The sequence below is a fragment of the Panthera tigris genome, chromosome C1 (assembly GCF_018350195.1).
Source record: "Panthera tigris isolate Pti1 chromosome C1, P.tigris_Pti1_mat1.1, whole genome shotgun sequence".
Lineage (NCBI taxonomy): Eukaryota > Metazoa > Chordata > Mammalia > Carnivora > Felidae > Panthera > Panthera tigris.
This window is the reverse complement of record NC_056667.1, coordinates 157,083,453-157,187,220: the sequence shown is the minus strand read 5'-3', so window position 1 is coordinate 157,187,220 and position 103,768 is coordinate 157,083,453. Positions and strand designations below refer to the sequence as shown.

At 35.9% G+C, this 103,768-nt stretch overlaps 2 protein-coding genes and 1 pseudogene across 7 annotated transcripts; 2 read left to right on the top strand and 1 right to left on the bottom strand.

Annotated features, from left to right (window-relative positions):
- Window positions 1-3,550: 3,550 nt before the first annotated feature.
- Window positions 3,551-44,569, bottom strand: PPIG (peptidylprolyl isomerase G). 5 transcript variants are annotated; one of them, XM_042994648.1, is made up of 14 exons: window positions 44,438-44,569; window positions 42,637-42,696; window positions 29,405-29,482; window positions 29,239-29,313; window positions 28,562-28,669; window positions 27,910-27,954; window positions 26,532-26,619; window positions 21,445-21,474; window positions 21,215-21,354; window positions 10,604-10,817; window positions 9,415-9,582; window positions 7,667-7,754; window positions 5,077-5,213; window positions 3,551-4,888 (listed from the first exon to the last, which is right to left on the bottom strand). In XM_042994648.1, the coding sequence occupies exons 3-14, from the start codon at window positions 29,463-29,465 to the stop codon at window positions 3,778-3,780; spliced, it is 2,265 nt and encodes a 754-aa protein (XP_042850582.1). In that variant the 5' UTR covers window positions 29,466-29,482; window positions 42,637-42,696; window positions 44,438-44,569; the 3' UTR covers window positions 3,551-3,777. The 5 variants fall into 5 exon arrangements, with proteins under 5 accessions (XP_042850582.1, XP_015396941.2, XP_007074658.2 ...); XM_015541455.2 differs by lacking the exon at window positions 44,438-44,569 and adding an exon at window positions 44,048-44,410; XM_007074596.2 differs by lacking the exon at window positions 42,637-42,696.
- An 8,088-nt stretch (window positions 44,570-52,657) lies between these two features.
- On the top strand, window positions 52,658-100,269 carry FASTKD1 (FAST kinase domains 1). Of its 2 annotated transcripts, none has more exons than XM_007074599.3 (15): window positions 52,658-52,747; window positions 54,786-55,305; window positions 57,942-58,010; window positions 73,644-73,769; window positions 76,595-76,993; window positions 78,748-78,858; window positions 80,165-80,296; window positions 84,786-85,272; window positions 86,318-86,432; window positions 88,582-88,710; window positions 89,502-89,633; window positions 89,996-90,109; window positions 98,017-98,155; window positions 98,804-98,918; window positions 100,135-100,269. In XM_007074599.3, the coding sequence occupies exons 2-15, from the start codon at window positions 54,971-54,973 to the stop codon at window positions 100,228-100,230; spliced, it is 2,499 nt and encodes an 832-aa protein (XP_007074661.2). In that variant the 5' UTR covers window positions 52,658-52,747; window positions 54,786-54,970; the 3' UTR covers window positions 100,231-100,269. The 2 variants fall into 2 exon arrangements, with proteins under 2 accessions (XP_007074661.2, XP_042850580.1); XM_042994646.1 differs by lacking the exon at window positions 52,658-52,747 and adding an exon at window positions 52,821-52,940.
- Window positions 62,454-62,699, top strand: LOC102959726 (annotated as a pseudogene).
- Window positions 100,270-103,768: the final 3,499 nt, after the last annotated feature.

Genomic DNA, 103,768 nt, shown 5'->3' with positions numbered 1-103,768 from the left:
TTAACAGTTACTAGACTAATGATAAGAGAAGCAGCATTTTGAAACTAATTATACAATGTGACAACAGCTTTATTCCTAAATTTCATTAAAAAAATATACATCACAGTGACTTCTGAGCTAGGAAAAGAAGTGCATTAACTTCATTTAAGTTTTTCCCTTCCACAAAGAGAGCAGCCACAACTTTTAACATCTCCACATACAAATACCCAATTCATTTATCAATCCTTCAAAGTACTAGAAACACACAAAAGAGAAACAAAATATACAGCATAGGCTTTTGGTAACACAGGAATTTGCTTTAAAAAAAAAAAAAAAGCAGAAACACAAATTAATCCCACCACTTCCTCCTACACCTAAAAACAACATCCCTCAACAACTCCCTTCTCCAACCCTGCTGATTTTTAATTTATGTGATTTTTCAATGTTTACATCTTGTGTCACACCACAGGCCAGAATTTGCATTTGTCTGAATCCTTTCAAGGCAGTTGGGAAACCCACTATGGGCAGGTGTCAGCCAATGCTGTACTTCCTGGAGTTTATTACTTTTTAAAACAAGTATTTGTAACAAAACATATCTTTTCACAATAAGGTTATAAATCTACAATCCTTGGAGAGTTTATTCAACTGTAAATGTATGAATACTAAATTGAATAATTACAGTACACATGACCAAAAGAAGACAGAAAAATACCCATTTTATGTTTCTTTATAACAACCAACTCTATATGGTATATATTTAAAGTACCTTCCAGTGAAGGTAAAGGGAACAAGTTTCTGTAGAAATTTACTATAAAAGGTTCAAAGTGTGATGAAAAAACCCTGCCACCTGGAGTAAAGCACAATGAACTACTAAAAAAATTAAAAAAGAAAAAAAGAAAAAAAACTTGTTCCATATACCAACTTGAAAACAAATCAGAATTGTCCATTAATATCACTACTCAAAATACTGGAAACCCAATGTGTTCCTGTCCATAATATTAAGAAATATTTACTTTTCAGTTTAATATCTTTCACTGGGTACAAGAATCAAAGGCCATTCAGCAAAGCCAATATGAATCAGTATCACACTTGTGCAAAGACAGATTTAGCAAATTTTTTGAAATTTCTGTGAAGGCTTTGATTAAGAAATTCTATCAGAACGTACAATACTCTATGAACTCATTAACTGTAGAGTAATTTAAAAATATTTTAATGGAACCCAGTAGATTCTTTACATTAACATTGATCTCTCTGTAGTGTCAATTTCTGTGGCAGATGGTTAACCCAAAATAGAATGATATAATCATAAAAACAATTCTCAGATATTGCCAAACAACAAAATAAACCAATTAAATATCTTTAGTGAATATGAAGTTAAAGATAGTTGGAGGTAAACCATAAGCTCAGACATAACTATAAAATCAATCTGACAGGAAAGAAAGAGCCGGCTTTCAGGAAGGAGTATATTCAAAGTAAAAGCTAAAGGTGCCACAACTATTAAAAATGTAATAAAAGGACTGTTTGAGCTATGTGCTATTCAGATGCAAAGGCAGACTTGAGGTACAGTTAATGCTGTTTAATTATTTTCTAAATATTTTTTATATTCGGAAAATAAAATCTGATTGTCATCTTTCATCTCAATTTCTTTACCGTATCTATTCTACTGTAAAAAGAGTTTTTAAACGTCTATCGATCTTAGCACAGAGTTGCTCTTTTGATAATCAGAACAGGAGAATATTACTTTCAGAAATTTGAATTTTTCCCCTTATGGTTACTGGTCTGTAATTTTTAGTAGATAAAGCTCTGGAATCAGACAACATTAAGTATTTTTACTTAGCATGGGTTTGTTGTTATTAGAAATCCTTTCTTAAATAGCACCACCTTTCTTGAAGCTCAAATAGTTTATAACAAATTTTAAAAATGCAACTTACTGAATTTTAAGATAACTAGTTTAAAATATGTAACAGATTATATAGCTTGGAACTCAAGACTGAATCATCCCTAACTAAGGTAGGGTTTGTGGTCTAAGTCTCTAAGGAATCAATCACCCCAGATTATCATAAATATCTATTACCATTATCATCAGGAAAATAAATTTAAAAGGACTCCACTGTAGAAATTTGCTTCAAGATAGTCCGAACAATTTTATAATCATTACCTACTATTCTTTATACAAACAGCTACCACAATGCCAAATGTGTCATTACTGTATTAATCAATATGGAAAGTATTATGTTAAGCACTGTTTTGCTCAGTACAAACAGCACTGAGTTAGTTACTGGGTTTTCCAAGAAGCTACCTTGGTTAAGAGGTGACACTACATTGACAAATATTAAAGTACAAAACACTCTAAAGGCTACTATTAATTGGAATTCTGAAATTTCTTCTCAAATGAGGCAGGTTTTGTGTTTGCTGGATGTTCAATATTTTATTTAGAAGAGAAAATACAAGAAAAAAGGCCACACATCACAAAAATAGCAATATACAACACACAAAATTCTAAATGGACTTTGGGTATCTTTATTGTTTAACTCTGTAAGCTATCAAATTTTGCAACTTTCTACTCTACTCTATGTGGCAATGTTACACATGCCAAGCTAAAATAATGTTAACAATAATGGTATAAAGCCATCTGAATAGAAAGAAACCAGAGTCATAAACATGCTATACCCTATTGTGATACATATATAGAAAAGATGCATTTTCTTGCCATTTGAAACTCACAGCTATGAGATTTAGAGAAGCCAGCTCAAGTTAAAAAAACAAAAACAAAACAACAACCATGCAGAGCTATCACTCAACTCTATATAGATCAGTGGCCAAAAGAGAAATCTTGGAAGTTAATATGTCAATACTAACAATTTTTAGAATCTGTCTAACTTAAAGACCTGCACAAGTGGTATATTTTAGTGAGTAAAGTATCTTCATTTTAGAGAAGGGTAATGATAATAAAAATAAAACAACGTTCCCCAAAGCAAAAGTTTCATCTCTTCAGATCAAAAGCAACATACAATTGAGAATTACAATCTCATCTTCTAAGGTAAGTTCTTGTCAAATGCTGTATAACAGCAAGTCAAACTCAATCAGTACATCAACTGAAAAAAAGTACTCAACTATTTTTGTAGACAGTTCAGTAAAACAAAACTTGGTAGGAAAAATATTAGTATGAATCAAGCTATGAATGAAATTAAGAACATAGGAAGTGCAATATAAATATTTTAAAGCACAAATCACTAAAAAATCCAAAGTGATGACTTAAGATCTCAAGTTATTAGGATCCTGCTTTTCTGTGTAATTAAAAGCTGTTGTGCTGCTGCAAGCCTCTATTACAAATGCAGTCAGAAAATCTACACAAGATTTCTTCTATCTAGTGGCTTCTAAAGTTACTTTAAACATGAGAAACACAAGCTTATGTAACAATGTATTCCAACAATCAGTTACCCTTGTTTTGAACTGGCTGATCACACAAACTGGGATGTAGAAAAGCGTATTTGCTATTATTGGCTGATTGTTGCAACACAAAAATGCATACATGAAATAGTTAAACACAGCACACAGTATTACACCAAAATGTTTTTCTCATTTCAAGTTTATTAAAACTTTAGCAGTACAAATTATCCAGGTTGCAGATTATCAAAAGATCAACTCAATAAAGTCCACATTAAAAAAAAAAAAAAAAAAAGACAAACATAAAACCCAAAAACAATGAAAAGAGGGAAACAACATAAAGGAGATTCATCAGCAAGTCTTTAAAACTTAAAATTTCAGACAGAATGGAAATAAGTTTACACAACTCACTCATCCACTTTTATCTTCATCTGTTCCAGGGCTTGATTCATGATCAAATTTTTTATTTTTATCATGTATGTGGTCATTTTCTTGACTCTTTGATTTTTGGTTTTCTTTTTCCACTGAGGACCTGGTCTTCTCATCCTCCTTATTTTTCAATGTGGAGAACTTTAATTCATTGTCCTGACTACTGTGTTTTATTTTTGAGAATGGACTTTGATCTCTATCAGCCTTTTTTTCCCTATTATTATTTGAGCTATTATGATCACGATTTTTAGAGTACATTCTCTTCTCACCCTCAGAATTTTCTTTTCTGTGTGAACTTTTACTTTCTTGGTTTCTATATTTTTCTTTGTTTCTGCTTTGACTTTCTTCTCTCTCTGAACTCCGTGAATCTCTCCTCCTCCTCCTCCTATCTTTACTTCTCGATCTTCCTGGTGTTGCTCTTCTCTCTCGGCTTCGGGACCTTCCTCTTCTCCTGTACTCTTGCTCCCTGTATCTATGGTACTCCTTGCTCCTGCTGCGATCTCGGTCATGGCTTCTAGATCGCACTCTTCTGCTCCTGTCCCTACTTCTGCTTCGGTCTCTTGTTCTACTATTGTAACTGTGTTTGCCTTTAGTGACATCACGTTCTCTACTCCTAGACTGTGCACGTCTATCTTTTTCCTTACTTTTATTATGATCATGCTCATTACTTTTTGATTCTAACTGTTTAGATTTCTCTTTACTTCTACTTCTTTCCTGATCTTTTCCTTTAGAATCACACTTTTCTTTTTCTTTAACAATCTCATGATCCCTTTCTTTACTCCTTGACCTCATCCTCTTTTCTTCATGTCTATTATGCTTTGTGTCTCTTTCTTTACTCTTTGATTTCTCTTTGCTCTTACTCCTACTTTTAGATTTGGCCCGTTTCTTCACTTTGTTTTTATTATATTTATCATCTTTTTCTGAATTTCTTCTGATGTCTCTCTCCTTACTGTTAGATTTATGGTCTTTAACTTTCTTTTCCTTTTCATTTTTTCTGTTTGGACTCTCAGACACATGCCTGTGATCAGTTATTTTTTTCTCTTTTACTCTAACTGGGCTTCTTTGATTTTCTTTTAGTTCATTTAATTCACTCCTAAAAATGAGAAAAAAAGTTTTTTGGAAGTTTTATTAGAAAAGGGATGGTGTCCATTATTAGCTAAAATGGTATTCTATTTTCCTTTAAATATTCAGAAATAAATGAAATGGCTATAAGTAAAACTTTATGCATAAGAGTAAAAAAATACTTGTCACTACATTTGAAATAATATAGTTAAATCTTACTTATCCCCTTTGATCCATCTTTCACCACTTGATACCCTCATCCTTTGTGCTCTCTGCATCTCTTGCCTCCAATGTGGAGGAGTCTCACTACGTCTGAAACGATCCCTTGATCTGGATCTAGAAGGAGTTCGGTAACGCTTAAGAAAATAAAAAGGGAAAAAAATTAACATATAAAAATATAAAAGCACTGCAATAATACCTGAAGTATATACATTTCTAGGTTCAAGTAAAATGTCTGGTATTTCTTATACCCTCTATAATAACTAAAATTTCCTAATTTTCAGGTATGAAACCAGTGAGGTGAAAATACTTTAAACAGACACTCATACTGTAAATTCCCAATAAAAAGCATTAGCCACACAAACTCTAGCCACTTACGTCCTCTCTGTAGAACTGTCCTATTTAAGTGATACTACTATCAAGTAGAACCCTTACAAGTTGCCAAGTTCCAATTTGGAAATATATATTCTTGATGTGTCAAAGCAAACATTTCCCATATTATGAGAAAAACTGAGTAAATGCACTGATGTTCATTTATTCCACCAATATGTACTCAGCTCTTGGAATGGCCAACTGCTCTACCATGTATTGAGGAAACTTTAGTGAGCCAAGACCTATCTGGATTTTGGTCTTTTAGAAATTGTATTCTACAAGGCTAGAAAACCCACAGACATATATAATCACAGATACTAATAAGCATAAATGCAGCTATAATTAGAATCAGCGTAAAAGAAGTACAAGGTGCTCACAGAATATGTAACAGAGAGATCTGGCTTAGTACAGGGAAAGTTAAATATAACTTAAAAAGCTGAAAACTAACATGTATGAGGTATGAGAAGTTACAAAGGCAAGGGTAATGAAAAGGAAGTAAAAATGAGAATGGATGGGTAAGGAAGAACACGTGAAGCATGAAAAATATGATATTTGAAGGTTCTGAGACAGGAAAAATAGCATTTGTTAGAAATGATCACAAGATAGATCAGTATGGCTGAAGATAAAAACTGTAAGGGAAGGTAGTACTCGAGAGCACTGATAAGGTAAGCAAGGGCTAGATTTTGTGAGGTCTCATAGGCCATGGTAAAAATTGTAGATTTACCCTGAGATCAATGGCAAAGGAGTGATATAATCAGATTTTCATTTTTAAATGACTATTCTGGATGCTGTTTAGATAAAGAATTGTTATCAATGATTCTCCAAATGTGATCTAGGGATCCCAAGACTCAGGGGATCTGTGAAGTCAAAACTATTTTCATCAGTGAATCATGTTACTTGCCTTTTTCACTTTCGTTCTTTCATTATCGTACGGGGGAGTTTTCCAGACTACCCGACATTTTAGTATCTTTGCTTTCATTGCTAATGATATGTGTGCTTATACATTTCTACATTTTTAATAGTTCTTGGTTTTAATTTCTAAAACAGTAAATATAGATAGATATAATCCACATTACAAAATCTTTGGGTCCAAGACCCTAAGACAAAATAAAGTTTGAGAGCTGCCATGAGAACAGTTAGAAGGCCACTTACAGTTCAGAGAATATACAAAGGTAAACTAAATTAAGGTGTGGGAGTAGAGCTTGAGAGAAACAGATGGATTTCAAAGTATTGAGAAGGTTGAACTGACAGGATTTGGTGATGGACAGCAGAGAAATGAAATCATTCTTGGGCTTTAAGTAACTACACAGGAGGTGGTATCTGTCACCCGGAACACGAACCTAAGGGAGAATTACGCCTAAAGAGGAACTGCTTATGCTCAGGATTATATATGCAGAGTTTGAGGTGTCTGTGAGGCAACTCGCCAGCTGTCAGATAAACCCTGGTACCAGAAGAGCAAATGAGAATTATCAATATATGGTAGCCACTGAAGCCATGAGAGCGATGAGACCACCAAGGAGCAGGTGCACAACGAAAAGAGTTGGAACCCATGATACTACACTATTAAAGGCTAGCTACTGAAGTATGAACTGGCATTGGAAATTCAAAACAGACTGGCCAGAGACAGAAAGAAAATATGATGGAAGCAAAGGGCAAGAGTATTACAAGGAGGGAGATTAAGTAAGACAAAGACTGAAAGGACTCGCTGGATTTTGTGACATGTAGCTGACCATATAGCAAGTGCTATTTTCAACAGAACAGTAGAAGACAAACTGAAACAGTTTAGGAAGCAGGAAATGAGTAGGAAGTGAAGAAATAATAAACCAAGTATAGCTCGGTTTCTAAAAAGTTTTGAAAGCACAAGATATTTAAATTCTGATAGGGAGAATCCAGTAAAGAGAAAGAGAATGAGATATAAGAACCAGGTTAATTTTTATGAATTTTTAACAAGATTAGCGATACAGTGGTCAGGAAGTAACATGGGGGCACAAAACACTGACTTCATTTTACACTGTGTACATGTAAAATCTAATATCCCATGCATTTTCAGTTTAGAAATACCAATATAAAGAAGTTACTATAAAAAGAGAATATATAATTGAATATCCATATCTATTCTAAATTTTAGTTACTTATGTACAAAACAGTATTTAAGAAACACTCGAAGATTATGATAAATGCCAATATTATCAAGATTTTTGGGAAAAGAATCACCTACCCTTGGTCCTCTTCCTTTAATTTTCCTGCCAGACCTAGTAACTAAAAGTCGCCTCTGGTATGAAGCAGGCTGGGAGTTAGGTGGATTACTAGAAGGAAGCAAGGGAAAAATTAAAACATACAATTTTATAAAAATGAATCTAGAAAATTTGGCTTTATGGATCTAAACTAATTTAAAAACTTAAAAACCAGTAGTTCTCAACCAGGAATGTTATCAATTCCTAGTAGGTATCTGGAAAAGTATGGGAGCATTTTTCAACTGTCAATGCCTAGAGAGTGCTACTGGTACTTAGAGCCACGAGTCAGGAATGCTAAAGTCTTATAGTGCACGAGGAGGAAGAACTAACTATTCTGCCCGCAAATGCCAGCTGTGTGCTGAGGAACACTGCTATATAACCATTTTTAAGATGAAATAAACTTGACAGGGGACGCCTGGGTGGCTCAGTCGGTTAAGCGTCCGACTTCAGCTCAGGTCACGATCTCACGGTCCGTGAGTTCGAGCCCCGCGTCGGGCTCTGGGCTGATGGCTCAGAGCCTGGAGCCTGCTTCCGATTCTGTGTCTCCCTCTCTCTCTGCCCCTCCCCCGTTCATGCTCTGTCTCTCTCTGTCTCAAAAATAAATAAACGTTAAAAAAAAAAAAACAAAAAACAAAAACTTGACAGTGTTAAGGAAAATCAACACAAGAGTTCATATAGCTCAGCATTGGTTGGATGCCACTGAGAGAACAATTTTAAAACTATCTTATTCCAAATAGCTTATAATCCCTTAAGCATTTGTTCACTGTTAAAAGAACTACAGAGAAGAGTAATTAATGAGAAGTAAGCAGACACAAGCTGATGTGAATTAACAAAACGTTTACACCATGGTTTAGTACCACAGTTTACATCAAAAAGGGAAAACTGTTTTCAAAAAATAATGAGTTAATATTTAATTAGCATAAACAATACACATATAAGTTATGTTTTGAAAAGTTGACTGTAAAGTAGTTCAAACATTTTCTCAGCAATATTTGTTTCCTTAAAAATATTCTTTCTTAACACTTGAGGAAAAATTAACTCAATCCAATCCATCAAGATTATCTCAAGTTTCACACAACTAAAACTTTTTTTTTTTACACTAAGACTTATTTTTATATTTTTACTGTAGTGTGAAAGTATAGGGGAGATACTCTGAATTTTATTACTTTTATAACAACAAATTTCTAGTCATAAATAAGAAAAAGGTCTCAATCTTTTTTCTGTTTTTGCACATAATTATTAAAATGATTTATAAAGAATCAAAAAGCCTACTAATACTAATTACATGAATTTATGGAGAAAAATCTTCGAAGAAGTTCTATATGATATCAATTTTCATTACTAGAATACTATAAATTAGACATGGAAAACAGCCTTTTTGCCCTATTAAAGGTTCTTACTTTTTTAAAAGTAAAGTTTAATATATTCAAATAACACAGTAAGCTTGTTTTAAATGGAATTGAAGTGGAATTGGTACACATCTTTTTGGTATCTGCACTGCTTACTTTTTAAAAAGTAACTTTTTACTCAAAATCTGTTTGAATTATTCAGTCAGTTTATCTTATCAGCTATGTAGTTATTAGCAAAAAGGACCTTTGTTAGCATTATCCTATTAAAAATATTTCAATGTTGGGACAAGGTCACCAATTAAATCCTGTTTAAAGTAAGACTTAAAAAAAAGTTCAATTATGAAGAGTGCAGGGCACTCTATAAGATATACACATTCACGTACCACTCTCTCTCTCTCTCCCTTTCTCTGTTTTTCCTTTCTTTTTCATCCGCTTTAGGGGGACTTTTTCTCATTAGGAATCGATTTTCAGGTATAGGAGGGATCTCTTCTGGACGGACAGTAGACTGCGGTTGTGCTTCAAGATTTTCAGTCTCACTTTCGCTAGATGCGCTTAACAGAAAACACACAAAACAAATTCCATTTGGTTATTATGCACTTGTCCCAAATTTCCAACTGTTGGGATTTCTTTCCTTTTTAAGAAGTCACAATACATATGCCAACCTGCCCCCAACTGCAAAGATTCAATTACAAAGGGAAAAATCCTCCTTCATTCCTCTGATAAACCAACCCAAAACCCAAACCAACTGTTTCCATTATCACATTCTCAGAAAGTATTTTCCAATAAAATGGTTCTAAAATATGGAACTCCATTGGCACTGTACTCTGATAAATTTAAAAGTTAAAAATGTAGGTAAAGAAATTAATTGCTTTAAAAGCAAAAGACATATTAAAACATGTTTTAGTACAAACATAGATTATTTCAGACAAAACAGAAAAGAAAGTAAATGCACTGACATTATTTGCTTTTACTCTTGTGCTATCATAGCAACAAAAGAAATAAAGGACTAAAAAAGCAAGACAGATTGTTACAAACAATAAAGACAATAATCACTGGTTTCCTGCAATTCTCACTAATCCTCTATTCCTCCTATAAAACATAAACCTATGAACCCAAAAGATCATTTCACTAAGTTCAGAGAAACAACTGAATTGAATGGTTTTACTGAAAATGGAAATGAATGTACCTAAATTTAATCTATAGACTATAGAATCAAAATGGTCTTACACTTGGGGCACGTGCGTGGCTCGGTCGGCTAAGCATCCAAACTTTAGCTCAGGTCATGATCTTGCAGCTCATGGGTTCAAGCTCTACGTTGGGCTCTGTGCTGACAGCTCAGAGCCTCCTTCGGATTCTTGTCTCCCTCTCTCTCTGACCCTCCCCTGCTTGCTCTCTGTCTCTCTCAAAAGTAATAAATAAATATTTTTAAAGAATGGTCTTCTACTTCATGGTATGGAGTATTTCTCACTATTTTCATATTGCCATATAATCGATCCAAAATCCCAATAGATTTACTTACAAACAGAAGGGAATAAGAATATAAAGCCTGTATTATAAAAGTAAAGTTAAAACCTTTTCTTGCTTTTCTTTCGCTTCTTCTTTTCTTTCTTGTGTTTTCGGGAATTTTTCCTATGTTTCTTTTTTCTTTTTTTTGATTTCTCTTCAGAAGCACTTTCTGAATCAGAAGAATCGGAAGAGGACTGAGAATCACTTGAGCTATCTGAGTCACTAGATGAGGAGGATGATGATGATGATGACTTATGTCTTTTCTTTTCTTCTTTCTTAGCTTTAATAAAAAACAAAAAGGTTTTTGGTCAACACTTTTTAGACAGAAATTTAGATTTGCTGCAGATCCTCACTAAGTCCAGTACTTAACACTTAGCTCATCCAGCTATCTGAACTGAGGGGTACAGGAAAGGAGTCAAGATTTAGGGTTAGAATACAGGTCTCTGGATTCACAGATCAAAGTTGATCTACTACACTAAGGAACTGGAAAAATAACAGGTCTAAAACACTAATCTTAGGAAACATTTGAAGGATTGTTTCTAAAAAGCACAGAATTATTTAAGAGTCCAAGATTCTAATCTTCTTGTGGTTTTTTACTTTTTATCTTATTACCAAGATTAGAGATAGAACTGTAGAAGAGAAATAACACATACAAAAAAATATTCCACATGAATGTGGAAAATAAGAAACATGACTCCGCTGACATTGGCTGGTTTCAATGCCTGAGCATTCCTCTAATGATTAAGAAATTTAGCTTAGTTGAAGAGCAGACTCAGCATAGAGGGCAGTCATTTACCAATGGTTAATAACTAGGATTTGGTGTCTCTACAAAAAGTAATTTCAAATTGAAATTTTATTTTCATTGAAATGGATTCCCAAACTCAACGCTTTAAGGACTAGGCACCTTAACATAAATAAGTGAAGTTAACCAGGTGTGCTACAACAAGAACTGGGTAAATATAAGACAAACCGAATAGAGTTTGACTCCTCTAAAGGTATTCTAATTCAAACCACGGTGGACTTAAAGTGAAATCAGGCCAAAGATGGGACAACATCAATATATGGAGAACTATAATAAACTGGAACACATCAAACATATTAGAATCCATCAGTTCATATTGGTAAATAAAGTATAAAGCATTTACTTGTTTTTCCTTATATAAACTGTGCCACAGGCTAAACAAACAGTAGATGAAAGGAAGATGCTCTTTATCACAAGTTTTCCAAAGAATAAATGAAGCAGGAGTTTGCCTCTAACTACAAAGTTATATGAAATGGATAAAAAAACATTACATAACAAAGATGCAATCAGTATAATCCATTGTGTGCAATAATGGGAAACACTACAGGATAAATGACCTAGCTTGTACAACAAAAAATCTCAAGGAAACATAAAGGGGATGGTAGAGGGAATCTATTAGAAACAAAATTAAAAGAATCTTACAACCCCCATGTCTGGACCTTACTTGGATTCAAATTCAAATATTAAAAAAAATAACATTAATGAAATAATTAGAAATTTGAACAGTCAGGAATATTTAGAAATATAGATAGGTGTACGTGTGTATGTGTATACCTATGACCACAATTTTTTTTAAAGAATAATTTTATGGATCAAATAATGAAAAAATTATTGATTAAATGTTATGCCTAGAATTTGCTTTAAACTACCAAAGGGAGGGGGTCGTGGGTGGCTCAGTCAGTTAAGCACACAACTTCAGCTCAGGTCATGATCTCGCGGTCTGTGGGTTCAAACCCTGCGTCAGGTTCTGTGCTGACAGCTCACAGCCTGGAGCCTGCTTCGGATTCTGTTTCCCTCTCTCTCTGCCCCTCACCGGCTCGCTTGTGCACACATGCTCTCTCTCAAAAATAAACAAACATTAAAAAAAAAATTTTTTTTTTTTAAATAACAAAGGGAGAGATGACCAGGATATAAGTAAAATGAGGTTGGCCATGACTTAATTGTTGGAAGGTGGGTAAATGAACACTGTTGTTTGGTTATAGTACTTCAACCATTTTGTATATGTTAATATTTTCCATGATAAAAAAATATCAGAGGACAAAGAAAACACATCTTTGGACTACTGGTTGTTTATAGACCTTAACTGAAAGGGTTAACTGCTGGTTTATAACTTTTCCTTTAGCCTCAGGAACACCTGAGGCACAAGTGCCATATCATTCTTGAAACCCTTAACTCAGAATTCATAGGAGTGTACTAATTCCAAGATAAATGACAACCGGTCTGAAATTACTATGTCCTTTACCAAGGACTTGCAGTTCACTGCCAAAATAATTTTTCCAGTACCAATGAATGCTAACACATTGGAGAATGGGTACAAGGTATAAAAGGTGAAGGGACACCAGGTAATGGTTTCATCACACAGCCATGTTCCTCTGGATCATGAAAATAACAAGTGTGAGATGCCTGGGACATACACAAGCTCTGCCTGGAAATCATGAGATCTCCACTATGTTGTTGCTGTATAAACTGTTCTGTTTCCTGTCCGGTGTATCTTTTTAACTTTTCATTTTCTGAAAAGTTTGAGAGAGTGAAAGCAGGGGAGGGGCAAAGAAAGAGGGAGACACAGATTTTGAAGCAGGCTCCAGGCTCTGAGCTGTCAGCACACTGCTCAATGTGGAGCCCAAACCTATGAGCTGTGAGATCATGACATGAGCCAAAGTTTGCTGCCAAACTGACTGAGCCACCCAAGCGCCCTTGGTATTATCCTTTCTTAAAGGAAAATAAACTTAGTGCTGAATGAAGTCTATTTTGTCTCATGAGTTCAATTGTTAACCTGAAGCCAAGACTACTACTGTTGAGGCAGAATAGGTATCTAAACATGTATAAACTGAAACATCTACTTATATATACTACAAACCTGAGAGATGGGTGGGTGGCCACGGGTAATCAAACTTAAAACAACTGAAGGAATAAATTAATAATAAGTAACTCTAAATAAAAATTTAAGAGCACATAATAGGCAAGCAAAATAAAAATATCCCATATAAATACAGTAATGCTTTAATTGATTACCATGATTACTAGCTCCAACCTATATTTTGCAATGAGATTCTTTCCTATGAGAAATATACTGCAGTTGGTTTATTTAACAAACAAGCCTATTCTCCCCACCAAATGTACTGAATATATTTCAAATAACCATTATTTAGTTCACACATGACTTTTCAAGAAAACATCTGAGCGAAGCAAGATATCACAACAATACGAAATGCCGGAACTATTTGTATGGTAATATAATCTGCCTGAATACCAGATGACATCTGCTATACAAGGAAAATAAACTGTGTTTTAGGAAAAACGCCCTGGAAGAGAACTTAGAAAGCTCTAAGGTTAAAAAGGTGTCCTCTTCTGATGTTTGTCAATATTACTTTTTAAGTGAAATTTAGTTTACATGTACCTTTCCTATGATCTGCTCAGAAAAGGAGAGAAAATGACTGAGAAAGAAATGGCAAGTTAAAGAAGAGTAAAAAGGCAAAAAATAGAGACATGACAAAATCAGTATTAGTTCTAACAAAATGTATCTGGATTCTCAAAATCTGTGTTAAAACTAAAATAAAAATATGATTTAGGCATTTTGAGAATCTGACTGAAACTTTATCCTTCTCAGATCAGTAAGTACAGATGACCAAACCCCTGTACAGTCAAAAATCCACATGTAATTTTTGACTCCACAAAAACTTAACTGCAAACAGCCTGTTCGAGTAACATATTTTGTATGTTAATGGATTATATACTGTATTCCTAAAATAAGCTAGAGAAAAATATTAAGAAAACTGTAAGGAAAGAAAACACATTTACAGTACTGCACTGTATTTATATATTAAAAAAAAAATCCATGTATAAGTGGAACCATGCAGTTCAAACCTGTACACGTGTTCACAGGTCAACCATATGTTTAACTGAACAGTATATAGATCTATACCCACCATGATGCCAGGATACAAAGATAAAGAATAGTAGAGTTTATGGGGAAATTCCATAATAAACTCATAAGACATGCACCTTCCCTCACAGAGTTTAGAATCTATTTAGAAAGTAAGACCAAGAAGTGTGAACTCAATAGCAAACAGCATCAGAAAATATACATGTAAGTCCTAAGTGTTCTAAAAACTCTGACTATAGGGGCACCTGGGTTGAGTGTCCAATTTTGGCTGAGGTCATGATCTCATAGTTTGGGGGTTTGAGCCCCATGTCAGGATCTGTGCTAACAGCTCAGAGCCTGGAGCCTGCTTCAGATTCTCTGTCTCCCTCTCTCTCTGCCCGTCTCCTGCTTGCACTGTTTCTCTCTCTCAAAAATAAACACTAAAAAATGTATATATATAAAAAAAGAAACTGACTATAAATTGTATATATATGGATTTAGAAGAGAGTATAGTCAATAAGGAAAAGAGTAAAGTAGAAAGGCTTTGAAGAATTACAGTCAGTTCCACTGTTATACAACCTATGTATTCCTATAAATCACTGTGCTATATATGAAAAATTGCACAAGAAAAACCACATGGCTTATGGGAAAAATGGGGAAAGGGGCGCAAAACTCAAACTTCATCAATGATACATAAAAAAGAATAAGAAACTAATAAAAATAGCAGCAGAGTTTTACACATGTTAAATGGTTAAGAAATACATAAATATGTGGGAACGCAAACTGGTGCAGCCACTCTGGAAAACAGTATGGAGGTTCCTCAAAAAACTAAAAATAGAACTGCCCTATAATCCAGTAATTCCACTACTGGGTATTTACCCAAAGAATATAAAAACACAAATTCAAAAAGATATATGCACCCGTTTACTGCATCATTATTTACCATAGTGAAATTATGGAAGCTGCCCCCACTGATAGATGAATGGATAAAGATGTGGTATATGCACAATGGAATATTACTCAGCCATAAAAAAAGAATGAAAACTTTTCATCTGCAACAACATGGATGGATCTAGAGGATATTAATACTAAGTAAAGTAAGACAGTCAGTGAAAGACAAATACCATATAATTTCACTCACATGGAATTTAAGAAACAAAACAACGAACAAAGAAAAAAGAGACAAACCAAAAAACCCCTTATAAGACTATAGAGAACAAACTGATAGTTACCAGAGTGGGACAGGATGGCTGAAATAGGTGAAAAGGATTAAGAGTACACTTATCATGATGAGTACTGAGTAACGTACAGAGTTGCTGAATCACTAAAACTAATATATCAATCAATCAAATGGCGAAAGGAATTTCTCCAAATAGAAAGGAAATAACAGAAAGTGACTTGGAATTTCAAAAAGAAAAAACAATAGAATGAGTAAAAGATAAGGGATAAAGGAATGAAATCAGTTCATATAAATGGTTCTTAAATTAAAAGATGTTGACATCAGTGATGCCTGGGTGGCTCAGCTGGTTAAGCAACCGACTCTCAATTTCAGCTCAGGTCATGATCTCAGTTTGTGAGACTGAGCCCTACACTGTGGTCTGCACTGACAGCACAGAGCCTGCTTGGGATTCTCTTTCCCCACTTCTCTCTCTGCCCCTGCCCTATTCTCTCTCTCAAGATAAATAAAACTTAAAAAAACAAAACAAAACAAAACAAAACAAAACAAAACCCTAACCTATTAAGGCTGGTAAAGATTACAAGTTTGGTTGGGCCACCTGGGTGGCTTAGTTGGTTAAGCATCTTGACTTCGGCTCAGGTCATGATCTCACGGTTCATTGAGTCAAGTCCCATGTCAGGCTCTGTACTGACAGCTCAGAGCCTGGAGTCTGCTTTGGATTCTGTGTCTCCCTCTCTCTCTCTCTGCCCCTCCCCTTCTTGCCCTCTGTCTCCCTCACTCAAAAATAAACAAACATTAAAAAAAAAAAAAAAAAAAGATTACACAGAGTTCGGCAATACGTGGCTTTGCAAAGTATATAAGGGTAATTTATTTTCTAATGTTTGTTTTTTTTTGAGAGAGAGAGAGAGATAGCATGAGCAGGAGAGGGCAGAGAGAGAGAGGGAGACACAGAACCCAAAGCAGGCTCCAGATTCTGAGTTGTCTGCATAGAGCCTGACATGGGGCTCAAACTCACACACCATGAGATCATGACCTGAGCCAAAGTCAGACGATTAACCGAATGAGCCACCCAGGTGCCCCAGAAGGTAATTTATTTTCTTATATTCATTGTCAGTGTCTACCAAAATTACAAATGCATGACCCCTGTAGTCTATTAATTCCACTTTTAAGAATTTATTCTATGTGACCAAAATTCACATACATTTAGACCAATATACAAAATGTGGGAATGAAAATTGATGGGCAGAGATTGGAAGAAGACTTCATTGACTGACTATCCTTTTTGGCCTCTAAATTTTCAACCAAATTAATATATTAAATGTTAAAAACTGTAGATATTTTAAAACTTCCCAATATGACAATAATGGGATACTGCCAAAAAAACAAACAAAAAACCCTACTACTTGCCTTACCACTTACACAAAATCTATTTCAAAGTATCTGTAACAAACATTTAAGTATCCTTAAGGTAAAAATGAAACACTACCTAAAGCAAAACCACAATGCAAGTTAAAAATCATAATGGATGAAAACAAATAACAAAGAATAACACTTTAAACTTGTGGGCCATTTCTGGATAGTTTTTTAGATTATGTGATTTGCTTATCACTATGTAAAAGAATTTCCTAAACCTATTCACTGACCTTTTGGGAGGGTGGGGTAGGGTACAGTGTGATCTTTTTTTTTTTTTTTTTTAACGTTTATTTTTGAGATAGAGACAGAGCATGAACGGGGGAGGGTCAGAGAGAGAGGGAGACACAGAATCTGAAACAGGCTCCAGGCTCTGAGCTGTCAGCACAGAGCCTGACACCGGGCTTGAACTCACGAACGAACCGCAAGATCATGACCCGAGCCGAAGTCGGACGCTTAACCCACTGAGCCACCGAGGCGCCCCACAGTGTAATCTTATTAATGAGGTACTGATTCTACTAGTATGATAAAGTAAAACAAACTCCAGAACATTTTACTTGTAAAGATTTCAGGTAAAAAAAAAAAAAAAAAAAAAAAAATGCTGCCTTATTCATTTTATTTGAGATCTACAGATTTTATATCAATGAATTTCACATGAAACCTTTATATTGAAGGCAATTTCTAGGGCATCACCAAATAGGATAGAATAAAGAATAGAACTATTCCTAAAATAGGTCTCCTTTAGGTATTTTCATTTCATATTACTGGTCTCATCTCCTAGATAGTTTCTAAGTTTAACATCCCACTATCTTCCAGCACAAGTTCCATCATCACTGCTCCTAATTCCAGGTTAAGAACAATGAATGGGATCCTCTTACTATATAAATGAATCTCTGGTGTTCTTTACCGTCTCCTGAGTACAAGATTCACTGACTGTTTCCCCCATTCTGTTTTTTTTGTGTATTGCCAGGCAATGTTTCCTACCACATACAGGCAAAACTTCTACTCATACAACTATCTATTGTATATCCATCTGTAACTCAGCACTTGTGTTTCTGTAATATAAAACTCTATGTAATATAGCAATGGCCCCATCTCTTATTGCATGGTCAAGGTGTGTACAGACCTCTCTTTTAACCTGAGGTCATGCCAACTCCTGAAAAATCAGTAAGCAGCTTGACTTAAGTAGTGGTTTCATTCTTTGGTGGTCTATGTTCCATCCTCCATTCTGTCCCTTGACAGCCTCTACAGAAATGCAGTTTTTATTAGCCTCCAGTGTTCCATTCCTACATGTGTTGGAAGGTTCTTTTTCTTAACTCTGAACCTTCTCAGGTATATTCAAATAGCTACAAAAAACAGAATTTCCAATTCTGCAACAGCAAAAGGGATAAAGGCCCAAGAAGATTGCCCAGACTCACCAAGACCATATACAGGTGGGCCCAGACAGTCAGAATTCTTCAGAAGTCTTTTTGTTTTCTTTCAGGAAGTTAGAAAAAGAAAAAAAAAGATTCTGTATTTATTTATTTTTAAACTGGGGTGTAAATCTCTCAAACAAGATTTTAAATATAATGATGAACACCACAGTGTTGCATAAAGCTTTCTGACTGTTTCCAATTTAAAGCTGTAAGGAGGCCATCAAACTTACAAATTGGATGTGAGACACAGCTCTGCCTAAAAAAAGATTATATAGATGCATGACAAAATCCATTCTGACCAATGTTCTGAATAGTAATTAAAGGACTGCAGGGTAATAGGTTCCAAACTTTGTGACTTCAAATATAAAGATCTTTTCATATTTCCACAGTATAGACCAGAACAGGGTAGGCATGGGAGTATGGCTTAAAACACACTTGACCTTTACATGAACTCCTGGGCAGACACTAATAAAGGGCCAAATGTTCCCTCCCCACCTGCTAAAACTGATAAGGGCAAGGTATGCTTCCTTAGCAAGAGTTTGAGGGACACACAGTAGGACACTACATCAACTTTCAGCACAACTGTCTGGTCACAATGGCATCAGCAAAATTAGCATTTATTTCTACATGTGAAAATACATTATGAAGACAAATAATAACATACAAAGAGTGCACTCATTCACTTTCTCATTCTTTCAGCAATAATTCAAACACTGACCTTTTATTACTAAAAGAATGTTTACACCAAATTTATTAGAAAATCTATGCTTATGGTTTAAAATGTGCATTTATTACCCCAATTTCTTTCTAAATATATATACCACAGTATCCTTAACTTTTATAAGCAGAGAATATATCCTAACACAAGAGACCTTAAAGAGGCACAAGAGACATAAAGTACAAGAAAAAACCCAAGTTTTTAGTAGAAAATAAAAGATAAAAATTTCCTAGATGATGTGAGAAGAAATAATGCCTTAAACGAAAATATTCCAATGATACTAACAGTCTTAACGATTAAGTATCAGTATCAGGGTGTAAAATTTGCAAACATTAATACACTGTTTTTGTTTTTTTTAATGTAAGATACTCAGTAACATCTCATTCTTCACTGGATCTTCACAAACACAAAACATATATTATACATGTTGTTTGTACATAAAGATAGACAGCCAGCCTTATGAATACCAGCAAGTTATATAAACAGTCCCATTATGAGCTGCAGCATATTCCTGCAATGGTTTACAAAGTATATATATATTTAATATGATAGAGAAGAAAATTATCAGAATCGAAGTGGAATACAGAAAATAGAAAATTAAAAAAATAAGCTTCTATGACTAGTTTGGGTGTTTTTAAATTAAAAGAAAACAAATGTGCCTATTTCTAAATGACACAAAGGAAATCAGTATACCTAAAACTTGAGAACAGAATGTTCTACTTAGGGCAATTCTGAAAAGAATGTTAAAGACTTTAATGAGTTAGCAATACATAACAGAAAAGGCTCTAAATCTGGAGCCAGCAAGCTTGGGTTTGAAGCTTAGTTCCCTGCTGTGGTAAAAACCTTAATCTTCTTGACTATCCTCATCTGTAAAATGGGAGAAATTAGTACAGAGTTATTGTAAGGATCAGAATGGATTATAGGGGCACCTAGGTGGCTGAGTTGCTTAAGTGTCAGACTTGTGACTTTGGATCAGGTCATGATCTCAGTTTGGTTGTGCGATGGAGCTCCGCGTGCATCTGTGCTTGACAGTATGGAGCCTGCTTGGGATTGTCTGTCTCTCTCTCTCTCAAAAATAAATAAATTTAAAAAAAAAAAAAAAGAAAAGAAAAGAAAAGATTATAGATGACTCTCACATTCGTTAAACATGAAAAACTAAGTATGGATACTATTCCCTAGACTAGTAAGAACAGGAAGAATACAGTCCATTTATTATTTTATTGTTTTCTACACAGGTAATCTCACCCCATTAATTTTAGGGTAATGAAGGACCCAATATTTGTCAAAAATAATGGCAGTTACGTATTTCACATATATAATATAAACACTTAAAACATTAAGTAAACAAAAAAATATTAAGTAAACAAAGTTCCATAATATCATACCAAACTATTGGTCATGTTAATTTCAAATGTTCTGGTCTAAGTAAAGAAGTTTCTCAAATATTCCAAATACTTCTGAATCTCAGTAGTGCATAAAGGGAAATAATTATTCCCTTTAGTTTCTTTATGTTATTCTCTTCAATTGTCATCGTTCCCTCACTGTGTCTTTCTCTAGAAGAGTATTTATTTACCATGCTATTTATACAACTACAGTTAAAAAACAAAACAAAACAAAACAAAACCCCAAAACAAAGTGGAAGGAGAAGGATAAATTATAGCAAATTAACAAGAAGGGAGAATTAGAGGGGCACCTGGGTGGCTCAGTCGGTTAAGCGTCTGACTTTGGCTCAGGTCATGATCTTATGGTTTGTAAGTTCAAGCCCTGTGTTGGGCTCTGTACTGACAACTCAGAGCCTGGAGCCTGCTTCGGATTCTGGGTCTCCCTCTCTCTCCGCCCCTCCCCCGCTCACACTGTGACTCCCCCCCTCTCTCTCAAAGGTAAATAAACATTAATTTTTTTTTTTAATGGGAAAACTAGATGACTCCGTGGTAAATGAACAAAGTGTGAAGATAAAAGACATTCAGAAAACACAAATGCCTCACATTAGTATGAATTTCACACCAACAATTTAGAATGTCTCTGATCGTTTAGCATGCATAAGAATTATCAGAAATACGTGCTTGTTTTTACCTTTAGATTTGGGAATTAGCTCTCCACAACTGAGTATCCGCACCTCAGCAAATGGTTTGCTAGCTGCATCTGTTTTCTGATTTTCTATCTCTCTTACAACTTCTTGGCCAGATATCACTTGCCCAAAAACAACATGATGCCTAAAGAGTAAAGTAAAGATGATTAAATAAAAGCTTTTAATTTTAACATTAATTTAAAGTGGTCAAAAAATAAATTAAAATAATCTTTACCCATCTAAATGAGGAGTTGGCTTCGTTGTTCTTTGGAAGTCATCAGATAGAAGAATAAAAACAAAGTCAGAGAAAAACAAAGTTAGCATCTCTAAAAAGGAAAAGAAAATAACTGCATTGGAAACAAAGCTGCATACAAAGAAATCACATGCTATTTTAACATAATAGAATTTTATTACATTAACCTTAAGTCGAACAGAAAAAATTCAAGATGCCTTCTACATAATGTATTTTCAAAAACCCATTCTGATCATGAAAGTAATACCACTCATTGTTGAGAACTTACACGTTAACTAAAGTTGACATTTTGGTGTTATTTCCATTCATCCACGTTTCTTGCATGTGCCTGGGTTCTTACTGAACATGTAGAATGTTCTATGGTTTTTATAAATTCTATTGTATGAACAGACCACAATTTAACAAAAGATTCCACTAGTTTATGGGTTTAACAATAGTGCTTTTTCAACCTTAACATTTTAAACAGTTAAAACATAGATCAACTGCATAACTGTGGTTTTGTTTTCCACAGTTTCAGTCACCTATGGTAACCTGTGGTCAGTCCAGTCTAGAAGCAGATGATCCTCCATCTGACATACTATCAGTTCAAAAGTAACCTAACACTACACCACAATGCCTGTTATTCACCTCACTTCATCTCATCAGGTAGGCATTTTATCATCTCACATCATAAGAAGGGTAAGTACAATACAGTAAGAGATTCTGATAGAGACCACATTCATATAACTTTTGTTACAGTGTATTGTTCTTTTTGCTATTGTTGTTAATCTCTAATTATCCCTAAATTGTAAATTAAACTTTATCACAGGCATGTCTATATAGGAAAACATGTAATATATAGAGAGTTCAGTACTATATGAAGTTTCAGGCATCCACTGGGGGGAATCTTTGAAACGTACTTCCCGTGAATAAAAGGGGACTTACTGTATATATTCAGATGGGCCTCACATGTGTTCTGTTGACTAGAACAGAAATGGTCCATATAGTGTTTGTAAAAATTTTAATTAGTTGCCAACATTAAAAGTTTTGGATACTTTCACTCAAAAATCCAGAATTCAGACCTTCTGGAACGCCGGGCTGACTATCCCTATCTTTTTAATACATGGATTATCAGTTTAGATTCTTGTCCCAGCAGGCTTTACTGGCTTATGTTACCGAAGATCCAAAGACCTTCGAGTTTATTTTCCCTGATATACAAACAAACTTCACATTGAAGAAATCTGGATTAAAACTTTTGACAAAATTCAAAATAAGCAAAAAGTCCTGAAAATGAAGTAATTTTGTAAAATCTTTTTTTCTACTCCACACCAAACTTAAAATCTTTGTAGTTAAGAAGATTGGTATTGGTGTAGAATGAAGATGGACACTGTATATCATTTATTATGTTAAAGAATCTTATCAAACAAGGCATTAGATGGGGTGTCTGGGTGGCTCAGTCGGTTAAGCGTCCGACTTGAGCTCAGGTCATGATCTCCTGAGTCATCAGTTGGGAGCCCCACACTGGGCTCTGTGCTGACAGTTCAGAGCCTGGAGCCTGCTTCAGACTCCGTGTCTCCCTCCCTCTCTGCCCCTCCCCCACCTGCACTCTGTCTCTCTCAAAAATAAACATTAAAAAAAGTTTTTGAAAAGGCACTAGAAATTTGGAAGAAGGAACACAATCTAAGCTAACCTTTAGTTAAAGCCCACATGATACTAATTAACAAAAATTCAAACATGTTCATGTATTTTCATAAGTTCACCTTACATGTAAAACTAACCCCTTACTGTTTTCTTCCTACAACAGATATGTTCACCTGAAGTTGCTTAAACTATTTAGAGATGTAAAAACCATTGTGTATACCCTATGTGTATTTGTATTACATGTTACATTCAACGTATACATATATTTTGTATCTAGATTTAGTCAAACCTCACTTCACAGATTCCATAACTTACAAATTCACTTCCTCACTAGAATTCATTTATAACCCCTAAACCAATACTCTGCGTTTTCATGGTCATTCTCGAATTGGTGAAAAAGTGTATTGAAGAGGAGCAGAAAAATGAGAACTCTTGTACAGTGCTGACAGGAATATAAAATGATGCAACCACTGTGGAAAACAGTTTAATGGTTCCTCACAGAGTTAACCATAGACAAATATTGCATGATTCTGCTTGTGGATCTAAAAAAAATTTTTTTAATGTTTTATTTATTTTTAAGACAGAGAGAGACTGAGCATGAGTGGGGATGGGGCAGAGAGGGAGACACAGAATGTGAAGCAGGCTGCAGGCTCTGAGCTGTCAGCACAGAGCCCAACGTGAGGCTCAAACTCACGAACTGTGAGATCATGACCTGAGCCGAAGTTGGACACTCAACCGACTGAGCCACCCGGGCGCCCCTGCTTGTATATCTAGAATAGGAAATTCATGGAGACAGAAAACAGAATAGAGGTTACCAGGGGCTGACGGTAAAAAGAAATGGGTTTCTGGGACAATGAAACCATTTTGGAAACAGTGGTGACAGTGGCACAATATTATGAATATAATTAATACCATTAAATTATACATTTAAAAATGATTAAAATGGCAAATTTCATATCACATATGTTGCCACAATAAAAAAGTTTAAGATTAAAAAACTGAAGTTGTCTCCTTTAAAAACAATAAAAACAAAACACAAGTTAAAGAAGGGTTACCTAGAAATTAAGAGAGATAAGGGAAAATCAACACATAGAGTGAAGATTCTGAGAATATACGTGAAGGATTACATAAACTTAACAGAAGTTTTGGATAGCACAGGAAGGGTTTTAATTTAAAAACAAACAAATGATAACAGTGTTGTTGAGGATCTGGTGACACTGGAACTTGCATACTATACTGTTGATACTAGAGTACATTATATAGCAATATATATATATATATAGAAAGACTTAAAAATATGTAAACATTTCACTAGTAAACTTCTAGCAACTTATGTAAAATAGTTAAAAATGCTTCAAACAATAGGTACAACAATGTTCACTGCAGCAGTTTGAAAACCAGGAAGCAAGCCAAATGTTCAAAATTTAGATAAATAAAGAGGGTCCTTGGTGGCTCAGTCAGTTAAGCATCCAACTCTTGATTTCAGCTTAGGTCATGATCTCACGGTTTTGTAGGTTCAAGTCCTGCATCAGGCTCTGCACTGATCCTGCAGAGCCTGCTCGGGATTCTCTCTCCCTCTCTCTGTCCCTCCCCTGCATGCTCACTCTCTTGGTCTCTCCCAGAATAAATAAATAAACTTAAAAAAAAATTAGACAAATAAAGCATAGTACATTCAACCAATGGATTCACATATAGCTATCAAAATATTAATACTTAGCTATGTGCAGAGATTTATATTGTATCCAAAGTTGTTTATAGAGTATATGCAACATTTAGGTTACATTTTTATTGCAGAGAAAGACATTCTGGGGACAGGAATTTTTTCTTCTATTTATCTGTGTTCTTATTTTTCTACGACCAACATGATATAAATTGTTTTCATTTAAAAAATCAGAAAGACAATTAACTGCCTTAAAAAGGCAATTAGTTGAATGAACTAGAGTCTATTCACACACCAGAGTAATATGCAGCTGCAAGATAAATGAAAAGGATCTCTATGAACTGATATGGAGTGATTTCCAGGATATATGGCTAAGTGAAAAGAACAAAAAACACTGTATGTAGTATGCTATCTGTTGTGTAAGAAAAAAAGGAAAATAAAAAAAATATATATGTATCTGTGCTTATTTTTGTAAAAAGAAATAGAGGAAGATAAGCCAGAAACTAATAAGGTTTGGTTACTAATATGGATCGATGGGAATGGGATGAAAAAATGGGGAATGGCAATGGAGTGAAAAGTTAGGTGGGAGCGATACTTAAGAGGTATTCTTTTTGAATCACGTTTTATAAACTTAAAAAAAAAAAAAACTAAAAACTAATCATGGTGAGAGAACAAAATATAATCATACACAAATCAACCTAACATATTTTGAGCCACAAAACCACACAAAATTCACACCAAAACCACACAATATTCACACCAAAAGGCACTAATCTGAGCCACTTTTAAACACAGTATTTTAACTACATACCCTCGGTCTAAAAACAAAAATAACTATAAGTAAATAGCAACTCTAGTTAGTAGGTTACTTTTCATAGAATAGAATAGCAAGTTTTTAAATAGAATTCAGCAAATGGGTAGAAATTCTGAAGATAATGGGAGCCAGGTTTTTCACTATTGAAGACGGGAATTACAAATATGGAATAGTAAATCACTGGAATAAGCCATATGGTGCTTACAGATTAAGTTCTTCTGAGACAAGGAGAGTCTATTGAGGAGGAGAGCAAATCTGTACCTATAGGACGTGATAAAAAATATGCACTGTTGAAGAGTCCTGCCCAAAACTTTTTGGGGTTCAGAATTGGAAGCATTAGCAGTACCCACTTTGGAGCTATAAATAATTTTTAGTAAGTACGCAAATTCACAAATATAGAATCTTTGAATAATGAGAATCAACTGCATTTCATTCTTTGTAAACAAGTAATTTATAAAGAGATACTCTGCAAATATTCTTATTATTAAATTTGTGCTCTAAATAGATAATTCTTTCCTCAATCAGTCATTATGGAGATGACTACAAAATGGTGACTTTTCTATCATTCCTTTTAAATTTATTAGCTGACATTCTACTAAGAAACAGCTTTGTCTTCTCCCTTGTTATTTATTCGTTTATTATTTATACCTGTACGGGCTGCTGGATTTCTATTTTATTTAATAATCCGATACTATCATTATTTATTTTGATGCTCAAATTTTCCTAATCTGGCCAGGGGGAACCTTACCCCTTCAGTCTGGCTCCTGTGTCGTTTTGACAAGTCTTCATCATTTGGAAACTTAAGCAGTACAGTTCAATTTCACTTTTAACAATTTTACTCTCTCCAACAATTCACTGTTCCCCTTCCTTCAAAAATTTTCCCCATTATGGATCCCTCTCCTATTTATTAGCAATCAATGAGAAATGACACACCAAAAAAGGGATATTTTAAATGATCACAGCATAAATACTTACATGAAGAACTGTGAACCGTTTGTGTCCTTCCCTCTGTTGGCCATAGACAAGAGAAATTCTTTGTTGTGTTTAACAGCAAAACTCTCATCTACAGAGAAGCGAAGTTTTCAGTTATATTATAGGCATAAACTCCAAAAAATTTCATTTTCACTCTTCATATCTTATTTTCTTATGTGCTCTGTAGCACCAGACAAAATTTAGATAAAAGGTTAAAAGAAGAAAGAATCAAATATTAACCAATTCCTTCTTCCACCTTTTTAGATTAAAACATCTAATTTTCAATCCCTTGCTATAAATTCAAATACTATTATCACCCCCCCTTTCTTTCCATTTGCATTTACTTGTCTTTTATATCGTTTTGGAAAAGACAACACAATTTTCTTTGCTTATTCAAACAAAAAAATAAAACGTTCCTAAAAAAGGAAGAGAAAGAAACCAGATAGGATTCTTTTACACTTCCTCTGTTTCTTTTCTGAGCACAAAAAAGCACATATGGTTATTTTAAGCACAGAGAGGCACTCATTAACTTAATCTCTGCCACAGCATCATTTATTGCAAAGAGTAGCTTGCTTTCCAATCTTGGATTCGAATATGAGAACCACCCAAGTAGAACATGAAATAAAATTTTACTGAATTCCTGAAGTGAAAAATATGAAATACGAAATTATTTCCACATTCATGTTTATAGTCTTTCAAATAATCTTCACATTAATAAAAAATTCCAGAGAGAAAATTTTAATTTGAGAAAAACATTATCCAAAGTTTAAAATATCAAAGGGATTTTTTTTTTTTAAGTGCACAGAAGGGGAGCCTGGGTGGCTCAGTTGGTTAAGCATCTGACTTATGGTTTCGGCTCAGGTCATGATCTCACGGTTTCTGGGTTCAAGCCCTTGCATCAGGCTCCACGCTGGCTTGGGATTCTCTTTCTCTTACTCTCTCCCTGTCCTTCCCCTGCTCATGCTCACTCTCTTTCTCTCTCAAAATAAATAAACGTAAAAAATAAACAAATAAAAAAAATGCACAGAAAAATGGACCCACTAAACATGTGAGTACTGTTAGTATGAAATATTGCTAAATCTGTTTTAATAAAGATTAAGGTTAAGCTGTGGAATTGCCCAATCTAGCACTATAATTCTAAGACTTTATTATAGATCATTGAAACCCTTCAAATAATATGATGTATTAATGTTCTAAACACACAAAAAATCCTACCTCTATAAAAAGTCTATCATATAAATTTTTTCACAAAAAGATTAACTTTTGGATTCACTGACTGTAGTTGGATATTAGTATACTGTTTAATAATCTTATTGATTCAATAGAGAAAAATGAAATACAGAAAACATTAAAAATACAATTTAAATGTAAACATCTTTACCTTCAAAAAATCCTCCATAAATAGATTCCCCTCCTCGTCCATTCCCTAAGAATGAGAAACATGGACTCTTGAACTCCCAAGACAGTAATCTCTTTGAAGGCGCCACCTAAACAAAATGCTTCTTACAAAGTAGGTGCTTAAATGACTTTGAATTAAAAATACTCAAAGGTTCACAGCAAATCATAAAAGATATTAAAGTCAATACTGACAAGATCCCAAATTACTTTCTTTTCTCTATGATACAAGAGTTAAGAATGTGACAAAGTCTCTATTAAGATTTGTGGAAAAAAGAACACTCAGATTCTAGTGATTATGTAGATCTTTGAACAAAAATTAGATTTTTTCCCAAAATGTCTTTAAAAATACAATTTCAGTGTTTTTACAATTTAAAAGTATAGGTAAAAACTATATTATAGTTAAGGATTACTAGTTTTGACAAAACCAAACACACACACTGACAAATTACTACGAGATGAATAGTGTTTTTTAATTCAGAAGCACATTTATGAAATTAATTCATGCATCAAAAGTAAAATCTCCTATGTGCCTCCTTCTTTTTGTCTGTGAGTACTTCTAGAGACTTGTCTAACTTTAAGGTCTATGATACCTAACAAAGTATTATGATTTTCTTTTGTGGGATTCAAAGTCTTACCTTCACTGAAGTCACCACCTTGAACCATAAAATCCTTGACAACTCTGTGAAAGAGACAACTCTTATAATGTAATGGTTTCTGAGTTGATTTCCCTGTCCCCTTTTCACCTACAGAGAAGAAAAATTAGTAAGCCATTTAGTAGGAAAAAAATCAAGCAGGCAGTATTAAAGAAAAATTAATGAGGAAAGCTTTTCCCTGTAAAATATACCTCTCTTGAACTATGTAGATTGTGAATTTTTTTTTAAGTTCATTTAAAAATCACCAGTGTTTTTCTGGAGAGTGTAGAAATGTAGAAATCAATCTCAGATAAAAGCCCATTGCAAGTAGTATTTCTAGGGGCACCTAGGTGACTCAGTCAGTTGAGAATTCGACACTTGATTTCAGCTCAGGTCATTACCCCAGGGGGTCATGGGATTGAGCCTTGCATCAAGCTCTGTGCTGAGCATGGAGCCTGCTTAAGATTCTCTCTCTCTTCCTCTCCCTCTCCTTCTGCTCCTCTCCCCCAATTATGTGCTCTCTCACTCACTCTCAACTAAGTAGTATTTCTAAGAATTACTTTCACATCCTGGGCAATGGTACATAATCTGCATGGGGAAATCTAAAATCTGTTAAATAAGAAAATTAAAACCATAGTCAAATGGGACTAGCATCAGGGCAACTGAAAATGTCAACAAACCTGTACAAAGACAACGAAAGTTCTCGCATGTTTTGGGGCACACATCAGAAAATAATTCAAAGACAACTCTTCCAGCTGAAAAAGAAAGAAGCTGGTTTATACTTTACCAATTTAAAATATTAAATATTCATTTATAAATGTTATATAGGAATATTAATTTTCTTACCAGGTTGATTATTAATGGCAATGTCAAAAAAACATCGAGGACGCTGAACCTTTATTCCCATGGCTCCAATACTTCAATCTATGAATAAAATGCAGTTTCAGGTAAACAGACCAAAACAGCAAAAAAAAATTTTTATGAATTTCTGGGGAAAAAATTCTGGAGCATAAACTGGAAATTTAGTTGAACTTATTTTGATATTTACTTCCATGAAAATATAGATTCTTTCTTGGGGGGGGGGGGAGTAGATTGCATTTTGTGAAGCAAATAGAAAAGACATAAAAGAAAGGCCTTAGCCATAATATAATAAAACTTTTATTTTAACAACTGAACATACATTGCCACTCAAACAGAAAATTGTATTGTCTGTATGATGAGTGAACTCCACAAGATTAAATAGAGAAAAATCAAGGACAGACTGATCCAACCCTTTTGCTCCTTGGAAACAAAAACAAAAGTTTTGATTACAATGGTGTTTAAAAAAGAAAAACATTCAAATTCCTAAAAAATACCAAAAGTAAGTTATCAAGGAAGAAAGTGGGATATTTTAATGATAGAAATATATAGTAGGTTTCCTTCCTGAGTAAAAGCACATTACATATTACATATGAGGCTATTTTCTGATCATGAGCAAGAGCCTATAGTGATATACTAGTGTAGACAAAAAATACCAATAGGTGACATACTACTCTGTGTGAATACTTTTATCTATATAGCAGATAGCTATTATTTAACATTCTTTTGCTAAGGCATTTATCTGAAGGACTTAGATGTTTCAATCATGATTCCTGATGGGAAATGACAGGTTAAGGTGAAGAGCAGAAGAAACAAAGGTACTTAGTTTAAACAGCATCCAAAATTATGGACTATAAAAATGACAGTTTCATCGGCTCAGAATAGAGATTGAAATGTATACGCTTTTCTGAAAATTATCCTAAGCTGGTAGTTCTGCAAAAGGTCCAGTGAAGCTGTGAAAAATCTATATCCTCCATCCTAAATAGATTCCTCCTTTTATCAATTTTTAGGTAGCTTCAATGTAGATTGTAAGAAATAATATACAGTGTGTACTTTACCCATTTTCCTCCAATGATAACATTTTAGAAAACTGTTGTATAATAGCACAACTGTAGCGTAAAAGCAGAACAACGTTGATATAATCCTTTATTCCATTCACATTTCCGTTTTACTGGCACTCATCTTTGTGCCTGTTATTTAGCTCTACAAAATTTCATCACATATGTAGGTTTATATATCTACCAACATCCCTTATCAATTTTACGGACCCCAAACACATAAATTGGGGATTAAATTACACAAAAGATAGATTATATTGCATTAAAATTCAACCCAAGTGTTGCATATTCACTTTTGGCATTACTGTATGGGAAAGGGGAAAAATACCATTTTCTCATGACTTTTCAATTTTATTTCTAACAGGTAAAATAGATATTAGAATTTGTTTCACATGAAACAAAGCAAAAAATCTAAACTTTCAATCCTCCAGTAGGCTACATAGACTTCCTGAAAACAATGAAACAACAAAAAAAACTTAGTAATTTTAGGATCTTGCCAAGTTTGTTGCATTAAGTGTTTACTTGTATAGGATTTCAATTCCTGCACACTTGAAATTGAGTGTTGAATCCATAAATCTGAGGAAACTATCTTATCTTAAAAACTACTTAGTACCTGATTATCCTTTATCTTCAAAATAATTTTTGTAGGCCTTCTTCTCTACTTTTGGGGGTGGAGGAAGAGAAGAGAAATATTAATGATTTATTTTCCTCCAAAGAAACTTCTACAGCTACTTGTTTAACCACAATATCCCAGTTGGAGATTTCTATTATTACAAAATGATTACTATGGTATAGATAATACTGCCCCAAATAGCTTATAATTACAGTTAATTTCCTACATACAGTACTGAATTCTTGAAAACAAACTCCCAGTTGGAAAACCAGGCATCATTTATGACAGGTCAGAAAAATCCCTAGTTACTCTTAGCCTTTTATTTTTTAACTTTTTTTTAAATGTTTAAGAGAGAGAGAGAGAGAGAGAGAGAGAGAGAGAGAGAGAGAGTGTGTGTGTGTGTGTGTGTGTGTGTGTGTGTATGTGAGCTGGGGGTTGGGGGCAGAGAAAGGGAGACACAGAATCAGAAGCATGTGGGACCCCAACTCACGAGCTATGAGATCATGCATGACCTGAAGTCTGATGCTTAACCGACTGAGCCACCCAGACGCCCCACCCTTAACCTTTTAGACACACCTTTGATAATTTTCCAAGTTTCTCAATTCTAGAGCACAATGTAAAAAATCCTATAGCTCTGGGACCTCGAAACTGCAATGAATACCACCACTAATTTATGGAGTTTTATGATCACAAGTGGGAGCTACCAGTATAGTGTTTGTTTTGTTTATTCTGAGGGCTGTTTACATAGGGGAATTCACTTTGGGAAAACATTGAGCTACACTTACATTTTATGTAGCTTTTGGTATGCTATGTTACATTTCAATAAAAAGTTTACTTTATTAAAAATAATATATCTAGAACAAAACTTTACTTCTTTATCCCCAGTTCTCTCAGAACTCAGTAAAATTATTACTGTCCATCGTCTTTGGTTGCACTTTCCTTCACAGCCCATTATTCAAACTATTAGGAAGTCGGCTTGGCACTGACTGAATTTTAGCTTCAAAAATTATCCTGGAGTACCTGGGGATTGAGCATCGACTCTTGATTTCAGCTCGAGTCATGATCCCAGGATTGTGGAATTGAGACCTGCGTTGGGCTCCGTGCTGAGGCCCTTAAGATTCTCTCTGCCCCTCTCCCCAACTTGCCCTCTAAAAAAACCCCAAAAAAACCAAAAAACCCCAAAAATCCCACATGCTCCCACCATCTTTACCATTATTATTATTTCTTATCTGGAATGTTGCAATAGCCTCCTAATTGGTTTTCCTTGCTTTTACTTAGTTCTCTATTTTCTATTCTCATTAGAATAACCAAAGTGGAATGATTCTTTAAAAGTACATTTACCACTTCATTCCCCTGCCTAATATTTTCTAACATCTATCACATTTAATAAAAATGTCCTTCCATGGGGGTGCTTGGGTAGCTCAGTGGGTTAACTGTCCAACTCCTGGTTTTGGCTCAGGTCATGATCTCACAGTTTCATGGGTTCAAGCCCTGCATAGGACACTGCACTGACAATGCAGAGCTTGCTTGGGATTCTCTCTCTACCCCTCCTTCTCTTTGTGCCCCTTCCCGACGCGTGCTATGTCCCTCTAAAAATAAACTTAAAAAAAAAAATTCAAAATGTCTTTCCATGCATTTCAAGAACCTAAACTAGCACTGTCCAATAGAAACATGAGTCACATACATAAGTTTTAAATTTGTAGTAGCCACATTAAAAAAAAAACAAAAACAGGTCAAATAATGTATTTTATTCAACTATGTCCAAAATACTACTTCAACATATAATTGACATAAAAATGTTATTAATGAGCTATTTCATTCTTTTTCGGGTAGTGAGTCTTAGAAATCCAGTGCTTATCAATTCAGAAAGTCATGTTTCAAGAACTCAATAACTGCATGTGGCTCATAGCTACTGCTACACTAGACAGCACAGATGTAAATATTTTAGCTAATGACCTCCATGACTTCATCTAACATTCTTCTTCTCCTTAGACACATGTGTTCCAGCTGTTCTTCAAACATCCCAAGGCCTAGCCCTTCATCAGGTCTTTCACACTTGTTGTTTCCTCTGTGTGGGATGCTCTTACCCCAGATCTTCCCCTTGTTCATTCCCTCACTTCACTTAAATCACTGCTCAAGCATCCCCTCCACATGGAAACCATCACTGACCAGTATATTCAAAGGTGCAGCCCTTGTCCTCCAACACTTTATATCCCCTTACTTGTCGTATTTTTCATCGAAGTATTTACTGCTAATTGATATTTTATTATAAATTCAAGTTTTTATACCTATTCTTCTTACTAGAATATAAGCTCTGTGATGTGATAAACCTTTTTCAATTTTGCTCTCTTAATTCCTACTGCCTCAAACAGTGCTTGGCCATGGCAAGAAATCAGTATTTAATAAATAAATGAATATACATGAAAGGATAGGCATGTGTGAGAATGCTGTCTTGCAACACTGTAACACCCAAAAGGAAACATCCAGAATGTCCCACAATGAGAGAACAGCTAAATAAATTTTGGTATACAACGCTATTAAATATTACTTAGCAGTTTAAAAAGTCTACATACTCTATCCAAAAATCCTGTTACTTAGCTTAAAAGAAAAAGAAAGCAAGTTGCATGTAAGTATTTTGTCTACACCCTCAAATAATACTCTTATTTCTACAGATAAAGAGTTACATATCAACATTGACAGTCCTCTATCAGAGGGGACTAAGAGTAGGAATGGAAGTCAATGGTAGTCCTTAGCTTTACTACTTTTTTTAATGTTTATTTCTGGAGAGACAGAACATGAGCGGGGGAGGTGCAGAGAGAGAGGGAGACACAGAGTCCGAAGCAGGCTCCAGGCTCTGAGCTGTCAGCACAGAGCCCGACGCGGGGCTCGAACTCACAAACCCTGAGATCATGACCTGAGCCGAAGTCGGACGCCCAACCGACTGAGCCACCCAGGCACCCCAGTAGTCTTTAGCTTTAAATGTGAGACTTGAATTTTTGCAGTGAGAATATATTCATGTAGTTTCCCAATTTAAAATAAAAAAATTTTTAAATAAAAAAATATATCTGTATAATAAAATAAAACAGTAGGAAATACACGATAATACTAACAGCCTATCCTTAAATGAAAGGGTCACATATGGTTTTCTCAGCCTCTTCATTTTCCAAGTTTTCTACAATAGAGACCTGTAAAAGAAACTCTTCAAAAGACCGCTCAAAGTATTCATGTATTTTTTAAGTGTCTTACTTCCATGATTATTACTGTTGTTTGCATTTAACTCTAGAAGATCTTGGGAAATTACTTTTCTTTTTCACAAAACTGTGTGCCCCTCACCCCATGGAAACTAGGAATGATACATGTGAATATTTATCTAAACGCTGGATATTAAATAATTTCTCAGGTTCGTGAACAATGAAATAAATAATGAAGATAAATAGATTTGACTTCATGAAAAAAATTTATTATTTCTATTTGTCAGAAGAAAATTAAAAAAATTTAAAAAAAGGGGGAGATATTTTCAACAAACATGTTAACTTTTTACTATAGAACAGTGCTTAGGAATGGGGGCACTAGGACAATTCTTCACTGACTACGACCATCCTAACTCACTGCAAGAATATTAATCACCTGTGGCCCTATTTGTATCAGCACACCTGACAACCAAAAAACCTCTCTCACTGTCCTTCTGCCCCCACCTTTGGGAACTAATACCACAGGGTCCACACAGCAAACAATTAAAAGCACAAAAACCACACAAGGAAACATAATTTTAAAAAAGTAAAATTAAAAATATAAACTACACAAATGATTTTGCTAAGCAACTTGGCATTACAGACCAACAACTTTGAATATACTCACATTCATTGTAACCTTTAACACTTTAGTAATCAGTATCTTGGCATCTCTGTGAAGGTAACCATTTTAAATGAAATATTATTGATTTCGGTTTAATAATAATTGAAAACAACCTAATGTCCAGCACAACTGTTGAATAAATTAAGAAATATTCATATGATAGACTATTATACTGCCTATGAAAATGCAATTTTTAAAAATATAACATGGAAAAAATGTTAAATGAAAAAAGATACCAATACTGTATGGTTAAAAGGATTCTAAGTATAAAAAAATTCAGAGCACCTGGCTGGCTCAGTCAGAAGTGCACACGACTCTTGATCTTGGGGTCATGAGTTCAAGCCCATGTTTACTAAAAAAAAAAACAAAAAAACTAACCCCCCCCCCCAATCTACCTTTTCCCTTAAAAAAAATTCATATGTGGTCATTGAAGTGCTTTTTGCAATGGTAAAATAAAAAACAAACAAGTTGTACGGTAATACAAAATGGGTAGGGGGCGCCTGAGTGGCTCAGTTGGTTAGATGTCCGACTTTGGCTCAGGTCATGATCTCACGGTTTGTGTGTTCCGGCATGTCAGGTGCTCTGCTGTCAGCACACAGCCCACTTGGGATCCTCTATCCTTCTCTCTCTCTGCCCCTCCCACACTCAGGCACACTCCTGCACTCTCTAAAATAAATAAACACTGGGGCGCCTGGGTGGCTCAGTCTGTTAAGCGTCTGACTTTGACTCAGGTCATGCACTCCTGGTTCGTGAGTTCGAGCCTCACATCAGGCTCTGTGCTGACAGCTCAGAGCCTGGAGCCTGCTTCGGATTCTGTGTCTCCCTCTCTCTCTGCCCCTCCCCTGCTCATGCTCTGTCTCTCTCTGTCTCAAAAATAAATAAAAACATTAAAAAATTTTAAATAAATAAACATTAAAAAAAAAGAAATTGGGGGGCATCTGGGTGGCTCAGCGTCCAACTTCAGCCTCGGCTCGGGTCATGATCTCAGGACTCCTGGGTTCAAGCCCCTCGTTGGGCTCTATGCTGACAGCTCAGAGCCTGGAGCCTGCTTCAGAATCTGTGTTTCCCTCTCTCTCAAAAATAAATAAAACATAGAAAAGAAAAAAAATTGGTTAAATAAATGATTCATGAAATGAATGGTATTCATCTAGCCATAGGAAATCTTCTTACAGGTTAAAATAACTTTTTTCACCTACCAGACTAACAAAAATAAACAATATTGACCTTCTCGTACATTGTTGCCAATAGTAAAGGGGTAAATGGATACAATCCTTTGCCAGTTTGACAACATACAATATTACAAGTGCACTGAATACACTCCGACTCAGTAACCCACTTCAGAAATTTATTTTATACATATCCCACACATTTGCAAAATAAAGTTCATATAAAGTTTTTCAAGGCAGCCATTGTTTCAGAAGTTAAGAGGCTGTAAATCTAAATGTCCAGAGAGTAGATTACATAAATCATATTATATCCATACAATGTACAAGGCTATAAAAGGCTATAAAAAAGAATGAGGAAGCAGTTTATGTACTTTTCTCTCCAAGACATTTTGTTAACTTAAAAAAAAAAAAATACAGGGGCGCCTGGGTGGCTCAGCCAGTTGAGCGGCCGACTTCGGCTCAGGTCATGATATCACGGTCCGTGAGTTCAAGCTCCGCGTCGGGCTCTGTGCTGACAGCTCGGAGCCTGGAGCCTGTTTCGGATTCTGTGTCTCCCTCTCTCTGACCCTCCCCCGTTCACGCTGTCTCTCTCTGTCTCAAAAATAAATAAACGTTAAAAAAAAAAAATACAGAGATATGTTTGGAATGCTTTCTTTGTGTATTTTTCAGAAAAGTAAAAAAATATATATATGTTTGCTTGTCTAATACAGAGGCTATTGGTGGGAGAGGAAATAGGTAGCTGGGGAAGATGGGTAAGATTTTTTTACTGTTCAACCAACCTTCTCTACCTTTCCAATTTTATACCACATGAACGTATGTGGAAAGAGAAAAATTATCAACGACTACTCATGAATGAGAGGATATACATAATGTATCAGGTGAAAAAAGCAAGTTAGTAAAGATCCCAATTTTACACATAACAGATGTACATCAAAAAAAGGAAATGAGGGGCGCCTAGGTGGCTCAGTTGGTTAAGCATCCAACTTTGGCTCAGGTCATGATCTTGCAGTCTGTGAGTTCAAGCTCCACGTCAGGCTCTGTGCTGACAGCTCAGAGCCTGGAGTTGGTATCAGATTCTGTGTCTCTGTCTCTCTCTGTCCCTCCACACTCAGTGCATGCGCACTCTCTTTCTCTCTCTCAAAATAAACATTAAAATATATACTGGGGCGCCTGGGTGGCTCAGTCGGTTGGGCGCCCGACTTTGGCTCAGGTCACGATCTCGCGGTCTGTGAGTTCGAGCCCCGCGTCGGGCTCTGGGCTGATGGCTCAGAGCCTGGAGCCTGTTTCGGATTCTGTGTCTCCCTCTCTCTCTGCCCCTCCCCCGTTCATGCTCTGTCTCTCTCTGTCTCAAAAATAAATAAACGTTAAAAAAAATTTTTTTTAAAAATAAAATATATATATATATATATATATATATATATAAAATGTACATATACAATGGAATACTATTCATCCATTTAAAAAAAAAAAAAAAGGAAATCTTGCAATTTGCAACAACGTGGATGGACCTAGATACATTAAGCTAAATGAAGTCAGTCAGACAGAGAAAGACAAACACTGTAGGATCTCACTTACATGTAGACTCTAAGGGAAAAAAAGGTAAATTTAAAAATGTATGCATACACACACACCCTGCCCAAACTCATGGAAAAACAAACCAGATTTCTAGTTACCAGAGCTGGGGGAAAGGGGGTGGGGGAACTGAATGAAGATAGAAAGATGCAAACTTCCAGTTGTAATACTGGGGATGTAATGAAAAACATGATGGCTACAGTTAACTTACTGCTATATGGTATATTAGAAAGCTACTAAGAGAACTAACCCTTAAAATTCTCATCACAGGAAAAAAAAAAGGTTTTTCTTGCATCTATATCAGATGATAGATGTTAACAAAACTTACTGTGGTAATCATTTTCCAATATATGTAAGTCATATGCTGTACATTTTAAACTTATATACTATGTCAATTACATCTCAACATAACTGAAAGAAGATCAGATTTACACCAAAATATTGACACTGATTATAAATTATGCAGCATTATTTACAAAAGCCAAGACATGAAACAACCTAAGTGTCCACTGATGAATGAATGAAGAAAATGTGTTAATGCGTGTACACGTATCTTTTTTCCTTCAACATTTGTTCCCTGTTATATTTTTAAAAATTGCATTTTCATAGTGTAATAGTCTATCATATGAATATTTCTTAATTTACTCAATAGTTGTGTTGGACATTAGGTTGTCATAATGTACATGTCTGTAAGTGGTTATATATTTAGGTTACACCATATAAGGATACTTTTCATTCTTAGAAATAGATTAAAATTAGTTTTCCTAAACTAACAAATCAAATATGCCTTAAATTCAAGAAAGATGAAAGCCAGCAAACTATTAAAAGCACTACAGATATTGAGTACATAAATGCTCTTCTGTTATAGCTAATGAAGAACAAATATACCTAATGAGAACAATGATGACAAAAAAGATGGCTAAACACTATATCTCTAATATTACTGAAATCAGATTTTACCTAATCAGAAATATAATACATAGTATTTCCTCTAGAATTATGATTTCCTGGTGTTACTCAATAATACTTAAAATCTAACATGAGACAAACATCTGATTAACTTTTCATTTTTTCAAGAAAAAATAAAGGGAAAACAATGCTGAGAGGTATCAAAAATACAATTCAGGGAAAAATCAAGTCTATGCAATTTTCTTTTTTTTTTTTAAATTTTTTTTTTAACGTTTATTTATTTTTGAGACAGAGAGAGACAGAGCATGAATGGGGGAGGGGCAGAGAGAGAGGGAGACACAGAATCGGAAGCAGGCTCCAGGCTCTGAGCCATCAGCCCAGAGCCCAACGCGGGGCTTGAACTCGTGGACCGTGAGATCGTGACCTGAGCTGAAGTCAGACGCTTAACCGACTGAGCCACCCAGGTGCCCCAAAGTCTATGCAATTTTCAATAAAATAATTCATGAATTTCCTAACAGTATATAATGAAAGCTTTCAGAATAGTAGCCTGCTTTGTTGCAAATTTGTTTAACCCAAAAGAGTTGCAGCTATTTCCATAAAATCCAGATACTAATTTTTCTTGAAAAACAAAAACGTGTCCCATTCTTGTACAGCAATAAACATGGTCTGCCTCCAACTATAGCCTATTAGCTGTTACCATTTATTATCTATTTGACGTCTTGAAGTCACTTCACCTGCCTGACTCCTTCAGAAACCTCATCTACTCTTTTCATAATGAAAATACTTTTAAACAATAAAGTTGACAGGCTTACTGAAAAAAAATCAGAACATATAAAAAATGGATAAAATCCTGGCAGCTATAAGTTTTTAAATGTTATGTATATTCTTTTTTCTAAACAGAGGGAATTACAATGTTGTTTTAAATGTTTACCAACAATATCTTAGTTTTGTATATCAATAACATATCATGTAAATATTTTAAAATATTAAATGCTAGGATGTGTAAACTTCTGAAACAAATATAGTTCATAAAAATATCAGAGAAGTTACAAATTCATATGTTAAAAAGTTTAATCTTGTAGTTTCGTACCTAAAACAATTTTGATAGCCATCTTAACATAACATGAAGGATGGGCAAAGGGGCAGGACAAGGACATAAGCAGCTAATCACTAAATATATATGGTAAAGGACATGGTATTTGCAATTAGGCAATAAATAATGCAGTGACTTTATGACATTCAAAAAATGTAAGTTTCATACAGTACAAGGGAGTCAGTAAAATAATAACTCTTCAAAAGGTAGACAGTAAATCTTTTAAAACTATAAGATTAACAGGTCTTTGCCCTTTCTGATTCCCTTGGCTAATTCCTGTGTCCTTACAAGATTCAAATAGCCCAGAGTATCCTTCCTGGGAACTTCACCCTGACTCTCTAAAACTTAAATGATCCTCCTTTGTTGAATCTTATTCTCCTTGTCATAAACTTGTCTGTAAAGTCCTCCAACTCAAAACTCTTGTATCTTCAACACCATGCATAGGGCCTGGCCCAGGACTACATTATCAAATGCAAAGAATATGAGTTAATCAAGACATGAGCAAAACCAGGTTCTGCTTCAAATGTACTGTACCCCCTAAATGTACTGCTTCTCACATGGAGTATAGCTAATATCTATCTGTAGTCAGTAAATTCTCCCAGAGCCTACCAGTAACCATCCCCTGAATCTATTCCATACTGAAACAGAACTTATTCCCTCAATCTGCCTAACAGAGCTGCATTTTACTAATAAAATGTTTCTTTTATTTTTTAAAAAACAGAATCCACAAGGAGCATCTTCAGTTCAGAACTAAGAAATAAAGATGGAAAGTTCTTACCTGCTTAAGTTTAATAACACAGGTAACAATTTTCACACAAGATTTCCACTTCTAAAAGCATATTGCATTAAACTAATTACAAGTATAGCAGATCTCATAGATTACTTTCAAAAAAGGCAATCTGACATTCAGACTAGCCTCTTTACCCTGTGTAGTTCAGAGATCAAAGGAGAAATGAAAATAGATTGCTTCAAAAACATTTTAATACATTTATGAGTACCATAGTGCTAGCAAACTAAGTACAAACAAGTTAATATTCTGAGGCATCAGGAAAGGCACCTGTGATCTTCCATAGTGCCCCCTCCCTTAGTGTCTTTGACAGTCACAAATCACTGTGCTGGTAGAAATATGATTAACAGTGTATAGGCACTTCTGAAATTCTTTAGAAAACATAAAAAGAGAAAAGCTGTAATGTTGCCAAGTTCAGTGTTAAATAGGATATTATATGCTTTCCAAACATACAACCTGACAGCATAAAAATATAGTACAGCTATGTCAGTACCAAACTAAAAAAGCATATACTAACTGGGAAATCTCTGCTAATATTCTTAATGCTGTACCTGCAATTATTTAAGTTCTTACAATGATAAATGTATACCACTGCCTCCAGAAATATATCTACACCATATAACAACAACATGTTAGCCAATCTGGTAATTCCTATATAAATTACAGACTTTAGAAGTCTGAAGGAACCTTACTCTGGTCCAATCTGATTTTATGGATTTGACATGACTAGAGAGCTGAAGTGACTGGCTCAAGGTCATAAGTTGAAAACAGCAAGAGTTTTCTAGTTAAGTACTTTACAGCTTCACTGTAGAAACTAGCTTATTCACAGATATTCCAGATAACAGCTTATTTAATTTTAAATTCTATCTTATGACCATAACGCAATGACGTAATTACAAATAAATCTTAAACTAAAGTTTATATACAATGAATAGTAGCTTAATACATAAAGAGGCTTCATTCATTTTAAAAAAATCAATGACTTAAGGAATCATGTTTTAAAAATAACATTTTATATTAAAAAAATTGATGCCTATATTTATAAGTAAGTATGACGTAGTTACATTTTACAAAGAAGTTGGTGATCATTTTAAGCCACCACAAAAGATTTCCTGCCTGGTACTGAAAGTACAGTCCCAGTTACAGAAGTTTTCTGAGTATTTACAATACTGCCTGCAGTAAACTTCAAGATGCAAGATTTGCCCCACGGAAATAAAAAAAAGAGTTTTTACAGAGATAGCATATGAATTAAACTAGGGCAAAACCACTGACACCTAAATCTAAAAACTAAAGCTTGGTGCTAATATTAAAGCCAAAAATGTGCAATAACACACTGTAGCAGATCTGCAACAAACTTTTCAAATCACTTGAATTAATTATCTATGGATTCCTAATACATGACAAGTTAGACACCTTAATACCTTAGAACACTAAAACTAAGTAACAAATTATAATTCTATTGAAATATCCTATTAGTAAAAAAAATAAGGGGAAAACATCAACGTCTGTTTCTTAAAAGAGCAACACTGGAAGAATTAATTGTTGATGGTGTTCTGTTAACTACTAGAGCTCGTTCACACCACCAATTTTTCTTTGCATGTAGAATGTAAGTTGCCTGACAGAAAATCTTATTTAAAATACACAAAATGTGGGGCGCCTGGGTGGTCAGTTGGTTAAGCATCCAAGTCTTGCTCTCGACTCAGGTAATGATCTCACGATTTCGTGAGTTCAAGCCCCACATCTGGCTCTGTGCTGATGGCATGAAGCCTGCCTGGGATTCTCTCTCACCTATCTCTCTGCCCCTCCCCAACTCATGCTGTGTCCCATCCCTCAAAATAAATAAATATTAAAAAAAAAATAACAAAAAATAAAATACGCAAAGTATCAAAAGGACAAAAACCTTACCCATAGACCACTGATACTGCAAGACCACAATAACAAGTACCAAAAATGAAAGATCTTTAAAAAGTCACAATAAATGTAATGTATCACTCATAGAACCACTGAGTTATTACTGAAAGCCAATTTTACACAGAATTTTAACAAACCTGATTATTTATTTTTGAAGCCCACAGCTGATGAAAGCCTGAAATCAAAGTATTTTACAGATGAAGAAACTGAGGTTCAGAAAGATGGTTGAGCCAGAAACAAATTCAAATTTTCTAACCTAGGAAGCTTGCATACTTGTACACTCCTGACAGCAGGGGGAGGCAACCCTGACAACAGCCTGCAAAGACAAAAAAACCTTAAAAAGCAAACACAGTTAAAAAAACAACAACCCCAAAACAAAACAAAACAAAACAACCCCACAGAATCCTACTACAAGACCCATTAGGATTTCAGGGCACCTATAATCCTGAATAAAAAAGAAAACGTCAAACGATGTAAAAATGAACTGATTAAAACAGAAATAATCCCATCTAGGGGCGCCTGGGTGGCTCAGTCAGTTGAGCGCCGACTTAGGCTCAGGTCAGGATCTCAAGATTTATGAGTTCGAGCCCCCTTCGGGCTCTGTGCTGACGGCTCAGAGCCTGGAGCCTGCTTCAGATTCTGTGTCTACGTCTACCTCTACCTCTACCTCTACCTCTACCTACCTCTCTCTCTCTCTCTCTCTGCCCCTCCCCCACTCAAACTGTCTCTCTCCTTCAAAAATAAACAAAGACAAAATTAAAAAAAAAAAATAATAATAAAAGAATCCCATCTAAAATGGTTAACATAACAAGGGGGGAAATGCTGGAACCGTAACTTTTCGGGTACCAAAAAAAAAAATATTATGAGAAAAGCAGCCATTCTAGATATCTGTGCCTTTTTCTGGATTTTACAGCACTATTTCAGAAACGTTCACACACCCACCCCCTCACCCATCATCTTTACGAATCCGCAAATTACTGGCGTTTTTTTTTTCTTCTTTCCCAAATGGGACTACGTACGGACACACGCACACATGCTTTCCGCTCCATCTGGTTTTAGCCACTAAAAGTTAACGGACCCCCAAACGTCCAAAACATTTGTTTCTTGGACGTATTTGTCATCACTACTGCAAAAGCTTGGTTCTGAACAGAAAGTACTGGTGTGAGAATAAATTAGATTAATGCACAAAATGGTGCTTTTACAACATTTCCAAAATGACTGAGAGTTCTCCATTCCCGCAGAGCTCGACTTAGCTCCTTGAAAGACTAAAGATGAGCCAAATTCGCACACTTCCAAGGCATATGGAGCTCTGAAGGCATCGCCTTCCTCCTAAAGAGTAATTATCTTCTCCTAAAATGCCTGCGCTGCTCACAGGTCCTTGGAAACGTGGGCGAACTTTAGACAGCCCTGGGATGAAAAGCGAAGAGCGTGGATTTCAGTTTAAGTAAAATGCTTAACTAAGAGGCCTGTATCACTTAAGTATGCACGACAGCCGCCGTCCGTAAGACGAAAAGGTCGGAGTGGAGGAAAGCCTGTTTTCAGTCTAATCTTAACCCCTGTGATCCAGGTTCCTCGCCCGCCACTCTCCAATCCTAACCTGACAGGACATCAGGTTACCCCTTCCCCACCAAACCTCCCACCTACCCCGCATTAGCGATCAGACTTACGATTTTGAAGCATCAAAAATCACCCTCGCTCCCTAGAGTTCAGGCCGCCGTTGCTGCCGCCATATTACAGCTTGTGCGGCAAAATGCGTCAGGGAGGGAGGTGTGCGCCCAAGTGGAGAGGGCGGGGGCTGGCAGGGGGAGGACCGTTTCCCAGGCCCCGGAGGCACGGCTGGAGGCCTGGTCCAGCTGCAACAGCTGCGGAGCCAGAGCCACGGTTCTTGGGGGACTAGTTCGGGAACCAGATAGCCCAGATACCTCGAGGGGAAGGTAGTTGACTCGCCCGGGCCTAACGCGTCGGCTCCGCCCCTCTCCTCGGGCCCTTCCCGCTCTCGTACTCCGGGACTGCTGCAAAGGACGCCACCGAAAAAATACGGGCCTCGCGCCACCTACCTGCTCCAGTAGTCTTCACTTCTCGGGTCCGGTCCTTCAAAAGCGCTTCAAATCTACCGCCGCCAGAAAAGGCGCTAAAGCCCACTAACCGCCTCCCTCCCCCACAATCCAGTCCTGGCGTGGAGAGAAAGCGTCGCGCCGGAAGTACGTCACCGTTGGTTGGCCGCATCTCCTGGTGTTCTCTTTGCTTGCGTCACGTAGGCCCTCCCTGGTAATTCTAGGATGTTGGTTCCTGTCAAATACCTAGTTCGTAGGTAACTTAATCTTTGTCGTGTGAGTTGATTGGGAATGTTTGCAACCGTCAGATTGCCATGTGCTTCGTGAATTGAAATGCTTCATCTAGTAAACATTCATCCTCTGTCAAGAGTATTGGGAAGTAAGCCCGGTCTTTAGGGAGATTCTACTTCAGCTTCCAGTTAACACTATGACACAAGTTGAAAAAAAAAAAAACGAACAAAGCTCTAGTTGAGGAATAAAGGAAATTACATAGGGCATTGATGTTCTTTCTGTTTTTAAGTTCTCACAGCAACACCATGTTATAGGTTATTAATGCTTGTTTTACAGATAAGGAAATCGAGGCTCAGGGAGGAGAAGTGCTTCCTCCCCAAACACACTGTTCCTAAATACCGAAGCAAATCTTTAACTCCAAATCCAGGACTTTCTAGGAAAATAGGACATATATTGGGGCGCCTGGGTGGCTCAGTCGGTTAAGCGTCCGACTTCGGCTCAGGTCATGATCTCACATTCTGTGAGTTCGAGCCCCCCCGTCAGGCTCTGGGCTGACAGCTCGGAGCCTGGAGCCTGCTTCAGATTCTGTGTCTCCCTCTCTTTGCCCCTCCCCTGCTCATGCTCTGTCTCTCTCTGTCTCAAAAATAAATAAAAACATTAAAAAAAAAAAAGAAAATAGGACATATATTGTTTTAAAAATTATTTTCAGAGGCAAGCGTCCCTAGATTAGGTTGAAAAGCAATGCCTCTGGTATTTGAGGGGAAGGGCTGGTGGCAATCCCTGTGGGAACATGGGGTGAGTGAGTTTTAAAAGGAGCTAGCTAAAGGGACTTAGATTTTGTTAATGTATAGAAAGAAGGGTAAGTTATGATCATTTACATTTTTCACTCATTTAGGTTAGGTAAATTATCAGCTACAGTTGGGCAAGTGGTACATGTAAGGGTCTTGACCAATTTTAATAGCTGTGAAACTGAGAGGACAACCTCCCTCTGCATCTGCCCCTGTTTTAAGGCATTGCGTTTATTTCAGGAGAGCAGCAGTTCACCAGTTCAAATGCTAATCTCATCCAGAAACATCCTAGCTGATAACACCTGTAACTAAATGTTTAATCTAGGTAGCCTTTGGCCCAATCAGGTTGACACAAAATTAACCATCCCAATGGGTATTGCACAATTTATTTATGTCTTCTACTTTAGATGGGTATTTGTGTTTTCAGGTTTTAGTGATTATGAATAAAGTTTCTATGAACTTTCTTGTATCTAGTATATCGAGCATATATATTTCATATATACGTTGGAAATATACCCAGGAATGGAATTGCTAGATCTTAGGGTATGGATAGGATAAGTTTTGGAAGATACTGCCAAAGAGTTTTCTGAAATGGTTGTACAATATTCTTTTATTTAAGATTTTATTTTATTATTATTTTTTTAATGTTTATTTTTGAGAGAGAGAGAGAAAAAAAACACGATCAGGGGAGGGGCAGACAGAGAGGGGGACACAGAATCTTAAGCAGGCTCCAGGCTCTGAGCTGTCAGCACAGAGCCCGATGCAGGGCTCGAACTCACAAACTGTGAGATCATAACCTGAGCCAAAGTCGGACACTTGACCAACTGAGCCACCCAGGCACCCCAATAATACTTACTGTATATGCCTTATGATTCCAGTATTGGTGAGCACTCTCATTTGCAAATAAAAGAAAACCAGCTTCAGCTAGCTTAGGTAAAATTGGGAATGTATTGCTTTGTGAAACAAAACTGCTGCACAGTGTGGTGGTTTTAAAATATGTCTATAAATTCTCTAATGTGACTATCTTTTAATGAATAGTAAAAGGCAGAGTGACAGTGTGATTTTGGAGACCAGGTCATAAAAGGCATTTTGATTTCCTCTTTGCTGTGTCTCTTGGATCACTCATTCAAGGGGAAATCAACTGCCATGTCATGAAGATGCTCAAGCAGACAATGGAGAGGCCTCTGTGGCAAGAAACTGGCTTCCCGGCAAAAGTCAGAGAGGAACTGAAGTCTCTTGCCAGCAGCCATGTGAGTGAGCCCTATGGAAGCAATCAAGACTTCAGTCAGTCAAGACTTCAGATGACTGTAGTCCTTGTTGATATCTGACTTAAATCATGTAGGAAACTGTGAGCCAGAACCACTCAACTAAGCTACTTTTGAATTTCTGGCCCACAGAAACTGTGGGATGATAAATGTTGTTTTAAGTCACTAAGTTTTGGGAGATTTATTACAGCAGCAATGGATAACTAATACAGAGAAGAAAGAATAGATGGAATATCATGGAACTTGTCTCTTGTCTTATTTGACTTACCTGTGTTTTGGCTTCATTCTCTAGCCTGAAGAAGTTACCTCACATCTTAATAATCTAAGTCCTTACCAGCTCCAATTATAAAATGCCAGGGAAGTCTTTGATTAGCATTACAGTGACAGACCCCAAAATTTGTACTCGCAGTTACATAGTGAGGGGTGTGACACTGGGAAGTGTCTGACGTGCCTACTTTTTATTTTATTTTTTTAGCTGTCCTCTTACATCTGAGTAAAGATATGTGAATACTTTTCATCAGTGGAAAGTAAGTGAAAATTATGTATGTTACATCTAGGCCAAGATGTTTCCAAAAGTACTATATCTTCTCCATGTCCTTTCTTCCTATTTATGTCAGCTAGATCCAGAGAGTTTTAAGGCCCTGGGGGATTATAAAAGAAGCATAGCTCCCTGAATCTCTGAATAGAGAAAAGTCCTCCACTGACCAGGGATATTCACATTGGAATGTGATATGGTTGAGAAGTCAAACTAATGTGTTAAACCACTGACATTTGGCTTTATTTATCACAGCAGATAGCATTACCCATCTACTAGGACATGGGTGTGAATTACGAGATTTGGCTTAGCCTACATCATTTCAGTTTTTGTAGTGTGAGGAATAGAGTCTGATACCAAAAGAAGGGAAGTTGGTGGGCTTGGCTACTACAATTAATTTACCATTATTTATTTTTTTTAATTTTTAAAAAGATTTTATTTTTAAACAATGTCTACACCCAACGTGAGGCTCAAACTTACCACCCCAAGCTCAAGAGTCACATGCTCCACTGACTGAGCCAGCCAGGTGCCTCAACTTGCCTTATTTTACAATAATGAAAATTTTTGTTTCTATCCATAGAAAGACAACAAATTAATTGTTCTAATTTTCTTCTATATCACCAATAATATGTTAGACTTTTTAAAAACGCATGCTTGTTGGGGTGCCTGGGTGCCTCAGTGAGTAAAGCATCTGACTCTTGATTTTGGCTCAGGTCATGATCTCATGGTTTGTGAGGTTTTGCTGTGCATCAGGCTCTCTGCTGACATTGCAAAGCCTCCTTGGGATTGTCTCTCCCTCTTTCTGCCCCTCCCCTGCTCTCTCTCTCTCTCTAAATTAATTAATTAATTTTAAAAACTGTGAGCAATTTGATTATATTGTTTAAAAGAAGCATGCTTGTTGTCACATATATTTCACAGTAATAAAAGTTATTGTAAAATTTTGAACATTCTATAGAGATTTAAAAATAATTGCCCCTAATCCTTTCCAATTCCTTTCCCTTGAAGTATCCAGTGATTTTCTTTTCTATTCCTGTATTAACTTAAGAACTTTCTCTCCCTTCTTTCAACAAAGATGAGATCCCGGGGACTCTTGGGTGGCTCAGTCAGTTAAGGGTCAACTCTTGATTTTGGCTCAAGTCATGATCTCAGGGTGTGAGAGCAAGCCCTGAATTGGGCTCCATGCTGAGCATAGAGCCTGCTTAAGATTCTCTCTCTCTCTCTCTCTCTCTCTCTCATTCTCTGTGTCTGTTGGGGCACCTGGGTTGCTAAGCGTCCAACTTTGGCTCAGGTCACGATCTTGCGGTCTGTGAGTTTGAGCCCCATGTCCGGCTCTGTGCTGACAGCTCAGAGCTTGGAGCCTGCTTCAGATTCTGTGTTTCCCTCTCTCTCTCTGCCCCTCCCCCACTCACACTCTGTTTCTTTCTCTCTCAAAAATAAACATGAAAAAAAATTAAGAAAAAAAAAGATTCACTCTCTCCCTCTCCATCTGCCCCTCTCCCACTCACATGTGTGCATTCTCTCTCTTTCTCTCTCTCTCAAAAAAAGATTCCATCACACATATTACTCTTAAATTGCTTTTGTTTGCATAAAATATATTATGAACATTTTTTCTGATATCTATATAACCTTCCATAGTATAGATATACCATAATTTATCCAGCCATTCTCCTATTAGACATTTCAGTTGTTGCAAGTTTGGGTTAAGACAAACAATATTGTAATAAACATCCTTTTACATATATCCTTATATCCTTAAAATATTGATGCTTATAAAGCTGCAGGAAAGATGGCCAGAAGTGCATCTCAGGACACATATAGTTTTCAATGTGGCATATAGTACCAGATTAGTATCCTGAAAGGTTGTAATACTTGAAGGTTGAATGAAAATGTCTGTTTACCCTGATGAAAATTGTTTTCAATCTTTTCCAATTTAACGGGTGAAAAAATGGTATCATTTTATTTTTTAATTTCCTGACTACCAGTGAGGTTGCCCTTCCCTTTTTAATTGAATACCTTTTTAAAAATTGTAGTAAAATAAGGGCTCCTGAATGGCTCAGTCAGAGAAACATGTGATTCTTGATCTTGGAGTTGTGAGTTTGAGCCCCTAGTTGGGGGGGGGGGGGGGGTTGGGTAGAGATTACTTAAATAAATAAAAAAACTTAAGTTTTTTTTTAAAAACTTAAAATGTGTAGTAAAATACACATAACATAAAATTTACAATCTTAAGCGTTTTTAAGTATATTGTTCGGTTGTGTTAACCACATTCACATTGTGCAACTAATCTTCAGAACTCTTTGTCTTGCAAAACTGTAGCTCTATACAACTCTTCATTGGCCTTTCCCCCTATCCCCGGGGAACCACTATTCTGCTTTCTGTTTCTATGAATTTGACTACTCTAAGTACCTCATATAAATGGAGTCATACAATATTTGTTCTTTTGTGTCTGGCCTATGTCATTTAGCATAGGGTCTTCAAGGTTCATCCATGTTGTAGCATGTGTCAGAATTTCCTTTCTTTTTAACGCTGAATAAAATCCCATTGTATGTGTATATGATATTTTCTTTATTTATCTGTTGATGGACACTTGGGTTGCTTCCATATTTTGGCTGTTATAAATAATGCTGCTATGAACAATGCTGTACAAATAACTGCTCAAGTTCCTGCTTTCAATTCTTTTGAGTATATATGCAGAAGTAGAATTACTAGATTACATGATAATTCTATTTAGTTTTTTGAGGAACCACCATACTGTTTTCCACAGCAGCTGCACCATTTCACATTCTCACCAGTAAGTAACACGCAAGGGTGCAGTGTCTCCACATCCTTGCCAACATTTGTTATTTTCTGGTTTTTTGATAATAGCTAACCTATTGGGTGCAAAGTGGTCTCTCATTGTAGTTTGATTTGTATTTCCCTAATGATTAGTGATGCTGAACATTTTTTTTCATGTGACCATGGAGAAATGTCTATTCAAGTCTTTTGCCCATTGAAAAAACATTTTTTGTCACTAATTTAGAGGAGTTCTTCAAAACAGGGATATCATTTGCAAATATTTTCTCCCATTCTGTGAGTTGCCTTTTCACTCTGTTGATAGTGTTCTTTGATGCACCAAAGTCTTAAATTTTGATGAAGTTCAATTTACTTAGTTTTTTCTCTTCTTGCCTGTGCTTTTGGTGTTATATCCAATAAACACTTTTTTTATATATATACTGGCAGAATTATTCCAGGAGAAAAAGCATCCAAGTTAATTGGTGAGGGGGAAAAAAAACCCAAAATAAACAAACAAAAGTCTCTGATGCTCTGGTGTTGGAGAAACTGACCTAATGCTCATTGTGAAGCCTCAGTGTTATTTTAAACTAATCTGACACAACTCAAAGCATATTGTCCTCCTGTTGGACATAAACAATCTCACAGAACATTGACATCAGACAAGGTCACTGTGCCACAGAAAATACCAAAGATTTCTCTCTCATTAAATGAGTGAATGCTACTTTACCAATTTTAGCTTTAGCCCCACTTTAGTCTGCCTTCTTTATAGTTAAGATGTATTAGATGCCCAATCATAGACTTGCCCAACTTCCTAATGGCACCCAAGATAGAGTGAACCTTTCCTTCTGTAGACCCTCCCCAAAATTACCCAACTAAAGACTCCTACAATAGGTTCCTTCTAATACTCTTTTACTGCACAGCTAAATGACTCCCTGCTGTGTGCATTTTTGCTAGCTGCAACAAGTAATAAACCTCAACTACAGGCTTCTTGTGATTTTCGGCTGAAGGGCATTGACATTTGCTAGGAGGAAATTAAGAGCTACCCTTTGTTAACCACTTGTTAGCTCTTGTAAAAGATGCTTCTTCATGATTTAAATCATTAGCTACAATACAATTTTATGACTGTGGACTTAAATTATTACCTTGATTTTGTTCTCAGGTTTGATTTATACATAAATATATATTTTATGAATGCCCTAGACTGCAAGTAAGGAAAAAAGTTGCTAACAGTGACTAAATAAAATGTTTCCTTTCCTTATATAAACAAGATTCCAGAGAAAGGCAAGCTTCAGGTATTTGTTTCTTAGGCCAGTCTCCTTACAATTCCACAAACGTGAGAAGGAGACAAACACATCCCAGCAGTGAACTAACTGTCTTGACACTATCATTTAGGCCTTATTGTTGCCAGGAGCTGGTCTGGCCCTCATAGCTTAGCCTTCATATTCTGTTGAACACCAACATGAGACAAGGCCAATGTCTGGCTATGATGGATCAAGACAAAAGAAGACCATTACATAATCATATCAAAACTGAGAACAAATAAGAACACAGTCCAAATCACAAAAAATGACCAAACATCTACGTATCCTGGCTATTATGAGTGACTGCTCCCTGTTTGTCAAGCACAGCTTTAACTTCATTCTTCCTGCCCTATGGATAAAGTTTATTAAGATACCCAATAATAGAATTATTCCTGCTTCCTCACAGCATCCAGTCCAGAGAAAAGCTCCATTAAGCCTTGCCAAAATCACTTAACACAGGGATGAATACTATAAGTTCTTTTTAACACCTTTTTAATTTGACACCCCTTGGGATGTGTGTTCTGCTTCATTGCAACTGGTCAGTAATCCCAACTTTGTTTAACTATAGGTCTTTGACTGAAGGGCATTGATACAGGTTATGCCCAGTCTCATCCCTATGTTTTTTCTGACGTTTGTTCTGAAACTCTTTCTACTCTGTGCGTTAAGAACACCTCAGTCTTCAAATTTGTTATCAGTTGATCTGGTTCCAAACAACCTAAATCAGTGCAACTCAAAGTGTGCTCTGCCATTAGCAGTTGCTTAGGGTGTTGGGGGTGGGGGATAGGAAGTGATTGCTATTGGTTACCCAGTTTCTTTTTGGACTTACGAAACTATTTTAAAATAAATTGTGGTGGTGCTCCACAACCCTAAATTAAGAAAAGTACTGAATTGTACACTAAATGGGTAAATTGCATACTGTGTAAATTATTTCTCAATAAAGTTATTAAAAACAAAAGTGTGGTCCAAAGACTGGCCTCACCATGACACAGGGGCAGAAACCGAGAGTAAGGGTTTATTTTGTAGCCACTTGACATTTATTTCATATATGCTGAATATAGTAAGAAACAAAAATCCACATGTGTTTTTTCCATGTTTACCATTTCAAATTTCATTTTCTAAATAATAATATTTTATTATATATTATAAAAAAATCTGTCTTCCATGGACTGGGGTAAAACCTTAACTTGGATTGAGGAACACTGACCTAAAGGACCCCCATAACTTCTATAGTTTAAGATGTGTCGTCCCAGTCTCTCAATGTGGAACTACAATGACCAGAATTCCTCGTGAATGCGTAAGCGACGTCCATTCCATTGGCCTCGCCGCTACGTCCTCTGGGGCATGTAGTACGTGCCTTCCGCTGAGCACGCTGCGATGTCCCGGCATTTTTTCCTGGTTTGGGGACTGGCACCGTCAGAGGAGAGGTGATGTCTCTCGAGGAAAACTATGTGATATGGGAGGACGTGGGCGGGAATGACACAATCAAGCCTGTTGCGTTTCTTGTTGGGGACCAGGAATAGCCTTGGCTTCTAAGCCATTGTAAGCAGCCTTCCCCGGGATCCTCCAGAAAAGTTGGAGGTTGTTAAGGGAAGAACTTAACCTGCAAGTCAGGGCTGGGTAGGTAGCTACGGCAGATTTTCTTCCACCCAGCATGTTTTCGGGCCCGAGATGCAGGGTTCGGCTGAGAACAGAGGCCTCCTTCCGGTATTGGATTTTCCAGTGCTCAGAGGAGGGCAGGGGTGAGCCCACTCCTAGGCGGGGATGCGGAAGATCACTTTCTTTCCTTCTGTGTTACTGTGAGCCCGGCGTGGAGGATGCTTGTCATTTGCACAGGCCCCTACACTCATCGTCTTAAGGCCCCTCCTTTTGTTAAGTGACTTCCCAAGGTCATTTATCTGGGAGCAGAGCTGGGGACTTGACACCTTTATATTCTAATCATTGAGCTGCTTCCATTTTCAGTTGTGGGTAGGCGGGAGAATCTTGAAGATACCTTTGCTCTGTACAGGGTTATTTGTGTAGGTGTATGACCCAGGTTGGCGTAGGCCAGGATGCTGTACTGATGATCATAAAATACCAATTCTATCTTGTTTTTGTTTTTTCTTGTGAACAGACAGCATAGCCATAGACAAGACTCAGAGGCAATCTTTTAGTATTTGTTTGTTGACGTAAGGAGGTGTTCCAAGTTGAAAGAATTCAAAGAACAGAGTGATTGTCTCAGCTTCACAAGTTAGAGTAGATTTTTAACCTTTTTGCAAATAGCTTTCCTTATCTGTAAAATGCAAATGATATCTACCTGACAGGTTAATTGAGAAAATGTAATAGGATGATATATTTTAAAAGCCCTTTATGAAATGTTGCAGAAACGTTAAATGCTATGATTTTAGTCCCAGATTTTCTAAATGTTCTTTCTCAATTAGAAATATAAACATTTACAGTATATTTTTAAAACAAATTATCCTTTTTCATAATTATCTTTGGTTCTTATATTGCTTCACCATGTCTTGATACATTACTTGATTTCTTATTTCCTGATTGGAGCTTTAATCATCTTGCTTTTTGGTTCAAACTGATCTGAGGTCAATAGGGACCAAACCCTTTGAGTTCTTTTAGGGTTCTAGAGGAAAGGAGCAATTATCCTGAAAGTAAATATACCAGAGACTATCCTTCCAAAAAATGAAAAAAAATTTTTTGGTAGTTCTGGGTGTGCCTGGATGGCTCAGTTGGTTCAGTGTCAGACTTCAGCTCAAGTCACCATCTCGTGAATGGTGAGTTCCAGCCCTGCGTCAGGCTCACTGTTGTCAGTGCAGAGCCGGCTTCAGATTCAGATCTTCTGTCTGTTCCCCCACCCCCATTGCCCCTCCCTTGCTCATACTCTTTCTCTCTCAAAGATGAATAAAATTTTATAACTCTGAATTAATGGCTGTTCCTTGTAAAAATATTGAAGGTGACATATTTATTCCAAACAGTTTGAGCCATTTATTTATTTATTTATTTATTTATTTATTTTTAAATGTTTATTTATTTTTAGAGGGGTGAAGGGGCAGAGAGAGAGGGAGACTGGATCTAAAGCAGGCTCTGCGCTGACAGTGTGAGACTCAAACCCACAAACCCTGAGATCATGACCTGAAGCCAAAGTTGACCACTCAACCAACTGGGCCAACCAGGCACCCTGAATCTTTTGGTTTAAAAAGATGGTTCTGAGTGTAGGATTTTTTTTCCCTTCTGCTTCTGTCGTCAAATTTGAAAACTATATATATATGTAAAATTTAACAAACATTTTTAAAATGGAGTGCAGAAAGAAGCCCCTTTTCCCGGACACTTAATTTTGGACCAAATCCTGCTGTTTGCTTCAGACTAGGAACAAAGTCTTAACTAGAGTTAATGCAGAAAAAGCCTTGTAACTTTAATTTAAATTTTGGAACTAATTTGGTATTAATCCATGTCAAACTAATCCTTTTACAGAAGCTGCATTTTGGAATGGGATTTGGAGTTATCATAATGGAAGCAAAATACATGAAGGAGAAATAGATACCTTTTTACCAGGATATTACACCTGACTACTTGTTGCAAATAGTCTTCCTACCTAAGAAAATTTGTGACATAAATGAAAAAATACCTTTTTAAAAAAAGACTTATTGTTTGTAAATATGCTTCGCCTAAGAGCTGTTTGTCCATTCTCCTGGAGAGCATTTCAGTTTCGATCCTGCAGTTGTAAACCACTAATTACCGAAATGATTAAGTGTACAGATGAAGGGCAAATCTTTGATCTTATTCAAAAAAGCAAAGCCATACTTTCAGAAAAGCAGGTGGAATGTGCATTTAATATACTTTGGCAGTTTCAAAAGCAGAAGACCAGCTTTTTAAAAAATGTTGAGTGTGTCAGAGACCATCCCCAGTTTATTACTCTTCATAATTTAGCTACAAGTCAAACGGAATTCATGAATGATGATACCCTGGTGAATGTGTTGTACCTCACACAACAGTAAGTAATGTACTTTTACATTTTATAGAAATGATTATAGTTTATAATTATATATCAGTTTTCTAAAAATCTCTTTAAAATGAAAAACAATGTGTTTTTTTTTCCCTATAAATAGTATTCCTGATCATTGAATATTTTTAAGATGTTTAGAGGATCATTTAACAATATATGGTGGTAATCATTTAACAATATATATGAATATCAAACATCCTGTTGTGCAACCTAAATATATACAATTTTTACTTGTTAGTCATAGCTCAATAAAGCTGGGAAAACATTAAAAAAGAAAAGAAATTTTACATTATTTGCAAGGGAATCCAGCCTCAGAAGAACTGGATTTTCTAAGTAAAATATTCAGCAGGTATATAAGGGAAACACACACACACACACACACACACACACACACACACACACAGAAGTTGCAATTAGTCTGTTTCTTAGTCTCATTCATGGAAAACTAAGTTTTCTCACTTGATTGGCTAACCTGTGAGGACTATCAGTAACTATAGATGTCAGCATTGCACAAAGCAGAGATACAGTTGTTTTTATTAGGAAGTCCGCTTATACAGGAAAGGGGCTTAGGGCTTTACCTATTTGGGGGAGTGGTGTTAGACTAAAAGAAGAATGCCTTCCCTTTTTTGGTGGTCTTTCTGTGGTTGCAAAGTTTCTTCTCTGAGGTATATGAAGAGAGTATGTAATGATAATGGGCAAGATACCTGTTTTGCTTTCTCAGTGGTCATGTCAGCCTGGAAAACGATGAATAAAATAAAATTCAACAAGTCTTTATTGCAGGACTCTTCAGAAGCTTTAATATGTTAATGTATACTGTAGATCTCTGAGCGAGGGCAGTTTCCAGACCACAAAACATTGTGTTAAACACCTCACAAGACTCATGTGTGTTAGGCAGATGGAGGAATGCTGCTTGGTGATGATTTACCTAAAAACTATATTTCTGTGTTTTGCTCCTAAGTCATATTTTAATTATGAAAGGATTCAAGAGTAAAATATAATTTTGTTTTCAGGTTTTAAAAGCAATATGTAGTTCAATTTTGCTTCATGACTCAACGTGAAAGTTTCTGATTTTTGGGAGACAAACTAATATAGGCTTAATGCTATAAAGATATTGAAATTGGTTAAAAAGATATTTTTATACCTACAATATATAGTGTATGTGGTTTAGTTATATAGAAGGTATTCATGGTTAATGAAGCTATACTGGAGGAGGAACTCTTATATGTTCTGATGGTACAATGTATATCAAGAACTGTAAAGATACCCTTGGATCCAATAATTTTGCTTCTAAAGTTTATCTCTAAGAAAATAATCTGGGATATGAATGGATAAAGAAGATGTGGTAAATATGTATACAATGGAGTATTACTCAGCAATCAAAAAGAATGAAATCTTGCCATTTGCAACTATATGGATGGAACTAGAGGGTATTAAGCTAAGCAAAATTAGTCAGAGAAAGACGAATACCATATGACTTCATTCACATGTGGAATTTAATATACAAAACAGATGAATGTAAGGGAAGGGAAGCAAAAATAATATAAAAACAAGGAAGGGACAAGACATAAGAGACTCTTAAATACAGAGAACAAATTGAGGGTCGCTGGAAGAGTTGGGGGTGCAGGGGTGGGCTAAATGGGTAAGGGGCATTAGGAAAGACACTTATTGGGATGAGCATTGGGTGTTATACAGAGGGAATGAATCAGTGGAATCTACTCCTGAAATCATTATTGCATTATATACAAACTAACTTGGGTGTAAATAAATAAATAAATAAATAAAATGCAAAAAAAAAAAAAAAAAAATAATCTGGGGTACATATTTAAGATTATTGTGCGTTGATATTCATGCCAGCATTATTTATAATATTGAAAAACTAAAATTCTAATAGTAGGTGAATGTTTAAATGATACTATATTCATTTAATGGAATAATATACAATGTTTAAAAATTGTTTTGAACACTATGTAGTGTCATGGGCAAATGCTGAAAAGGGCAGGGTACAAAAGTGTAAAAGTGAGGTGCCTGGCTGGCTCAGTCAGTGGAGCATGTGACTCTTGATCTTGGGGTTGTGAGTTTTAGCCTCACATTGCATGTAGAGATTACTTAAAAATAAAACCTTTTAACAAAATTAAAAAAAAAAAACTGTAAAAGGAATATGTATATTCCGTATGTGTGTAGAAAAGACAAATGGAGCAAAAATGCTACAGATTAATGATGGTGGCTGTTTATGAGTACAGACCTATAAATAAGTTTTAGTACCCTATTCAAGTTTTTCTTTATTTTACAAAACTCTCCTATAAAAATATTTTTCTAATCAGAGAAAAGTAATATATATTATGTGTACTTTTAAAATAATATGTATTGTTGAATGTTCTCATTGTTCAGTGGAAGGCATTGAACAGATAAAAAAATGAGAGAGGCATGGGATAAAATGTAGATGTTTATTATACCGTATCAAGAAATCAAAATACTGAAATGGGAATGGACCAGAAATAAAGACTGTGTAAGAGTATAATAACTTGAGGTTCACTTTTGCATTATAATTGTTAACTTGCATGATTGTTTTTAATACTTTAAAAATGTTTATGTATGGAAAATTATTTTCTCTTGATTTTATTGAGGTGTGCTACTGAGACCCATGACCTACTGGTTGAAGCTCTAGTTACAGAAGCATGGAGAAGACTGGAAAGGCAAGTACTTTGGGTTCATGTTCTAAGATCACAGTTATCCTATTCAAGGTTAACTGAAATCTTGTAGAGAAAGAATAGGGAGCTGCTGCCTACCTATCAACTTTCACTAAAAAAAAAAAAAAAAAAATTAGTTGGGGGTATTTTGATTGTGTAAAGTAAAAGAATGAGGAATGTGTATTTTCCTTAAGAGACAAAGAAAGCTTGAATATTTGCTCTTTATTTATTAAAAAAAATTAAAAATTTTAATGTTTATTTAAATGTTTAATTTACTTTTTTATGTTTATTTTTAATGTTTATTTATTTTTGAGAGAGAGAGAGAGAAAAGAGTGCAAGTAGGAGAGAGGCAGAGAGAGAGAATCTGAAGCAGGCTCCAAACTCCCAGCTGTCAGCACAGAGCCGGACATGGGACTTGAACCCACGAACCATGAGATCATGACCTGAGCTGAAGTCAGACGTTTAACCAACTGAACCACCCAGGCGCCCCTAAAAAATTTTTTTTAATGTTTATTTATTTTTGGGAGACAGAGACAGAGTGAGCAGGGAAAGGGTAGAGAGAGAAAGAGACGTAGAATCTGAAGCAGGCTCCAGGCTCCAAGCTGCCAGCACAGAGCCCGATGCAGGGCTCGACCTCACAAATTGCAACATTATGACCGAGCTGAAGTTGGACGCTTAACTGACTGAGGCACCAATATTTGCTTTTTAAATTAAGAGTGGAAACAGTGTGCTTTGCCACATATATAATTAGTCAAAATATAAGTAAGGTGGAGCAACAGCTATTTGGCTTTTTGAATCTTCTTTTCTGGAAGATTTTGCTTCAGAAAGAAAAGATTTGGAGCCCTGACTGGTTCAGTGGTAGGGTATGCAACTCTTGATCTTGGGATTGTGAGTTTGAGCCTATATTAGGGGTAGAATTTATTTTAAAAACTTAAGAAAAAAAGAAAGGAAAGATTTTCTGAGTGATAGGCTGCCTATAAAAACCTAGAAATTCAGGAGCCGTAAAAGGAGAGAAAAGAAGACACCAGTTTAGTAGAAAGGAAAACTATTTAACATTGTTTAGCAGCATTTGTAGGTACTTGCCTATCACTTCTTTATTGAGAGACAATGAACATCAGTCATAGGTGACTTAGATGCTTTCAAGTTCACTGCTGTGACTATGATTGATTCAGATCTCTTTCCTCTACTATACAGAGCTTTATTTGTAGCATGTTGCCATAATCAGCAGTCATCTAGAAAAATGTAAAATTTGTTCAGGGCATTTTTCTTATGAGTACAGTGAAGTCTATTCTATACAAAACCATGCTATTTATGCTATATGAGAATATGTGAGAAACTCCATTTATAAAAGAGTTGAGATAATAACAGACCTCATTTTGGAAAATTGTTAGCTATTTCTGAAAATTTTGAACTTTTTAATGTAGGGATCACCATAGCCTAGGTCTCTTATTAGTGGAGTAAACAAATGTTAGTGAAGACAGGGAAAATCAAAGTGAGAAAGAGAAAGGAGGATTTAAAAACCACAGAACAGAGAGGTGGTTCAAGATGGTGGCATAGATATCCTACTCACTCTACCAAAGACACACCAAATCTACAACTACATATAGAACGTCAGTCTCTGAAAAAGACCTGGAGACTAGCTGAACAACTCCACAACAAAGATGGCAGGGCCACATTGAGACCGGTGGGAGAGGTAGAGATTGGTTTCACCAGGAACCCCACTCCTGACTCAGTGACCCACAAAAGGGAGGGATCTAACAAATATGGAGCATATTCCTGAGGAGTGAGGGGTTTGAGCCCCACATCAGGAACCCCAATTCTTGGGACCTGTACCAGAGAGATGAGCTCCCAGATGTCTGTCTTTGAAAACCAATGGGGCTTACATCATGGAGACCCAAGGATTATAGGAAACTGGAACTCACCCTTAAAAGTGCTCACACGCAGACTTACTTGTCCTGGGACCCAGCACAAAAATGGCAGGTTGGAAGTGCCTAGGCCATATGTGAAGGAGATTCACTGGGTAAGCTTAAAGTGCCTGCCAGAGGGACAGAGGTCTATTGGAGCTCTCTCTCTGGCTAAAGGCACTGGTGCACACCATTTTTGCAGTCTATCTTGCTAGCACCAGCGCTAGCTGGTGCCATTTTAGCACTTTCCTTCAGCCTTGTGAAAGTTGTTTGCTCTGCATCTGTGTTCTTCTGTGGCTCTGCCCCACCAAACCTGTTGGGCCAGCTTGCCCTGACCTTTGCTCCCCACAAACCCACAGTGCTAAAATTGGTAGGCAGGCAGCCTTGCCTTGGCCTGGTGCTCTTCCTTGGCCCCAGCAAAGCTGACAGGTGTGTGCAGTCCATAGAGGGAGTGCTTTGAACACCTGCCTCTTGTGGCCAGGGGTGTTTGCGTTTCTGGGACCTATGGAACTGAAATAATTACAGAGTTCTTGGCAGGCTAAAACCCCCAGAGCAATTTACAGATAGCAGACTGAAATACCCCAGTCTTCCTGTGACCGCTCCTTCAAGACTGAAGAGATAGCTCTTTTGCCTAATACATAGGAACAAGCACTGAAAGTTAAGGAAATATTAGGAAACAAAAGAATATGTTCCAAATGAGAGAAGAAGATAAAACTCCTGAAAAAACCTTAATGAAACAGAGATAAGGTCGTGCCTGGGTGGCTAAGTCGGTTAAGTACCCCACTTTGGCTCAGGTCATGATCTCACAGTTTGGTTCATGAGTTCATGCCCTGCATCGGGCTCCGTACTGACAGCTTGGAGCCTGGAGCCTGCTTTGGATTCTGTGTCTCACTCTGTCTCTGCTTCTCCCCTGCTTGTACTCTGTCTCTGTCTCTCTGTTTCAAAAATAAATAAACGTTTTAAAAAAAACCACATACAAGAAACAGGGATAAGTAACTTACCTGATAGAGACTTCAAAGTAATGGTCATAAAGATGCTCACTGATCTCAGAAGAATGGATGAACACAGAAGTTCAGCAAAGAGATGGAGAATATAAGAATGTACATGGAACTGAAGAATATAATAACTGAAAGATATACTACAGGAATTCAACAGCAGAGTAGATGAAGCAGAAGAAAAGATTAATGACTTGGACCAGGGCAATAGAACTCACTCAAACAGAGCAGCAAGAAAAAAAAAAAAAGATAATTTGAGGGGCCTATGGGACAACATCAAGTGGAACAATGTTCACATAATAGGTGTCCTGTTAGGAGAAGATAAGGGAGAAAGGGATAGAAAACCTATCTGAAGAAATTATGGCTGAAAGCTTCACTTATCTGGGGAAAGAAACAGACATGCAGATCTAGGAAGCCCAGAGTTCTGAATGAGATGAACTCAAAGAGAGTCACACCAAGACACGTTATAATTATGTCAAAAGTTAAAGAGAGAATCTTAAAAGCAGCAGGAGAAAAACAACTTGTTATGTATAAGGGACCCCCTGGCCCCCAGACTTTAATCAAGTTTTTCAGCAGAAACTTTGCAGGCCAGAAGGGAGTGCCGAAAGCAAAAAACTTCAACCAAGAATACTCTACTTGACAAGATTATCTTTCAGAATTCAAGGAGAGAAAAAGTTTTCCAGACAAGCAAAAACTGGACAAGTTCATCACTACTAAACTGGGCTTATAAGACACGTTAAAGGGACTTCTTTAAGCCAAAAAGAAAGGCCAACTGGTAACAAGAAAACGTATGAAAGTAAAAGTCTTTCTGGTAAAGGTAAGTATATATTAGGGGTAGTGGACTAATCACTTATTTTAGTATGAAGGTTAAAAGGCAAAAGTAGTAAAAATAAGTATAACTACAACAATAACTACAAGTTTAACTATGGTTAAAGGATATACAAAATTAAAAGATGTAAAATGTGGCATCAAAAACATAAACTGTGGGAAGGGGAAAATACAGTTTTAGAATGCATTCAAACGTAACTTGCTATCAACTTAAAATAAACTGGGATGTGCATAGGCTAATATATGTAAGCCTCAGGAAAACACAAAGCAAAAACCTATGGTAGATATACAAAAGATCATGAGAATGGAATCTAAACACTAAAGGAAGGCATCAAACTACAAGGGAAGAGAGCAAGAGGAAAAAGGAGCAGAGAAGAACTACAAAACAACCAGAATACAGTTAACAAAATGACAATGAGTATATACCATCTATAACCACTTTAAACATAAATGGACTGACACCCACTTCTAGCTCTCTTGCCTCAGCATGGCTGCTTTAGGTGTGTGGAGGCTGCACAGCAGTGTGGTGGGTTAGGTGGGCGGCCAATGGTGACTCCAGTGAGTGCTGGTCTGGGGGGAACTGGGGAACCAGAAGCTCGGTTGAATCCTCATGGAAATGTTTTTCTCCACCCAGGCAGGGCCTGGCTACCAACCCCTCTGTCTACGGACCCTTTACAGAGTTCCCAGACTGATCTTACACAGATGGCCGCCCTGTACCTCCAATGAAAGGCCAGCTTCGAAGAAAAGCCCAAAGGGAGATGTTTGCAAGATGAGTTGCATTGCTATCACAGAAAATGGATGCTGGATTACAGTCATGGCAGCTTAGACAGCAGGAGAAGTTGCAGGAAGAAGAAAGGAGGCAGAAAAAGGCTCTTAAAACCCAAAGGGGCTCTACTGCAGAACCCACAACTAAGTCAATAAGTAGCAATTCCTATCTCCCTTCACCAGCCTCTCTCTGGTTTTCTTTTCTTCTCCTCCTCCTCCTTCTTCTTTCAAATGTTTGTTTATTTTTGAGAGAGAAAGCACGAGCGGAGGAGGGGCAGTGAGAGGGGGCCAGAGGATCTGAAGCAGCTCTATGCTGTGGGGCTTCAAGTCACGAACTATGAGATCATGACCTGACCTGGCTTTCTTTTCTATCATCTATATGCCTCATCCTAGCCAGAAGAGAGCCTTCCTATTCCCCATCTGTCTTCATAAGAGTTTGGATACCAGGAAGAATGGGTTGTAAGATCACTGCCTTGAGGGGTTGGCTCAGTGCACTTACCCTGGCTCCATTCCAGTTCAGCAGAATCTTGTTCTGGGATGCTTACCCCTTTTGCAGACCATAAGACTGGCCAAACTATGAACAGTAGCTACTCTGTGAACATGAAAAAGGGGCAACAGTTTTTCTGGCTTTAGCTAGGCATTCAAGCCTTTAACAGCCCATACACAGCTCAGGCTGTGTGCAGTTATTCATTTAATAAATGTTTGATGAAAAGGGCAACCCCTCCCCCCAAATGGACCAAATTCTTCAATCAAAAGATAGGGAGTGACTGAATGGATAAAAAGCAAGACCCATCTATATGCTGCCTATAAGAGACTCACCTTAGATATAATGACACACAGGTTGAAAGTGAAGAGATGGAGAAAGATGTTTTATGTGAATGGAAACCAAAAGTAAGCTGGGGTAGCTATACTTATATCAGACAAAATAGACTTAAACCAGATTGTAATAAAAGAAAAAGGTGGGCATTACATAATGATAAAAGGGTCAATCTAGCAGGAAGAGACAACATTTGTAAATATTTATGCACCCAATATAGATGCATCTAAAAGTATAAAGCAATATTAACAGACCTAAAGAGAGAAATTGACAATAAGACAATGATAGTAAGGGCCTTTAATATCATTCTTACATCGAGGAATAGATCATCCAGACAAATAATAAGGAAACATTAGCCTTAAAATACATTAGACCAGATGGATTTAGATATATACAAAACATTTTACCAAAAACCAACAGAATATACATTCTTAAGTGTATGTGGAACATTCTCCAGAACAGATAATATGTTTAGCCACAAAACAAGTCTCAATAAATTTTGGAAGATTGAAGCCCTATCAAGCATCTTTTTAGACCACAATGGTATGACATTGGAAATCAATCACAAAAAACTGGAAAAATTACAAATATGTGGAGATTTGACAACATGCCACCAGACAACCAATTGATGAATTAAAAAATGAAAAAAAAAATAACCTTGAGATAAATGAAAATTAAAATACAGCTTTCCAAAATCTGGGATGTAGCAAAAGCAGTTTTAACAAGGAAGTTCATAATACTACAGACCTACTTCAAGAAACAAGTGCCTGGCTGCCTGTGTGGCTCAGTCCGTTAAGTGTCTGACTCTGGTTTTCGGCTCAGGTCATGATCTCACAGTTTGTGAGTTCAAGCCCCACATAAGGCTCTGCACTGATGAGCCTGCTGGGGATTATCTGTCTCCCTCTCTCTGCCTCTCTCTCTCTCAAAAATAAACGAAAATAAACATTTATAAAAATAGAATGAATAAATATATTTGCATCTATTAGAAAGGAAACAAGTAAAATCTCAAATAAATAATCTAACTTTATACTTAAAGGAACTAGAAAACAAGGAATAAATGAAGCCCAAAGGTAGTAGAAGGAAGGCAATAGCAAAAGTCAGAAGAAATAAACGCAATAGAGACGAAAGAGACAATAGAAAAGACCAATAAAACTAAGCTGGTTTTTTGAAAAGATAAAGTTGATAAACCTTTAGCTAGATTTACTAAGAAAAAAAGAAGGCTTAAATAATGGAATCAGATGAAAGAAGGAACATTAAAACTGATACTAAAATAATGCAAAGGCTAATAAGGGACTATGATAACTGTATACCAACAAATTGGACAATTAGAAGAAATGGATAAATTTCTAGAAATAATCTTATAATACTAAATCATGAAGTAATAGAAAATCTGAACAGACCAATTACTAGCAAGGAGATAGAGTCACTAATCAAAAAACTCCCAACAATTAAAAGTCCAGGACCAGACAGCTTTAGTGGTGAATTCTAGCAAACATTCAAAGAAGATTTAATACCTATTCTTCTCAAACTCTCTCAAAAAATTGAAGAGGAGGGAACACTTCCAAACTCATTTTACAAGGCCACCATTGCTCTGATACCAAAATCAGACAAGGGCACCATAAAAGAAGAAAATTATAAGTCAGTATGAACATAAATGAACATAGATGTAAAAATCCTCAACAAAATATTAGCAAACCAAAATCAACAATACATTAAAAAAGTCATATGCCATGGTCAAGTGGGATTTATTCCAAGGATGCAAAGATGGTTCAACATCTGCAAATCAATGTGATATGCCACATTAACAAAATGGAGGATAAAAAATTATATGATCATCTCAATAGATGCAGGAAAAGCATTTGACAAAATTCAACATTGATTTATGATTAAAAAAAAAAAAAACTCAACAAAGAAGGTATAGAGGGAATGTCCCTCATCATAATAAAGGCCATAAATGACATGCCCACAGCTAAGATCATACTCAATGATAGAAAGCTGAAAAATTTCCCCCTAAGATCATGCCCACTCTTAGCACTTTTATTCAGTATAGTATTGGAAGTCCGAGTCAGAGCGATTAGGCAAGAAAAAGAAAAGGCGTCCAAATTGGAAAGAAAGAAGTAAAGCTGTCACCATTTGCAGATGACATGATTTTGTATAAAGAAAACCCCAAAGACAACACCAAAAACCTGTGAGAACTAATAAATTCAGTAAAGTTATAGGATACAAAATCAACATATAAAATATCTGTTGCACTTTTGTACACTAACAGCATACAATTAGAAAACAAAATTTAGAGGACACTCCCATTTATATTTGCTTCAAAAGGAATTAAATACCTAGGAATAAATGTAAACAATGATGTGAAAGACTTGTACACTGAAAACTAAGACATTGGTGAAAGAAATCAAAGAAGACACCAATAAATTGAAAGATAATTCCATGGTCATAGATTGGAAAAATTTGTATTGTCAAAATGTCTATATTACACAAAACAACATATAGAGTCAACGCAACCCTATCAAAATTCCAATGGGATTTTTCACAGAAATAGAACAATCCTAAAATTTGTATGGAATCACAAAAGATCCCTACCAGCCAAAACAGTCTTGAGAACAAAAAGAGGAGGCATCATGCACCCTGATTTCAAATCATATTAGAAACCTGTAGTAATCAAAACAGTATGTTATTGGCATAAAAACAGACAGATCAATGGAACAGAATAGAGAGCCCAGAAATAAACCTGTGCACATATGGTCAATTAATTTACAACAAGAATGTACAATGGGGAAAGGACAGTCTCTTCAGTAAATGGTGCTGGGAAAACTGAACAGCCACATACAAAATAATGAAACTGGACCACTATCTTACACCATACACAAAAATAAGCTCAAAATGGAATAAACACTTGACTACAAGACCAAATGGCATAAAACTCTTGGAAGAAAACATAGGCAGTAAGCTCCTTGAAATTGCTCTTAGTGATGTTTTTTTTGGATCTCATTCCAAGGGCAATGGCAATAAAAGAAAAATAACCAAGGAGACAACGTTAAAAAGCTTTTGCACAGTGAAGAAAATCATCAACAAAATGAAAAGGCAACCTACTGAATGGGAGAAGATAATTTGCGAATCATACAACTGAATAAGGGTTAATATCCAAAATATAGAAAGAACTACAATTAAGTAACATCAACAACACAACACAAATCTGATTAAAATATGGGCAAGGAGCTGAATAGATCTTTTTCCGAAGAAGACATACAGATGGCCAATGGGCGTATGAAACTGTGCTCAGCATCAGTAATTATTGGAAATGCAAATCAAAAGCACTACGAAGTATATCACACCTGTCAAAACGGCCATTATCAAAAAGACAAAAAAGTAACAAGTCTTGGCAAGGATGTGGGGCAAAGGGAACCCTCTTACACTATTGGTGGGAATGTAAATCAGTACAGCCACCATGGAAAACATTATGGATATTCTACAAAAACTAAAAATAGAGCCACCAAATGATCCAATAAATCCACTTCTGGGTATTTATCCAAAGAAAATAAAAACACTAATCAAAGATATATGTACCCTTATGTTCATTGCAGCATTATTTACAATATTCAAGATATGGAAATAACCACAGGGTCCACTAATGGATGAGTGGATAAAGAAAATGTAGTGTATATATACAATGGAATATTACTCAGCCATAAAAAAGAATGAAATCTTGTCATTTGTAAGCACATGGATGGACCTTGTGGATATTAGGCCAACTGAAATAAGCCAGAGAAAGACAAATGTCATATAATTTCATTTATATATGGGAATCTAAAAACAGATGAGCAGACAAAACAAAACTTATAAGTGCAGACAATAGATTGGTGGTTGCCAGAGGGGAGGAGAGTTGGAGGGTGGGCAAAATGGGAGAAGATGGGCAAGAGTTACAAACTTCCAGTCACAAAATAAATAAGTCATGGGGTTGTGATGTACAGCATGGTGACCATAGTCAACAATATTATATTACATATTATGTAACTTTATATGGTGGCAGGAGGAAATTAGACTTATTGGGGTACTCATTTTACAGTGTATATAAATAACAATTCATCATATTATATACCTGAAACTAATATAATGTATGTCAGTTATACCTTGATAAAAAATAAAAGCCATGGAACACAACACAAATGTATGGAGGTTAAATAACATGACACTAACAATGAATGGGTCAACTCTGAAACCAAATGAGAAGTTAAAAATTACATGGAAACAAATGTAAATGAAAAAACCAAGTTACTAAAGTCTTGGGGATGCAGCAAAGTGGTTCTAAGAGGGAAGTTTATAGTAATACAGGCCTCAAGAAGCAAGAAAAGTCTTAAATAAACAACCTCACTTTACACCTAAAGGAGCTAGAAAAACCCAAAGAAACAAAACAAAACCCAAACTGAGCAAAAGGAAGGAGATAATTCAGATTAGAGCAGAAATAAATGATACAGAAACTAAACAAATCAAACAATAGAACATATCAATAAAAGCAGGAGCTGGTTCTTTGAAAAGCTCAGCAATGGTAAACCTCTAGTCAGACTCATAAAAAAAAAAAAAAAAGAGACAGAGAGAGAACCCAAATAAAATTACTAATGAAAAAGAAGAAATAACAACCAACACCCACAGAAATACAATTTGTAACAGAGGGTTGCCTGGGTGGCTCAGTTCGCTAAGCATCCAACTCTTGGTTTTGGCTCAGGTCCTGATCTCACAGTTTGTGGGTTCAAGCCCCACGTTGAGCTCTGTGCTGGAGGTCTGGAACCTGCTTGGGATTCTTTTTCCCTCTCGCCTGCTCTCATATGCACTGTCTCTCAAAATAAATAAACAACAAAAAAAACCCCACAAACAATTGTAACAATATTATGAAAACCTATATGCCAACAAATTGGATAACCTGGAAGAAATTGATAAACTCTTAAAAACATATAAGCTACCAAAGCTAAAGCAGGAGGAAATAGAAAATTTGAACAGACCAGTTACCAGCAATGTGAATCAGTAAACAACAAACTCCCCCAAATCAAAAGTCCATTACTGGATGACTTCATAGGCGAATTCTACCAAACATTTAAAGAAGAGTTGTTATCTATTCTCAAACTACTCCAGAGAATAGAAGGAAAACTTCCAAATTTATTCTGTGAGACCAGTGTCACCCTATACCAAAACCAGATAAAGACACTGCAAAAAAAAGCGAACTACAGGCCCATATGTCTCATGAATACAGATGCAAAAATCCTCAGTGAATATTAGCAAACTGAATTCAACAATACATTAAAAACATTATACATCACAATCAACTGGGATTTATCCATGGGATGCAAAGGTGGTTTAATATTTTAAAAATAATGTCATACTTCACATCAATAAAAGAAAGGATAAAAACCATATGATTGTTTCATTAGATGCAGAAAAAGCATTTGACAGAGTACAACATCCATTCATGATAAAAACCCTCTGCAAATTAGGTCTAGAGGGAACATAGCTCTACATAATGAAGACCTTATATGAATAACTCACAGCCAACATCATAGTTAGTGGTGAAAAACTGAGAGCTTTTCCTCTAAGGTCAGGAACAAGACAAGAATGTCCACTCTCACCACTTTTATTTAACATAGTACTGGAAGTTCTAGCCATAGCAATTAGACAACATAAAGAAATAAAAGACATTCAAATTGTAAGGAAGGAGTAAAACTCTCAATATTTGCAGATGACATGATACTGGACGTAGAAAATCCTAAATACTCCACCACAAAACTACCAGAACCGATAAATGAATTCAGTAAAGTCGCAGGATACAAAATCATGTGCAGAAATCTGTTGCATTTCTATACACTAATTATGAAGCAGCCGTTAGTGAAATTAAGAAAACAATCCCATTTACAGTTGCACCCAAGCCAATAAAATATCTCAGAATAGACTTAACCAAAGAGGTGAAAGACTTGACTCTGAAAACTATAAAACATTGGTGAAAGAAATTCAAAATGATGCAAAGAAATGGAAAGACATTTCATGCTCATGGGTAAAAAGAACAAATATTGTTAAAGTGTCTATACTACCCAAAGCAATCTACAGATTTAATGCAATCCCTATTAAGTACCAATAGCATTTTTCATGGAACTAGAACAAACAATCCTAAAGTTTGTATGGAACTACAAAACAAAACTGGAGGTATCACAATTCCAGATTTCAAGTTATATTACAAAGCAGTAGTAATTAAAACACTATGGTACTGGCATGAAACTAGGCACATAGATAAATGCAATAGAACAGAAAGTCCAGAAATAAATTCACAATTATATGGTCAATTAATCTTCAACAAAGGAGGAATGAATATACAATGGGAAACAGATAATCTCTTCAGCAAATGATGTTGGGAAAATTGGACAGCCACATGCAAAAGAATGAAATTGGCTTACTTTCTCTCCCCATATACCAAACTAAATGCAATGCATTAAGAACCTAAACATGAGGCCTGAAGCCATACAAATCCTTGAAGAGAGCACAAGCAGTAATTTCTCTGACGTTGGCCACAGCAACATTTTTCTAGATACATCTCCTAAGACAAGGGAAATAAAAGCAAAAATAAACTATTGGGACTACATAAAAACAAGAATTTTTCTTCATAGCAAAGGAAACAACAAAACTAAAAGGCAACCTACTGAATTGGAGAAGATTTTTGCAAATGACATATCCAATAAAGGGTTAGTATCCAAAATATATAAAGAACTGATACAACTCAACACCCAAAGAACAAATAATCTAATTAAAAAAAAGGGCAAAGGACATGAACAGATATTTCTACAAAGAAGACCTCCAGATGGTCAACAAACACATGAAACGATGCTCAACATCACTCATCAGGGAAATGGCAAATCAAAACTACAATGAGATAACACCTCACATGTGTCAGACTGGCTAAAATCAACGACACAAGAAACAACAGGTGTTGTTGAAGATGTGGAGAAAAGGGAATCCTCTTGCACTTTTGGTAGGAATGTAAACTTATGCAGCCACTGTGGAAAACAGTATGGAGGTTCCTCAAAAAATGAAAAAATAGAATGGCCCTTTGATCCAGTAATTGCACTACTGGGTATTTACCCCAAAATACAAAAACACTAATTCAAAGGCATACACACACCTGAATGTTTATAGCAGCATTATTTACAATAGCCAAACTATGGAAGCAGCCCAAGTGTCCATCAATAGATGAATGGTAAAAAAGATGTGGTGTGTGTATATATACAATGGAATATTATTCAATCACAAAAAATAATGAAATCTTACCATTTGCCACAGCATTGATGGAGCTAGAGAGTATAATGCTAAGTGAAATAGTCAGAGAAAGACAAATACCATATGATCTATCTTGTATATGGAATTTAAGAAACAAAACAAATGAGCAAAGGAAAAAAAAAAAAAAGAGAGAGAGACAAACCAAGAAACAGACTGTTAACCAGGGAAACAAACAGGTGGTTACCAGAAGGGAGGTGAGTGGGGGGATGGCTGAAATAGGTAATGGAGATTAAAAAGTAAAAAACAAAACAAAACAAAAAAACTCTTAGGAGAACAACTCTCCTAAACCAATCAGAAACCTACAGCAGAAAGGAAAGAATTGACTAAAATACAGAAGAAACAATATATTTATCTGTAGACAGAGGAGCAGGCTTTTCACTGGTTATTAATTATTATCCCATCTCATGCCCTTTAGCGTATTGCTTCTTAAAACATGAGCTGTGATAAATTCTTACAATTGTGGTTATGTATGGATGAGCTCTAGTGGACCTTTGTTATATGGGCTGGATTAGGTTAAACAGGATCGAACAGCTCTTTGGGTCGAGAAACTCTACGTTCATTTACTGCATTGTGCTCTTAGTAAATCTCATGACCTAAACCCATTGTCTTCTCATCCTCCATTTTTGCATTCTCTTTATCTGTAATATCTTTTATTGAGAATAAGGAAAATAATATTATTTCTATTATGAGCAGTATAAACTACTGGATCTTTAAGGTTAAATTTGGTCATTATTGACAATAACTCAAAACTTTTTATTTTTCTTTACAGCACCATTGTAATATGTATTATGCAGCTTGAACAAATCACTTGTAAAATACTTTCTTTCTGTTTTTCTATTAAACAGTTAAATTACAAATGTACGATTGTACTTCCAAGTCAATTAGACTTAAATTTTTTTTTCATTTCAAAATAGCTTAGAAGATTTTATTCTATATGTTTTTATATTTAGCAATACTTTTATTTTTGCATGATAATATATGAAAAGTTTTAAAGCTAATTTGTATTCCACATATAGAATTTTTAAGTGTCATAAAATACATATTAACTTATGCTTTTTATAGTCTGTAGCCTATGATGTTAATTTTTTGTTACATTAGTTGTTAATGATTTTGCTAAAATATTTATAAATGTTATATAAATATAATTCATAATGATTCAAATAGGATGTATTATTATGAATTAGCACTATATGATGGATCATACCAAGGGTAAACAGCATGTATTTGAAATTCAAATTTATAAATCTATTGTGGAAGATTTTAAACATTTATAAAACTAGAGACATTAGTATAATGAACTCCCATGTACCCATCATCTAGCTTCAACAACTACCAACATAAAGCAGTCTTGTTTTATCTAGGTCACCTCCCATTTTCTCCCTACCCCTCAGTATAGTTTAAATTGTATCATTTCATCTGTAAATACTTTAGTATGTATTTCTGAGAGATGAACTCTCTTTTAAAAATATATATAATCGCTGGGTACCTGAGTGGCTTAGTTGGTTAAATGTCCAACTCTTGATCTCAGCTCAGGTCTTGATCTCAGGGTTGTGAGTTTAAGCCTTATGTTGGGCTTCATGCTGGGCATGAAGCCTATTTAATAAAAAAAAAAAAAAGTAAAAAATAAGAGTAAAAAAATTGAAATCTAGGTATAATCATTAATAAAAATATATATAATCACAATAGCATCATCACTATGAAAAATAAATAATAATTCCTTAATATCACCTAATACCTGGTCTGTGTTCAGATTTGCTTGATTGCTCTATAAAGGTCTTTTTATAGACAATTTGTTTAAGTCAGTATCCAAACAAGATTCACACATTATATTTGGTTGCTTTGTCTCAAGTGTCTCTCTCTCATTTTGTGAGTAAGCATTAGATTGAAGAATATCATCATATTACAATAATCAGAAGTGTACAGCTTGATGAATTTTCACATACTGATCACTTCTGTGTAATATTACCAAGATCATAAATAGAACATCACTAGTTGCCCAGAAGTTCCCTTCATGTTTTCTCCAGGCACATCCCCCTACCATGAGGATAACTGTTATGTTGACTTTTATTTATTATTTTAAATGTTTATTTATTTATTTTGAGAGAGAGAGAGAGAGAGAGAGAGAGAGAGAGAAAGGTAGAGAGAGGGAGAGAGAGAATCCCAAGCAGGCTGTGATGTCAGTGCAGAGCCCAATGCGGAGATTGATCTAACAAACCAAGATCATGACCTGACCCAAAAGAGTTGGACTCCCAACTGGCTGAGCCACCCAGGCGTCCCTGTCTTGACTTTTAATACCATAAATTGGTTTTGTTTTTATAGGAATGGAAGCCTATAGTATATTCTCTTATGTCTAGTTCAGTTTGCTTAATATGCTTTAGAGTCCCTCATGATGTTGCATGATTCAGTCATTTGTTCTTTTTTTATTGCTGTGTAGTATTTCATGAATATGTACAATTTATCTGTTGTACTTTTGATAAATATTTAGATTGTTTGCAGTTTTTTACTCTTACATATTGTGCTGCTGCGGACTTTCTTCTGCTTGTCTTAGTGAAGTCAGAGCCTTGTTTTTTTTGTTTTTTTTTTTTCTCAAGAGTCTTAAAATCTGTAACAACTCTTCTTTCCTCTCTTTTGTCTTGCTATTCACTTGTTGAAGAAATAGGATTATTTTTCCTATAGAAAAATTCTGGAGTTTTTTACAGCATGGTTGTAGCAGTGGTTGTTTTGTTACTATTCAACCTTGTGTTGAAATTGTTCTGTCACCTCAAAAAATTAATAAGTGATTCAAATAATTTTGTGATTTTTCCCTTTTAAAAATATTCCAAAGGTATCTGACTTTTTAATTGTTACTTTTATAATAATAAATAATCAACATTTTAGAAACATTCCTTTTATATTCATAATGTGTTAGTATATTAGTACTTTTGATTACTTTTTATTTTATAACTGTGTATCATGTTTTAAGTGAAAGTAAATAGTAATGATATCCTTTGTATATTTCTTTTCATAGGTTTGATATTAATATGCTATCAAAATTTTCCTTTTGCCTAGCAAATCAACATTTATATTTCAGTCCATTAATGGGAAAAATAGCTGATATTGTACACAGGAAACTGGAAACCATAGAGGACTTAAGGTAAATTTATTTTAGGTAAATATGTGGTTGGAGAGGTTCTGGGCTTTGGATGCATATACACTTAGATTGCCACTTCTTACCTATGTGACTTTAATCTCTTGAAACTTTAGTATCCTTATCTATAAAATAGTACTACTGGGGCACCTGGGTGGCTTAGTCAGCTAAGTGTCTGACTTCGGCTCAGGTCACGATCTTGTGGTTTGTGAGTTCGAGCCCTGTGTTGAACTCTGTGCTGACAGCTTAGAGCCTGGAGCCTGCTTCAGCCTGCCTCTCCCCCGCTCACCCTCTGTCTCTCTCTCAAAAATAAATAAACATTTAAAAAATTAAAAAAAAAATAGTACTACCTTGCATCTACTTTGCAATGTTGCTGTGGGAAAGTATAAACATGATATTGTTTACACATGTAAAGTGTAACATGATATTGTTGAGATCTGTGAAAGATTTGAGATTTTACTTTACTTGCAAGCTAACAAGTTTGCCTGCCCTCAATGATCTCATTTAACCTTAATTACCTTCCCAAAGACCCTGTCTCCAAATATAGTTACATTGGAGGTTAGGACTTTAATATATGGAGCTTAGGGGAGGACACAGTTCAGTCTATAGCATACATCAGTGTCCATAGCAGCATTAGTTCGAATAGTCAAAAGGTAGAAATAACCTAAATGTCCATTTGATTGATGAATGGGCAGTCAAAATGTGGTATATACCTACAATGGGATATTATTTAGCCTTAAAAAGGAAGGAAATTCTGACACATGCTACAACATGGATGACATTATATTGAGTGAAATAAGCCAGACACAAGAGGACAAATATTATGATTCCACTTATATGAACTCCTAAAGTAGTCAAATTCATAAAAATAGAAAGTAGAATGGTTATTGCTAAGGGCTGGCGGGGGTGAAGAATTGAGAGTTACTGTTCAAATGGCCAAGGAGTTTTAGTTTCAGAAGATGAAAAAGTCCTATAGGTAGGTGGTGGTAATAGTTGCATAACAATGTGAAAATATTTATTATCACTGAATGGTATGATTAAAAATGTTTAGAATGGTAGGGGCACCTGGCTGGTTCAGTTGGTTAAGTGTCCAACTTCGGCTCAGCTCATGATCTCACCGTTTGTGGGTTCGAGCCCCACGTTGGGTTCTGTGCTGACAGCTCAGAGCCGGGAGCCTGTTTTGGATTCTGTGTCTCCCTCTCTCTCTGCCTCTCCTGTGCTTGTGCTCTGTCTCTCTCTCTCTCTCTCTCAAAAATAAACATTAAAATAATGGTGGTATATTTTACACCATTACAGTGGTATATTTTATGCTCTCTCTGTTTTCACGCCCATACACCAAGGTAGCTTGTAAAAGCCGAGACAATTAAAATCAGTGTAAATTTTTTTAAGTGTAAAAAATTCCTATAGACTCCATTGAGAATCTAGTCAATTCTTGGGACATTTCCCTACTCCAAACTACAATTACAAATAAATATACAGTTTTAAAAAATCATTTCAGGGGGTTTTATGGTTAAGTGAAATAGCAATGATAGGTTACTAATTAATGTTAGCATTAAACATTTGAGTAGGGAAGCCAGAGATTGTACAACTGAGTTTTTTAATTTAATATAAAAATTTTTATTTAAGTTTGTTTATATTAGAGAGAGAGAGACAGAGAGAGTGAATGGGGGAAGGGCAGAGGGAGAGGGAGAGGGAGAATCCCAAACCGGCTCCACACTGTCAGCATATAGCCCAATGTGGGGCTTGAACTCACCAACCGTGAGATCATGACTAGAACCAAAACCAAGAGTCGGATGCTTAATGGACTGAGCCACCTAGGCGCCTCACAACTGGGTTTTTAAAATATATTTTATTGAAAATGTTGAAGAAATTTGGAAACAAAAATAAATGTAAATAATTTCCCTATAATTTCCTCCTAATGATTGAGATATTTTTATATTTACATTTTTATGTCTTTTCTGTAGATGTTTTCTAATGATCATCCCCAAACATTTGTTATATGTATTTTACATTTTGCATTCCTTATGCATTTTGGTGCATTATGATGCTTTATATTTGTAGTTTTCTGATTTTTTTTTTTTTAAATCAGCTCCACACCCAGCATAGAGCCCAATGTGGGGCTTGAACTCATGACCCTGAGATCAAGACCTGAGCTGAGATCAAGAGCTTGGATGCTTAACTGACTGAGCCACTCAGGCTCAGTTTTTGTATTGTGTAACACCTGCGTTTTGAAAGCAGGAACTTCACCTTTGTAATTTTGATGTCTTCCTTAATACCTGGAAGAGTTATGTTCCTTAAAAGTATTTTTTGGTGAAGAAATATTAAATGCTGCCTGAAGTTCAGTACTTACTGTCATATATTACTATCTGTCTAGCATGAGGCATTAAAAAATATGAAATAATTTATTAGTAAGAGACATTTTGCCAAGATTTTTTTTTAGTAAGATAACAGATATGCAGAGAAAGGGGCAACAAAGCGAAGTCTACTTCCAAAAATATAAAATGAGACTTTTAATGGTGCATTCATAGGCAATTGGTCCAAAGTGATTTCTGAGTGAATTTCACTGAAATATTTTCCTTCAAGGCAGTTATCTATAGAATGAGATATTACACTCAACAAAAGATATTATTTTGATGTATTTTTTGTTTGTTTTAAATCTAAAGGCATTTAATTACTAGATGTGTGTTCAAGTCCCATAAGTAAAGGAAAAATTTTGTGGTATAAAACCTGTAATATTTTAACTAGTTCTCTTCCATATCTAATCATTTAGTCTTAGAATTGTTTTTTATTGTTAAATAATGTAAAAATCTTTGCATTTGTTTCCTTTTTAGGTCCTTGTCTGTATTGATGGTCAACATATCTTCTTTAATATCACAACGTTTTCAAGACCAATTAGTGAACAAAACAGAACATCTTTTTGATACCATAGATTCTTCCCAGGTCAACGTTGCAAGAAGAATAGTAAAATTTCTTCGAAATATTAAATATAGTTATTACCCACTATTAGAAAGGTGTAATACGGTATTTTTAAGCAATATGAACCACCTTGATTTGGACTCCATCAGTAAAATACTTAGTCTATACCACTCTCTACAGTTTCATAGTTTTGAATTTATTAAAATGGCTAAAAAGAGGCTAACTGAAATGATTTCTCTGTTCAATCACCCTCATAGCTTTGTAAAACTGTTTGTAGCATTGGGACCCATGGCAGGACCTGAAGAAAAGGAACAGTAAGTTTGGCTAAAAGTGCTTTATTTTTCTTGTTGAGACTCTATGGGGCCTTGCAAGCTCAGACCTCCTTGCAGTTCTAGAAGGCACAGATGTCACCCCCATGCAGTCCTGGAAGAGAGAATAATCTCTTATGTCTGCTTCTTGATGCTTTCTCTGAATGTTCTAATTTACATCTCTACTGCTAAATTCTACTGCTAGTCTACTGCTAAATTCTGAGAAAGGGCCAATGACTTCCTGGTGGTGGCGAACACAAAGGATGAGGGAGATGGATATTCTCTGTGGAGAATGCCGCTTAAGTGCTTTTATTCTCCCTTCCTGGGCTATTTGATAGGCTTTACACACAGGTATAAGACTCTCCCACCCCCAGTATAGGGTGTGGAATATTCAGAATTATATTAGTGCTAACAATGGACCATTCTGTGCTTTGTGATCCTCACATTTGTCATCAAAGGCATTTCTTCAGCACCTTGGTAAGTGTTCCCTTGTTAGGTTGGAGTGAATTTTATCTATCTCCTATCTTTAAAAAATGTCCAGTTTTGCCTGACACTTATGTAGATAGGACTATTTCAGATATAAAGATGAGCAAACATTAAGTTAATGAATGATTACTAGGTATGAGCCAAGAGATAAGTATGATTAGTAGGTTCAGTTAAGCAGGGGTTCCAGGAGTTGCATAATAGAGGTATCTGCATCATTATTACTCTGTTAGCAAAGGACACACAGGGAGAGTTTTAATTTTAAGAGTCCTGTGAATTATATGAAGACATTTAAGACATTTTAAGAGACTGTATGAAGATGGGAACAAGATGGTTACTTAAAAAGCTTTTATTGGAATTTTATTTTTTAATTATTTATTTTTGGTCACTAAGTACTGTTGGAATCTCATATTCTAAAGCAGTACAGAAGTTGAATTTAACTAGGTCCCTGCCTTCAAGCAGTTTATATTCCAATTGGACGGATAGAAATGTATATATAATTGAATTGCATAAATACCATGACACTGCAATATAGTTATGAATAAGTACTCAAATTAGTGATATAGATAGTAGACAGGAAAATGAGAGAAAAATATAGACAATAAATGACTGGGCAAAGCTTTGAGGAGAAGCTGGATTTGAAAATGTTTGATAAGGTTGATGAAAAGGATGGTGTAGAGCTATCCAATATGAATAGTTCTAAATTATTCTAAAAGATACAGTTATATATAGATAGTTGTATTAGTGTACATTTTTGGATGGTTTCAAAATGGATCATCTTTGTAAATTTTCAGTTTATAATGTCACAGCAAGTATTTAGTAGGTAAGATTTCTGTTAATATGCAGGTATATTGACTTCCTGATCAGATCTTACTCAATTTAGAATAATTGGGATATTGTTAGAATGCCAATTTTTAGTTCTTTAGCTCTATAGTCCTGAATTTCACTGAATTATTGTATTTTATAATCATTATAACTTTATCTTATTTGAAAATCAATTTAAAAACCTTTTGTCTGTATTTTTTAAGAGACAGTTTAAGATTAGATTGTACTGAAGCCTAATTCCTTTGATGAAAACAGTATATTTTTCTTTATTCAATTATATTTATATTATACCCTATTAGGTGGGGAGAAAATTGGAATTATATATAGAATTCAGTTTTTGTTTCTATTTCTTTTTATTACCTCAGAACTGTTATTTAAAAAAAAAAACAACCGAAACTTTCATAGGCTAATCATCAGTTATTCAACGTAAAAATATTTTTCTTTTCTTCTAGACTTAAATCAACTATATTATTAATGTCAGAGGAGCTTACCAGCCAGCAAGCCTTGGCAGTGATGGGAGCAATGGAAGAGATGGAAAGCAGAAATTCACATCTGAATAAAAAGTAGTCTTTCCTGAAATTCATGGCCTTATCTTTAGTTGTCATTCATAAGTAACTTTTTTTTTTGAGGATGCCTTATATTTTTTTCTATAATTTAGCTGTTGGTTTTGAAGAAATAAGGAATTAACACTTAGGGCATTGTTTATTAAATAGCTTGTTTTTTAAGGTAGGGATTTTTAAATTGTCTATAGTATTTTTCGCTTCATTTGCTGCTATTGTTATTCTCAAGCCAGAACATTTTAGTCTTGGAAAGTGGAGGGCACCTACGTGAACTTGATTTGTTTCATACCACAGTTGTTACCTTGAAATCATACCTCCATATATTGTCTTTCTTTTACTTGAAATTTAAGAAGAATAAAAATACATAGTTCAGATATATACTTAATGTTTTATTATCAATTATATGTTCCTTTTTAAAGTATTCCTTATGCCCCATTTCTTGGTGCATTTCTCATGGTTTTTAATCAGTTCCATTAGAGGGCCAGTGGATTTAAGGAAGAAAATTAAATCAGTTTTGCTAATTGTTAGTAAATCCTGATAAAGATTTCTTTTGGGGGAAGATGTGGAATTTGATGGCTGTTTTCTGAGTTGTTTTTTATTTAGAAAGTGAAACTTTATGCTTTTCCCTCCTATTATTATTTTTTAAATATTTATTTATTTATTTTGAGAGAGAGTGAGAGAGAGAAAGAGAGAGAGAATTCTCACACAAGTGGGGGAAAGGGCAGAGAGAGAGGGAGTCAGTGTAGAGCCGGCGTGGGGCTCAAACTCACGAACCACGACATCATGACTAGAGCCCAAATCAAGTCAGATGCTTAACTGAGCAATCAAGGCGCCCTCCTCCTCTTACTATTAATAATTAAATATTATTTCATTCACACTTCATTGATAGCTTTTACATCATTCTAGTTTGTTGTTTACATTTCTGTCACCTTCTTGAGACAGCTGTTCAAGAACAGAAAACCTGGGGCGCCTGGGTGGCTCAGTCGGTTAAGCGTCCGACTTCGGCTCAGGTCATGACCTCACGGTCCATGGGTTCGAGCCCCGCGTTGGGCTCTGTGCTGACAGCTCAGAGCCTGGAGCCTGTTTTGGATTCTGTGTCTCCCTCTTTCTCTGACCCTCCCCTGTTCATGCTCTCTCTCTGTCTCAAAAATAAATAAATGTTAAAAAAAAAAAATTAAAAAAAAAAGAACAGAAAACCTTATTTTATTCATTGCTCTAAAGCAGTGTATGTCTGGCATGAAAGAGCTCCTCAGTAAATGTTTAATAAATAAGTGAATGAATTTTTAATATATTTTATCATTCTTTTTAGAATTGCTTCAATTCTGCATAAACATTTGGATAACTATAAACCAATAGAGTTATTGAAGATAACTCGAGCACTGGTTTTTCTCCATTTTCAAAATAAAGAGCTTTTTGTGAAACTCAGAGAATTACTGCATAGGTAAGGTTAAAATCAAAGTGTTTATTTATTTTATAATCTAGACTCAACATCTGTTTTGCTTGATTACGTAGAGAGTTGGAACTTTTGGAGGCAGAATTAAGTGGCTTATTATTTAAAATGTTAACACACTTGTCTCCTCCAATACCCATTTTGCAAGTGCTCATGCTTGGTAAATTTTGAAATGAAGCCAGTAGGGCGAGGAGTTCCCTAGGGCATGAATAACAGCAAAAGCCAAGGCATTTTCCTTTCATGCAGGTATAGAATAACTACGAAAAATTGGAGCTGCCCAACAAGGCAAAACTCCATTTGGGAGCATTCATATTTAGGGGCCTTCAGTCTGCTTACTTGCCTATTTTAAGGCATGTTAGATTGTCTTAAGACATATTAAATTTTTTAATTTCTAATTTTTAAAATAAGATATTAAGAATAATATTACTTACAAAAGCATTTTTGTATATAATTTAACATTTTCTGCTTTTCTATGGATATAACATTTGTATTTCAACTAGGAAGTTAGTCAGTTTTCCATTGATGTTTATGGAAATGGAGCCAAAATGGAGTTTTCCATTAAAATTTTTTTATTTTAATGATCAGAATAATGTCTTGAGTGAAACTAAAGCTAGATTAATCTTTTTCTCCTCCATTTTTCTATACTAGTTTGATTTAGTTTGATTTAGTTTGATTCCTGGAAGACCAGACATGGGATTCTATGCAATTAATCAAAAGACTGGCATGTAGTTCAAAATGATTTTTATTATAATAAAGGTATATGCTGTTAAGGTTAAGAAGGATTTGAACTAAAGAATAAGAGATGGCACTTTATCAGGTGAAAATTTAGCTTAATAGGTATGTTAGTAGAAAGTTCACTCTTTTCTTGAAGAAATAACTTCCTTCTTATCAAGGTATTAATATGCAGGATTATTGTTTCCTCACCCTCTTCACGTATAGCATGGACTTTTATTAGCCTCTGAATGAAGAATTTTATGTTCTAAATTATCATAAACTGACCCAGGGACATGGTTTATTTGGTCTGCACAATGTTTTTTAAAAAGTTAAATTATAGAATACTGTTTGCCTCTAGGTATGTTAACAGAGAAGAGCAGAAGTGGGATCATACAAGGGGATTCCACTTTACCTGTGATGTTTTATTTCCTTTATAGAATGACTTGAAGCAAATATGACAATGTTAAAATTTAGTAACTCTGAGTAGGGATGGCCCTTATATGTCTCTGTAATTTAAAATTTTATCCAAACCCTAATTGGGAGATGTTGTATGAAAATCATAGGTGCTCACTTTCCCCTATTTCAGTGCAAGCAATATTAAGTAGATGTTAGAAGGAACACAATTTAATTGAACTATTCACATAGATGTTTATATAAATAGCTCCTGAAACCATTCAGAGAACACAGGGAATTGATTTACTAGAATAATGTTGGTTTTTGGTGGCTTTTTTTTTTTTTTTTTTACTATATTGAAATGTAATGTACATTTCTCCTCATTACTCTGCTTCCCCTGTCTCCCAGATTAACTGCTACACTTAGTTCTAACTGCATGGATTAGTTTTGCCTATTTTGTGTCTGGCGTCTTTTGGCTCAATATTATGTTTATGAGATTTACCCATGTTTTTGTTGTATGGTATTCTCTTTGTAAGAATATAACAAAAATATTTTTATTCATTCTATAGGTGGTGGATATTTTGTTTCCAGTTTTTGGCTATTATGAATAGTGCTGTTATGAATATCCTCATACATATCTTTTAGTAGATATATGTATGCACTTCTGTAGATATTTACCAAGGATTGTAATTGTTGGTTCATAGATTAAATATATGTTCATCCTCAGTAGATCCTGGTAAATGGTTTTCTAGAGTATCTGTACCAGTTTATATTCCCACCAGCAGAATGTGAGCATTCCTATTCCACGTCCCTGCCAACACTTGTATATTTTTATTTTCTAATTTTAGCCATACTGGTGGGTATGTGGTGATATTGTAAGTGAACACACATGCACATGTAAGTTTTGGAATTTGAGGAACTATTTCCAGGAAAAATATCAAGTGGAGGTTGAAGAGATTGTATCTGTTGGGAGTTTACTTTTAGACAAGTATCACAAGGTTGGCAAATATTGAGAGTTCTATCTCCTAGGTCAATTCTGCAGACAGATAAAGTTTTTCCCTTTACATAAAAGGGTATATTTAATTTTTGTGGCTCTAAGAATAAAATACTCATTTAGTACTAATTGAGTACCTACTTTGTGTCAGGCACTGGGCCAAACATTGTATAACAATTATTTTGGAAATTTTGGAAAATAGAAAAAAGTATAAAGAAGAAAATAAAAATCATTCCTAAACTCATTCATCCACCGACAACAGTTTGTGATATATATACATTTGTGATAATACTTACATATGTGTGTATAAAATTTTTTTTCCCTCCACTATAGATGCTGGAGAGGATGTGGAGAAACGGGAACCCTCTTGCACTGTTGGTGGGAATGCAAATTGGTGCAGCCACTCTGGAAAACAGTGTGGAGGTTCCTCAGAAAATTAAAAATAGACCTACCCTATGACCCAGCAATAGCACTGCTGGGAATTTACCCAAGGGATACAGGAGTACTGATGCATAGGGGCACTTGTACCCCAATGTTTATAGCAGCACTCTCAACAATAGCCAAGTTATGGAAAGAGCCTAAATGTCCATCAACTGATGAATGGATAAAGAAATTGTGGTTTATATACACAATGGAGTACTACATGGCAATGAGAAAGAACGAAATATGGCCCTTTGTAGCAACGTGGATGGAACTGGAGAGTGTGATGCTAAGTGAAATAAGTCATACAGAGAAAGACAGATACCATATGGTTTCACTCTTATGTGGATCCTGAGAAACTTAACAGAAACCCATGGGGGAGGGGAAAAAAAAAAAAAAGAGGTTAGAGTGGGAGAGAGCCAAAGCATAAGAGACTGTTAAAAACTGAGAACAAACTGAGGGTTGATGGGGGGTGGGAGGGAGGGGAGGGTGGGTGATGGGTATTGAGGAGGGCACCTTTTGGGATGAACACTGGGTGTTGTATGGAAACCAATTTGACAATAAATTTCATATATTGAAAAAAAATTTTTTTGTCCCTCCTAGTTGAGATTAGTTTTGTATTTCCCCCCCCTTAACCTTACCCACTTAGCATTTTCTCACATCATTTAGAACTATTTGTAAATCTTTTTAATGACTGGATATTACCCATCATATGACTGTATCATAATTCACTTAAGTGTTCCCTCATTGAATATTTAGTTTTTAAATTTTAGCCATGTAAAAATATGATGAATTAACATAACACAAATGTTTGCTAGCATCTTATTTATTTTTCTTTCATAATCCTATATATTTAAAAAATTAAAAAATTTTTAATGTTTATTTATTATTGAGAGAGAGAGTGAGAGAGACAGAAAATGAATAGGGGAGGGGCAGAGAGAGAGGGAGACACATAATCCAAAGCAGGCTTCAGGCTCTGAGCTGTCAGCCCAGAGCCCGATGCAGGGCTCGAACCCATGAACTGTGAGATCATGACTCAAGCCGAAGTTGGATGCTTAACCAACTGAGCCACCCAGGAGGCCCAAAATAGGTTCACATTTGCCCACATTTTAGTTTATTTTCTTAGTCTAGTTTCCTAGACAGGAATTGACCATGTCAAATGATATTGTTGCTTTTTAGGTTTAAAATGCCTGTGTTGATGCACCCTTTCTAGCATTGACTATTATGATTATTTTAATGTGCTAATTTAATATTTTATTTTATTTTATTTTATTTTATTTTTTTTGCTAATTTAATATTTTAAAAAGCAGCTCAACAACTTTGCTTTAATTTAGATTTGATTTTTTCTTCTAGTACATCTAAGCCAAAAGAGTCTTTAAAAGTTCTCAGTTTTTTATTTGCAATTTAACAATTGCTATGCTGGTGGCAAGACTCTTACTTTGGGGGTGAGACTGTTATCATGAGAATTTGGGGAAAAAGGAGTAGAAAATGGGGTCACTTGTATGTTCTGTGTCTTCTGTTTTTTTAAGGTTGGACTTCCTATATAGCAGAAGTGGGAAGGGAACTAGTGTTACCGAGTGATCACAGTATGGCAGGGCCTGTGCTAGGTCATACCAGCTCCTGACAGGTCAGACCAAACTTTGAGCCCCAAATCTGTCACGAGCAACAGCACTGGAAACATTGTTCTGACACTGATCTTTGGTTTGCTAGGGACTATGGTTTCATTTTTGCGTAAAATATTTGGGATGTGGCTTAGAAAATCTTAGGACTTCTCTTAGTAATCCTTTGTGGACCTGTCATCTTTGATTTTATCTAACCCTTCTTAAACTAACTTGTATTTTAAACCTACCACATCTATTAATTATAATAATAATTATATATTCAGACTTTAAATATATTTCATTATTGTTGCTGATTTATTAATTTTGTTCTTTTCATTTTCTCCCCCTTCCTTTATAGTTATTTGAAAATTAGTGTTATACCTAGTGAGATTTCCATCCTGGTCTATGCCCTTTCCATTCTTCCATCTCCTTACCTAGATGAAGTGGAGATATCTCGAATTGAAGCAGTTTTACCACAATGTGACCTGACTGACCTGAATAGTTTCGCCACATCTGTTTTAAGATGGATTCATTATGATCCCACATATCTGGATAATACTACTGGGAAACAGCTGAAACTACTTCAAAAACTAGATCACTATGGTCTTCAGAGACTACAGAAATGCACCAATTTGAATCTGTTATGGGAAGAACTTAAATCTTTAAAAGGAGACTGGTTTGCTGAGTCACTTCTTGAAGAAACAGTTGCTACTTTACACCGTTTGATGGATGAAATTAATTACAAAAATGTGGCTGAGATTGCATCTTTTCTTTCTAGAACTAACTACCTCAGTACTTTGCTACTTGATAGGATAGCTTCGGTGGTCCTTCAGCAGACTGAAAAGGTGAAATTGAGTTTTATGTAGTTGTCGGTTTCTAAAAGAATAAGTGTTTATCGTAAGTACTTTGAGAACTTAATTGGAATTTGAAGTTTAAAAATTAAATTCTAGTGTCTGGTGCCACAGTTTGTTCTTCCTCTAAAGTTTCTTCCTCCAGCAGTATAGATCTGGGGAGATTAGCAGTCATCTTTTGGTTCACTACAATGTTTTTAGGATCTGTAGTCAACTTTCATTGTCTAGAAGGAAATACTTAATAGTAGTTGTATTAGGAAATGGAGTATGAATGATTTTTATTTTCTTTTTATTTTCCATAATCCTGTAATATTACTTTTACTAAGAACGACTCCATTCAAAAGCCCAAATGTGAAAAATGAGAAAAATATAAGCTGTACACTGACTTGTGTATTCCTAAATTGTCAGTGTGGTTTCTTACAGATTTGTTTCTGGAACTTACTTGTAAAATGTTGCTTTTTGGATTATGTGAGAAGAAGCTCACTTATTAAAATCTCTTGTATATATCAGATAAGGCTTTTTTACTTACGAGACAATATTTCTCCCTAATTAAAATAAAAATCTATTGTACTTGGCAGTCATTAAGTTTTGGATGAATGAGTGAATAATGAAATTAAAAAATGAATCAATGAAAGAAAAATAAATGCTAATGATTATAAACTAATTAGCTTCCTTAATTACATTATATGATGAGTCTCTATAATGCGCTGAAAGGATGGAAATTAGTGATACTATTTCCTATTCATTTTAATGACTAATGAATCCTGGAATAGGTTTTACACCTAACAAAATTAATTTGCATTTTATCTGATTAATTTTTTCCACGTTGATATTAGAGTTACTAGAAACTAGTGGTAGGATTAAGTAGATTATAGCAGGGTGGAAAAATTAATAAGTAGTGCTGCATTTATCATTTTACTGTAGGCATGTTCATTTAACTCTCAGCATGTTAGAAAAAGATTTCTACCCAAAATAATAATTAGATTAAAATTTTGTTTTACTGAAGTTTAAACTATAACATTTTGTTGTGTTTATACAGATCCACCCTTTTGCGATCCTTCCTATTATTCTTCCATTTAGCATCTTGAACTATGATCCACCTCAAAGTGATGAATTTTTTGGAATTTGCGTTCAACACCTTAATTCTTACTTAAGTAGGTATATTGTTTGGCAGTACATTGAGTAAGTAGGTTGGAGGATACCATTGCCATTGTGGTAAGAGATATCCTTCATTTAAGGGGTAACCATAACAGCCATGAGTTCTAGACCTAAAAAAAAGTTTGTACCCATTTTTGAAGCATTTTTATTATGAAAAAATGTCAAACTTGAAAAAATGGAAAGAATCAAAGAGCCCCTATATACTCATGGGCAGATTCAGTAATTGTTAACATTTTACCATATTTGCTTTATTGTTTTTCTCTTGCTCTCTTACTTTTTGCAGAGCTATTTCACAGTAAGTTGTAAGTGTTGTTACCCTTTACCCCTAATTGCTTCAGCATATACCTCCTAAGAATAATGACCTCTTCACCACAATACTGTTATCACACCTAAGAAAATGAGTAGTTCCTAATATCTAATACACAGCCCATGGTTCCCCAAATACTCTTCAGAGTGGTTATTTTGGACCCAGGATCTAATCAAGGACCACCTATTGCATTAGGATGATACCTCTTTAGTCTCTTATAATCTAGATATTCTGTTTTTTTTTCCATTCTCTTGTCATTGACCGATACTATGATATGAGAACTATGTCTGATACTACTTTGTCTGCTAATAGATAAGTAAAATGGGTTGTTGTGATATGTATATATTTAGTCATGAATGGGCGTATGCCCGTGTGGAATTCATATACACCCTTTTTTAGTAACAGAATTATGTGTAGAAAGAGGAGACCTGAATCTGAGACCTAGAGTGTGCTCTCCCAGTTGTTCAGTCTTGTGTCAATCAGAAGGAAATGAAAGCATATCCTTTTTTTTTTTTTTAAATAAAATGTTTAAGAGAAGAAAGGTTGAGAAATACAGCTTTGATTTTTTAAGACTTACTAAGAGAATGTTTGGAAAATTCATGGGAGCTTTTATAAGTAAAATTTTAAATAATGGTATGATAATTTTCTTTATTTTGAATAAATATAATTTTGACAGGTTACTATTCACCTCATTTATGACTTGATTTTGATTTATTAAATAGACTCAGCAAAGAAAACCAGAAGAAAAGATTTAACATCTTTGTTGTCCTTTCTAAGAATATTGCTGTCAATAGGGACCCCTTCCTTCTCATCAGAAATGTCTCTTGGATGAGGCAAATCAGCTAAATAACCTTAGTCTTGTACTCTGGGACATGTGTCATGCTGTTGGGGGACAGGAAAGGGAGAACTGCTATATGAAATCTGAGCTTCACATGTGTCTACACTCAGCCTGGATATTTGAGATCCCTACACAGCAGCACAGAATAGTAGTCTAGCCTCCACTTGCTGCTAACTGTGTGACTTTAGGCAAGTCATTTAACTTCTCTGTGCCTCTGTATACTTATTTACAAAGAGGAGGTAATTATTGTTCCTGCCGTATACTGAAGTGAGATTTCAGTGAGTTAATATATATGTAAAGTTGGAATGACACCTAACACATTCTCTTTTTTTTAAGTTTATTTATGTATTTTGAGAGAGAGAGAAAGAGAGTGCACACACGAGCAGAGGAGAGGCAGAGAGCAGGGCAGAGAAAAAGGGAGGAGCCTAATGTGAGGCTTGATCTTATGACTGCAAGATCATGACCTGAGCAGTTATCTAGAGTCAGTGGCTCAACCAACCCAGCCACCCAGGCGCTGGGATACCTAACACATTCTGAACAATATTATATTGTTACCAATTTATGAAGACTAGGACCAGTTTTTACATACACCATTGACCTTTTGTTTTGAATTCTTTCTCCTTTCAAAGCAATTTAAAACACTTTTTATGGAAGTGAAATAATAATACGGGAACATTTACATATCCTTAGCATGTAGTATGAATTTATACAAATTGAATCACCCAAGGAATCCGATCCAGGTGAAGAAACAGAGTATTACCACAGTATCCTTCTCTCCTGTCCCCCTTTCCTACTCTATTCCCACCCAGATGTAAGCACTTCACCACTATCCTGTCTTATTAACAGTATAGATGAGTTTTGTCAAGGCTGTGTTTGTATTTAAAAAAGGCTGTGTTTGTATTATTTTTTAAAAACTTGGTTTGAACTGAATAAAGTGTGTACTTATGTATATGTGAAGTGGCTGTACATTATGAATTTTTTAATGGTAATTTTGTTTTAGGTGTACTGGATCCTCTCTTGTTAGTGTTTCTTGGTTTCTCTTTGGCCACACTTGAATATTTTCCAGAAGATCTGCTGCAGGCTATTTTTAACATTAAATTCTTAGCCAAAATGGATTCTCAACTTGAACGTATGTATCTATATTTTATCAAATTATTACTTGTGCTTTTAGCCAGGTTTCAACTCTCCCTCTACTGAAGCACTCGAATGTTAATATATGTTTTTCTGTTTATAAAAGTATTTCCTGCTTCTTGTAGAAAATTTGGAAAACATAGAGAAGTATAAAAACGAAAGTAAGAGATTACTCATCATCTTTTGCCAAGTGAAACTACCCCTTTAAATAATGTTTTGGAGTGTATCTTTTTTTTCTGTCTGTCTCCTGTTCTTGTGTGTGTGTTTATATATCTATCTGTATTTTAAAACAAAATTTGGATTATTTATATATCACTTTTGTATGTTGCCTATGGTCATTGAACTATATTTTGAACATTTCTGCATGCCATTAAGTATTTTTTGATGTCATGATTTTTTTAGTGTCTATATAATCTGCCATGATGTGAATGTGATAGCATTTGTTATCATGTAGGTTGTTTCCAATTCTTCATTATTATAAATACTGAGTGTTATATATGAATCACTGACCTCATCTTTGTTTCTTTAGGATTGGTTCCTAATGTGAAATATTAGGTCAATGAAAATTCTTTGGTTGTATTTTTAAAAATGTAGTTCTAATGTTTGTGAGTAGTGAAAATGACATAGGAGTTGTTCCTAATCAAACCATTGAATAATTAAAAAATATAAAGCATGTGTGTGCAAATGAGATGATTTTATAATATGAGACTAAAAGTACTAATAAATAATGGGAATAAATGAATGTGAAAAACCTGTTAAAATCCATTAATATTTTATTTTTGTTTTCAGTTTTATGTTCATCTTTAAGTATGAGGGTCCAATTACGTCTTATGGAGTTAAATAGAGCTGTCTGCTTGGAGTGCCCTGAGTATCAGATTCCATGGTTTCATGACCGCTTCTGCCAACAACAGTATAATAAAGGTTTGAGTTTTCTTTGGGTCAGACAGCAAAGTTTAATTCCAAAGTAAACTTTAGGTAGTACCTTGCTAAGCCTAACCATGACACCAGAGTTGCTGTGAGTGCCATGACCTATTTAGTAGAACCGTTTTGTAGGTGAGATTTGTGTTATAAGAATTTCTTAATATTTAGGACACTAATCCTCTTTTGGTAGAAAATACAGAACTTACATTGTTCTGAATTTAATATCATTGCATATGGTATTATACTGAAGCTCTTGTTGAAAATACTAATCTTTGTTTTTTGGTTTGCAGAATTGGGATGATTTTTATTAAAAAATGGATTAACCTATTTTAAGTGAAGTAATTATTTTTATTTTCATAAAGATACTGGCAGCGTGAATGGAGCACAACAGCAGATTTATAAAATGTTAGCAGAGGTATTAGGAGGAGTCAATTATGTAAAAGCCTCGGTTCTTACACCTTATTACCATAAAATAGGTAAGTATTTGGCAGGTTACTAGGTACTTTCAGAAGACTAAACTAATTTTTTTTTTATAAAAGTTTGTTTGTTTATTTATTTATTTATTTATTTTTATCACTCTAAGACCACTTTTTTATTTTATAATTATTTTTTTTAATATGAAATTAATTGTCAAATTGGTTTCCATACAACACCCAGTGCTCATCCCAACAGGTGCCCTCCTCAATGCCCATCACCCACCCTCCCCTCCCTCCCACCCCCCATCAACCCTCAGTTTGTTCTCAGTTTTTAAGAGTCTCTTATGGTTTGGCTGTCTCCCTCTCTAACCTTTTTTTTTTCCTTCCCCTCCCCCATGGTCTTCTGTTAAGTTTCTCAGGATCCACATAAGAGTGAAAACATATGGTATCTGTCTTTCTCTGTATGACTTATTTCACTTAGCATCACACTCTCCCGTTCCATCCATGTTGCTACAAAGGCCAGATTTCATTCTTTCTCATTGTCAAGTAGTATTCCATTGTATATATAAACCACAATTTCTTTATCCATTCATCAGTTGATGGACATTTAGGCTCTTTCCATAATTTGGCTATTGTTGAAAGTGCTGCTATAAACATTGGGGTACAAGTGCCCCTATGCATCAGCACTCCTGTATCCCTTGAGTAAATTCCTAGCAGTGCTGTTGCTGGGTCATAGGGTAGATCTATTTTTAAAAGTATTTTTTTTTAATTTATTTATTATTTATTTTTGAGAAACAGAGTATGAGCAGGGGAGGGGCAGAGAGAGAGGGAGAATCGCAAGCAGGCTGCACGCTATAGGCACAGAGCCCCACACGGGGCTCGAACTCACAAACTGTGAGATCATAAACCAAAATCAAGAGTTGGACGCTTAACCAACTGAGCCACCCAGGTGCCCCAGAAGACTGAACTAATTAAAGTAGAATTGTCTCATCAAATGGAGATTTCCAAACAGACTGAAATAGAAGAGTACAGTGATTTCTCAAGTTCCCATGGTCCAGCTTTGATAACCGTCAGCATTTTGCTGTTTTTCAAAAAAAATTTTTTACTTATATTTTACTAATTGTAAGTAAAACCCAGGGTGGCTCAATCCATTAAGTGTCTGGCTTCGGCTGAGGTCATGACCTCACGGTCTGTGAGTTTGAGCCCCACATCAGGCTCTGTGCTGACAGCTCAGAGTGTGGACCCTGCTTTGGATTCTGTGTTTCCCCCTCTCTCTGCCCCTCCCCCACTCATGCTCTCTACCCCCCCCCCAAAGTAAATAAACATTAAAAAATATTTTTAAAAAATTCTAAGTAAATCCCAGGCTCAGATTCACTGAACATTCCTAGATCTTCAAAAGTTCTTTTCCTCTCCACTAAGTACCCTGAAACAATTTCATTGTTTTAAGTTCATCATAAAAACTAAGTTGGATTATCAACCTGGATGAAGATTTCCATAGGTACGTATGATCAACTCTAACCTGGTTAACCTTGTTTCTCAGTGGTCTAGTTGTATAAGGCATTCTGATTTCATCATGGATGACATAAAGTTGGTTGGCCAGCTGATAAATTGGGTGGCAACATAAGATTTTTTTTTTTTAATAGCTAAATTCAGGGCACCTGGGTGGCTCGGTTGGTTAGGTGTCTGACTCTTGATCTCCGCTCAGGTCATGATCTTTCAGTTCGTGAATTTGAGTCCCACATTGGGCTCTGCACTGATGGCATGGAGCCTGCTTGGGATTCTGTCTCTTCCTCTCTCTCTGCTCCTCACCTACTTGTGTGCTCTCTCTCTCTCTCTCTCTCAAAATAAATAAATAAACTTTAAAAAATAGCTAAATTCAAATGTGGACTTAAAGGAAAAGATGAGGTTTTAAGAGGATTAACATAAACTTTATAAAATTTAGGATTAGAAAACTTCTGCATACATACAGGATGTTATAAAGTATTAAAAGCTTGATATAAACTAATACTTAAATGGTTACCAAAAGTCAAATACTGTTTTAAACTATGTTATTAAGAATAACAAGAAAGTTAGTAGTCCCACTGTATTCTGGCCTTCAGACATATCTTAGTATTATATTCTTCTTTTGAGGGTTACATTTTGTGAGAGTGACAAATAGGGCCTGGAAACAAAGGATCTAGAAATCATGTCTTACAACTAGAGAGGACAGGAACTGCACAGATTCCAGTCCCTGAGCAAGTTCCTAAACCTCCGAACTTTATTAGTTTCTTCATCTGTAAATGGGGATGATAATGCCCACTTAATAGGATTACCTGACATATTGCATGAAAAGCATTTAGCACTGTCCTTGGAACATAGTGAGTGCTCAATAAATTTTATTTAACAAAGAAGCTAGGAATGTTTAATCTGAAAACTGGAAGAGTTATGGTGGGCATAACATAATGTTTTAAGGATTGCTTTGTGAAAGAAGAAGTGGATATTTATCTCAAGAATAAAAATACGGGAAAAAAAGGAATATTTTACGTCAATGTAAGAGTTTTATGAAAGATTTGTCAAAAAATGAAATAATGGTCTGCCTTGTGAAGAAGAAATGTTTGGGCAGAAATGGGTGATCAGATGGTGTGTGTGTGTGTGTGTGTGTGTGTGTGTGTGTGTGATTTTTGTATTCAGCCGAAGGCTGAACCCAATAGTCATTAATACCCTCATCTTGTACTACAAAACACGTATTCTCAGTTGTTTGGTTTTATGTTAGTCAGGATTATATTTGGCTATGAGTGTCAAAAATCCACAAATAATAGGAACTTAAAGTTATTTCCTTCTCCTGTATGTGGAACTGGCATCCAAGGCTGGGATGCCAGCTCCGTGAACATTAAAGTTCAGGATCCTTCTATTTTATTATAATTTATAACCTCAACATGTAGCTTCCTCTTTTTGGTCCAAAATGACTCCTTCTACTTTAGCCAACACATCTATAATCTGAGCAGAAGGGAGAGGGAAGGAAAGGGAAGGGTGTCCCTTAAGTACCGTTCCTTGAAGTTGCATATACTGTTTGGGGGGTGGTGCAGAGAGAGAGAGAGGGAGAGCATGAGCAGGAGAGGGACAGAGAGAAAGGGAGAGAGAGAATCCCAAGCAAGGTTCATACTGCCAACATGTGGAGTCTGACGCGGGACTCTAGCCCACAAACTGTGAGACCATACCTGAGCCGAAATCAAGAGTTGGACGCTTAGCCAACTGAACCACCCAGGCGCCTCTGCACATACCGCTTTTAATTATACCCCATGGCCACACTTGGCTATGCGTAAGTTAAGAAAATGTGGTTTTTATTCCGGGTTATCATGTACTCAGCTAATTCTATTATTAAAAATGAATGGAAGTATTAGGTATTGGGGGACGACCTACACCCTGTGACAGGGTTGTTTTAAAAGATTGACATAGATCTTCCTTGGCTTACCATGGGGTTATATCCCAGGAGACCCATTTTACATTGGAAATATTGTGAGTCAAAAATGCACTTAATACATGTAACATGCTGAACATCACAGTTTAGCTTAGTTTACCTAAAATGTGCTCAGAACACTTACATTAGCCTACAGTTGGGCAAAAACATCTATCACAAGCCTGTTTTACAGTAAGGTATTGAATATCTCATATAATTTATTGAATACTGTACTGAAAGTGAAAAACAGAATGGTCCTAACTGTGTCAGTTGTCAGTCCTCACTATTGCTGCCCAGCATCAAAAGAGATTGTTGTAGTGCATGTTAGCCCACGCAGGATCCAAATTAAAAATCTGAAGTATAGTTTCTATTGAATGCTTATCACTTTTGTACCATTGTAAAGTTGAAAACTCACAGATTGGGGACTGTGTCTGCATACTCCTGTTAATCTGCACTGTTTAAAATATATGTGTATTTTGGGGCACCTGAGTGGCTCAGTCGGTTAAGCATCTAACTCTCGATTTTTCTTGATGGTTTGTGATATCGAGCCCTGCGTCGGGCTCTGCACTGACAGGAGCCTGCTTGGGATTCTCTCCCTGTCTCTCTGCACCCTCCCTCCGCCCCCATTTTACTCCCTTTCTCCCTCTCTCTCAAAATAAATAAACATTACAAAAATTATATATTTCTATGTTTTAAAATATACTCCTGGGGCACCTGGGTGGCTCAGTCTGTTGTGCGGCCGACTTTGGCTTAGGTCATGATCTCAAGGTCCGTGAGTTCGAGCCCCGCGTCGGGCTCTGTGCTGACAGCTCGGAGCCTGGAGCCTGTTTCAGATTCTGTGTCTCCCTCTCTCTGACTCTCCCCCGTTCGTGCTCTGTCTCTCTCTGTCTCAAAAATAAATAAACATTAAAAAAATTAAAAAATATATATACTCCTGTAAAAATAATGCGCTAAAGGAAGGAAATGCACTAAAGTATGAATGTGAAAATGGTGGGTAACTCCATCTCATAATTTAAAATTATTGAGCACCAGCTTTGTGACAGGCACTGTGACTGGCTCTTCATTCCTGTTACTGCATTTTATTATTTTTGTTAATGTTTCTTTCTGATTAGAGTCACATCTATGTAAAACATTTGGAAAATACAGAAAAGAAAAAAGTAAAAAAAAATCATGTATTACAAATCATGCATAACATGTAATTAGTACTGAAACCAGGATTACTATATCCCATTGTATTTCCAACTCATGTTTGTACTTCCTGCTGTCAAGAGGCTTATTTTTATGTGAAAATGTATATAAATCATTAAAATAAGGTTTAACTGGTAATATTTGTGTATATGGATATGGCATAATTAAGACAGTATAATAGTATGATTAATAACTGTGGATTGGAAGCATTGCTTAGGGTTTTAAAAACCCATATTAAAAAATTTTTTTTAATGTTTATTTATTTTTGAAGGAGAGAGAGACAAAGTGTGAGTGGGGGACAGGCAGAGAGAGAGGAGAAGCAGAACCCGAAGCAAGCTCCAGGCTCTGAGCTGTCAGCACTGAGTTTGGCACGGGGCTTGAAGTCACCAGCCATGAGATCATGACCTGAGCTAAAGTCAGATGCCCAACCGACTGAGCCACCCCGGTGCCCCCCAAAAAGACACACATTTTTACGAGACCAGTGCTCTAACCCCTGAGCTACGGAGCCTCAAGACACACATTTTTTAAAAAATTACAGGGGCGCCTGAGTGGCTCAGTCGGTTGAGCGTCCGACTTCGGCTCAGGTCATGATCTCATAGTCTGTGAGTTCGAGCCCTGCGTCAGGCTCTGTGCTGACAGCTCAGAGCCTGGAGCCTGTTTTAGTCTGTGTCTCCCTCTCTCTCTGCCCCTCCCCCGTTCATGCTCTGTCTCTCCCTGTCTCAAAAATAAATAAAATGTTAAAAAAAAATTACAAAAAAAAATTACAAAATATATACTTAAAAAACCCAGAAAGTACAGATAACAAAAAAGAAGAATTACCATGTTTAATCATTGTTTACTTTTACTGTGTGTTTTTCTGACTTGTTTAAAACAAAAAAGGGCTTATTCTATATAGTGGTTGTAGCTATGTTTACATATTGTAAATATTTTTCTGTGCCCATAGATATATATTATTTTTAGTGACTTCATACATATTTCATTGAGTGAGTATGTGATGTTTATTTAATCCTTAGATTTTTTTGAGGATATTTTGTTGGTACACGCAGCTGTCAAACAATGCTGCAGTTTCATACAACAACAGCAATAGCAATTGATATAACTACATATTGTTTCTTACGTGTTAGATGCCGTCTTCAATGCTTTATATATAATAAACTTCTTTATTATGCCCTTACTAGATACATAAATTCTTCTATTTCATATATTAGGAAATTGAGGCCCAGAGACATTATTGTGTGCCCAAGGTTATATAGTTGGCAAATGGCTGAGCCAGTATTTGACCTAGGCATTCTAGCTCCAGAATTCGTTCCCTCAATGAGAGAACTATATTTCATGTTTGATACTTAGCTTGAAGTTGCTTCAGTGCCTCAGTTTCCCTTATGTATAAAAAGCAGATAACTAAACCTACTCTTCCCTCCTTTTCATTTGTTGTTTCTTTTTTCATTTCGGTCCTGTTTTGTTTTTCTTGGTTTAAATATTTTTACCATTGTTTTTATTACAAAAAAGTTTCAAAACAAGTACAAAGATAGAATAGCATGATGAACCTCCACCCAGCATCAACAGTTATCAAAATTCACTTGATCCTTTTCAAGCAAATCAGACATACCATCTTAAAATGTATATCTAAAAAGATGCACAACCACAGTACCATCATGATCACCCCTATAGCCATTCATAATAATTTTTTAAATGTTTATTTTTGGGGAGCCTGGGTGGCTCAGTGGTTCCTGGGATCAAGCCCCCCAGGTCGAACTCTGTGCTGACAGCAAATGCCTGCCTGGGATTCTCCCTCTCCCTCTCTCTGCCTGTCCTCTACTCATTTCCTTTCTCTCTCTCTCTCTCTCTCTCTCTCTCTCTCTCTCATAAGTAAGTAAACTTAAAAAAATACGTGTTTATTTTTGACAGAGTGTGTACGTGAGAGCTTGGGCGGGGCAGAGAGAGACAACAGGATCCAAAGTGGGCTCTGTGCTGACAGCAGAGAGCGGATCACAGGGCTGGAACTCAGGAACTGTGAGATCATGACCTGTCCAAACGAAGGTTGGACCATGACCAAATGAAGTTGGACGTTTAACCAATTGAGCCATCCAGGCGGCGCCCCAATAATTTCTTAATATCACATAGCTTGTCAATGTTCGAATGTCTCAATTGTCTTTTGTATGTTTTATTTTACTGTTTATTTTTTGAAATTGGAATCCAAACATTACATTTTTAAGTTCTACTTTTCTCTTTTCCCCTTACAATTTATTTATTGAAAGAAATTTTTTTTCACCATCTAGACTTTTCCAGTTGCAACCCTGTTGTATCATTCAACATGCTCCTGCATCCCTTGTTTTCCTGTAAGCCAGTCCTTAGGTCTAGGGGCTTGATTAGATTCAGGCTAGATTCCTGTCATTTATTTATTTTGCCCAGACTATTTCATAAGTGGTATGAACTTCTTAGTGCATCATATCAGAAGACACACTATGCTGGTTGTCTTATTTTTATTATATTAAAGATTCATCAGCTTATCCATTAGAAAGTTCTCCTATCAGTTTTTCACCTACAGATTTTATTAGCCATTAAAATTATTGTCTAAATCCATCATTCGTTGGGGTGGTAAAGTAGTGATATTCTGTATCATTTCTTCTGCATTAGCTGGATTTTGTCTAAAAAGAACTTACCCATATCAACTATTTAGTTACTCATGTACAGTTCCTGCAGGAAAGACAGGATACATGTTTGAACCTTTCCTTCAGATGAGTGGGTTTAGCTTTCTCCAAATGTTACCAGGAGATTTAAGAGGATTAAAATAAAACTTAATGTGATTTGGCCTGTACCAGTGCTAAATATAACTCCATGCTAAATCTAGTTTAGTAATACTTGTTGGTTGATTTTTATTGATTGATTTTCAAAGACAGGTGCCACTGGACCAGATCTTATAAAACAAGTTGGGTAATTAGGGAGGTACATCATTCTTTGTGTCTATAGATATGTATGTCTCTATATATGTATATACATGTTTAAAATACATCTTTAGGGCGCCTGAGTGGCTCAGTCATTTAGGTGGCCAACTCTTGATTTCGTCTCAGGTCACGATCTTACAGTTTGTGAGTTTGAGCCCTGCATCAGGCTTTGCACTCACAGTGCGGAGCCTGCTTCGGATCCTCTGTCTCCCTCTCTCTGCCCTTTCCTCACTCACACTCGCTCTCTCTCTCTCTCTCTCTCTCTCTCCCCCCTCTCTCACTCTCTGTCTCTCTCTCAAAAATAAATGTTAAAAAAATTTTTAAGTAAATAAAATATATCTTTAAACCTATACCTGTAGGAATTTACTTAATTCATACTGTTGATTCCTGTACTTCCTTAGATTTTGAGTGTATCTTGGATAAAAGAAAAAAACCTCTTCCATATGGAAGCAATAATATAGCTTTGGGAAAACTACCAGAAATGCACTGGGAATCAAATACCCAAATAACTGGATCAACACTGCCACCAGGAGCTGAAAGGTATCTTATTTCTTAGTTTCAGATTTTGTTAATTAAACGTTAAATTTGGCATAACTTAATGAACTCTGTTAACAAGGATTAATTGTAGGAGTATCTGCTGCTCATATCATCTTTTCCTGTGTCTTTGCTTTTCATGTGTCTTCTGACTTACTGTCTGTCCTTTGCTGTCCAAAGCTCAGCAATCTAACTAAAGTGCTAACCCTCTGATTGTCCTCAGTGGAAGTAAATAGTATCTTCTTTGGAGCTCCCATACATCTCTACTTATCTCATAGCACTTAGCCACTTCCTACACTGCATTACAGTTACTTAATATGTATCACATGTTTTGTTAGACTATAAGCTGTATCTCTTTATGTTTGTGTCCCTCACAGTGCCTTCCATATGGTAGTTGCATAATAAATATATGTTGGACAAGGAAACAAATGAGAAAGCATGGAAATTTTTACTATAATATGGTATAAATTCTAATGAGTAGCCTTATTTGTCCCTAGTTACCAATTTAAGTAGAATAATAACTTAGCATACTCATATATTCATTTGGTTTTTGTTAATTTATGAAGATGCAACTTTGTTCCTGAAACACTTATAATTACTTAGTTTTTCATTTTGATTTCAGAAGTAAATATATATATTTTTAATCTTGTGTAGGATTGCTTTGGAATTTTTGGATTCAAGAGCTTTTTGTAGAAACATCCCTCATTTAAAGGGGAAATCTGCTATGAAAAAACGACATTTGGAAATTTTGGGGTATCGTGTAATTCAGGTATGAAATACTGATGTAATTCTGCCCCTAAAGAACTCAGAAAACTAGATGTACATGTGTTTTCTTTTTTTAAAAATTGGAGTATAATTAACATACATTTTTATATTCATTTCAGGTATACAACATGATTCAACAATTCTATACATTACTCAGTGCTCACCACAATTAAGTGTAGTGATCATCTGTCCTCAAACATTTTGCAGTCTTCCAGACTAAATTCCCTATGCTCTACTTTTCATCTCCATAATTTATTTATTTTGCAAATAGAAGTTTGTACCTCTTAATCCCCTTTATCTATTTCACCCTTTCCCCCCACCCACCTCCTCTCTGACAGGTGGTTACCTGTTTGTTCTCTGTATTTAAGAATCCGGTGTTTCGGACTCTTGGGTGGCTCAATTAGTTAAGCGTCGGACTCTTAATTTGGCTCAGGTCATGATCTTATTATGGTCGTGAGACAAAGCCCTGTGTTGGGCTCTGAGCTGTCAGCAGAGATTTTCTCTCTCCCTCTGCCCCTCCCTCACTTGCATGCAGGCACACGCATGTGCTCACTCTATCTACCTCTCTCTCTCTCTCAAAAAAAAAAAAAAGAGTCCGGTTTTTTGGTCTCTTTTTTTGTTTGTTCATTTGTTTTGTTTCTTAATCACACATGAATGAAGTCATATGGTATTTGTCTTTCTCTGTCTGACTTATTTAACTTAGCATTATACTCTCTAGGTCCATCCAGTATGTGTTCCCTTTTAATGTGACAGTTCTAGAATTACCTTTTTTTAATATTAAAAAAACAGTTATATTAAAATATCTCCAAAACAGACATTCTCCATGTTTTTTGAATAGGAAATAAAAATCATTTATTTTATTATCTGTAGAAGACCTGTTGGTTTTTATATTTATTTATCTTACAAGAGAGAGAGGCACTGTGGAGATGGGTAGAGATACAAGAGAAAAAGGCTAGTGTGTGTATGTAGGAAAGGTACACAGGAAAAAACGTCCACTGTTGGTATTGTAGGAACAGGAAGGTGAAAGTAGCCGTGAGGCAGGAGGTATCTGGGCTTTATCTGGGAGAAGGACCCACCTGGCTTCTAAAAATGGTTTATGCTTATGTGAGCTAATTTAATAGTCTCCTACAGTTTGGCTTAGTAGTGCTTACGAGTCTTCTCTGATGCTTTTTGTTGTTGCTTTAAAACTTTAAATTCAAACTACGTTGCGTATTTTACAGATCCCTCATTTTGAATGGAACTCTATGGCACTGTCAACAAAGGAAGCTCGGATGGACTACCTGAGAGAATGTATATTTGGAGAAGGCAAATCATGACTGTAGTTTTAAATTAAAATTCGTGATGCTGGTGTGTCACATTTGAACTTATTTTAATTAAGGGGCCTGACTCAACTGAAAAATGATAGTACAGAATTGACTGGTTTCAAGGTCAATTGAATACCTATTAAACAGACATTTTACTTTCTCCAATACTTAATCTTTCTCTACTATCTGGTTGGGAAATTGTATAAAATTCTTAATGTAAAAGACTTGTAGCTTTGAAGAAACTTGAATCGTTCACAGTTCATTCTTTGAGGGCCTACTAAGTGTCAGTAACTGTTTTAGGTGCTGGGAATACAGCAGTGCATATTGTGTATCTGCCACAGGTGGCCAGCGAGGTAGGAGGGAAAGTCATAGGTACTAACACTTCCTAGAAGCCAAGTAGAGAAAGCATTTCAAGGAGGGAGAGGGGAGCAGTTGTATCAGATGCTGCCATCAGGTAAAATGAGGACTGGGAAATAACTGTTAAATTTAGCGACATGAAAATCATTGGTAACCTTGAAAAGAGTAGTTTTGGTGAAGTGCTAGGTGTGAAAGCCTGACTGGTTTAATAGAAACCAGGAGGAGACGGGATTTTTTTTTTTTTTTTTAATAAATAAATGGAAGTAAAGAAATGGAGTGGTAGCTGAGGGGGAAAGCGACCAATCTTTTATTTTTTTTTTAAATGTTTGTTTTTGAGAGAGAGTGCAAGAGGGGAAGGAGCAGAGAGAGGGGGGGTGTGGGACAGATGATCTGGAGCGGGCTCTGTGTGGACAGCAGAGGGCCTGATGTGGGGCTCGAACTCACAAACCACGAGATCATGACCTGAGCCGAAGTCAGACACTCAACCGACTAAGCCACCCGGGCACCCCAGAAAGTGGACCAAACTTAACCTGGTCTGATCGTATACATGCTGGGGGAATAGTGATTTTCTCTTGCCTTACAACACATTTATTTAATAAAATAGTAACTAGGGACCTACTATGGGACGTAATCCCTAGCCCTTCTTCCAAGTGTGGTATATTTGTACTCAGCAGAAAGCCATGTTGTAACTATCCTCAGGCTACTTGGTGTAAGTGCAGGTAATTAGCATTTGAAGCTTGCTATCTTCTGACTTCATGACCTTCTAAATTCATTCTGTCCCAAAATAAGTTGGTAGCCAGAATGCCTTGAGTCTTAAGCATAGCTATAAAACATGTGTCCTGGGGCACCTGGTGGCTCAGTCGGTTGAGAGTTCAGCTTCTGATCAGGTCATGGTCTTGTGGTTCATGGGTTTGAGCCCCATATTGGGTTCTCTCCTGTAAGCGCAGGGCCTGCTCTGGATCCTGTGCCCTTTTCTCTCTGCCCCTCCTCAACCCGCTCGCTCTTTCTCCCAAAAATAAACATTTAAAAAAAAGCAAAACCAAACATGTCCTGCATGGATTTTGGTGTGTTGATATTTGATTTAGGTTTAGTTGAAGCACTTGTTTAAAATATTATTACTTTGCATGGTGTGAAATGCAATACATAACAGTAAGCAAAAAAAAAAAAAAAAAAAAAAAAAGTAAGCACTTTAAGAATAAAATGATTAGACTGGGGCACCTGGGTGGCTCAGTTGGTTAAACGTCCAACTTCGGCTCAGGTCATGATCTCACGGTTCGTGAGTTTGAGCCCTATGTGGGGCTCTGTGCTGACAGCTCAGAGCCTGGAGCCTGCTTCAGATTCTGTGTCTCTCTCTCTCTCTCTGCCCCTCCCTCACTCATGCTCTCTTTCAAAAATAAATAAAAACGTTAAAAAAATTTAAAAAATGGTTAGAATGAGGAGGATTATAAATTGTTTTCTTTGGATATAAATGAAAACCTAGTTATTGTGTACTTTGAATACAGGGAAATCTTGATTAAACGACCCTGATGTACCTTTCACTTACTGTTACACTTAATGTGACTTCTAGTGTACCACATCTCGTACTCTCCGTCCTCTAGGCTGCCCTACCCAAATGGCTTTATTTATGTATATATTCTTACATATTTTTGTTTGATGATCTTTCTATTTAAATAACTGGAGTTGTTATAAACAAAACATTCTTTTTTTTTAAAGCATTCTTTTTTCATTGAGATATAATTCATATACCATAAAATTCACCCTTTTAAAGTATACAATGCAGTGGTTTTCTAGAGTATTCACAAGTTTGTGCAACCATTACCACTACTTAATTCCAGAACATTTCCATCATCCCAAAGCATTATTTTTACAACGTAATATCATGTCTGTGTCGGTCTGCACTCTCTCCCCAACATGGGGCTTGAACTCACAACCCTGAGATCAAGACCTGAACTGAGATCAAGAGCTGGACGCTTAACCAACTGAGCCACCCAGGCATCCCTGTCTTGCTTTTATAGTAAGCACTTCCTCTTACAGTTTTATCACTCAGGTTTGCATCTCTAGACACCATAATTTGCCTCCCCACAACCTTTTAAATGTCTTAATCTAGAAGTATCCCACACCAGCCCTTTCTCTTCGAAAGTTTATCTGCTGAACAACCTGTAGAATTTCCCACCTTCAGGATTTGTTGATTATATAATCCTGGATAGTTTAGAATAGTTTCTGTCAATACAGAAAAGTAGCCAGGATCCTACTTCAAAGATCCAAAATAAAACTGATTTTTATTGGATATGTTTCCATATTTACAGTACAGACAATAAAACTGTATGACCACTCAACTGTTCTTTATGAAATTGCTTGACAAATAATAATGGAATACTCCAAATTAGTTCCAAGTCAGATTTCTCAGAAAGCGACATGTGTAAGGCCAGAAGTCGAACATGTCTGCAAAAGCATGTGAAACCCACGAACGACGATTACTTGAATGTGATGGCTGTGGACACACTGAAGAGCCAGCCTAATGCATATACTAACAACAAACTGCTTGAGTATAGGGTTTCACATCCTAGAAAACGCAATAATACAGTCATCTTTCCGTTTTTTTTTTTTTCTTTTTTCTTTTAAAAGTTTGTTTTTGAGAGAGGGAAAGCATGCACATGCACCTGAGCAGGGACCAAGAAGAGAGAGAATCCCAGGCAGGCTTTGTGCTATTAGTGCAGAGCCCCATGTGAGGTGTGATCTCATGAACTGTGAGATCATGACCTGAGTGGAAATCAAGAATTGGACACTTAACTGACTGAGCTGCCCAGGCACCCCAGTCACCTATCAGAAATTCGCAAATAGGTAGCTCTTTCATGGAATATATAGATAAAACTTAAACCGACAAATACACAAATATACACCTCACTGGCCCCAACTTCTGCCCAGCAATTAGAGAATCAGTTCATTTCCTAAGGACAGTCCCCAACCCTCCTATCACAGACACTGTAGTCAATGGCTTGAAGACTGGTTTACTGTTTTTAACTAAATTTTTTTAAAAAGTTTATTTATTTTGAGAGAGAGAGAGAGAGAGCAGGAGGGGCAGAGAGAGAACCCCAAGCAGGCTCTGCACTGTCAGCACAGAGCCCAGTGCGGGGCTGGAACTCAGGAACTGTGAGATCATGACCTAAGCTGAAACCAAAAGTTGGACGCCTAA

What these genes read in the sequence shown, in the direction of transcription:
- FASTKD1 (XM_007074599.3), top strand. Translation starts at nt 54,971, where the DNA reads ATGCTTCGCCTAAGAGCTGTTTGTCCATTCTCCTGGAGAGCATTTCAG. An exon ending in AATTCACATCTGAATAAAAA is followed by an intron (nt 78,859 to 80,164) that starts GTAGTCTTTCCT and finishes CATTCTTTTTAG; the next exon opens with AATTGCTTCAATTCTGCATA. An exon ending in AATGGATTCTCAACTTGAAC is followed by an intron (nt 88,711 to 89,501) that starts GTATGTATCTAT and finishes TTTTGTTTTCAG; the next exon opens with TTTTATGTTCATCTTTAAGT.
- PPIG (XM_042994648.1), bottom strand. Translation starts at nt 29,465, where the DNA reads ATGGGAATAAAGGTTCAGCGTCCTCGATGTTTTTTTGACATTGCCATT. An exon ending in TTAAAGGAAGAGGACCAAGG is followed by an intron (nt 5,214 to 7,666) that starts GTAGGTGATTCT and finishes TATTTTCTTAAG; the next exon opens with CGTTACCGAACTCCTTCTAG. An exon ending in AGATGGATCAAAGGGGATAA is followed by an intron (nt 4,889 to 5,076) that starts GTAAGATTTAAC and finishes TCTCATTTTTAG; the next exon opens with GAGTGAATTAAATGAACTAA.